We start from the raw sequence: 144,179 nt of genomic DNA, 5'->3' as shown, positions 1-144,179 counted from the left end.
ATCTTCAGCGTCTTCACGGACTCATGTCACTTGTAAATTCGTTTTTTACTTATAGCAGACTCACCAAAAGCAATATTTATCATTTGCTGCCATTTACTCCATTCTTATACCAATAATTAGTACAAATTCTCTGATCTATGTTTACACAAAATAAATAATTGTCGACTACTAATACACGTCTAACCACGGTTAACTCTGTACAGATACTTCCGAGGCATATTTACAACGCAACAATGAAAAAAAATCTCGCGATCCGCGGAATAGCCGGCTGCTTCGGCAGAGCGGTTCTAGGCTCTTCAGGCCGGAACCGCGCTGCTGTTACGGTCGCAGGTTCGAATCCTGCCTCGGGCATGGATGTGTGTGATGTCCTTAGGTTAGTTAGGTTTAAGTAGCTCTAAGTCTAGGGGACTGATGACCTACGATGTTAAGTCCCATAGTACTTAAAGCCATTTGAACCAGCGGAATAGCAACATTCCCCTTACTTTTTGAACACATCTTTTATAATATCAATTTCCAAATTTCGGGACTAATTTTTGGAGAACGAAGTAGCATGGAAACAGAGTCTCGAAAACGGCAATGTGTTGGAACGTGCAACTTACGTTGGATACTTTTCAGCTGCGTTCATGGTCTGCTTGCGACGCAACAGGTAACATTTCAGCTGGATGGGCACAGGCTGACCTGCTTGCTGCCAACAATAAGTCTGACACGGTTCGTGAGTGCACGGCTCGCTCCGGCGAAATGCATAAGGTTCAGTACGGGAAGACAGAAAAGGAAAGGCCCTCTAAGAAAAAGAAGTAAAACAGATTTCCAGACCGTCGGCGAAAACGACTACAGTAATCAGCATTTCCCTCATTTACACCCTGGTATAGCCATATTTCACATACCAGACCATGGTCGTGGTGAAAAACTGCTAACAGTGAATATGAACATTGATTTTATACAGTGTAAATTATAACGTCGTCGTAGCTCCTATTACAGTTCATGTGACAGATGTAGTTCTCAAAATTTTCGACGTAAGTTTTTCAAAAACAATATTTTCTGAAAAGCAAGTTCTATATAAAATGCTTAAGCGTGCACCCGTGGTCCAGGGGTAGCGTTTATGACGTCCTGGGTTCGATCTTCATGACTGCTTAAATGTTGAGCAATGTTTCCCGATGACCCTCGTTCTGCAAAGGGCCGTGTTAAAGAGGGTGCATAAGTAGACAAAGGTTCCGGCCACTTTTTGCCGTTGTTGTTGGAAACTGCCCCTAAAAGCGGAAGAACCAGCAATAATCGACAGAAGGCCACGGAAATCAGTACATTAAAGACACATAATGTGTATCTCTAGGACATGTGGCCTGTAATTGAAAAAAGTGTCATGATGTTCTCTCCATTGGCCAAAGATTCTAGACTAGTCTCCCATTCAGAGCTCAAGGAGGAGACTTCCAATGGGGAAGTGACCCTGAGAAAAAGATTGAATAACCAACGAAAGGGTAACGTTCTACGAGCTGGGGCGTGGAATGGCAGAAATCTGAACGTGATAGGAAAGCTGTAAAATCTGAAAAGGGAAATGCTTAGGCTCAATCTAGATATAGCGACGGTCTGTGATGTGAAATGGAAAGGAGACAAGGATTTGGTCAGATGAGTAAAGAGTAATATCAGCAGCAGCATAAAATGGTATAACGGCAGTAGAATTTGTTATGTATGGAAGATACAGCAGAGAGTGAGTTACTGTGAACAGTTCACTGATAGGGTTGTTCTCATCAGAATGGACAGCAAATCAATACCGACAACAGTAGATAGATCAGCTTTACGTGCTGACGTCGCTAAAAGAGGATGAAGAGACAGAGAAATAAGAGGACGATACTGATCAGGTAATTCAATACATAAAAGGAGGTGAAAATGTAATAGTCCAAGGGGACTGAAATATGGTTATTGGGGAGGGAACAGAAGAAACGGTTGTGGGAGATTACGGGCTTGGTAGTAGGTACAACAGAGGAGAAAGACTGAGTTCTGCAGTACACATCAGTTGACAATAGCAAATACACTGTTCAAGAATCACAAGAGGAGGACGTATACTCGGAAAAGGCCGGGAGATACGAGAAGATTTCAGTTAGATTACATCATGATCAACAGAGATTCCCAAATCAGATATTGAATCGTAAGGCGTGCCCAAAAGCAGATACACACTCAGATCACAATTAAGCAATGATGTAGAGTAGTCTGAAGTTTAAGAGAAAGAAAAATCATTGTGTAAAGAAGTGGGATGCTGAAGTACTAAGGAATGAAAGACACGCTTTAAGTTCTCCGTGGCTGTAGCTACTGCGTTAGTGAGTAGCTCAGCAGGCAGTTCAGTTGAAGTGGAATGGACATCTCTAAAAAGGGCGATCACAGAATTTGGAAAGAAAATCGTAGGCACAAGTAAGGCAACTGTGAAGAAACCAAGGATAACAGATGGAATAGTGCATCTGATAAACGAAAGAAAAAAGTATAAAAATGTTCAGGGAAACTCAGGAAATTGAAATACAAGGAACGAAATAAAAAGGGAAGAGCGGGGAAACTAAGGTAAAATGGCTGCATGAAAAGTGTGAAGAATTCGAAAAAGAAATGATCGCAGAAAGGGTGGTTTCAGCACACAGAAAAGCCAAAATAGCCTTCCGTGAAATTAAAAGCAAGGATGGTAACATCAAGAGTGCAACGGGACTTCCACTGTTAAAGGTAGAGAAGAGAGCGGATGAGTGGAAAGAGTACAGTGAAGGCCTCTGCGAGGGGGAAGACTTGTCTGATGGGAAGACTTGTCTGATGGGAAGACTTGTCTGATGGGAAGACTTGTCTGATGGGAAGACTTGTCTGATGGGAAGACTTGTCTGATGGGAAGACTTGTCTGATGGGAAGACTTGTCTGATGGGAAGACTTGTCTGATGGGAAGACTTGTCTGATGGGAAGACTTGTCTGATGACGTGACGGAAGAAGAAACAGGCGTCGACGGGTAAGAGATAGGGGATCCAGTATTAGGATCAGAGTTTAAAAGAGCTTTGGAAGACTTAAGAGCAAACTAGGCAGAAGGGATAGATAAACATTCCATCATAATTTCTATGATCATTGTGGGAAGTAGCAACAAAACGACTATACATGTTGGTGTGTAGAATGTATGAGACTGGCAATATACCATCAGACTTTTGGAAAAACGTCATCCACACAATTTCGAAGATAGCAGGAGCCAACAAGTGCGATAATTATCAAAACAGTCAGGTTAACAGCACATACATCCCAGTTGCCGACAAGAACAATATACTGGACAATGGAAAAGAAAACTGGGCATGCATTAGATAACGATCAGTTTGGCTTTAGAGAAGGTAAAGTCACCAGAGAAGCAGTTCTGACTTTGCGGCTGATAATGGAATCAAAGCTGAAGAAAAATCGAGACACGTTCATTGGATCTGTCGACGTGGAAAAAGCGTTTGACAATGTATAATGATGCAAGATGGTCGCAATCCTGAGAAAGATAGGGGTAAGCTATATGGAAAGACGGGTAATATATAATACGTACAAGAACCAAGAGGGAACAATAAGACTGGCAGACCAGGAATGAAGTGCTCGGATTAAGATGGGTGTAAGGCAGGGATGTAGTCTTTCGCCCCTACAGTTCGGTCTATACATCGAAGAATCAATGAGGGAAAAAAAGAAAGGTTCAAGAATGGAATTAAAATTCAGGAGGAAAGGATGCCGGTGATAAGATTTGCTGATGATAGTGCTGTCCTCAGTGAAAGTGAAGAAGAATCACAGGATCTGTTGAATGCAATGAACTGTCTAATGAGTAGAGAATACGGATTGAGGGTAAACAGAAGAAAGACGAAAGTAATGAGAAGCAGCAGAAATGACAACAGTGCGAAACATAACATCAGGATTAGGAACCATGAAGTAGATGAAATTAAGGAATTCCGCAACTTACACAGCAAAGTAATGAGTGACAGATGGAGCAAGGAGGGCATAAAAAGCAAACTAGTCCTGGCAAAAAGGTCATCGTGGCCAAGAGAAGACTTCTAGTATCAAGCATAGACCTTAAATCGAGGAAGAAATTTCTGAGAATGTCGTACGTTTGGAGCAGAACATTGATAGTCAGACATGGACCAAGGGAAATCTGGAACAAGAAAATCGAAGCCTTTGAGATGTGGTGCTACAGAAGACGTTGAAAATTAGGTGGACTGATAAAGTAAGGAATGAGGAGGTTCTCCACAGAATCGGCTAGGAATTACAGGCGGTTGGCAGAGGTGTTGAAGACTGCTGGCTTCGCACGCGGGGCGCAAGCAGAGCTCGCAATTTGCAGAACCATTCCGAGTTGATCGGGGCCTTTGGTTTGGAGCCGAGTGGAGGGTCTCGAGGGAAGGCTTCGTCGTCTCTGTGATGACCTAGGCTGCGTTATCAGGTGGGGATTTGTTCAAATGGTTCAAATGGCCCTGAGCACTATGCGACTTAACTTCTGAGGTCATCAGTCGCCTAGAACTTAGAACTAATTAAACCTAACTAACCTAAGGACATCACGCACATCCATGCCTGAGGCAGGATTCGAACCTGCGACCGTAGCGGTCACGCGGTTCCAGACTGAAGCGCCTAGAACCGCACGGCCACACCGGCTGGCCAGGGGATTTGTAGGACTCACCTTGGTAAGTCAGGGGTGCACTACACAAAGAAAGCTGCTAAGCTGCTATTTTGGTAGCAGAGTACTTGCGGAGTGCACATGTTTTTTTTTATTCTAGGTGGTAGTTTGAGGTACTCTCATGAACACTCGCCAGTCAATACACATGTATAGAAATCAGACCGTATTTAGAGTGAAGACAGTTCGACTGTAAAAATTTTGTCAGTAAATAGTAGAAGTATTCGTAAGAAAGTTCTCTCCAGAGTAGTTCTCAACCTTAAATTATTCTTGGGATTGGGAGCTGATTAAAATACGAAGTAAAAAGTTCTGAGATATATAGCGAGTCTTGGAATGTTTATCGGAAAGACAGATTAGACGCCGTAGGAGGGTATGTGCTCATTGCAGTCGGCAAAAATATCGTCTCTACTGAGGTTGAAATTGAGTGTGATTATGAAGTTATCTGGTCTCGCGTAACAGGTTTAGGTGAAACCAAGTTAATTGTGAGATGGTTCAAAAACCTTCTGGGTATTGTGCCGCGTAATTGCTGAAAACTAACAACAATAGTAAACTAAAACCGACATTTCGGCCGAATCCAACGGCCTTCCTCAGGGCACGATTTGTTTTGCATGGAGATAGGTGCTTCTATTACAGACTATCGATATCTGACGTCACTGTTGTAAAACTTTTAATTGGCCCTCTAATATGATTGGCTAGTCATGACGTAAGGGAAGATGAAAAGAAAGAGGTTATTTGTGGAAGTCCATGTCGTTAACGATTGGTAGCTGTCCGCCAATCAGCGTTCGGCTTCTGGTCGGCAAGTTTTCCTCCTGGTGTGCACGGAAGTGGATGACAGTTGCTCTACAGCTGTTTGTGCAGATACTTCCGCGCTACCAGGAGGAAAACTTGCCGACCGGAAGCCGAACGCTGATTGGCGGACAGCTACCAATCGTTGACGACATGGGCATCCACAACTAGCCTCTTTCTTTCCATCTTCCCTTACGTCATGATTAGCCAAGCTTATTAGAGGGCCAATTAAAAGTTTTACAACAGTGACGTCAGACATCGATAGTTTGTAATAGAAGCACCTGTCCCCATGCAAAACCAGTCGTGCCCCGAGGAAGGCCGTCCGCCGCTCGTGGTCTCGCGGTAGCGTTCTCGCTTCCCGAGCACGGGGTCCCGGGTTCGATTCCCGGCGGGGTCAGGGATTTTCACCTGCCTCGAGATGACTGGGTGTTTGTGTTGTCCTCATCATTTCATCATCATCCAGGAAAGTGGCGAAATTGGACTGAGCAAAGGTTGGGAAATTGTACGGGCGCTGATAACCACGCAGTTGAGCGCCCCACAAACCAAACATCATCATCATCATCACCCCGAGGAAGGCCGATGCAATTCGGCCGAAGCGTCGGTTTTATTTTACTATTGTTGATAGTTTTTAGCAATGATGCGGCATAATACCCAGAAGCATTTTAATCACTATGACACCGGCCGCGGAAACCTACGTTCTTATATAATTGTGAGATGTTTTTAGCGACCACCCGACTACGCTGTGACAGTTCTGGAGTCATTCAAAGAAACTCTATTGTCAGTTGCGCATAAAACCCCAAATCATGCAATACTAGTTGGTGGTGACTTTAAACTACCGAGTAAAGACTGAGATGTGTATGGATTCTTTGCAGGGTGCACAAACAGACAATCTTGTGAAGTACTTTTGAACAAGTTTTCCGAAAACTGTCTTGAGCAGCTAGTTCGGCAGCCAACACGCAATGGAAGTATCTTGGACCTTGTAGCTACAAACAGGTCTGACCCTGTCTATGATATCAGCATAGAGTTGGGGATTAGTGATCACGATGTCATCATAGCGACTATGGTTACGAAAATTAATAAATCAGTCAAGAGGACTAGGAGAGTGTTTCTGTTAGAAAGAGCAAATAAACAGTTGTCAGCATTTCACTTAGACAATGAACTGTAATCACTTCGTTCCAGAGTGAAGACTATAGAGGAATTATGGGCAAAGTTTAAACATATTGTAAATCGTGCTCTGTACAAGTATGTGCCTAGTAAGTGGATTAAGGACTGAAAAGACCCTCCGTGGTTTAATAATGAAATTCGGAAAATGCTGAGGTAGCAAAGGGTGTTCCACTCTCAGTTCAAAAGAGGACGCGCAAATGACGACAAGCAAAGATTAGTAGCGATTTGTGCCTCTGTAAAAAATCTATGCACAAAGCATACGACAGCTACCACCGTTATACCTTGGCTAAACATCTGGCGGAGAACCCGAAAAAATTCTGGACTTATGTAAAATCGCTAAGCGTATTTAAGATTTCTATTCAGTAACTCGTTGACCAGTCTGGTTTGGCAGTATAAGACAGGAAGGCAGAAGATTTAAAGTCCACGTTTAAGAAATCGTTCACGCGTGAGAATCGTACAAACGTACCGTCGTTTGACCATTGAACAGAGTCCCGTATGGATGGCTTAGTAATAAGCATCCCTGGAGTAGAGACACAACTGAAAGAGTTGGAAACAAATAAATCACTAGGTCCAGATGGAATACCAATTCGGTTTTACGAAAAGTACTCTACGTCATTAGCCTCTTACTTACTTTGCATTTATTGCGAATCTCTCGAACAGCGCAAAGTGCTAAGTGACTGGAAAAAAACGCAGGTGACTCCTGCACGTAAGAAGGGTAAAAGAACGGACCCGTAAAATTACAGACCAATACCCCTAACATCAGGTTGCTGCAGAATTCTAGAGCATATTCTGAGTTCGAATAAATTTTCTAGAGACCGAAAAATCTTGTCCACCAATCAGCACGGCTTCAGAAAGCATCGCTCCTGCGAAACCCAGCTTGTTCTTTTCTCACATGATATACTGCGAACTATGGATGAAGAGCAACAGGCTTATTCCATGTTTCTAGATTTCCGAAAAGCATTCGACACGGTACCTCACTGCAGACTTAACGACGGTATGTGCAGACGGACTTCTTAAGTAATAGAACCCAGTTATGTTGTCCTTGACAGCGAGTGTTCATCAGAGACAAGGATGACATCAGGAGTGCCCCAGGGAAGTGTGATAGGATCGTTGCTATTTTCTATGTACATAAACGATCTGTCAGACATGGTGGGCAGCCTTCTACGGTTGTTCGATGGTGTTTTTTTGTGGTGTACAGGAAGGTAACTGTAGGTTGATGACCTAGACAAATTTTGTAGTTGGTGTGATGAATTGTAGCTCGCTCTTAACGTAGAAAAATGTAAGTTAATGTATATGAGCAGGAAAAACAAACTCGTAATGTTCGGATACAGCATTAGTAGTCTATTGCTTGACACAATCACGTCATTTATATATCTGGGCGTAACGTTGCGAAGCGATATGAAATGGAACGAGCAAGTGAGGGATTGTGGTAGGGAAGGCAAATGATCGACTTCGGTTTATTGCAAGAATTTTAGAAAAATTACGGGTTATCTGTAAAGGAGACCGCATGTACGACGCCAGTGCGACCTGTTCTTGAGTGCTGCTCGAGTTTTTGGGATCCACACCAGGTCGGATTGACAGAGGACATCGAAGCAATTCGGAGGCGAGCTGCTAGATTTATTACCAGTAGGTTTGATCAGCATGCATGTGTTATGGATATGCTTTGGGAGCTCAAGTGGTAATCCCTGGAGGGAAGAAGACACTCATGTCGAAGATTACTACTGAGAAAGTTTAGAGAGCCAGAATTTAAAGCTGACTGCAGAACGATCCTACTGCCGCCAACATACATTGCGCGTAGGGGCCACGGAGATAAGATACGAGAAATTAGGGCTCGTACAGAGGCATAGAGACAGTCGCTTTTCCCTCGCTCTGTCTGCGAGTGGAACAAGAAAGGAAATGACTAGTTGTGGTACAGGGCACACTCCGCCATGCGCCGCACGTTGGCTTGCGGAGTATGTATGTTGTTCTAGATGAACACTGACAACAAGAACGGACAGTGTGGTAGGACATCTGTTGAGACATCAAGGGATAACGGGACAGTGTGGTAGGACATCTGTTGAGACATCAAGGGATAACTTCGATGCTACTAAAAGGAGGTGTAGAGGGTGAAGACTGTAGAGAAAGACAGAGACTGGAATACATCCAGAAAATTCCAAGCAATTCGTGTCGGGCCACATAAAACAACCAAAAAAATCATTGTGTTGTTCACTGATGTAAACAAAGTATTATTATTACATTATAATATTTCATATATTTTATGGTAATTTATTATTATTATTGTATCGAAAATGCTTATATATTCTAGCATCATTACAATTCTACACATCTACTTCACGTTAAAAGTGAGGGTGATGGCTTGTTGTATTTACTGGGGAAAGGGAGGCAGATAAAAAAAAAAGGTTCAAATGGCTCTGAGCACTGTGGGACTTAACATCTGAGGTCATCAGTCCCCTAGAACGTAGAACTACTTAAAGCTAACTAACCTAAGGACATTACACACATCCATGCCCGAGGCAGGATTCGAACTTGCGACCGTAGCGGTCGCGCGGTTCCAGAATGAAGCGCCTAGAACCGCTCGTCCACATTGATTGGCCGGCTGTCAGATGAACGTTAGCAACAAAAATCTGGAAGTCGGCCTGGCAACTGCCTTTAAATGTTCAGAAGTGAAAAACTAGCACTTCACAAAACGCAAATGTTCATAAATGAAAAACTGTGCACTTCACAAAAGTGATTATGCTATAAGTCACAACTAGAATCAGATGTGAGGAAATGCAGATCAGCAAATCGTAAGTAATTACTTTTTTTTTTACAAAAAAGTCGCTAAGTGAGCTGTTTAATAATCTAAAACTAACAAAACTGTATCGTTATAGATCCCACTGTTGGTGGCTTAGAACAGGAGAAGGCGAAACGCATATGGGATAAATAAAGTAACTAGCAGCAGGAAAAGGCAGTTTTATTTACAAAACAAGTACAACTAGAACCAGTTAACTCATACAAATACCTGGGATTAAAATGTTGTTGGGATAAGAAACTTTATGATCACATGGTCGAAGCGAATGGGGAGTATCTAACATGTGACAGAATGTTAAGTACCTCCTGCCGTTCACGTCACAAATGTCTGGATAATTTGTGTGTATAAGTAGAATTGATTGACGAAGTCCACTTGAAGAGGCGACAAGCAAATGTTTTGTATCATATGGAGGTATAGAAACGCTTTACCTTCTATCATAAAGGGGCTTCACGCGAGCGGAAGGAATACATAGAGGGTTGTATGGAGGAAACAAACAGGAAGACAATATTATAGAGTGGGAGGAGGAAGTAAATGAAGATGAGATGGAAGAAGAATTTGACAGAGCTGTGAAAGGCCTAAGTCAAAACAAGTCCCTGGAGAAGAGGACATTTCCTAAAGGTTATTGAGACACTTGGGAGAGCCAGTCATGACAACTCTATTCAAATTTGTATGTAAGATATATCGTACGAGTACAGGTGAAATACCCTTGCAATTCAAGACGACTAATAATTCCTATTTCAGAGAAAGATGCAGCTGAACGAACCATCAATTTAGTAAGTCATGGTTGCAAAGTACTAACACGAATTATTTACAGCGGCCGACCTTGGGGAAGATCAATTTCTGTTCCGGAGAAATGTCAGAAAACGCTAGGCAATACAGATTCTACAGCGTATCTTTAAGATACGCTAAAGAATGGCAAAGTTACGCCAATTACATTTGTAGATTTAGGGAAAGCTTTTGACGATGTTGACGGGATTACAAACATTTATCAGGTATAAATTACAGGGAGCGAAAGGTTATCTACAACTTGTAAAGAAATCGGATTGCACATATAAGAATCGAAGAACATACAAGGCGAATCAATAGTTGAGAAGGGAGTGAGACACGATTGTAGCCTATCCGCATTGTATTCAATCTGGGCACTGAACGAGCTGTGAAGGAAACCAAGGAGAAATTTGGAAGTCAATTAAAATTCAGGGAGAAGAAATAAAATCTTGCAGTCTGCCGATGACATTGTCAGGGATAGCAAAGGGCTTTGAAGAGCAGTTGAACGAAATGGATAGTGTTTTGAAAAGAGTTTATATGGTAAGTATCAACAAAAGGAGCAAGTGTGATGGAAGTCTTAGAATTAAATCATATGTTGCTGATAGAATCAGATTAGACAATGCCGGCCGCGGTGGTCTAGCGGTTCTGGCGCTGCAGTCCGGAACCGCGGGACTGCTACGGTCGCAGATTCGAATCCTGCCTCGGGCACGGGTGTGTGTGATGTCCTTAGGTTAGTTAGATTTAAGTAGTTCTAAGTTCTAGGGGATTTATGACCTAAGATGTTGAGTCCCATAGTGCTCAGAGCTATTTGAACCATTAGACAATGAGACAGCCCAAGTATTCATCAGTTTCGTTATTTCGGCAAGTAAATAAATAACGATGGCTGTGAAAGAGAGAATATAAAATGCTGTCTGCCAATAACTAAAGCTTTTATGACAAAGAAAAAATTGATAACATCGAATACAAAATTAAGCGTAGGAATTGTTTTCGGAAAATATTTGGGTGGAGTGTATCCTTGTACGGAAGTGAGACATGGATGACAAACAGCTCAGACAAGAACGGAACAGAGGCTTTTGAAATGTTATGCTACGAAGGGTTGTTGAAAATTATGCTTAGATCGAATAACTAAGGAGAGGGTATTGAACTGGGAAAAATACAGAAGCTCGTGGCACAACTGTACATCTCCATCTACATGGCTATTCTGCAAATCACTCCGAAGTGCCTGGCAGAGGGTTCATCGAACCACCTTTACACTAATTCTGTATTATTCTACTTTCGAAAAAAACTAATATTTATAAGCATCAGTTCGAGCTCTGATTTCCCTTATTTTATTTTGATGATAGTTTCTCTCTGAGTAGGCCGGCGTCAACAAAATATTTTGGCATTCGGAGGAGAAAATTGGTAATTGAAATTTCGTGAGAACACCCCGCCGCAACGAAGAACGCCTTTGTTTTAATGATTTCCACACCAAATTCTGTACCATGTCCGCGATACTCTTCGCTATTTCTCTATAATACAAAACTTTCCGCCCTTCTTTGAACTTTCTCGATGCACTCCGTTAATGCTATCTGGTAAGGATTCCACACCGCGCATCAGTTCTCGAAAGAGGACATACAAGCGTAGTGTAGGCAGTCTCTCTAATAGATCTGTTGCATTTTCTAAGCGTTTTGCCAAAAAAAAAACGCAGTCTTTGGTTTGCCTTCTTCACAATATATTTTGTGTGTTCTTTCCAATTTAAGTAGTTCGTAATTGTAATTTTTAGGTGTTTAGCTGAATTTATGGCCTTTAGATTTGATTGATTTATCGTGTAATCGAAGCTTAACAGATTAATTTTAGCACTCGTGTGGATTACCTCACACTTTTCATTTTTAGGCTCGACTGCCAATTTTCCCACCATACAGTTTGCTGTGCAAATCGTTTTGTATTTGGTTTTGATCTTCAGATGACTTTACTAGGCGATAAACGGCAGCAGAGCCTGAAACAACCTAAGACGGCTACTCAGATTGTCTTCTAAATCGTGTGTGCAGATAAGGAACAACAAAGGGCCTACAACACTAGCTTGCGGAACGCCAGAAATCAGTTTTACTCGATGACTTCCCCTCAATTATTACGGACCGTGACGTGGCGGCGAAATTTCTACTGGTACGCAACGTACGCCTTATATCGTTCAGGGGCTTGAAGAGTTGTAATGTTAATGTTTTTTTACGAAGCACCAGAAAAAAAGAAAATATTTGACTGCATTCGATGGAAAAAGTGACTCCGTGTTTACCCCAATAAGACTCAGATACTCCCGTATATCACAAGCCAGTACTATAGATATGATTGACTTCTAAACGTTTTCATATATGAAGCTATCATATCGTCATTCTACCCCTTTCTAACGATTTGTAATTAATTTATATTATTTAAAACCATCACTGTTCTGTTGTATTTGGTCTAATACAAAAACCCGATTGAAAACTGTCCGTTGCAGCCGCTTGATATTTTTGCAGATGCCAAGGTATGAAGAGACCTGAAAAATATGTCCCGAAACGAGAACAAAGAAACTTGTGATCCTCTTGCGATGGATGGTTCAAATGGCTCTGAGCACTATGGGACTCAACATCTTAGGTCATAAGTCCCCTAGAACTTAGAACTACTTAAACCTAACTAACCTAAGGACATCACACACACCCATGCCCGAGGCAGGATTCGAACCTGCGACCGTAGCAGTCCCGCGGTTCCGGACTGCAGCGCCAGAACCGCATGGCCACCGCGGCCGGCTTCTTGCGATGGAACTGGTCACGTTACCCCAATTGGTAAGGAAAAATGGTCGCTATGTAAGCCTTCAGAAAATTATATGTAGCTCATAAATATTATTTTCTTTTTCACTTTAAAATACTTGGTGTGGTACTTCTTAATAAATAAGTTCAAAATGTGTAAGCGGCTAGATTCTAAGTGGTCACTTTCCCGCACTTTCCCGCACAACTAACTTGATAAGTAGCCCCGACCCGTCGGATTTCTGTACCAAGTGAACCAGCGGCCCGAAAGCTATCAGAGCTACACGCAGCGTTACTTACGTGAGCGGATGCGGCAGAAGAAGGCGCAGGTGGTGGTGGCGTTGTGCGAACGTCTACTGCAGGAGTGCTTTCTGACCGCACCGGGCCAGATGGCTCTTTGAGCGCCGCCGCTGCTGACGAGGCGCGAGTCAGCGCCCCACATTACTGTTGCAGCGAGTGCCATACTTGCGACACCCCAGTAACCACTGTTGCTTTTGCACTCTCAAGTTTTGAAATGACGCAACTGGGACTGCAAAACAATAAAGCCAGAGCGGCACACGCTGCTGTTTTCTTACGGACAGCTGCACGAAGCCCGCTTTGCTTCTGGCGGACAGCGGTCTTGTGTTTTATACAGGCCGTTCATAGCGGGGAAGAGTCGTTCTCAAGTAGAACAATCGCAAGCGCGGATTGCCGCGTCTTCAAGATATAAAAAGAGTGTACAATAACCGTATAATGTGGCAGAGAAAGTAGAGGGCGTCAGATAGATCGCAACCTTATTTGGCCGGCCGGCGTGGCCGAGCGGTTCTAGGCGCTACAGTCTGGAACCGCGCGACCTCCACGGATGATCCATTTGAACCTTACTTGGAAAATTCACTCTTTAGATTTAATAAAGCGCCTCAGTTCAGCAGTATTTGAAAAAAAAAAAAAGGTTCAAATGGCTCCGAGCACTATGGGACTTAACTTCTGAGGTCATCAGTCCCCTACAACTTAGAAATACTTTAACATAACTAACCTAAGGACATCACACACATCCATGCCCGAGGCAGGATTCGAACCTGCGACAGTAGCGGTCGCGCGGTTCCAGACTGTAGTGCCTAGAACCGCTCGGCCACTCCGGCCGGCAGTATTTGCAGTACATATGATTTAAAAATGAAGAATATAATTTATTCGGCGTGTTTCCTGGGAGTAATGAGTTCTAGAGTCGTTTTTTGTGACTCAGCTTACAGATACTGAAGCATGTTTAAGTAAGTACATCCGCTGGTAGCCCAGAAAATTTTGCGAACATTTCTTCAGAGAACTGCTTCACAATACACCTTTATTCATTATAGCAAGATTTCTCTTTCCTCGAAAAAAAAATAGTGAAAAGCATGAGAGCATGAACATAACACCGTCAACAACACAGCTTCAAGGGATTAACAATAATACATGAAGGAGTCACATACACTGGTACATATTTATTAAACAAACTGCCAGAGCATATGAAACATCTAGTAGTTAGTTATTGGAATTTAAGATCGAATTAAGAACTTTCTGTTGCGTAAATGCTTCTGATCCAATAAAGAGTATCTTTTTAGACACTAATAGAATTATTTTATAATTAAAATTGAGGCTGTAATATCATAATATTTCGCCATGTTAAGTTTTCTCATTATATTATAGTTATCGGTAAATAAATGGTGCATCTTTGCTCTTTTTCCGCGTCTCAGAATCCTTCCCCATGTGGTCCATCTAAGGCTAATGATGTAATGTAACGAAATGTGAAAGTCGACGTTGAAAAAGTCGGTTTGACAGCCATGAGTAACTTGTCAGAACACGAATTCTCAAATTGTCTTCTGCGGATTCTCAGTGATCCCAAATCCCTGTCTGCGTTCTTACTGAAAGAAATATAATTTTTTAACACGGTAACAAATACTAAACTTGAAAACAATAGAAAACCACATATATGGGGATCGCCATCTGGTCTCCGTTTGTAAAATTTCAGAAGGCGGTGGATTTCGGAATTTCGGAAGTTTTTCGACAAAGAAGTTAATATAAGTAAATTAATGAAAGTTCCGAGGACATCGTTTCTTCCGTGCTTGATACTGCGCTTTGTTCAGTCCTTTAGGGACAGATAAAGTTAATCTTGCGTAAGGATATCAGAATTATCTTCTTAATCTCCTGGTCTGCATGACAAAACATATGGCGAAACGTTATTAATTGCGTTCACTAAAAATTACCAAGAACAGAATCTAGGAACTCCACTAATGGTTGGAATATATTCTATCTAATGGCAACCAATGAACATGGCTTCTTTGAGGACGTCCACATTGACGCTTGGTTGGTTGATTTGAAGGAGGAGAACAAACAGCGAGGTCATCGGTCTCATCGGATTAGGGAAGGATGGGGAAGGAAGTCGGCTGTGCGCTTTCAAAGGGAACCCTCCCCTTTGACCGAACCGATTCAGCGAAATCACGAAGAACCTCAATCAGGATTGCCGGACGCAGGTTTGAACGGTCGTCCTACCGAATGCGAGCCCAGTGTGCTAACGACTGCGGTACCTCGCTCGGTGTATCCACAGTGATACTGGTGTCAGACACCATGAGGCATTTGCAGCAACAGTGGTTACCAAACTATAAAGAGCAACTGAAAAGAAATGCCGGCCGGAGTGGCCGTGCGGTTCTAGGAGCTGCAGTCTGGAGCCGAGCGACCGCTACGCTCGCAGGTTCGAATCCTGCCTCGGGTATGGATGTATGTGGTGTCCTTAGGTTAGTTAGGTTTAATTAGTTCTAAGTTCTAGGCGACTGATGACCTCAGAAGTTAAGTCGCGAAGTGCTCAGAGCCATTTTTTGAAAAGAAATATATGTTCGGTAAACCAAATAAAAAAGTAGCGGTGTCATTTCGCAATTAGGAACTTGAAACTTTTATCTCAGGACAGGAACATACAGAGCAGGGGTTCCCAACAAAATTTTCTCGAGGACCCCCTCATCTGTGAAAGCACTGGCAATAAATTAACAATGGCCGATTGTCGTCTGAAATGCGAGTTTCTGTGTAAAGTGACTGTCAATTGTTAGCTACAAAGAGGCATCGCGCGCAGTCTAACGGGATACAGCAGAACTACTTGCCTCTATCTAATTCTAGTTTTGCGCTAGAGTGTGCTAGTGTCAGTTTGCTCTAGGAAGACGCTAGACGAAGAAGTTCGCTAAAGCTCTGCTCATGCAGGAAGCGGCCGAAACAAAATATCTGTTATACGAAATATATTTAATACAGTTTTTATTCTAATGGCATCTTGCAGGCCCCTCTGGCATAGCTGGCGGACCCCTGGGAGTCCGCGGACCACCTGTTGGGAACCACTGATATAGAGGAACTACGGCTCAAGTTTAAAAGAATAGATGACCGCGTGCTGGATTGACACAGTATGTACTTAGTAGAACAGTTCATGGTAGAAGCAGTCCACCAGGGCATACAGCCACTGCACACAATCTACCGAAGACATGCACGTTACTGCGTAATAGGTATAAAACAAAGCATGCCGCTATAGATAAGCAGATAGATGGAGAGAGAGAGTCTCTAAATGAAACCCGTTTGTTGTCAAAAGGGCCATGCATGGAGTCTTCAGCACCTATCGTGGCAAAATAGCATTGAAAGAGCTCTCATAAAACCCAAAGTAATTCGGGTCGTATGTGAAGACTGCTAGTGGCATCAAATTTAGTGTCCACACACTCATGGACGAGACACGGACTGAAATTTATGACGACAAGGCAAAAGAATAAATGCTTAACACTATTTTCAAATGTCCCTTTACGAAGGAAAATTAAGGAGAAATGCCCCAATTTAATCCTCGCACCGTTGCAAAGCTCACTGAAAGAGGATGCAAAGCTCCAGAGCCTGGCGAAATCGCCGCTATCAGATTCTATGCCGAATTCGCTGCTGAATTAACCCCTCTTTTAACCACGATAAACAGTACATCCCTTGAACCAATTGACGGATGAAAAAACATGTCCCATTCTTCTACAAGAAGGGCGGCAGTAGTAACCTACCAAACTACCGTCGAATATTCTCGACATCCATTTATTGCAGACTCTTACAAAGGGGAGGCCACGACGTTGGGATCACAGGTTTGCTTCAAATTTTGTACACCTTCAAAATGGTTCAAATGGCTCTGAGCGCTATGGGACTTAACTTCTGAGGTCATCAGTCCCCTAGAACTTAGAACTACTTAAACCTAACTAATCTAAAGATATCACACACATCCATGCCCGAGGCAGGATTCGAACCTGCGACCGTAGCGGTCGCACGGTTCCAGACTATAGCGCCTAGAACCGCTTATTGTTTGTTCGATATAGTTCGTTGCGTTTGGTCTGGGCGGACGTCACAAGGCATACGTTCAAGTTGGTCGTTGATTCCTTGACTCAGTCTTTTTATTACAGAGAGCACGCAGCCTTCTGACGGAACACGCTGAGCTACCGTGCCGGCTATTTTTTTCTCATTTTGTTCGCTTTCGTTCGTTGCATCTGCTTGGGGCGGACGTAGCAAGACACTCGTTTCAGTTCGTCGTTGCTCCATTAACTCAGGTTTTTTTGTTTTTTGTTTTTGTTTTTGTTTTTTTGTTACAGAGGGCATCTAACCCTCTGACCGAACACGCTGAGTTACCGTGCCGGCAAAAACCGCTCGGCCACCCCGGCCGGCTGTACATCTTCAGTAGGCCATTAAAACAACATAATGTGCAAGTAGTGAGGTGCACTACTCTGGCAGTTCCGAGAAAATCGCAAGAGAAGTTTTATGCGTCTCTTATGTACCGGCTGTATTGCGTAGGTGCTGGATGTTACAATTCATGGTGCAGCGCCGCGGCGAGAACGTCCTGTTTACGTCCCGTCCTCGCGGTCGCGAGTGCCCGTAATTGTTTACTACTTCATCGCCGCTAGTTTAGAGTCCATCACTACTAACGCAATATGGCACGTTCATACAGACAAACCACCATCAAGATCAGTTTTCAACCCGATCATGTACGGCCGCGAGCTTTTGAAGTGGAATCTTTTTTTATATGTGACGACGTTAAAATTGATCCGCAGGATATAATTGGTATCCATGTCTCTATCACGAGCAGTGTTATCTACGTCAAGTTAGCAAGTGACGAGGTATGCAACAGAATCGTGCGTGCGCATGCGAACGATCTTAAATTCAAACATTCTGATGGCCATATTGGGGCGGTCTCTATCGATCACGCGGGGCTTGGCCTCCGCACGATACGAGTCTTCGAACTCCCGTTAGAAGTACCACCGGACGTGGTCACCGCGGCTTTCCAGCCTTACGGCAGAGTGGTCAGCCACATGGCGGAAAAATTGACCACTTTTACAACGCACCCGGTTCTTAACGGGGTACGACAGATCAAAATTGAACTGACCAAACGTGTACCATCCTATTTCGTCATCGGCGGATGTAGAGTGATGATTATGTATGATGAACAGCCACGTACTTGCTCTGGTTGTAGCCAAGAAGGGCACGTCCGGTCGGATTGTCTCTGACGACGGCCACCAGGTCACCAGGTGAATCTATGCCTCCTACGATGACAGCCCTTCCTCTCAAATATGCCGGGGTTGCAAGGGCGCCCGCCTTTTCCGATGCCGACAACATTCGTCCGATAGTGGCCCCAGATAGCGAGGCCACGATGGATTCTGGAGTACCAGCCACTACAACGGCGCCCCATCCTGAGGACAATCTCCGACCGACCTTGCAAGAAAGCACGGATTACGATTTGTGCCTAGAGCGGCTCTTATTCCAGACACCGGAGCACCTGAAGAGATCCACCAACACGCTGCCGATTACCAGCCAGTAGCGCCGAGTGCCGCAGCAGCCACCAACAGCCACCAACAGCCGATGGTATTTCATGGCGACTGGGCGGACGACGGTGAGGAAAGCTCCTTGCCCATCGTATCGGACGACACGCGGGGGTATTCACCCCGCCATTGTTGATCCTTTTCCACCATCAGTGACAGCGATGAGACAGCCTGACGTTACGTGCACACACCCCTTACAAGGATGCTGACGGCCAACACGAGTGCTATGGACTTATCGTGTTGCAACTATAAACATCAACACTATACAGATGCTCGCTAAGTTATCCTTGGCCCAGGATATGTTGAATTCTGCTTCCATCGATATGGCCCTACTCCAGGAGGTGTACGCGACGACTTCCCAGGCATGTACGGTTATGACGCAAGCGCCTCTCCAGCTTCCCCCGCCGGCAGCGGCGTCACTGTACTTCTTCGGAAGGGATAGTGGCGGACGATACCCTCTTTCTGCCTAGGGCGAGAGGAACGGCACTCACAGTACTGCGTGTCCGCCTTATCAATATCTGCACACCCTACGGAGCGGACAAACGCCGCGAACGTTCACGATTCTTTGCGGAAGACGTCGCCCCGCTCTTTCAAGGCCGCCACGATCATCTGGTGTTTGGAGGTGACTACAGTTGCGTACTGGTACCCAGTGACCAACTCCCACGACATAATCTGTGCCTGCAACTAGAGGCGCTAATCCGAAACCTGCAGATGGTGGACACTTGGGAACATCTTCACCGACCGGGATTCACACACTTCACGAGTCACTCTTCCAGTCGCATCGGTCGGATGTATGTCTCACGCTCTCTTACCGCTGGGACACAGGATGCTGAACTGTGGCCTGTGGCTTTCTCGGACCACTCAGCTTACATCTGTGCCATCACCCTACGGCGACAACAAGTTTGGTGAAGCCGCAGCCCGTGGATATTAAACGTCGCTCACCTGTCGTACCAGGATTGCCGCCAAGCCGTTGAGGATACCTGGCTTTCGTGTGAAAATCGCCTCCGTGCATATCCCACAAGGATCCGCTGGTGGCTGGACTTCGCCAAACCGGCACTGAGGCGAACGTTGATAACCTACGGTCGCGACCACGCTGCTTGGCGTAGACATACACTCGACTTTTACTTCAGGGTACTGCGAGACTGCGATGCTATGGCTCCGTCTCCGGAACGACAAACGGCGCTCCACCGTGCTAAGGCTCACGTCATCGCTAATATGCGACGCCACCTAAAGGGGGTAGTTATCCGCTCGAGGACGCAGCATAGGAATGCGAGCGAACGCCCGTCTATGTTCCACATACTTCGTGAACCTAAACGATGCCAAAGAGCGCTGAAACGCTTCATCGGCGCGGAAGACGGTCGTCGCCTCACCAAACAACAAGACATAAGCACAGCGTTCTACGGTCATTACTCCCAGCTCAGACACCTGATCCGACAGCGCTGGAGGACGTCTCTCAGACCATCTGCGGTACCGTCATCCCGACAATGGAAGCGGCCCTGATGGAAAAAGTTACGGAAGAAGAAGTGATCGACTCCATTAGAAAAGGAGCTGTAACGGTCCTGATGGCCACCCCTTGGAATTTTACCGGACTTTTCAATATTTATTAGCCACCAGATGGACGGACATCTGTCGCGAACTACTATCCTCGGACGTGCCGCGCCCAACGGCCCTTGTAGAAGGGATGATTATTCCTATTCACAAACCGTCCGTTGGCTCACGGATGCAGGACTACCGCACACTGACGCTATTGAATTGCGTCTTTAAGATCTTTTCTAGGCTGTTGGCGGCGCGGATGCAGCAGACCTTACAACACGTTATCTCACCCGATCAAACGTCGTTAGAAGAAGACAATAATATTCAAACAGCACTCGCTGAATACCGTGGCTTGATCTCACTGGCGACGGCATGTCCTATGAAGGGTACGCTGGCGGGAATCGATTTTAGTCAAGCTTTCGATCGCGTGAACCACGACTATTTGGGAGCGGTCCTCCAACATATGCGACACCCACAGCCATTTGTCACTGTCGACTTCTCTGTGACGCGACATCCAAGGTGATCGTCAACGGTCGACCTACGCAGCCCCTCACCATGTCTCGATCGATACGCCAAGGCTGCCCTCTGATCTCTTTACTTACGCTTTGCAGCCTTCACCAACAGGCTGACGGGTATGACGTTACGAGGCCACACTTTCCGTTGTAAAACATACGCTGACGACCTGGTGATTGTCATCTGCAATGGCGACGACACCGCCAGCGCACTGAGTGTAGCACGTATAGCATTGCCACTGACAGTCTATCAACGTCGCAAAATCAGTGGCGATGAACATCGGGGTGGGACTGCCTGAGGACAGCGTCACCCCCTTGCAGCTCAGAGATACTTTGAAATGCCTCGGCATCGATTTCACAAACGATATACGACGAACCGCAGCTCACAACTTTCGACGACTTTTTACGAAATGTTCGGCCTGGGATAGCCAACAACCGCCAACGGACCCAGTATGCCAACATACATTTAGCGGCACGCATTCCGCACATCGTCCAGATATTACAGACACCGGTGATGTTAGCTCGCCGTATACTGGCGGCTTTTAGGTCATTCGTGAGTTCAGGAATGCTTTTCAAGATCAAATATGAGGCTCTCACCCTTCTCCCGGATCGGGGAGGATTGGCCATTCACGTTCATGACAGAGCGGTCGCCCTATTTGTGAGCACGTTAGTCAAACTGTGGCACCGCCGTCCGGACAGTCTCACGAGTTTGTTATTAGATGATTCTACAACGGTGTCTTTTACCTCGAACTCAGTTACGTTCGACTTGCCTTACCAGCGACTCGACTGGGGACGGCAAGGACGGTTTATCGTGTCCTGCAGCGTGGACGACCCGATAACGTCGTGGAGAGGAAGTACCCGAACGTCAACTGGCGACTAGTGTGGAGGACGATTCACCACGTAACACTGGACACTGCCGTCACGGCGATGTGGTATAACACTGTTAACGGTAAACAGATGACCAGATGAAGGCTACATGTGATCCATATGGTGGACTCACCCATGTGCACGAGCTGTGGCGTCCAAGACAACGATGAACACCGTCTTAGGTGTGACGAGTCTATAGCAGTGTGGCACTTAGTGAAGCAAATGTCGGCGTACTTCTTTCGAGTGAGGCCGAATCATATCGAACCCAAGTCTATATTATTCCCGGATGAGACGTATTACCCACGCATGAAAATTAATGCCGCGACGTGGCTTCGTGGACATGCAATGCATTATTTGTTTCAAGACGGCACTAAGGACACTTTAGACTTCTGGAACTTTGCAGGAACGGCATTGCAAGATCCACCGTAGTCCAAAGTATCGACGATATTTTTCCAGTTATTTGTTGAGTGCGTTCCACGACCCTCCGCTCAGCTGGATCATCACTGGTAAGAGAAGCTAAAATTACAAGACAATGATAGAACACTACACGGTACAACGTGGGATCTACTTTGGTCACTACGAGAAGTCATACCTGGATGATACAACAGACGGAAAGTTTCGTCGTGACCCCATAACTGTGTAGCAGTATTTTCGCTTTTCCTCTGAAAAGTCCCAGTGCGAAAGATTCTTCACAGCATTTATTTACCATCCGGTACAAGATGTAGTACCGGTTAATGGTGGTACGGATTCCACCCTTAGGTTTTATTTAATGGCTTCCTTAGCCTCACACGTTGTTCTTTTTCTTTTTGCCCTTTGCTGCACCTGTAAATACACTCCTGGAAATGGAAAAAAGAACACATTGACACCGGTGTGTCAGACCCACCATACTTGCTCCGGACACTGCGAGAGGGCTGTACAAGCAATGATCACACGCACGGCACAGCGGACACACCAGGAACCGCGGTGTTGGCCGTCGAATGGCGCTAGCTGCGCAGCATTTGTGCACCGCCGCCGTCAGTGTCAGCCAGTTTGCCGTGGCATACGGAGCTCCATCGCAGTCTTTAACACCGGTAGCATGCCGCGACAGCGTGGACGTGAACCGTATGTGCAGTTGACGGACTTTGAGCGAGGGCGTATAGTGGGCATGCGGGAGGCCGGGTGGACGTACCGCCGAATTGCTCAAACACGTGGGGCGTGAGGTCTCCACAGTACATCGATGTTGTCGCCAGTGGTCGGCGGAAGGTGCACGTGCCCGTCGACCTGGGACCGGACCGCAGCGACGCACGGATGCACGCCAAGACCGTAGGATCCTACGCAGTGCCGTAGGGGACCGCACCGCCACTTCCCAGCAAATTAGGGACACTGTTGCTCCTGGGGTATCGGCGAGGACCATTCGCAACCGTCTCCATGAAGCTGGGCTACGGTCCCGCACACCGTTAGGCCGTCTTCGCTCACGCCCCAACATCGTGCAGCCCGCCTCCAGTGGTGTCGCGACAGGCGTGAATGGAGGGACGAATGGAGACGTGTCGTCTTCAGCGATGAGAGTCGCTTCTGCCTTGGTGCCAATGATGGTCGTATGCGTGTTTGGCGCCGTGCAGGTGAGCGCCACAATCAGGACTGCATACGACCGAGGCACACAGGGCCAACACCCGGCATCATGGTGTGGGGAGCGATCTCCTACACTGGCCGTACACCACTGGTGATCGTCGAGGGGACACTGAATAGTGCACGGTACATCCAAACCGTCATTGAACCCATCGTTCTACCATTCCTAGACCGGCAAGGGAACTTGCTGTTCCAACAGGACAATGCACTTCCGCATGAATCCCGTGCTATCCAACGTGCTCTAGAAGGTGTAAGTCAACTACCCTGGCCAGGAAGATCTCCGGATCTGTCCCCCATTGAGCATGTTTGGGACTGGATGAAGCGTCGTCTCACGCGGTCTGCACGTCCAGCACGAACGCTGGTCCAACTGATGCGCCAGGTGGAAATGGCATGGCAAGCCGTTCCACAGGACTACATCCAGCATCTCTACGATCGTCTCCATGGGAGAATAGCAGCCTGCATTGCTGCGAAAGGTGGATATACACTGTACTATTGCCGACATTGTGCATGCTCTGTTGCCTGTGTCTATGTGCCTGTGGTTCTGTCAGTGTGATCATGTGATGTATCTGACCCCAGGAATGTGTCAATAAAGTTTCCCCTTCCTGGGACAATGAATTCACGGTGTTCTTATTTCAATTTCCAGGAGTGTATGTTTTCAGTTATGTGTGTCCCCAATTCGACGCAACGAGTGCACTTATAAGTTTCAGTGGCCTAGTGCTTAAAAAACAAATTAATTAATAAAATAAAATAGAAAAACAATTAAACCATTGCATCCCTTGTACCACGTCCCCAGGAATAGGAGGGAGGAGACATTGTGGCCAGGCCTCGGGTTGCGACCCCTGTCCACCTTGCCTCCACCGCCCCACGACCTGATCCATTTTCCATAAAAAAAAGGGGGTAGAGTCTTCGTAATAAAAAAAAGTGGTTTGCATTGGTGCTTCGTAATACAAACATCAATGACGCGACGGTTCGACTCCTGCTTGAAACTTTATTTTTAATTTATATTGTTTTCATCACTCATCATACGAATTTATGAAATGGTCGTGTGGCTTTGGCCGCCGGGTAGCAAGTTTTATTTCAGGTGAAGCCACACTGGGCGACTTGCGCGTCGCTGATGACAATATGATGATGAGGACAACACAACACCCAGTCCACGAGCGGAAAAATCCCCAACCTGGCGTGAATCGCAGTGGGGCCCGCTACATGGTAGGCAAACACGTTACCACTTAGCTGAGCAGGCGGGCACTTGAGACGTAACATAATTTTAGAAAACCACTTGTATTTGTGTGAAGTTTTAGTGACTTTCATGTTATTTGACTACTTACTATTTTAATTAAATTTAATTATTACAACAAAAGCATTTATAACTATCGACAAATAAATGAAGAAAAGCATAGAGTTTTACTGAAAATGTGTGCCTGTCGTGATTTATGAAGTCCCTGATACATGAAACTTGATAAGGTACCCGGAACTACTTTGCACCTCGATGCTTCGAGCTGCGGACACACAGGCAGGCCCCGTTTGGCAGTTAACCTGCGTAGCAGTGTCTAGACATTGCTAATGCAGCAAGAAATAATAGTGTAGGTACAAATTTTTTGAATATCACAGAATTTACACTTGTACTACAAAAATGAAGGTACGACCAGGAGTCGAACTGTAGTCTCATACACGTTCGTCTTACTAAACTCGCACGCTAAGCAGTTTTTTCTTTTAAAAAAATCTCGTTTTGTTTGCTATTGTCCGTTGCATTTGTTCGGAGCGGGCATCCTATGACACCTGTTGAAACTGATCCATTCACTCAGTTATTTCATTACAGGGGGCAGCTAATACTCGGAGCGAACACGCTGATCTACCATGCCGGGTATGTAAAGACAGTCTGGTAGATGTAGTGTTACGTGGCTTACTTAAGGCATTTGACTCAGCATCACACATACGTTTATTATCGCAACTACGGTTATACTATCTTGGATGCTGAAGTAACTTCAGATGTGCTGCAGAGAACTGTGCTGTGACCCTTGCTTTTCGTGTTGCATGTTAGTGATGTTGTAGACAATATTAATAGTAACGTCAGAATTTTCGCGGTTGACGCAGATATCTTTAATGAAGTACTGTCTCTAAAATGTTGCACATATATTCAGTCATATCTTGAAAAGATTTCAAAGAAGTGCGAAGGCTGGAAACTCGTTTTAAATGTTTATAAATGTAGAGTTTAGCATTTCACAAAATAAAAAGAACATGATGACGTATGACAAGAATATCAGTGAGTCGCTGCTGGGATCGGTCGACTCATACAAACAGCTAGGCGGAACAGTTTGTAGGGATTCTGTATGAAATGGTACGATCACATGGGCTCAGTAGTTTGTAGTTTCGTACCCGGTGCAGACATTCCCAACCACACAAAAGCATAAGATAAACTTCGCAAACAGTTTTTTATGTATGAAAACGAGTAGATAAAACGCAAAAAATAACAGTTTAACTGATTATTAAGTAAGCAGAACAAGTAATCGAAGGCCTCATTAGTGACAGGTGCCTAACATGTAGCTTACAATTTCTTCGTTCTTTTTCGGCTGCTAATTTTGAAACTGCCTCATCAATATCGATATCTTTACCCTGCTAGTTTTTTATTGAGTAACTGCTAAATTAGACAGTCGTGCTTGAGTCGTAGTGGATCCAAGATAATTCTTAATTAATTTGACTTTTGAGAAAAAGATTTCTTTTGTATAATGCTATCGAAACACACAAACCGAAGAAAAATCTTAGCACCAAAATACAGTTGGGAACAGTTTCGGAAATAATCTTCTTAGTCGTGAAATTTGTGCACGGATACCACTTCATAAATCTGAAGTTATTATAACTGTCAACAGATTTTTGTATAATCGTGGGAAGTTTCGTTTCTGAAGTTTTAATCAAATGGCTAGAACCTGAAACATCATCTGATATACGTTCTATGGCTTTGCAACGTGTATCGATTTCTTGTACAAAGTTGCCGATGCACTCTTACCGATTAGCTAGCCTAAATACGCGTAACGTTAGACACTCTCTTAATGTGGCTCATTAGCTCGCTAACTTGACACATTAAGTACCACCACATTTGACACACGAAACATAATAAATACATACATAACATAAAAAATGAAATATCCTACTTGCATGTCAGAACAATAGAGTAATTATCTTTGTGGTGGTGTGTAAAACAGCATGTACTTCCGAGGATATATGACATTGTCTGCTTAAATTTTCTAACTGTAATACAAATTATTAAATTACGGCATGTTAATTAAATGCCAAAACGCAATTATAAATTTAAATAAACTATCAAGTCAGCGCTATCTTTTTAAAAGTTTTTAGTGCACATGTGATCATTTGATAGCACCCTTTACTTTGACCATTACATCGTGACACATCATTTCCACAGATGCAGCACAAGATGGGTTTCCCTCAGTCGAAGTTCGATTGTTCGCAGTCCATGCGCTTCTGCCGATATTCATGACGCCCTTGGTCCCGTGCTGCGCCTAAATGTGTGTCATTCCGCAGTTGCCGTCAGTGCTGAAGGACGATAGCTGTCGAAATACGACTATGGTGTAGTTGCAGTAGTTATATGTTTCCCGAATACCCATACACAAGGCACTGAACGTCCTCGCCGGTGGTATCAATACACTCACAAGCAGGATAGCAAGCAAAACCTGCTTCATCACACAAGCAAAATTCTTGATTCTGCTCGAAGTTCACTCTGTCCATTTTCCCATTAGAAAACACGTCTTTCCTGCTATAAAAATTGTTCGACACCATAAACCAACTAATATTTTATCATTTCTCTAGAGTTTTGCCGTGTCCAGATTGAAACTTTAAAACTAATACCACCTTGTGCAGATATCGTCCATTTAACTTTCCTCTTAACTCCAGAGATAACTGCATTCTGAATCCGTCAGTATCCTATTTGCATAGTAAACGCTTACCCCGAACATTATTCTCTTAAACATATTACAAAGTTGTCCCAAAATTTCACATACAAATCTATTCAAAAAAACACCCAAAATATCAGCCCTCATATAAGTAACCGACTGATGTATCCCCAAAAACTTAGCTCAAACTTGGAACGTTACTACATGTTTCACTCCCACAAGCAAGTAAAATTTTAATGAAGTCTGATGACCTCAACAAATCAGATTTTGTGCGAACGATAAATACAAATAAATATACGTACTACAAAATACTACAAGCAACACATTTCAACAACCCCTTGAAATTGCACCCTCAAATCTTATGTACAGTACAATTCATTCCTCTCTTACGTAAATAACGAAATTAATTTTAGTCTGCCGATCTCCTCGCACCAATATTTGTGCGGCCAATATAATACACTCTCTTCTTGCCTTAAACTGTGCTTCTATGCTTTATCATTTAAATTTTAAATTTACCGAATTACCACTTACACAAAACGGAAGTAGCCCCCAAAATTCTTAAAAAACTACACACGAAATTTCATTTATTTACACACTTGTATTAATAAACACCATTATTTTATTCACATGGTGAAACTCTGCAACCGATGCCTCTTATAACATTTTTCTCGTCATCGTGAGTGTGTTCTGAATCTCACTTTTTACGCTTTTCACCTGTTCAAATTCGCGCCCTCTTTCCTCTACGGACGTTTCCAGACGAAATTTGTGACCACAGTTGGAACAAAACTTTAGATTCGAGAAACGCACACTTTTTTTTCTTCATTGACATCGTTTATTTCACTTAAAGGATGCACGTTCTTAATTTCATCCCTCTCTAAACTCTGCGCTGCCAGATGATCAGTTCCACGTCCCTTCTTTTTCTTCCATATTTACGGCACACATTATAATTTCAGAACAACCATCAATCTCATGACCCATTCATAGATTCTCCTGATCTACCTCCAACTCATCCGTAGAATTTAAATCACCCTCGCAACTCGACGTTTCATCATCCTCGTAAGCATCAAATATGCTGTTCACTTCCCCTGAATTAACGATTTAAGTAACTGCAACATACACAATACCTAACACGTTACTTTCACATTCATCCTTCGATATCCACTCATAATTTATGCTTATATCAAGAGTCTGGAGTACAGCATTGTATGGTAATGAAACATGAACTGTGGGAAAACCGGAACAGAAGAGAATCGAAGCATTTGAGATGTGGTACTATAGACGAATGTTGAAAATTAGGTGGACTGATAAGGTAAGGAATGAGGAGGTTCTACGCAGAATCGGAGAGGAAAGGAATATGTGGAAAACACTGATAAGGTGAAGGGACAGGATGATAGGACATCTGCTAAGACATGAGGGAATGACTTCCATGGTACTAGAGGGAGCTGTAGAGGGCAAAAACTGTAGAGGAAGACAGAGATTGGAATACGTAAAGCAAATAATTGAGGACGTAGGTTGCAAGTGCTACTCTGAGATGAAGAGGTTAGCACAGGAAAGGAATTCGTGGCGGGCCGCATCAAACCAGTCAGTAGACTGATGACCAAAAAAAAAAAAAAAAAAAAAAATCAAGAGCCATTGGTTCACTTCCATCAACAAAAGTCAGTGCACAAACTCCTTCCTCTGAGATATCTAATTTTGTTTCAGTAACCTCAACTTTTGCAACTTCAGCCTGTAAAACATCACCTTTGCTTCCCTTTAAGAATAAATCAACAACTTCCGCCGGTACATAAGAAAATACCATCCGACAAGACTATTACACGCTGCTTTCACAAATACCTTCATATACTTCCGTCGATACCCCTTAAGCTTCATCTCCAGCTGAAGAGAATACTGCTCCGCCGCCTTCACAGATAGCTTCACATAATTTCTCCTATACAAAATCATCTACATTACTTTCACCTACATTACTGTAATCGTTGCTACTGGCTGGTCGTCATTAGAATTTGTCGTATATTCCACGTCCACCAAATTCAGATCCACCTCAGCCACTCTTCTGACCACATAAGCTTACAATAAACATACATTCATTCCATCATTCACTTCCCTTTCACAAAATAAATTTTTCTGCTCCGTATCCTCATTATCAATTTTCTCTACACACTTTACAACCTTTCTTGCGTCCTCTGTACGGTCGTGCTGCTTACAACTATTTCCAGTTTTATTCTTACTTGTTGTAACCTCAATCTCCAACATTTGTGGCTTCTTTGCCGAATTTTCGACACCCACAGAATTTTTAAAATATCGTGTCCTTTTAAACGCCTGTTTATTTCGTCACCTTGTAAGACCGAAAATGCAGATAATATGCCTTCCGCACAACCCAAAATTTTGGGTCAATACTAGTGTCCGATTCCGCTCGTCGGCTTTGAACAGTGACGTCATACCTAAGGCAGAGACGCTACGTAGTGGCGATCTTAGAAAGCAGCTGATCATATTCGTAAATAAACGAATGTAGTATATGATAAAATTACAATCACAGTTCAAATGATTAATTACTTAGCCAGAAATTACGTCGAAAAGACTGAAGGTAACGAAAATAAATAAGAACAGAAAAAGACAAGTACACATGTCTGAAATAAATTACGATCGAGATTTATGCGAGTAAGAAACGCGCAAAGAACCCTTAAATCCATCACAGTACAGCGCATCATGAAGTCATTATATTGTGAAATATTGTCAATTTTTGGTAATAATTATTAAATCTAATGGGACCAGTACACAAGTAACGAAAATTCACAAAAAGTAGGTTCTAACAAATATTGGTATCAAATGGTTCAAATGGCTCTGAGGACTATGGGACTTAACTTCTGAGGTCATCAGTCCACTAGAACTTAGAACTACTTAAACCTAACTAACCTAAGGACATCACACACATCCATGCCCGAGGCAGGATTCGAACCTGCTACCGATATTGGTAACGGTAACTGGAATTAAGCTATATAGGTCAACTCTAGTTACCGTTTCCAACCATTCCATGATGCATAATTTAGCTCGAATTCCCAGCAGGTATGTGCACTAAAATGTAAGCTAATAGGATTTCTGAACTTGTAATGGGTCTCTGAACTTCGGCAAAAAAGTTACTAATATTGGACTCGGTTACTGAAATTGATCTACATAGAAGGTCAATTCTAGTCACCGATTCCAGTATTTGTTATTTCACAATAGCAGATTTAAACAGCAATTACAACTGAAGAAATGCTATTACGTTTCAGTGCATACAATTCTTGCAAAAACAATTTACATATGAATCATGGAACCGTGGGAATTGGTGACTGGAATTTACCTATATAGGTTAATTCTAGTTATCGATTCAATATTTATTATTTTTTCTGAATTTTCGTTAGTTGTATACTGGCTTTTGTTTTAGAATTTAATGTGTCATTTGCTCCATATTTTATGCTACTGTTAGTACTTGTTGTCACTCATTTCATTTCCCCACTTTTCTGTTTCTTTTTAGTTTCTTCCCGTCCAAAACCTTAACTTTTCTGTGCTTCTCCCGTTAGATTCAATAATTAACAGTAAAATTAACGATATTTTACAATAGTACGACTTCACCATGCGCTTTACTGTAACGCAATTTAAACATTCTCTGTGCTTTTTACTCGCATAAATTACAAGAATAATTCTTATGAGACTTGAAACTTTTTTTAAAAATGCTTGTTCTTAATTATTTTCGTTACCTTGAATTCGTTTCGATATAACATATGACTAAGTAAATAACTGCGTGGAATGTGATCTTAATTGTGTCGCATGCTACATTAGTTTGTTTACGAGTATGATCCGTTGCTTTCATAGACTGCATATACACTCCTGGAAATTGAAATAAGAACACCGTGAATTCATTGTCCCAGGAAGGGGAAACCTTATTGACACATTCCTGGGGTCAGATACATCACATGATCACACTGACAGAACCACAGGCACATAGACACAGGCAACAGAGCATGCACAATGTCGGCACTAGTACAGTGTATATCCACCTTTCGCAGCAATGCAGGCTGCTATTCTCCCATGGAGACGATCGTAGAGATGCTGGATGTAGTCCTGTGGAACGGCTTGCCATGCCATTTCCACCTGGCGCCTCAGTTGGACCAGCGTTCGTGCTGGACGTGCAGACCGCGTGAGACGACGCTTCATCCAGTCCCAAACATGCTCAATGGGGGACAGATCCGGAGATCTTGCTGGCCAGGGTAGTTGACTTACACCTTCTAAAGCACGTTGGGTGGCACGGGATACATGCGGACGTGCATTGTCCTGTTGGAACAGCAAGTTCCCTTGCCGGTCTAGGAATGGTAGAACGATGGGTTCGATGACGGTTTGGATGTACCGTGCACTATTCAGTGTCCCCTCGACGATCACCAGTGGTGTACGGCCAGTGTAGGAGATCGCTCCCCACACCATGATGCCGGGTGTTGGCCCTGTGTGCCTCGGTCATATGCAGTCCTGATTGTGGCGCTCACCTGCACGGCGCCAAACACGCATACGACCATCATTGGCACCAAGGCAGAAGCGACTCTCATCGCTGAAGACGACACGTCTCCATTCGTCCCTCCATTCACGCCTGTCGCGACACCACTGGAGGCGGGCTGCACGATGTTGGGGCGTGAGCGGAAGACGGCCTAACGGTGTGCGGGACCGTAGCCCAGCTTCATGGAGACGGTTGCGAATGGTCCTCGCCGATACCCCAGGAGCAACAGTGTCCCTAATTTGCTGGGAAGTGGCGGTGCGGTCCCCTACGGCACTGCGTAGGATCCTACGGTCTTGGCGTGCATCCGTGCGTCGCTGCGGTCCGGTCCCAGGTCGACGGGCACGTGCACCTTCCGCCGACCACTGGCGACAACATCGATGTACTGTGGAGACCTCACGCCCCACGTGTTGAGCAATTCGGCGGTACGTCCACCCGGCCTCCCGCATGCCCATTATACGCCCTCGCTCAAAGTCCGTCAACTGCACATACGGTTCACGTCCACGCTGTCGCGGCATGCTACCAGTGTTAAAGACTGCGATGGAGCTCCGTATGCCACGGCAAACTGGCTGACACTGACGGCGGCGGTGCACAAATGCTGCGCAGCTAGCGCCATTCGACGGCCAACACCGCGGTTCCTGGTGTGTCCGCTGTGCCGTGCGTGTGATCATTGCTTGTACAGCCCTCTCGCAGTGTCCGGAGCAAGTATGGTGGGTCTGACACACCGGTGTCAATGTGTTCTTTTTTCCATTTCCAGGAGTGTATGTAGCGTCTGTGCGATAGGTATGACGCCATTGCTTGCAGCCGACGAGTGGAATCGGACACTAGAATTGATCGATAATTTATTGCCTTTTAATATTCGTTAATAACTTATACTATACTTCTACTTCTGAATCTGTAGGCTATGTTACAAAAATTATATTTAGCATGTAATGGATATAATAGGGTATTTACACTGAAGTGCCAAAGAAACTGGTATAGGCATGGGTATTCAAATAGAGATATATGCAAACAGGCAGAATACGGTGCTGCGGTTGGCAATGCCTTTATAAGACAAGTGTATGGTGCAGTTGTTAGATCGATTACTGCTGTTACAATGGCAGGTTGTCAAGACTGAAGTAAGTTTGAATGTGGTGTTATAGTCGGCGCACGAGCGATGGGACACTGCATCTCCGAGGTAGCGGTGAAGTGGGGATTTTCGCGTACGACCATGTCACGAGTGAACCGTGAATATTAGGAATTCGGTAAAACATCATATCTCCGACATCACTGTGGCCGGATAAAGATCCTGCAAGAACGGGATCAAATACGACTGATGAGAATCGTTCTATGTGACAGAAGTGCAACGCTTCCGTAAATTGTTGCAGATTTCAATGCTGGGCCATCAACAAGTGCCAGCATGCGAACCAATGAACGAAACATTATTCATATGGGCTTTCGGAGCCAAAGGCCCACTCGTGTACCCTTGATGACTGCATTACACAAACCTTTACACCTCGCCTGGGCCCGTCAACGCCGACATTGGACTGTTGATGACTGGAAACATTGTTGCCTGGTGGGATGAGTCTCGTTTCAAATTGTATCGAGCGGATGGACGTTTATGGGTCTGGATACAACCTCATGAATACATGGACCCTGCATGTCATCAGAGGACTGTTCAAGCTGGTGGAGGCTCTGTAGCCGGCCGTGGTGGCCAAGCGGTTAAAGGCGCTACAGTCTGGAACCGCGCGGCCGCTACGGTCGCAGGTTCGAATCCTGCCTCGGGCATGGATGTGTGTGACGTCCTTAGGTTAGTTAGGTTTAAGTAGTTCTAAGTTCTAGGGGACTGATGACCTCAGAAGTTAAGTCCCATAGTGCTCAGAGCCATTTTGAGGCTCTGTAGTGGTGTGGGGCGTGTGCAGTTGGTGTGATATGGGACCCCTGATACGTCTAGATACGAGTCTGACAGGTGACACACAGGTGAGACGTACGTAAGCATCCTGTCTGATCACCTGCATCCATTCATGTCCGTTGTGCATTCCGACGGACTTGGAGAATTCCAGCAGGACAATGCGACACGCCACACGTCCAGATTTTCTACAGAGTGGGTCAGGAACACTCTTCTGAATTTAAACATTTCCGCTGTCCACCAAACTCCCCAGACATGAATATTATTGAGCATATCTGGGATGTCTTGCAACGTGCTGTTCAGAAGAGATGTCCACCCCGTCGTATTGTTACGGATTTACGGACAGTCCTGCAGGATTCATGGAGTCAGTTTCCTCCAGCACTACTTCAGACATTAGTCGAATCCATGCCACGTCGTGTTGCAGCACGTCTGTGTGCTCGCGGGGGCTCTACACGATGTTAGGCAGGTATACCAGTTTATTTGGCTCTTCAGTGTATTGAAACTTCCAGAATGAGATTTTCACTCTGCAGCGGAGTGTGCGCTGATATGAAACTTCCTGGCAGATTAAAACTGTGTGCCCGACCGAGACTCGAACTCGGGACCTTTGCCTTTCGCGGGCAAGTGCTCTACCATCTGAGCTACCGAAACACGACTCACGCCTGGTACTCACAGCTTTACTTCTTCAGTGTATTTCTTAATGTATATAATTGATTTTAATCATAATGTAGATATTGTGAATTGGTGGGTAATAGCCAAGGAAATTTTATTTTTAATGCATCGATAGCAACGACAAAATGGCAGTAACTGTGCCGTTGTTCATCTTTGGCGTGTGGAGAATCTCAGTCGTGCTGCGAACAGTGCAGCTTGAGTCATGAAAGAGTGCGAAAATGCTTGTTAGGCGCTCCCCGCAGATGCGGTGTGCAGCTATGATGGCGTCAGTGCAGCCGCACCAGTTAGCAGCTCGGGAGTGTTGAGAGCACGGTAGGAGTCGACAGGTGGAGGAAGCTGCAAATCTCCACCACTGGCCATTAAAATTGCTACACCACGAAGATGACGTGCTACAGACGTGAAATTTAACCGACAGGAAGAAGATGCTGTGATGATTAGCTTTTCAGAGCATTCACACAAGGTTGGCGCCAGTGGCGACACCTATAACGTGCTGACATGGGGAAAGTTTCCAACCGATTTCTCATACACAAACAGACATTGACCGGCGTTGACTGGTGAAATGTTGTTGCGGGCCTCGTGTAAGGAGGAGAAATGCGTACCATCACGTTTCCGACTTTCATAAAGGTCGGATTGTACCCTATCGCGATTGCGGTTTATCGTATCGCGACATTGCTGCTCGCGTTGGTCGACATCCAATGATTGTTAGCAGAATATGGAATCGGTAGGTTCAGGAGGGTAATACGGAAGGCCGTGCTGGATCCCAACGGCCTCTATCACTAGCAGTCGAGATGGCAGGCATCTTATCCGCATGACTGTAACGGATCGTGCAGCCACGTCTCGATCCCTGAGTCAACAGATGGGGACGTACGCAAGACAACGCACAGTTCGACGACGTTTGCAGCAGCATGGACTATCAGCTCGGAGACCATGGCTGCGGTTACCCTCGACACTGCATCACAAACAGGAGCGCCTGCGATGGTGTACTCAACGACGAACCTGGGTGCACGAATGGCAAAACGTCAATTTTTCGGATCAATCCAGATTCTGTTTGCAGCATCATGATGGTCGCACCCGTGTTTGGCGACATCGCGGTGAACGCGCGTTGGAAGCGTGTATTCGTCATCGACACACTGGAGTAACACCCGGCGTGATGGTATGGGGTGCCATTAGTTACACGTCTCCGGTACCTCTTGTTCGCATTGACGGCACTTTGAACAGAGGACGTTACATTTCAGATGTGTTACGACCCGTGACTCTACCCTTCATTCGATCTCTGCGAAACCCTACAATTCAGCAGGATAATGCACGACTGCATGTTGCAGGTCCTGTACGGGCCTTTCTGGACACAGAAAATGTTCGACTGCTGCCCTGGCCAGCACATTCTCCAGATCTCTCACTAATTGAAAACGTCTGGTCAATGGTGGCCGAGCAACTGGCTCGTCACAATACCCCAGTCACTACTTTTAATGAACTGTGGTATCGTGTTGAAGCTGCGTGGGCAGCTGTACCTGTACCCGCCACTCAAGCTCTGTTTGACTCAATGCCCAGGCGTATCAAGGTGGTTGTTCTGGGTACTGATTTCTCAGGATCTATGCACCCAAACTGCGTGAAAATGTAATCACATGTCCGTTCTAGTATAATATATTTGTCCAATGAATACCTGTTTATCATCTGCAATTTTTCTTGGTGTAGCAATTCTAATGGCCAGTAGTGCAGCTGTTGCCTGTCCTATAATTATCTGTGACTCTGGAGACGACTGATGGTTCTCAGCCAGCAGCAGCAACAGCAGCAGCTCAGCACTGTCTTTGGCTACCTTCTTCGTCAACTACAGAGCTACAACATCGTAAGACTGATAAGTAACAAAATATAACTAACATTATAGAGGCATTACCTAGGGGCATTACTTTCACAAAGTAGGACTAATTTTAATAATAACCTGAATATTAAAACTTGTTGGCCACCTGTGTTGTCGTTGTCCTCAAACATTATTACCAAGCACGATCCCTTTCCTTCCCATGCAGTCACCGAGTGTCGTCAAATGTGAAAATTTGTTAACTATTTACTGCCGGTTTTGTTTGTTTGCTAATGACCACTTTCTGCCTAAATTTTCTGGCTCAGTACATGTTCATTCTCGTATTCCATAACAGAAGTTTAATTAAAATGCAATTTTGAGCATTAACTTCATTCATTTAAAGTAACTTAAAGTTACACTGGCAAAACTAATAACTAATGATAGAGCACAGATTAAGAGTGCGCAGTTTCCTTTATTCTGTATTTAGCTTAACGGGTGATTTCTGCTGGCTCGGTGTGTATTTTATTGTTGTTATATTAGAAGTAAAATCAGTTTTTCATTTGCTTAAAGTAAATTCAATCCAATCTTCCAACAATTAAAAGTAAGTTGCTTACCTATTTCCAAAGTTTGCGTTGCGTTATGCTGAGTCATTTTTTACAAAGCAAAGTTTCAGTTAACCAGTCATTTATTTAACCACTAACTTCATTTAACTTTACTTCCAAAATTTAGTATTCCATAATAAGTAACTGTAAATGGTTCAAATGGCTCTGAGCACTATGGGTCTCAAAAGTAACTGTAAACTCAGAGCTTTCGGATTCATTTATTTTCTCTCGAACTGTTGTGTTGTGGAAAAGCGTCATAACCTCCTCTTGCCACGCCAATGATTATTTGCTTGAATTTGTTTGCCTTTACCTTTTTTAAGATTCTGGAGATTCATTGCCCTAGTGGGCTGGCGACCGTTTAATTACCCCCTTTTAGCTAATCAGTATTTTTTGTATTTTCAGTATTGTTTGTATTTACTATTGCGTGGTACTCTTTCCCCCCTGCGCGGTTCATGAGCGATTGCACTAATTTGCACCCATTTTAAAATTATCTTCGGTATTTAGATTAGGTTTAGAGTAGATTATTCCTTCAGGTTGGTCTGTTGTATCCTTTCCTCCTACTAACCGGTATTACTTTCCTCCGGTAGCGATAGCATTACTCACTGCAAAATTTCGTTAGGTATATGCGATCACGGTCAATTATATCGTGCTCCAGTAGGCCGATTAGGAACGTGGAGGATACAACCCCTGGACTTGAGATGTGGCAATCTCTAGTTTCCCGACTTCTTATTCTTGTGTTGGATTTCTACTTCTCATATCTTCATTCTCGGTTTTGGTTTCCATTATGGAGATTTCATTTTCCATTTCCTCTTTGAAATTTATTATTACGTTGATAATTATTTCTGTTGTGGTCATTATAATTGTTGTGGATATTGCTGTGGTTCCAATTCTGGTACCCATTTCCGTTTCTACTGTTCCCACTACGTGGCTTGAATTTCAACGTTTCTCTATAAAATCTAAAAACTTTCAATGGAATCTGTCGGACTGCGATCCCAGTGTAAATATTCCGGTAAGCATCTATTGAGCGTCATGATTTCAGTCAGCACTTCCAGCGGATGATTTATGTGCGCCAACTTAGCTAGTTCACGCACACAAAAATCCCGCATCGATCCACTTCGGTGTTTGAAACTTGGTCCATTCAGGAACTCATTCTGAAGTCGCGTTTGGATCGCTTCACTGCAGAATTTCTCAAACACTTCCCAGGCAGTAAATGAAGCATTCAATAAATTTGGTCATGACTGTGTGTTGCGCTCGAGATGCGAACTTAATTTTTGCCTCTTCCGACATTCCTCTCAAAACAACATTTCCACATGCAGGAATAAAATCGAATCAGTGATATTTCCCATCATCTCCAAAACACTTTGTCGTTCCCGGATCACCCCATGGAATACGCATCACAGTAGTAGCCTGATTCGCTGCTGAAGCATTTCATTCTGACCGTACATATTTAATCTACTGTTCCTGCTGCAAAACGTCTTAGTAATCTCTGCTTCCAAGTTTTGTCTATTTTTCATGACCTCTTTTTCACACTCTACCAACTACCAGACAAATTGTTGATAGATTTGGCGGTCACTTTCTCAAGTGCATTTTGCCTCAGCACACTATTCTTAACATTGCCACGCAGCTCGTAATGTATCCTTTCCAATTTGTCCCCGAAACCTTTTCCCATTGTGTCGACTCTGCTGTTAGCCACGCCAACCCGTTCAGAAATTTTGCCTCATCTGTCCTTATGGCTTCTAATCCTGAATCTATCATCCATTATATATCTGATTTAATTGCCTTTACCTCAGATTTTACTGTTTCTGTTACATTTGTCTCTACTGAACCTGTCTGTTTTTATTGGACGAGTCTCTGAACCCAATACCCCTATTTTGCAGTTCAAGTTTGTCACATTTTTCTTTAACCATGCCACTGAATCTTCCGCAATTACGCATCCATTCTCTGATTTCGAAGCATCTGCTCGACTAATGTCATCTCTATCGATACTACCACGTTCGGATTTAGGACTAACTGGCCAACCCACATTATCTGAACAATCCGCTAAGGGTGATTGCTTAATCACTGAGGACGACTCTGCGGGTTCGCACATATTAACAATGTCGACGCAAGTACTTAACTTATCGGTCATGCTGGCTGCTGCTGCCCGAAGTGTCGGTGCTGATGCACCCGAAGTCGCCGGCGGCGGCCCGCGTTGCCGTGGCCGCTATTGCCGCTATGCCGCCGTCGAGATCTTCGCTCCAGCTGGCCGCTGATTGAAAGTAACTTGACCTGGCGGATTCCATTCAGTTTGATCGAAACTCATAAACGGGCTCGCGTCAGTTAGCGTAAGGAAGTGTTCCAAACGTTCAACCGATTAAATAAAAAACCCATGTATAAAAATGCAACGGAAGAGTAAACTTGGGTATATTCTTGCCACCTGGTAACTAAGCGCACGCACGCGTCTCACTGTGTGCGTATGTGTGTGTGTGTATTTATTTATAGGAGCTCAATGGCGAGGTTATCAGCGTCTTTACAATAACTGGTAGACACCAATATGGTTAAAACCAGTGCCGCATTAACCATATAGCAGCAGTTAGCAAATGTTGCGGGCCCATCTCACTAGTGGGCCGCCCGCGTTGTCCGAACTAGTCGTAATAAACCATTCAATTAGAATAGCTGTTGACTGTCAGTGAGAAATTAATTAATTGTTGTTGTTGTTGTCTTCAGTCCTGAGACTCGTTTGATGCAGCTCTCCATGCTACTCTATCCTGTGCAAGCTTCTTCATCCCCCAGTACTTACTGCAACCTACATCCTTCTGAATCTGCTTAGTGTATTCATCTCTTGGTCTCCCTCTACGATTTTTACCCTCCACGCTGCCTTCCACTGCTAAATTTGTGATCCCTTGACGCATCAGAACATGTCCTACTAACCGGTCCCTTCTTCTTGTCAAGTTGTGCCACAAACTTCTCTTCTCCCCAATTCTATTCAATACCTCCTCATTAGTTATGTGTTCTACCCATCTAATCTTCAGCATTCTCCTGTAGCACCACATTTACAAAGCTTCTATTCTCTTCTTGTCCAAACTATTTATTGTCCATGTTTCACTTCCATACATGGCTACACTCCATACAAATACTTTCAGAAACGACTTCCTGACACTTAAATCTATACTCGATGTTAACAAATTTCTCTTCTTCAGAAACGCTTTCCTTGCCATGGCCAGTCTACATTTTATATATTATATCCTCTGTACTTCGACCATCATCAGTTATTTTGCTCCCCAAATAGCAAAACTCCTTTACTACTTTAAGTGTTCATTTCCTAATCTAATTCCCTCAGCATCACCCGACTTAATTCGACTACATTCCATTATCCTCGTTTTGCTTTTGTTTGCTGTCTCTGACAGAATTACAATGTCATCGGCGAACCTCAACGTTTTTATTTCTTCTCCATGGACTTTAATACCTACTCCGAACTTTTCTTTTGTTTCCTTTAATTCTTGCTCAATATACAGATTGAATAACATCGGGGATAGGCTACAACCCTGTCTCACTCCCTTCCCGACCACTGCTTCCCTTTCATACCCCTCAACTCTTATAACTGCCATTTGGTTTCTATACAAATTGTAAATAGTCTTTCGCTCCCTGTATTTTACCCCTGCCACCTTCAGAATTTGAAAGAGAGTATTCCAGTCAACATTGTCAAAAGCTTTCTCTAAGTCTACAAATGCTAGAAATGTAGGTTTGCCTTTCCTTAATCTATTTTCTAAGATAAGTCGTAAGGTAGGTATTGCCTCACGTGTTCCAACATTTCTGCGGAATCCGAACAGATCTTCGCCGAGGTCAGCTTCTACCAGTTTCTCCATTCGTCTGTAAAGAATTCGAGTTAGTATTTTGCAGCTGTGACTTATTAAACTGATAGTTCGGTATTTTTCACATCTGTCAACACCTGCTTTCTTTAGGATTGGAATTATTATATTCTTCTTGAAGTCTGAGGGAATTTCGCCTGTCTCATACATTTTGCTCACCAGGTGATAGAGTTTTGTCAGGACTGGGCTCTCCCAAGGCCGTCAGTAGTTCCAATGGAATGTTGTCTACTCCCAGGACCTTGTTTCGACTCAGGTCTTTCAGTGCTCTGTCAAACTCTTCACGCAGTATCTTATCTCCCATTTCGTCTTCATCTACATCCTCTTCTATTTCCATAATATTGTCCTCAAGTACATCGCTCTTTTATAGACCATCTATATACTCCTTCCACCTTTCTGCTTTCCCTTCTTTGCCTAGAACTGGGTTTCCATCTGAGCTCTTGATATTCATACAAGTGGCTCTCTTTTCTCCAAAGGTCTCTTTAATTTTCCTGTAGGCAGTATCTATCTTACCCCTAGTGGGATAAGTAATTAATTGATATATTATTTTTGTAAGTCTGCTTTTACAGTCGTTCATTATTTCGACGCTGTGTTTACCTTTTGCACAGTAGTTTCGATACGTCCGTCTGGACTGAAGGCTGCTTTGTTGTTCTTGGACTATTGTCGTTGACGTGTTGTAGTTTCGCAGTTCCAGCGTTTCTTTTGTGTAGTTGTTTTTTTGCCGCTAGCTGTGGACTAACCGCATACAACACAAGATATTAAGAGACCGATATATACGAGGGTGAGTCAAATTAAAACCTTAAATTTGTGATAACAAATCCAAATTTCGCGCCGTTATCCTGTAAGTTGGTAAGCGTCCTACAAACAGCGTGCAGAATGGCCTGTAGGTGGCAGCATAGTGCAGATGCACGCATACCGTCGCAGTATCAGTATAAAGATGGCCGCCCCACTTGTGACTTGCACCAGGGAAGGACAGCGTTCTTTTATTCGGTTTTTGCGTAGTGAAGGTGTGAAACCTATTGAAATTTATCGAGGAATGAAGTTTCAGTACGGTGATGCTTGTTTGTCACAGCAGCAAGTCTACGAATGGAAAAGGAAGTTGGCAAATGGTGTGACTTCAGTGGAAGATGCTCCTCGTCCAGGTCAGGCACAACGAGTTGTGACTCCACAGAACATTGCAGCAGTTGAAGCCATAGTGAAGGAAAACCGCCGAGTGACACTGAGTGATATTGCAGCATGTTTACAGATTAGTCATGGGTCAGCACACCACATTGTGCATGATGTGCTCCAGTTTCACAAAGTGTCTGCAAGATGGGTGCCACGGCAGCTGACTACTGAAATCAGAGAACGACGTGTTGACGCTTGTGAAGAACTTCTTCGGCGCTTTGAACGAGAAGGTGATGGCTTCCACCAACAGGAAACGAAGAGAGCGAGCAAGGAATGTCGCCATTCCTCATCTCCAAAACCAAAGAAGTTTCGAACAGAACCATCAGCAGGAAAGGTTACGCTGACTCTCTTTTGGGACGAAAAAGGCGTCATTTTGGAGCATTACATGCCTAGAGGGACCACTGTCACCAGTGCATCATACACAGATCTCCTAAAAAATCATCTGCGGCCTGCAATCAAATCAAAGCGACGTGGATTGCTGTCAGCAGGTGTCCTTTTGCAGCATGACAATGCAAGGCCCCACACTGCGCGTACAACATTTGCATCAATCACAGACCTGCGTTTTGAGTAACTTCCTCATCCACCGTACTCACCAGACCATACATTTCCATATGTTCCGACCACTCAAAGACGCAATGGGTGGAAAGAAGTTCCATTCTGATGAAGAGGTACTCCACGCGGTGCATGAGTGGTTGCGCGGACTACCAAAAGAATTTTCTTCTAGAGGAATTTATGGACTTTGTAAGCGCTGGAGGACTTGCATTGAGCGTGAGGGAGATTATGTTGAAAAGTGATACAGATTTGTACCACTTCTGCACAATAAATAATATTTAAAAGAATATTTAAGGTTTTCATTTGACTCGTAATCGTACCTAATGATTGCGAAATTTGCCGACAGGAAAACGAGTAGCGTCGAAGAATAAGGTTAGTTTATTTGTTTTGTTTATACGTTATCACGTTAAAGAAAGCGAAGTAAATTCTATGTGCAACGTATATAGCAATGTAGGTATCAGTTATAGATGTCTGATATGCTAATAAAATGTTATCGTCATAGTTCATTTTACTTCCGAATATAGTAAACATTTACAGTATCTGCCATCCAGACATCAGAGGCGGGATTGACCTTTCTGAAACCACCCATGCTGTGGTGTAGGAGTGGGTACCAGGCTTCAGGCTTCACAACATATGCCATCCACTCTGATGGAACATTCTTCGTGAAAATGTGAAAAAATAATTTCTCGTACGACACAAAATCATTGAAAATGACATGAGTTTACTCAGTTGCTCTGTAGCATAATGGCTAAAGCTTTAGGCTCGTAAGCTAAAGGAGACATGTTCAGATTTACAGTTCAGTAAATTTTTAAAAAATCCTTATCAGAGTGATAAGTTAACTTTGTTTTAAATATAACTATTTTCGTAAATTTAATTTCCTATCCTGGAATATCTCATTTTAATCATTGCACTGACTTCATTACTTTACACGAATTTAATAAACTGAACTTGTGAAAAAAAAGGGAATGCATTAAGGTAGAGTATTTTCTGATTATGTGAAAAGGATATAGGTTGTATGACGATGAGCGTCCAGAAAATGTCTTTGTCATTTTGGTACCAATGCCTAGCTAATAGGGCTATACAGAAACTTTTAGTGAGCCTAGCCGCCCTAGTTTCGTTGGTAGATGTCAGTAGAATTCGATAGACGTCGTGTCATTCTCACTGCTGCCAGTCTTTGCGTAACTGAAATCTAGACGCGATCAATTTAATTCCATTTTCATTACTACAAATAATTACCGCATGCGAACGTGAGCGTCTTTATAATGAATTTTCACGACACTTTGTAACTTCTGTGTGACATTTGTACCATGGCAGATGATCGTCACGAAACTTATGTTGTCAGGCCTGATGCAACTGCCTCCGCCTCCCAGCATCCCGCGGAAATTTATGTACTACTACTCCGCTGCCTGCATACCTGTCTTGGTAGGGCTTACTAAAACTTTCGCAGACTGTAAATATGATGTTTGGCCTGCTATGTTTAGTAGATAAAACAGTAATTTTTAAAAATTTAAATGTTACTGCAGATTAATAAAAATACAGTAATCATAATGACATAAGCAAAGATTTAAAACGAAAAAAGAATGAAAGGAAGAAAAAATTACAGCAAAATAAAAAGCTCCATACGGCGATTAAAATGACGTGAGCACGGATTCGAAATGAAATTAAAAAAGTAATTATATTCAAAACCAAATTATATGTATAAAAGTAACCACACGTTCATTTCGATTAATATTCTTTAACAAAATTAGCACGCCACTGTAAATGAACCCACGGCTTCCCGTTTACGATCCTAGAGCTTTGGGACTTTTTGAAGTGAAACTTCTTTGGTCTTGTGCAAAATTTCAATGTGTGATGTTTAACGACACGCGTTGCACGCTAGTTAGACAGAAAAATGGTGATTGTATGTGCAAGAGACGAATATGCTGTCGTGGACTCTATGTAGTTGCTTTTAAGATCTCGTGTTTAGTATATCATTTAGTATCTTAGAGAACATAACGAATAAGCTGCGTCGATGGAAAGAACGAAATCAAAGAAAATTTTGCCGCCTGTGCACTATTTTACAATATGCTGACTAAACCCTAACAGTTACATCAAAATGATGTAATACTAAACCGCTGATCTCAAATATACTGTATATACCTAAAACACCGTGATAGCACATATTTCTCTTATGTACTTCACCCACAATCGCCAGTTTAGTATTTTGTATTCGTTGCTTAACAGTGACTTCATACAACGAAAATGGTGATTGAGGGTGAACTGTATTATATAAACAAATCTTATCAAGGTGTTTTATGTACGGTTCATGTTTTTTGATGCATGTCAAATGGTTCAAATGTCTCTGAGCGCTATGGGACTTAACTTCTAAGGTCATCAGTCCCCTAGAACTTAGAGCTACTTAAACCTAACTAACCTAAGGACATCACACACATCCAGCCCGAGGCAGAATTGGAACCTGCGACCGTAGCGGTCGCGCGGTTCCAGCCTATAGTGCCTAGAACCGCTCGGCCACCCCGGCCGGCGATGCATGTTAACACAGACATTGACCTACCAGGACATTCCAAAGACTGAGTTATTTTTATTTTCACGTGTAATGGAAAATAAATAGACGAAATTATTTTTTGAAAGGCCTGCTTGTTCTCATAACTTCAAGTGCTTTCTTTCTCCTGTCGAGAACTTAGTTGATATTTGTACCTTTTAGTCATTGAGCGTATCTCCTTTGTTTGAAAGGACGTTGTTCAACGAATGTATTTGGTAGCTTCGCCGCAGTACGTAGTCGGTACATAATGAATGAGCACAAGTGTCCGCGCATGGGTGGCTGCGTCCACGTTTGACTACGGTTGGTCCCTCTCCTCTCCTACTGGCGATACCTTCAAATTGTTCAGTAACGTTACTACCTGTGTACAGCGAGATAACGTTAGTACCAATTATACAGTTAACGATATTTTCGAAGATCTACTGTAACTCAAGAAATTATTTTTCGTAAATTTTCGGAAAGACGGGCCTATCAGAAAGGTTGCCTCCAAAATTCAGGTGTGTCTTCTACTCTAAATTAATATAAAAATGTCCAGTGCTTGATTTAAAGTTCCCGCCAGTGTTAAGAATGGCCATATATTCGATGCCACGGGAAAACTACCTCTATCTGACAACACTGGATTCAACTGGCAGCAGCAGTGTACCGATGCGTGTAATGTGAGTCGCGGGTCCTGCTCCGCCCTGCTCATTTCCTAAAAGACAGCCCTAACTTTTATAAAAAGAGTATGAAGAGAAAATATTGCCTTTCCATGACTTTACACTGATGTCCTTTCATGTTGTACTGACGGTACTAAACTTAATCCAATGATCATTTTCAAGGTCAAAACGATGCCAAAACCTTCAGAAATACCGCCAGGTGTCGTTCACGTACGTGACAAGGTTTGGCTGGACGAGGCTGGTATGAAATTATGGATTAACAGAGTGTGGGGGAGAAGAAAAGGTGATTTATTCAAGAAGAGTTCTCTTCTTGTGCTAGATCAGTTTACTGTGAAAGAGAAACAGAGACAGGAAAATACTGAGCTTTCAGTTATTCCGGAATGACTTGCTTCACAAATGCAACTTCTCGATGTCCTGATAAATATACCATTTAAAGTTTATATGAGAGAGGAATGGAACAAGTGAATGACGGGTGAAACTCAACATGAATTCAGGTCGAAGGTAAAACGAAAAGTGTCTCAGTTGATGTAACAGTCGTGGTCTAGAGTGAGAGAAGACACTACTGTTAAATTTTTCAAGAAGTGCCGCATAAGTGACGCTCTCGATACCAGTGAAGACGATCTTATATATGAAGAGGACAACAATAAATACGAAGACGAACAAGAAGAGGAAGAAGACAGTTCAGATGAAGATTTTCAGGGATTTTAAAGGTCAGTTCGTTTTTTCATAAACTAAGAATTTTTTAGTCTGGCTTTGAAATCTAACACAAAAATGTTATTTAAAAAACAGCTTAAAAATCAAGGTGTCTCTTATAGTTCGCAGCGTCCCGTAGTCGGTAAAATACGGTAGGTGGTGTCGCAAAGTCAGTTTCACCACTTCAGTCCTCCCCTGTGAGAACTTATTCGCTCTTACCCCTGACGCAGCCAACTGACATTGCCTTCAGTACACAATGTGGGTAAATTATAATATCAATGTATAACGCCACCAGATTAAATAGTAGAATTCCATTTCATTTTGTAGCTTATATTCCCTTCTGTGCAGATCGAGGCAGCCAACACGAGCAGCGGGCCTAGGGGTATGGGCCGACACTGCGCATCTTTAAGTGCAAAGTGTAAATCAAAAGATGAAAAGGAAAAAAAAAAACTGTTCTAGCAAAAACACGTAAGCTGTCTGAGTTTTTTAATGTTCAGAACGATGTTGCTGAATCTAAAGAAACTGAAGCAGAATATATAAAAGCTACACCTCGTTGTACAGATGACGGTAGGACGACCACTGTAAAAAAAATGTTATGGTCTGCAACTCTTTCCGATGTAGCCACATTCTCCGAAGTGAGGAACTGTAGTCAAACATACAGCAGCTTGTCAAAATTCAGCCATATCGTCTTCCAACCAAAGAGAAGTTAAAAGAACTGCAAACCCTCTCGCCCTCGAGACTTCTTCTTCAAGCTAAAGGGAGGTGGAAAGTGTATTACATTCTTATGATGTTATTACATACTGTAAAAACCTAAAACGAAACGAAAGAACATTGTACTCCAACGACGCTGATGAGTAACCGAGCAACTTTAATCTATATTATTTGATTGCGAATAGAAACAGCGAACTGCAACATTATGAACAGCAGTTTTTCGTCTACAAAGAAATATACGACAACGAAAATAAACCACGATTCTGTCAAAAGACATTTTTCACATCTAGACATAAACTAATCAACAAAACTCATGTCAGAATCTAAAGGGAAAATTTTCTGTTTTGTTTGCAAGTTTACTGATTCACACAGGTCATCGCGGTTTACAAAAGAGGGATTAGATGACTGAAACAACGTGGATATTTTGTTGAAAAAGCACGAAAAACGTACTTCAGACTGCCAAGTGATAAATTCGTGTTTGTTCGCAGAAACAACGATGTGCTCATCGATTCTCACCTTTTGAATCCAACTGATACTAAACAAAAGCACACTGTTTGAAAGAATAATCCCAGTTATAACTTTTTAGCAGAATAAGGTCTTGCATTTCGGAGTACTGTAAGCCAAGGTTACTTTGACCCAACTTTTGCATGCCTTTTTGTATTTGGCAAGAAAACAAATCGTAGTGGAAGAGAGAAAATTGCAAATACATTTTTTCTAGTATTGTCAAAGACTGGCATCATCAACTGAAACAGGTATGAAACAAAATACATCATACCTTTTGCTGTGCTACCATAAAAAATAGTGGAGCAATGTGATAATTGTCATAACTGAGAATATGTTGTCTGGATTAACTAAAAGCATGGACCCACTCAGTAATTTCTTCATGAAAAGTAGTAAGATAATGTTGGGCCAAAGTAAACTCAATGAATATCACTAGAGTACACATTTAGGAATACGATGAGCTAATATAGCACTAAATTTTGTAGACAAGAACAGGGAATATTGAACGTCATTCAGAAAATGAGACAGTAAATATAAAAAATGTAGTATATTTATCCAACTAACTAATTCATTTTCAACTTACATGTTACACTATGCTAAATACTTAGTTAGGATATTGTATGTATATGAGCCTTGTTACACAAATTACTGAAACTCTGGTACATGAAAATAAGCCACGATTTGTTAGCCGTGTTGTAATGATGATTCTTATCAAATCCTCCCAAGGATAAAATCTTTTATCTTTTGTTCTGAGTATTTGCAGTAGGACTACGTGTCTCCCATACAGTTCACTTTAGCACTCTCATTACTCACCTCATTCTCAGTTGTGGAACATTCATTCTTCTTTGCTGTATAAAATTGTAGCATGTTGCCCAACTGATAACTTATCTTTCAATATTTTGTGGTGCTGGACGTCATCTTGCACATCAGAGAAACTTTCAGAACTACCATCAGATTCCAGCTCCACTTCATCTTAATTTTAGTGTTATTTTAATTCACGAAAACGACAGTTTCTCACTTTGTTGACAGAGTGCAAAATTACACTCACTGTTTACCTCACAATGACGATGTTTTATGTTTATTAGAGTGAATAGCAAAATCTGACATGTTTCTTGCCCAACATATATTCTTGCAAATAAAGGAAAGGGACATACACCATATCTGTCAAACACAACATGGGAAGAATTTATCCATTAATTGTATCAAGCATACGGGACCAAGTTCGCGAAATTTTATTCTGTTCCACTGGATTCCACTCCACATACATCACATAGAACAACTGACTCTGATAGTCTGCTATGTACTGCCACAATCATACAAAACCGTTCGCTCGACGAAAGATCCGTACCCAAAGACTGGAAAGTTGCACAGGTCACATCAATATTCAAGAAAGGTAGTAAGCGTAATCCACTAAATTACAAGCCCATATCATCAACGTCCTTTTGTAGCAGGATTGTGGAACATGTATTGTGTTCGAACATGATGAATTACCTCGAAGAGAACGGTCTGTTGACACATAGTCAAAACATATTTAGAAAATATCGTTATCGTGAAACACAACAACTTCTTTAGTCATTCGAAGTGTTGAGTACTATTGACAAGGAATTTCAAATTGATTCCGTATTTCTAGATTTCCAGAAGGCTTTTGACACTGTACCGCACAAGCGGCTTGTAGTGAAATTGCGTACTTATGGGATATTGTCTCAGTTATGTGACTGGATTCGTAATTTCCTGTCAGGGACGTCACACTCCGAAGTAACTGACGGAAAGCCATCGAGTAAAGCAGATGATATTTCTGTCGTTTCCCAAGGTAGAGTTGTAGGCCCTTTGCTGTTCCTCATCTATATAAGTGATTTAGGAGACAATCTGAGCAGCCGTCTTAGGTTGTTTACAGATTATGCTGTCGTTTATCGACTAGTAAAGTCACCAGAAGATAAAAAAATTGCAAATCGATTTATAAAATATATCTGTATGGTGGAAAAATTGGCAATTGACCCGAATAACGAAAAGTGTGAGATCATCCACATGAATGCTAAAAGGAATCCGCTAAACTTCGGTTACACAATAAATTAGTCAAATTTAAAGTCCGTAAAATCAACAAAACACCTAAGAATTACAATTACGAACAACTTAAATTCGAAGGAACATATACAAAATGTTGTGGGAAGACTAACCAAAGACTGCGTTTTATTGGCAGGAGACTTAGAAAATGTATCAGATCTACTAAATAGACTGCCCGCACTATGCTTGTCCGTCCTCTTTTAGAATACTGCTACGCGGTGTAGGATCCTTGACAGAGTGCATCGATATAGTTCAAAGAAGGGCAGCGCGTCTTGTATTATCGCGAAATAGGGGAGAGAGTATCACTGAAATGATACAGGATTTGGTGGTGGACATAATTGAAACAAGGGGCGTTTTCCGTTACGGCAGAATCTTCTCACGAAATTTCAATCAGCAATTTTCTCCTCCGAATACGAAGATATTATCTTGACGCCTACCTACAAAAGGAGAAACGACCATCATAATAAAATTAGGGAAATCAGAGGTCGCATGGAAAGATATAGGTGTTCATTTTTTCCGCACGCTCTACGAGACTAGAATTATCCAGAATTATTGTAAAGGTGGTTCGATGAATCCTCTGCCAGGCACTTAAACGGTATTTGCAGAGTATCCATTTAGATGGAAATGTAGATGTAGATCTGGACCAGTGGAAATATCTGTAAGGTTCATGGACATGAAAGGTCGTATTCCAGAGCAACTTGCCTAGAGCTAGGGCCGGCCGGGGTGGCCGATGGGTTCTAGGCGCTACAGTCTGGAACCGCGCGACCGCCACGGTCGCAGGTTCGAATCCTGCCTCGGGTATGGATGTGTGTGATGTCCTTAGGTTAGTTAGGTTTAAGTTGTGCTAAGTTCTAGGGGACTGATGACCTCAGAAGTTAAGTCCCATAGTGCTTAGAGCCATTTGAACCATTTTTTTTTTTTTTTGCCTAGAACTTGCTAGATATTTTAAATGAGAATGACACTGATGTCAAACTTTGTCATGGGCAAAGCTATGACAATACCAGCTACATGAGTGGGAAGTACAGTAGCTTAGAAACATATATTAAGATGATAAATGAATATGTACAAAACGTTAAAATGGTTGCCAGGTATACTGCAGAATGCTTAACAGGAACATGCAGTTACTTCGATTTCATTGAAAGGCTTAACACGTTCTTTTTTCACTTTTATCTATCGTTGGGTGTCTTCTTTTGAAAGCATTGAAGGAACTAGTTCACTAATTATGATTCTAAAAATGTTGTTAGACACTAGGTGGTCGACACGAGCAAATGTTACGTATGTTGTTTTACATCTATTAAACAGGTTTTAGATTAGTATCTAATAATGTGGGTGAGAAGGAAGAGTGTCGTAATCAGGCTTATGGACTAGTTCCGAAGATGGATTAGTTGGAAATCGAAATTATGACAGCCCTTGGAAAGCTTGCAAGCAAGTAGCGCTTCACTGGAGTCGCCTGGTCGAGACGTTATCACAATAAAATGCCGTGTGGCTAGGGCCTCCCGTCGGGTAGACCTTTCGCCTGGTGTAAGTCTTTCGAGTTGACGCCACTTCGGCGACTTGCGTGTCGATGGGGGTGAAATGATGATGATAAGGACAACACAACACCCAGTCCCTCAGCGGAGAAAATCTCCGACGTTGCCGGGAATCGAACCCGGGCCGTTAGTTATGACATTTCGACGCGATGACCACTCAGCTACCATGGGCGGACGTTATACAATATAACGCCCATTATGAATCATTACACGTGTATTTCCAAGCAATTCTGTCTACATTTTCAGATACTGAAGCAAAAGCCAGAGCGCTGACCGGCCGTGACGATTATAAGCAACAGTCTTCCAGACGACACAAGGGATATACAAATTACGACTGTTTCAGCGGTTCTAATACGCTTAATGAAGTTGGAGAAAATCAAACGGTTCGATAGCATATTGAAATCCATGTGATAATTATCATAACTGGTAACTGTCAGGTAGACGAGTACACTTCTCTGTGCTCGCCATAGAGCATTTGCTGTCTTCACCTCTCTGGCTATATGAGCCCCAACGTTCGACCTGTGTCCCACGGTAGCTAGTAAGACTGAGTTGTGGTGTGTTCTTATTGCACTTAGTGGCAGCTGAAAACTTCTTTGGCCAATTGTTGCCATTTTACTTGGGATTTCAATGCCTCTCTGACAGACAATTTCTACATGTGCATGAAAGTTTTGCTTTTTGTCAGGGTTACTTCCAAGGTACCTATACGGTTATTTTGTTTTGACAGGTCAATCATTTATTCTGATTGTGGGGATTCTCATTCTTAATAATGATGAATTGTTTTATGTGCTGCTATCTTGAGTTTCTTTTCTATGCAGCAGTTACTTAGTTTTTCAAGAACTACCCGACTATTTTCCTCTAATTTAGCTCCTTGTGTTAGCAGATACTGTAGTTAGCAAATCTCTAGTGTTTATTGTACTCCGAATCTGTTTCAGTGATATCTCTATGCCAGAATCCTAGAATTCTGGATCAAAAAAGAGCCTTGCGGCAGCCGTTGGTGATGTCTTTCGCAATTTTCTTTCCAGGACATTATAATTGCGCCTTCTATATGTGCAGTAATCTCATAAATTGTTATAGAGACACCTGGGACAGTCCATCTGTTTCAGTCTTTGGAACAGTGCAGACAACCACAAATTACCAAACGCCCCAAGTATATCCGTCATTAGGTCTGTAACATACTTGTCGTCTGAGGTTTACACAATATACATCGTGCGATTCATCGTATCCTAGGTGGATTTTTGTTTCCTGTAACTGTACTGTAAGTGGCTGTCTGTGATCCCTCTGGGGGCACAGAAGTTCTTCTTATACTTCGGCTAGAGCATTTAACAACCAAGTCGGCTTGTAAGATTTCGGTTCTCTTGGGTCTTTGTCTTTCATTCTTTGTAATATAATAATATTCGAGAATTTCCTGATTCTGGACACCTGTCCCTGCAAGAAGAGACATTATTTTGATAACACGTGTTACATATGCTACACTTTGGTCCACTAGCTGCTGCAACACTTCTGACAGAATTTTATCAGGCACTACGCCTCCTCCTGGGAAAATGGAATCACAACACTATTATTCACATGCTGCTCTACTATTTCAGAGGGAAGATGCTGATGGTACTCTGTGTCTTCAATTGTCATATCGTCTAGCAAGAGAGTTCTGATCAGGTATTGCACTGGTGTCTCCCAGTCTATCGTCATCGTGCCCTCGGCTTGTCTTAGGATTGATAATATAGTGGGTGATCGAGCCTTGTATCTTGCAAGCTTATGTGGAAAATCCTTATTACCATTTGGTCCTTACTGTACACCTCCTATTTTTCTATATTGTTTGGTGTAGTAGTTCTTTACATTATTGTATGACTGTTCGATAGAAACTCAGCATTCTTTGTCGTTCTGTTTCTGCAAATGATCTGTGTTAGTATCTATTAACCTCCCGTGCTCTGCGTCTTGAGAACTGTAGGTTGGGACTCTAGGGAATTTTAAGTCCTTTGACGTCCTAAAAAATGTTGGGATCGCCTTGTCTTGCGTTGTCTGCAACACTCGCACCAATCTGTTCGCCTCGGCGTCAACATCAAATCCACTTTATTTCAATAGTTGTACCTTGAATTCTGCGTTTAAAAGTTCCTAATTCCCTTCGCCTAGATTGCATATTCCCTCAGGCTGGATGTTAGCGTCTAAATCAATATCTGCACCTGTAATTGTGGAGTAAATGTGATTATAGTTACTTGTTGTTAAGTTCATCACAGACCCTCCAGTTTGCAATGTGGGCACTTACTTTCGAGTTTGCAAGGGTGATATCTATACTTGTTGCCGCACATGCACGATTTTGAAAATTAGGTGGGATGCGAGACCTATTTATTATATGAAGAGCAAGTTCTTGTATAGCGTCCTGAAGGAAGAGTACTCTTTCATCCGTTACGCTGCTATGCCACAATGCTGATTTCGCTTTGCGTTCATCACAAAAAGGTGTCTGTCGTGTTGACCCAGTATTGCTGCTGTTTTTAAGTTCTCTGTAAGTGGTTGTGTTTCCTGGCAGTATTGAAAATATTGATTAGTTGTGTACAATTTTCCTAAGGCAGTCATTATTTCTGTTGTCAACATGTTTCGTCACAGAGATGATGTGCCTTTCTCACTGTTATGTCTTTATCTGGCACCACATTGGATGAAGCCTTATGTTATGGTCGTTCTGTACTGTAACTGGCATGTGGGGTAATGCCCCACGTCTGGAAAATGCCTCCTGTGTGCACAGTATGTGTAGGCACAACTACTCTTAACACTTTTCCGACTTTCACCAGGACACTGCGAATTTCATTTGTCTGGCCGATAGTAATGATTTGTCTCTGTTCCACTGCCATTGGGGTGCGAGCTGATTTGTTTCTGAATGCTACGGGCACCTAGTGAGCAACATTTTCTTTTGCGTACATGAATTATGGTTACACTGTCTACTTTTATTCTTTCTCGTGTTTTTAATTGCCTTCCAAGCCGCAAGCGCTCCAACATTCTGATTATTGGAGCAGCATGTAATGTCCTATGTTCCTCCTGCCGACATTTATTCGTTGTTCACATTTCCTCCCTCTTTAAAAAAGGTTGTGGCGAGAACAGCCGGAGACAGCGGTCGTGTGTGTGTGAGTTGTGTGTGTGTGTGAATGTGTGCGAGCGCCCTTTGATTCCTTTCTGAAGAAGATTTGAACGGAAACTTAGGTGAACCCTTTTCGTCCTGCCTACCAACTGCTCGCCTCTATGCTCTTCACAGTACAGTTATTCCCTTATGTAGTTTGTTGTAAATAATCCACTAACCTCGACAGGAACAATGCTGTACATAATTACAATACCAGAAGGAAAAACTGATGCTCATTACGCCACTTTACGGTTGTCTGTGGCGCCAGCAGGGGTTCGCAGTGCAGCAACCAAAAGTTTTGAATGTTTACCCAGTGATATAAAATCTCTGAAGGCAGTGAAGTAAAATTTGAATCTAAACTGAAAACGTTTCTCTTTGACAACTCTTCACACCCTGTAGAAAACTATGCATTATTGTAATGTGTAAACAGTAATGGGCAGGAATTAGGCTACTGACTATCATCTACCTGCTGTAACGATGCTTTATTCTTGAACGTTACTTAAATTAACTTAACTTGGCCTGGAGTTCATTTGATGAAGGAAAATAACTGTTTCCAACTTCACAAAATTTATCACAACTTAGCTGCATACTCGTCACGTTAATAAAACACTGACTGACGTACTTCACTGATCTCTTTGACTTCCAAAACTAAATTAAAAATTGACTGACTGGCAGCATCGCTGCTTTGCTTTACATAGAATTTCAACAATTAATTACAAAATAGTCCATTATTAAATTTGTACAATTTCAATGTTACAATTAAAATTTACAAAACGTAAGGAAACTGGTGTTACAGCTGAATAACGTAAAAAATACAATATTAATTGATGCAATTTTTATAGTATCATTACTAGTTTTAAATATGAAAATCGATCTGAACTTTAATGACAATAATGTCTCTTGTATTATTTTCGTTACGTAATTAATTACAGTTTGGATTTGGTTACTAACACTCAGTGACATTACAAATCTTGTGCTTTATCCGACTGCACACGAGAAAGTTACAAATAAGGCCTCAAATTCAGAAAATCGGAAAACTGTGTGATGTAAACAATTGGAGAGTTAATTAGAAATGTAATTACAGAGGATATTAATTACAGAGGAGGACATAAAAATAGATAACAAATGAAAATACATCGCTTGTTTATAAGTTTTAAGCTGTTTCTCAAGGTAAAGATGTTTTCTGTGTTTACTCGTTATTCATTTCTAATTATTGTAATTAGAGGCGCCAACCACTTATGCCGACATTTCCGCGGTTTTTTTACATTTCTTACTAAATATCTGTTACTTCAACTTCTCAAATAGGTTTTTGATTTGGTACATGTACATAATTTTGTTAATGACAACAGCCCCGCTACAATCATGATAATATACGTTTTTCCAGACTTTCTGTATGCTTTCACAATTAATATCAAGTGTTTTAACAAATTGGTCAGAATAATATATGTAAAGACACACATGCAAGGCCTTAGGAAGCACTAAATTGTCCGATAATTATCCGGATGCATATAAAAAAGGGTGGTATCAGACATTTCATTAGAGTTTTGGGGAATACTGTGTCATTATACTGTCTTTAATATAAAAAAAAGCTAGTAAATGATCAGCATTGAAGCATATTCACTAACAAAAACTGATGTTAATATAAAAGACTCGTTCCATAACGTAACGATTTATCACGCAAATGGCACATGAAACATAAAATCAACTAACTAACTAAATACTGGTATACCACAAAGCATGGTGTAGACTTATATACTTCGAAAACCTCAAAATGAGATTCAAATGTAAAATGAAGCAAATGTTGAAAGCAGACATACATTCCAGTTGTGATATGTTTGGTTATTCCTGAAGAACTGACAGAGTTACTGGTGAGAAATATTCAGGAAAAAGAAGTAAATACAGTTATGCTGCTGTTGGAAAGGTAAGACTATATATTACATAGGTTAAGCAATCATTACTAAAAAAAATAGCTTACAGACATGTTAAAATAAAACATCCATTTCGCAGTGTCTAAGCGTTTGATACCATTCCCCTAATCACATTTATAGTATTTCTCAATGTTGGAACATGTTAAAAAAATGATATCTTTTTTTATCTGGTGAATTGCTATTATTGGTCACACATTGAATGATGCATCATAGGTAAGATTTCAAAGTAAGAAGATGTGTTAACTACAGTGAAATTAATGCACTGACAGTGTAATAATACAAGAGCTCTATTCGGCGTGGAGGTATACCTCTATGCAGTTCGGTTTCTCTAACATTTCTGTAATCGTTCGCTTTGTTGACATGCACAAGATATAATTGTTCAGAAATGTTCAAATGTGTGTGAAATCTTATGGGACTTAACTGCTAACGTCATCAGTTCCTAAGCTTACACACTATTTAACCTGAATTATCCTAAGGACAAACACACACACCCATGCCCGAGGGAGGACTCGAACCTCCGCCAGGACAAGTCAAGATACAATTGCATGCCTTGCTTCTTTCCTTATTGCACGCTTAATGGGCTAGTAAAGAACAAGTAGGTAAGTTTTTTTTGCGGATGTGAGCATTAAAAATGTAGTGCTTACGAGTTGAAACCTGAAAATGTAACGGACAAGATACAGTACCAGTAAGCAAACGAAGATTGGTTCGGAGTTCCAGCTTCATTTCCTATTAACATAAACACAGTAAAAGTGGAATTAGATGGATTACAAAAGCATGCTTTTCTCGACACTACCTTCTTTTCTTGTTTATTTGAAACACATCAACAAAAACAAGTTACATTAACGAGGCCAAATGTGTCCTGTTCCCAGAGGAAATACAAATTCAAAAGTAGAAAAGCGTTCGAAATTGCCTTTCTGACACTATGTTATTTACGTACGTCCATGACGAATAACAGCTGAAACAAAAGCATTTAAAATCTAAATGGTGAGCACTGGCTTTGGTGTGGAAAACTAACCATTTTCAGACAATGTGTTATTGACAAGTAATGTTTATATTCATGTCCACTACATCAGAAAATCAGGGAGAGTTATTCCGATACATGTGGATTTAAACTTTCTGCTCTAGGTCGGAACACTTCACGGTTTCTAAGTACAATCCTGTGACATGCCACAGTCTGTATAAGTTCCTTTAATGTTTACAGATTCTGTTATACAGGACGTTGCTGCATCCTACACGCAGTCGAACTTGGTGCTGTTAATAGTGGCTTGAAGATACCTATATGTATACTACTTGACGCTCAAATTGAAGCCACTACACAATGAGTAATTGTTAGTTCGTTCAAATTCCACCGGAAATGTCTCACACCATAGCAAAATGCATTTGTGACATATGTTTAGCGGTTAATAAGAGAGGGTATTTGTTCTATATTTCATTTCAGTGAGTATACTGTATGTGTCTCCAATATCCCCCGCATTGTATTATGTTTAAATCCTGTTAAACCTTCTTTAAAATAACAATAAAACTGGATTGTTATATTTGGATATGGGATCCAATCACAAAACCTCCCGTGGGCGCAGTCCTGCATGTCAGCGACCCTTCGTGTAAGCACTACTGCAATCTAATTCCACCCCCGGTAGCTGAGTGGTCAGCGCGACAGAATGTCCATCCTAAGGGCCCGGGTTCGATACCCGGCTGGGTCCGAGTTTTTCTCCGCGCAGGAACTGGGTGTTTTGTTGTCCTAATCATCATCGTTTCATCCTCATCGACGCGCAAGTTGCCGAAGTGGCGTCATATCGAAAGACTTGCACCCAGCGAACGGTCTACCCGACAGGAGGCCCTAGTCATAAATTTACATTTTTATTATCAAGTTTAAAAATCACAAGAAGTTTAACACCCCTTGGAAGCAAATTATATATTTCCACTCCTAAATTATCTGCATGACTATTAAAATACTCGCAGTTTGCATACTGGTACTACCAATAAAAACTTTTAGGTTCAACAGCACTTGAAAAAGACGGGATCTTGAGTTTAGAATATCGTATTCAGGACATCCCCTCAGTGGATGCTTTGCAGAAAGCACCTGTTCATTGTAAAAGGGAGTTGGTGTGCTAAAACAGGAGAACGATTTGCAAATGTCTGCTATACCTAACTTTGTTAGCATATGAAAAAGAATGATATCTTTCAAAATAGTGATTTATTTTTCACAGTTAACAAAATACAAGAAAATATATTAACAATCCATTTTTATTGTTGAAACTACTGGCTGATTTCAATACTGAATTTATTACGACATATATGCTCTTACTATAGCCAAAATAGGAGTCTGACACACAACGCACGAAGAAAGAGAAGATCAAATTTAACGAAAACTGTGATGTGAAAAGAATAGCACTCCCATCACTACTTGAAAACAAATTTTACATAGGCGAGCATTGTCGATATCCCCTGCAGTCACTTGATGTTCAGATGACAAAGCATTTGCTACTTTAGGGTTAACAATTCTTGCAGCTTCCTGTGGGTGTTCAATATTAGTTGCATCCTTCACTGTAATCAGCATGTCTTTGTTCCGATATAGATCGTACACTGTGTGATCAAAAATATCTTGACACCCCCGAGAACATGCGTTTTTCATATTAGGTGCATTGTGCTGCCGCCTACTGCCAGCTACTCCGTATCAGCGATCTCAGTAGTCATTAGACATCGAGGTTCACTGTTTCCGATGTGATAGTGAAGTGGAAACGTGAAGGGACACTTATAGTAGTCTGTTGATTGACAGAGATAGCCGACAGCTGAAGAGGGTCGAATGTGTAACAGGCACACATCTATCCAGACCGTCACACAGGAATTCCAAACTGCATCAGGATCCACTGCAAGTACTATGACAGTTAGGTGGTAGGTGAGAAAACTTGGATTTCATGGTTGAGCGGCTGCTCATAAGCCACACATCACACTGGTAAACGCCAAACGACACCTCGCTTGGTGTTAAGGAGCGTGAACATTGGACGACTGAACAGTGGACAAACGTTGTGTGGAGTGACGAATCACGGTACATAATGTGGCGATCGATGGCAGGGTGTGGGTACGGCGAACGCCGGGTGAACGTCATCTACCAGTATGTGTACTGCAAACAGTAAAATTCGCAGGCGGTGGTGATATGGTGTTGTCGTGTTTTTAATGGAGGGGACTTGCAACCCTTCTTGTTTTGCGTGGCAATATCACAGCATAGGCCTACATTGATGTCTTAAGCACCTTCTTGCTTCCAATGTTGAAGAGAAATTCGGGGATGGCGATTGCATAATGCTGAGATAATCCGTGAAATAGTGGTAAACACTGTCTGGATGGAGCATTGGTTAACGTAACTGCCTAAAGAGCAGGAGATTACAGGTTCGAATCCATGGTCTGGCACACATTTTCACTCATTGCCACTGATTCCATATGTAGTCTCGATTCAGCGGCATCAGTAATTCCTTCCCTTTTCTTTCCTTTCTTTCCCCTCCATTTCCAGTGTATATAATAATATGTATCACAGCTGCGAATTCTGTGTGGTGTCTGTTCTTTTGGATATGTCTGAATGAAGAGACACCATCCATTCATACAGTGGAGACACATGATTTGATCTTCATCAGCAGCATAAAAGAATCCAACTTCACTAAGTTTGTCCTGATGGTGCTTAACATGTTAAGCATGTATTCAGTCCCCTGGACCTGACTGTGGACTCTTCATGTGGATGAAATCAATCCATGGAGACTGACACTACTCCTTTTGTTTGGATGACATCAGTGCACAGTAACAGCAGTACAAGGTTAAAAAACAAATGTAATTTTCATGAACTTTATTCAAACATTCACTACAACGATGGAGTTCAGATATGCATGTATTAACCTATGAGAAGTACCTTTTTTCCCAACTGGTGCTTGCTTCTTCTTCTATCAACACTGACTGCATTTCATTCATGTGAATACCATAGGAGTGCATCTGCCAACTGTTTCCGAAATTGTGATTGACATTTTCCATCCCATCACACCTTGGAATACATATAATGTATTCACGATAGCTGTGTTCAAAAATAGACAGAATGGTAACTTTTTATACAATTTCACTGTCTTTCTAAATGCACTCATGTGATCAAAGAGGTCAATAGCAGTTTTTCCTTTATTATACTCAGTAACAATGGCCGATTTTCGAAAAACCCCTTTTATGGTTCTCACTTCACTCGAATGTTTGGTTGTAAGAACGAAGACATCTCTTTTGTCTCTTCAGTTCAGGACCGCAAATTTCTTGACTAATCTGTACTGCAATCACTTTCCTGCATTTCGATATGGTCGTTAAAAATACTGTGGGAATATTGGGTTCCCAACCAAATGTGTATCCTTTGTTATGAGTCTGCTTGCCAAATTTACGAATCTCTCTGACAGGCCTTGGAGAGCCGAATGGCGTCGACTGACTACTGTGTTATCCTCAGCTGATTGGTGTCACTTGACAAGGATGTGAAGAGGCATGTGATCAGCACACTGCTCTCCCGGACATCTTCAGGTTTCGTTACTGGAGCTGCTGCTTCTCAGTCAAGTACCTCCTCAATTGGCCTCACAATGGCTTGAGTACACCCTACTCGCCAACAGCACTTCACAGGCCTTCACGGTTACCTATCCATATGCTAACCAAGACCAACAGCACTTCACTTCAGTGATCTGATGGGAACCGGTATTACCACGCCATCTGCCAAATCTACGCTGGTGTACCAATTAATGGTGTGCAACGTATGGCATTTACTAAATAAATATTGACATAAATTAATCACAACATTTGTTGATGTGATAGCTTCTGTATCAAGTACTTTACCAATGTAAATTCGAAAACTGAAGCAGTATCCATTACCACAGCACAATTTGAACGTTTTGATGTCATTTTAGTGTCTCTTTTGTTTCAAGTATTGCCTAAGTACAATTCGTCCTTGAAACAGTATTAGAGTTTCATTGATGTATAGTATTTTGGCATGCTCATAATATTTTTAAAAAAATTTTTGTTCAGTTCTTTGATGACGAGTTGATGTTTTGGTAAATGATCTCAAGTGTCAACTTTTGTATTGGCTGCAACAAAATTTTGAAACAATCTCTACTCATTACCTTTCATGGGATGTTTGAATAAACAGCCGATCCGAGGATCAATATAAATGTATGGATGGAAGTTTCATCAATTCCATCCACAAAACTATTCCAAAAAGCAGCTTTATTTCACCCTTGTTTATTGGCATTCATTGATTCAAACATTTGGAAACCATTGTCATTTGTGTAGCATAAATAATTGTTTGTTTACTGTTGTGTTCAGATATATCACTTGTGGCACAAAGGTCATAAAAATCGTCGACTTTGTTACAGTTTTGCACATTTTCATCACTCATTTTGGCATAATGGGTACTTGTAAAATGCACAATGTTCATCCTGTTTCCCTTAGGTTCAAACCACATATTGGGTGGTTATAATTAAACTGATCGTGTTCTGAGTGCTGCCGTGCAGGCTGTATATATTGCACGTCGCTAAAACACTGTAGATATGCTCAGTAACTGGTGTGCTCGCAGAGTATGCTGAAAAAATCATAGTTCCACTTTCTGCCACCAGGCGAAAATATGGCGCTGTAATAAGTCATAACGTGAAATGTTTCCTATTTTGACGTCAGTATGCTGGTTGTCACTTGATGACACATATTTCTTTCTTTTGTGAAATGAATCTTGGTGATGAAGTTGTTGTAGTTATAGCTGACAGTGCAGCAAATGCCTCAAATTCTGCTCCCAGGGCTCGAACTGTGTCACAGGAAATGTCTCTCCCCTTGTCAACTGTTCAAAAATTCTGTGGCGCATTTTACATCGGTATTTCTACAACATTCAGAATATGCACAAAATGAAGTCCCAAGATGGGCTACAACACCGTGACTTCGCCCTTCCGTTTTTGGATGCAAGGAAATGGATGACATGTGGCCGGGGAACATTCTTTTGACGGACAAGGCTTATTTTACTCTGCACGGTGCCATGAATGCACACAATTGTCACATGTGGGGTTCTACTCTGCCACATGTTATGCAGAACATCCATTGCTTTCAGATTCTGTGACTGTTTGGTATGGTTTCACAAGCTCCTTTATTCTTGGCCCGTTTTCTTCGAGGAGATGACAACTCATGGGCCTGTTAGAGTACAGTGACATCTGCACATTATAAGGACCTCCTTGTGCAACACATGGATATCAGCTTTGCAAGAATGGATCTGTGTCCATACCACTGTTTTCATGCAAGATGGGGTGACGCAACATGTCACTTGCCAGCTGAAAGATTTGCTTTAGGAAGACTTTGGTAACGACTGCATCATCTCTACACAATTTCAAGTTGTATGGCCTTCCATATACCCGCCCTAAATTCATGAGACTTCTGGTTCTGGAGATATCTGAAAGATCATGTCTATCAGGGATGTATCCAGATTCTTCTTGATCTGAATGATAGCATATGACGACTTATCACTCTGACGACACTGGATATACTGTGAGCAACTGTTGACCTTGTTGTGTTACAGATGTAGCATGTTCCTGAGTCGAGAGACTGTATTGAACTCAGTTTGTAACTTGTGACCATAAACACGCCAGAACCCCTGTTATGATGTGTTTGAAGTTCCTTCCCTTTTCTGGCACCCACAACACTTTCTGACTGCCTACAGCGCCATATTTTCACTTGATGACATAGAGTGAAACTATTATTTTTTCGGTACAGTTAATGTCCCCACAAATTAATGAACAGATCTACAATGTTTCAACATCCTGGGTTTTATACAGCCCACACTGCAGCATATGGAACATCATCAGTGGAATTATAGCCACTCGATGCTTTCATCACTTACTGAACTATCAGACAAATCGCCACTTTTGGACGATGGCAATCATTTTACACAGTACCATTTTCTCTTCGTGACATTTATGCTATTATGAATGTCAAAGCTTTTTGAAAATAATCGCTGTGAAACAATTCAGCCCCTACACAACTGTGACTTTCTCTACATTATCGTTCCTTGGAGATTGTGTTCTTACATTACTGCACCTGTTTATTCTGCAACTCTCGTGGTATACTTACATTTTCTTTACCAGGCTTGGCAAAAATTGCTGAGGTAATATTTTCCGTGGTAATATATGTGTGGTAGGTGGCAAGTACTGTGCGGCCGTCAGATGTGTTGCTGGTCAGAAGGTGCGCCATTACCCGACCCGGTTATACTCTAAGTCAACACACGTCAAGTGGTTGGCAGCACGCAGGGCTGCCACCTTAGTGGAATGCCCAGTAAAATCAACTCCATGCTCAACGTGCTAACAGCTAATGACCAATCATTGTTTACACTCATTTTCATATTCCAGAAAGAAGTTTATCTGCCTTTTTAACTAGCCAAGTGTGTTTAGACGTGAAAGTAAAATTGTGTAACCTGCTGTATTTGTTTGGGTTTTTGACGCATTTCTGCAGACTTGTAGATAATATTGTGATATTTGACAAGCCTCATGCATATGTAAAACAATTAATTTAAGGGCTTGTTCTGTAATACGCCACCAGCCGGGGTGGCCGAGCGGTTCTAGGAGCTACAGTCTGGAACCGCGCGACTGCTACAGTCGCAGGTTCGAATCCTGCCTCGGGCATGGATGTGTGTGATGTCCTTAGGTTAGTTAGGTTTCAGTAGTTCTAAGTTCCAGGGGACTGATGACCTTAGAAGTTAAGTACCATAGTGCTCAGAGCCATTTAAACCATTTTTTTTCTTTCGTAGTAAGCCAAGTATGGTATAGAGACCAAAATTTAGTGCAGAAATCCGTTGCTGATAGTAAACAATTGGGGCAAAAATCAACAGTTGATTTTATTTCGCGTTTTTCATGGTTTGCAGAATAGGATTTAAAGTAAAACTCTTATTCGACAGCTACGTAATACTAATTCATTAATCACATTTTGTAAGCAGATGTTGATTTTTAATTATTTATAGCGAATACGGTATGTTATGTACTCATTCCGATATTCCATAGTGAATGGTATACAAATTCCAATGAAATTTGTCGTTGCGAGTCAGCCAGTCCATAAACAACTTTTTGCAGTCAGTAATGCACACATATTTGACAGACTTTTCCGCATTTTACACAACTGATATAATTTTTCCTTTGTATGTGATTTTCTTTTATAAATAATTCACGACATTTGGATAATTTATAGTACAGCCAAGACAGTGCTACATTGTGATTGGCTGTTTCATTTTAATGACTGCTAAAATACAAAGTCAAAGAGTCTCTTCTCCAATTTGTATTGGGAATAGGTTAGTAGAGGTTTAAGCTCGGATAGTTGCGAGAGTGCAGGATGTGTTCCATCTTCTCCAATGAGAAGAGAAGAGACTCTTTGACTTTGTAGAATATGAATAATTGAAATTCCTGGATGGCATAGAAACACATACCTAACAGAACACGGCATTCACTCTAGCTTTTGAGCACTAGCTCTTTTTCTGGTAACAGCCCACGCATTCACACATACAACTACACAGACAACCAAATGCACAATCCAGCGGCCAAGCAAGAGTAATTATTGATACTTGATTGATGAAAGCAGTTGCTTAAGGTGATGGGGGTGGGGAGTGGGGCAGGGAGAATGAGGCAGGTCTATGAACAGATGATTTGATGGCTACACCAGAAAATGAAAAGAGTACAGAGGGTTCAAAAATAGATGTAAGAGGAGAAGGAGGGGAGATCTGAGGGGGGAAAATGAGAAGAGAGAAAATGGGGAGAAAGGTGAAGATGAAGGAGGGGAGAGAGAAGGAGAGGGATTGAAAAAGGGAGGAGAGAGGGGGGATGTGGTGGTAGGAGGCACTGCGTGACATCAACTGACGAGTTATGCGGACAGAAGAGAGTAGAGAAAAGGTCAGGTGAGGTATTGGGAATAGGTTAGTGTAGGTTTAAGCCCGGATAATTACAAGAGTGCAGGATGTGTTGGAGAGACCATTCCCATCTGCATAGTGTAGAGAAACTTGTGTTGGAAGGGAGTATCTGAATGGTCCACATAGCGGAGCAGTTGTTGAACTGTGGGTTGTGGCCATGTGTGTGAAAGTGTTCGCTATTGCAAGAAAACGAGCCAGTGCTCAAAAGCTAATGTGAATGCTGTTTCCTTTTATGTGCTTCTGTGTTCCACGCATTCATCTGCTGTAGGTGACTGATTGCTTTTCCTTTGTAGGAAGTACGGTACATGGTATATTAGATAGGCATAATGATAACTAAGAGGTTGTACAATTTCATACCGCTATATTTTATTGTCCTACAAGATACAAAGTATGTTGTCACAAACATCGATCAGAGTGAATTAACTACAGCCCCCCTCCCGTGCTTCCTTAGTGCGGAGCATGTGGGAGAAAGCTTTGTGCACCAGCAGGATGTCAGTACAGTGGAGGTGTCAACTGATGAGACGTTGTAATTGGCGAGGTGTGGCAGTCGGCGCAGTGTGAGTTCTGGTGGCCCACATCTGCAAGGTAGGAGGGGAACAGTACTGGCTGGGAGCACAAGCGTGCTGTCAGCGGAGCTCGTCCAGGTTCATGTGTTGTTGGCATTGTAGGTGGGGATGCTGTCAGCTGTAGTAAGGTCACAACGAGAATTAATCAATGAGCAGTGCTGTCGAACGTTAACGTTCTGTCAGACAGGCATAGTTTGAAAACTAGTGGAGCATTCTCCGCACCGCCATTTGAATGCTCTCTGACAGTTTTAATAGCCACAAAGCATGATCCAAGGACAAGCTTGTATCAATTTGCAGATGAACCTTGTGTCACAGCACAGAAGCTGTTCTGTGACGGAATGAGATTCCACTTATCACTAGATGAAGTTGTTGCTCTAGCGAGCAGTATAGGGATTGAAGCGAAAGTGCCTTGAAAGTCTCACTCGTTTGTTTGTGTCTACACATCAAGCAGAAAGTCGCAAATGAGATAGGCGTTATCACCGAGGTGGTTGAGAAGTTCTGCAAATTTGTCATTGCCCTCAGTGATGTTTGTGGAATGCATTATGCACTCACTAAGTGAAAACCACAGCGTAGGTGAGTCCACATTCAGTGAAGGGAGTTTCAGCTGAGGATGTGCGAAATGGTAAAGGTCATGGCTGTGTGAGGCTGGCACCATCATGAGGTGAGCATTGCCCAGAGAGATAGATGTAGCAGGAGTGGAGGCACTGCAGAGTGGCACATCATAAAGCAGCAAAGAGATATGCAGCATGGTTGGTGCGGCAGGTGTGGAAGCATCGGGGAGTAGCGCATCATAAAGTGGTGAAGTGAAACACAGCATGGTTGGTAAGGCAAAATCAGAAGCATCAGGACGGAGCATGTGGTGATGAGACAAAGGTATGTGCAGTGCATTAGATGTGTGCAGTGCATTACATGTGAGCCGAACATGAAGATGGGTGTGACTGTTAGTATGTGGTGCTGGTCCATGGGAGCTGCTGGACACAGTGAGTACATGATACGCTCACGAGGTAATGAGTCTGGTAATGCAGTTGTACTGAATCTGGGCATTACACATGCATGGAGGGGTTGCAGAGTGTGCACATCATGCATTGTGGAGACAGCTGCAAGTGAACATGGTATGAGTGGCAGCAGTTGTGAGGTGTATGACACAGGCAGGTGTTGCATGACAACATATTCTTGTGTCCAGTTGCTAACTTTTATGTCCAAGAATGTCACTCAAACCCATGTTATTTTGTCTGGGAGGCAGTACATAGTTGGAAACAGTTTGAGGATTGTTTAGCGGAGTCCATTGTTGACCAACTATTGTGGCACTTTGGTGGGTGTCCGTACAGTTTTACAGAACTCTGGTAATGCTAATGGAATAAATTCAATGGCACTAAAGGAGTGTCCAGAGGAATAAGTGTCTTCATTTCCCATGTGTACTGACAGCTGGAGTCGCAGGAAGCCATTGTTCATCCACAATCGCATTCATTGTTGTAGCAGAATTACTAGGCATATAGCCATCCAACATCATTACAGTGCTGTCACTGGTAAGGTCACATTGCGAATATGACACATGCCGTTGACAAGTTTGGTATGAAGCAGCGTGAGCCTGGAATGTTAGATATGGAAGCAATAGAAGTATTGTTACTGGTTCACTACATACAGCCGAATTGGACACTTCACCCAGGTTTTGGGGAAACTGTACAAAACTGAGGCACAAAAAGTTTGTGGAATTCACAGGTGTTGATGAAGAGGTGAGACTGACATCCCTCAGAGCAGGAGATGGTTGAGCTGGAGGTTGCAGCTGCATTGCAGGACAATGGACTAGCATTGGAGATTTTACATTTTAAACACACGGCGGCTGAAATTTTGGGGTCACTACTATGGGAAATATGGTATTCAGGATAGTAATTGTGTATAATAATAACTGACTGTCATACAGTTCCACATGAACATGTTTTATTGTCCTAAAAGTTACAAAGCATTTTGTAACAAACATCGATCAGAGCGAACTAACTGCAGGTCCAGAGAGGTTAGTTCAGCTACCTCAGGGCAGCAGTTTTGTTCCGGACAAGTCCACGGCGTTACTTCCGCATAGCTTTATTTCACATATCTTTGACTTTGATGGAAATAACAAATATCTTTGACCTTCAAGTAGAGGTTATGTAATAAACTGAGATGACAAATGTCATGGAATACTTCCTATCATGTTGGACCTCCCTTTACCCACTGTAGTGGAGCAACTCCATGTAGCATGGGCTCAACAAGTTGCTGGAAGTCCCTGCAGAAATATTGAGTCATGCTGCCTCTATAGCCATCCATAATCTTGAAAGTGCTATTGGTGCACATGTTCGGTGATCTGGGTGGCCAAATCATTTGCCCAAACTGTCCAGAATGTCCTACGAATCAATCGCAAATAATTGTGACCTGGTGACATGATGCATTATCCATAAAAATTCCATCATTGTTTGGGAACATGCAAATGGTCTCCAAGTAGCCAAACATAACCATTTCCAGTCAATGATCGGTTCAGCTGAACCAGTCCACTCCATGTAAACACAGCCCACAATATTCTGGAGCCATCACCAGATTGTACAGTGCCTTGCTGAGAACTTGTGTCCATAGCTTCATGAGGTCTGTGCCACACTCGAACCCTACCATCAGCTCTGACCAACGAAATCGAGACTCATCTGACCATGCGACAGTTTTCCAGTGGTCTACGGTCCAATTGGTATTATCATGAGCCCAGGAGAAGTGCTGCAGGTGATGATGTACTGATTAGCAAAGGCACTCACATCAGTCATCTGCTGCCATAGCCCATTAATGCCAAATTTTGCTGCACTGCCCTAACAGATATGTTCATCGTACATCCTACTTTTATTTCTGCATATTTTGGCAGCCAGAAACAGTGGTCACATATGTGAGCATTGCATTTGCGTGAATATGTGTGTGTGTTCTCTAATCTAGAAGAAGGCTTTTTGGCTGAGAGCTTACTTGTTTAGCAGTCTTTTTGTTGCAACTGTCTGCGACTCAACATTTCAACTACATGGCGAACAGTGATCTATCCTTTTCATAATATTGTCATTATTCCATCCTGGATTTCTGTTGTTTCATTTTGCCTAATGGCTTTTATCCCATCCCGTAACCCAGCACTATTTTCCTTCGTTACTATTTCCTAATGCATTACCATACCCAGTGTCCATCCATTTCTTTCTTTTCTTTCCTGTGTTTTACTTGTCGCCCTCCAAACTGCCCAAAATGCTCTTACTTACAAACCACACTGTACCAACTGTCTCATCTGTGCTCGACACGTTTGCAAGACCGCGCTGATTGTCGGTGCAGCGTCTAATGTTCCACATTTTGCCTGCCAATATCACTAATCCTAGACATCCAAATTGATCATTCTTCCTGTGGCACTCTCACATATTTTTGCATGTTATTTTCTGTACTTTCCTGTGCCGCATGGACTTTTACCTCATCCTACCAACCCAATCCCACCCCACACTCTTTCTCCCCTCCAAAGGTGTGGCCTTGACAGTCAGAGACAGTGGTCATGTGTGTGAGAGGTGCTTTTGTGTGAATGTGTGTGTGTGTGTGTGTGTTTGTTTGTTGTCTAATCCAGAAGAAAGCATTTTGGCCAAAAGCTTACTTGTTTAGCAGTCTTTTCATTGCACCTGTCTGTGACTCAACATTTCCATTGTATCGTGAGTAGCAATTTATTCTTTTCATACTATTGTTAACATAGTATGTAGCGTGGTATTTGGACCTCTTCTGTTTTTTATGTATGTGAATGATGTTAAATTGCTCTGTAAGGTCCAAAGTAGTTCTGTGTGCATAAAGTGATCCACTGCATGTAAAAAGATATCTTTTAATGAATTAGAGACTCATTGCAGTAATGAGACAAGTGAAATTGTTCAGTGTAAGTATCAGCATTATGAAAAGGATAGTTGCTGCTCACCATGTAGTGGAGACGCAGAGTTGCAGATAGGCACAACGAAAAGACAATAAGAAAATGAGCTATCAGCCAACAAGGCCTTTGTCAGAGATAGAACATACACATACACGCTCATGCAAATGCAATTCACACACACATGACCATATTCTCTGGTGGCTGGGCCACACTGCAAGCAGCTGCGCTTGATGAGAGATGCAGTTGGGTGGCGGAGATAGGGAGGAGGCTGGGGCAGGGAGGATAAGGATAGCGGGGTAGGGGTGGGTGAAGGTAAAGTGCTGCTTGTGCTTGTGGGAACATACAGGGATGAAGTGGAGAAAGGGTAGGGCAACTAGGTGGAGTCGGGAGGTTAGACAGAGCGTCAGGGGGGGGGGGGGGGGTGAGGTTAGCAGGAAAGGAGAGAGGTAAAAACATTGTGGAACAGAGGCCTATGTAGTGCTGGAATGGGAACAGGGAAGGGGCTAGAGGGTAAGGAGGGTTACAGGAACGTAGGATATATTGCAGGGAGAGTTACCACCTGTGCAATTCAGATAAGCTAGTGGTGGTAGGAAGGATCCTAATGGCACATTCTGTTAATCATTGTCCTTACCCTCTAGTCCTTTCCCTGTTCCCATTCCTGCACTACATCGTCCTCTATTCCACCAATGCACCCTTGGTCTTTTTATGTCTCCCCTTTTCAGCTAATCTGCCCCCCCCCCCGTCCCCCCCCCCCCCTCTCCCACTCTCTCTCCGTCTAATCATCTGACTCCACATCATCCCCATATGCTCCCACAAGCAGCACTTTACTGTACCTCACCCCTACCCTCTCCGTCCCAGCATCCTCCTTACCGCCATCACCTGATTGTGTCTCCCATCATGCACAGCTGCTCGCAATGTGGCCTCGGCAGGCAGAAACTGTGGTCATGTGTGTGTTAATTGCAGTTGTGTCATTGTATGTGTGAAGTCCTTGTTGGCTGAGAACTCATTTTCTGACAGTCTTATTGTTGTTCCACCCTGTGATTCAGTATCTCCACTATATGGTAAGTGTAAGTACCAGTAACATGTGTCTCACAGAGTTCCATAACATTGATGGAATTGAAATGTATGTATGTAGTAAAATGATAAAAAAACATTATTGTAGTGTAAACGTACTTGGCTCAACCATTTAAAGTAATCTGAAAAAGGACAGGCTTGTCAACTTTCTAATACCTAAGTTACCTAAGAATATATTTGTAATGAGCAATTCAAAGCAAATCTAAATAAGCTATAGGTTCTTCAAAAAGGGATATATGAATCATCTGCTGAACAAAATATCAGGGATTGTGCTATAAACAGTCTCCAAGAACTAGAGTGCTGACTGTAGTGAACATGTTTATTTTAGAAGCGATATTGCTTGTTATGGACTGCACCCCAGCATGTATTTTGTTTGATTTGTGTCAGTACAGTACGTGAAAGAAAAAAAATATATATTTTACATTAGTGGCCATGGAACATCATTTGGGTCAAAATTAGCCAGTGAAAGCCTGTTACACTTATTTTCTCCTTCCACAGCAGGGATTAAGTTTCAGCTTAAGAAATTCCAATTTCAAAACACTTTGTACAGATTAGAAGGATATCAAAGTTACATGCAAAATGAGAAGTGTTTTGAAAAGAATATGTCAACATCAGCAAACCATTTGTTTGTAATAATGTTTTTTGCATCCTTATTATTATTGGTATTATTATTATTATTATTATTATTATTATTATTATTATTAAAGAACAGTGTTGTTGTACAGATTTTTAAAATAGGTCTGTTGTATGTTTCATCAGATGGATGAACTGGGATACAAAGCTACCTTAAAAATTCTTTGTTTTGGAGGTTTTTTGCCAACAGAAATTTATCCAAACTTGGTGGAGATCTACATGGAGTATGTCACCTTATTTTCAGCAGCTAGTGAGCTTAAAATATTTATAATATGGATAGAGATAAATGTAACCATCAAGTAACAGCAGATGGGAACTCTGCTTCCACATGGTGAGTAAATTTCTCTCTCTCTCTCTGAATAGTACATAATAATAATAATAATAATAATAATAATAATAATAATAATAATAATGAGTACTGTTATATTTGAAGCAGCTTGTTTCTATTTCACATTTTCTCTCACAGTCTGATTATTTAATAGACATGTTTCATACGATCTTGAGTAAAAACACAGAAAATGAAACAATGGAGTAATAATATAGCATTTGTACGAAACAGATGATAAAAATAAATACAAAGTTTTTGAGCTGAACAAGAGCATTATATTTATCTATAGAAATGGCAGACGGCAACAAGTTTCATGGAAACTATTGTGCTACCAGTATATTGTTATTATTTAAGATTAGGTTTATGCAGTAACATAATTTGTAGAAGGGATGAATAACTGTCTTGCTGCATTCAAAGGACTGGTAAGCATGAATGGGTTTTAAGACTTCACCATTTTTTATTTATTGCAGACACCAGATAGGGTTATTGTTTTTTATCTATGTAGCAAGGAAAACAATTACTGTGGATGGCATGCAGGATAGTAAAGAGATACAAAGTTCATAAATATTGTTTATTTTGTGTATGAGTATTTCTTCTGCTTACAACAGTAATAATGCTTATTGTACCACAAGAAAATTAAACTACAAACAGATTCAGGGAGTTTACCTACTAATAAAATGTTTGGTTTAGACATAAAATGGGTTAAGTATTATACAAATGATATAATGGTGATATTTCACACACTCAGACATCTACATAAGTGCTTACAAATACACACATGCATTCCAGAAATGTTGGCTGAGTGACAGCTTCAATGAGTTTTGTTTGCAAAATATGGAAAGAGAATGAAACAAATTTTTACTGTGGTCCATTAAAGCACTTTATGTATATGATTAACTAGCGTTATGACACTATAAAGAGTCAGTAATATCAGACATGCAAATATGTGAACAAAGCAGTCAGACAGGGAGCAGTCAGTGAAATGAAATGTATCTGACAGGACAGTAAAGACATAGTTTATTTAGATGATAGAGCACCAACTGAAGCTCAAATATTAACATATTTAATGTCAATTTTTCTAAAACCCTACTTGTCAGGTCCATACAAATGTAATCCTGTACACAATTTTTCTGCTAGTAGGGGAAGAATACTTTCATTAAAGGTACACAAACATATTTTATAGTACTCAGATCATAGCTTCTAATACAGTAGTTACGAGGATAATATCAAAGTACTATGTCTCTTTGGTGGCTACATTTGCAATTGTAGCACAGCTGGATGAGCAATGGCAACAAGGCCTACTACCAAAATATCAAACAGATGTTCGGTATTATACTTTCTTTGTGATTGTGCTGATACTTGGTTCTTCCTTTTCAACTTTGGGTGTGTTCCAGGACTGCTCTTTAACACTTCCTAAGGCAAAGTACAAAACATATGTACCTGCTGAAATTCCTGCAGCAATGTAAAATACTATATTCCATTGTGTAAGTGATGGCTGTAAAATAGGAAAGAGATAAAAATACATTAGATCTATTATATTCAGTATTATAAACAATATTATAGAATTATTTTCTTTGTGATATAGAAAGTAGTATACTTCTTGCTAATATCACTATTTACACCACAGCTTGTATTATCCCTTCTCTACTACTTGGTGTTAAAAGGGAACAGACACTGAAAGCATTATTGTTACATATGTGTTATGTAGGTATACTAAAGTTAAACTTTCTTATATGGGACAGATCATCAGAACAATTGGGAAGAGATGCAGGGGACATTAGTGATGAAAATGACTAAAACAACAAAGTAAATCAGCTGTTGCCGAGCACTGCCATGAATATAAACATAAAATAAAGTACAATAGGACCAGCGATGTGGTGAAATTAGCAAGTTTCTGTGACAGCATAGTTAAAAGAGTCTATCAAAATCTGAAGAGGGGCAGCAGCCTTTTCAGTAGTTGCAGGGGCAACAGTCTGGATGATTGACTGATCTGGCCTTGTAACATTAACCAAAACGGCCTTGCTGTGCTGGTACTGCAAACGGCTGAAAGCAAGGGGAAACTACAGCCGTAATTTTTCCCGAGGACATGCAGCTCTACTGTATGATTAAATTATGATGGTGTCCTCTTGGGTAAAATATTCCGGAGGTAAAATAGTCCCCCATTCGGATCTCCGGGCGGGGACTACTCAGGAGGACGTCGTTATCAGGAGAAAGAAAACTGGTGTTCTACGGATCGGAGCGTGGAATGTCAGATCCCTTAATCGGGCAGGTAGGTTAGAAAATTTAAAAAGGGAAATGGATAGGTTAAAGTTAGATATAGTGGGAATTAGTGAAGTTCGGTGGCAGGAGGAACAAGACTTTTGGTCAGGTGATTACAGGGTTATAAATACAAAATCAAATAGGGGTAATGCAGGAGTAGGTTTAATAATGAATAAAAAAATAGGAGTGCGGGTTAGCTACTACAAACAGCATAGTGAACGCATTATTGTGGCCAAGATAGACACAAAGCCCATGCCTACTACAGTAGTACAAGTTTATATGCCAACTACCTCTGCAGATGATGAAGAAATAGATGAAATGTATGACGAGATAAAAGAAATTATTCAGGTAGTGAAAGGAGACGAAAATTTAATAGCCATGGGTGACTGGAATTCGTCAGTAGGAAAAGGGAGAGAAGGAAACATAGTAGGTGAATATGGATTGGGGGGAAGGAATGAAAGAGGAAGCCGCCTAGTAGAATTTTGCACAGAGCATAACTTAATCATAGCCAACACTTGGTTCAAGAATCAAAAAAGAAGGTTGCATACCTGGAAGAATCCTGGAGATACTAGTAGGTATCAGATAGATTGTATAATGGTAAGACAGAGATTTAGGAACCAGGTTTTAAATTGTAAGACATTTCCTGGGGCAGATGTGGATTCTGACCACAATCTATTGGTTATGGACTGCAGATTGAAACTGAAGAAATTGCAAAAAGGTGGGAATTTAAGGAGATGGGACCTGGATAAACTGAAAGAACCAGAGGTTGTAGAGAGTTTCAGGGAGAGCATAAGGGAACAATTGACAGGAATGGGGGAAAGAAATACAGTAGAAGAAGAATGGGTAGCTCTGAGGGATGAAGTAGTGAAGGCAGCAGAGGATCAAGTAGGTAAAAAGACGAGGGCTAATAGAAATCCTTGGGTAACAGAAGAAATATTGAATTTAATTGATGAAAGGAGAAAATACAAAAATGCAGTAAATGAAGCAGGCAAAAAGGAATACAGACGTCTCAAAAATGATATCGACAGGAAGTGCAAAATGGCTAAGCAAGGGTGGCTAGAGGACAAATGTAAGGATATAGAGGCTTGTCTCACTAGGGGTAAGATAGATACTGCCTACAGGAAAATTAAAGAGACCTTTGGAGAGAAGAGAACCACTTGTATGAATATCAAGAGCTCAGATGGCAACCCAGTTCTAAGCAAAGAAGGGAAGGCAGAAAGGTGGAAGGAGTATATAGAGGGTTTATACAAGGGCGATGTACTTGAGGACAATATTATGGAAATGGAAGAGGATGTAGATGAAGACGAAATGGGAGATAAGATACTGCGTGAAGAGTTTGACAGAGCACTGAAAGACCTGAGTCGAAACAAGGCCCCGGGAGTAGACAACATTCCATTTGAACTACTGATGGCCTCGGGAGAGCCAGTCATGACAAAACTCTACCATCTGGTGAGCACGATGTATGAGACAGGCGAAATACCCTCCGACTTCAAGAAGAATATAATAATTCCAATCCCAAAGAAAGCAGGTGTTGACAGATGTGAAAGTTACCGAACTATCAGGTTAATAAGTCACAGCTGCAAAATACTAACGCGAATTCTTTACAGACGAATGGAAAAACTGGTAGAAGCCGACCTCGGGGAAGATCAGTTTGGATTCCGTAGAAATGTTGGAACACGTGAGGCAATACTGACCTTACGACTTATCTTAGAAGAAAGATTAAGAAAAGGCAAACCTACGTTTCTAGCATTTGTAGACTTAGAGAAAGCTTTTGACAATGTTAACTGGAATACTCTCTTTCAAATTCTGAAGGTGGCAGGGGTAAAATACAGGGAGCGAAAGGCTATTTACAGTTTGTACAGAAACCAGATGGCAGTTATAAGAGTCGAGGGGCATGAAAGGGAAGCAGTGGTTGGGAAAGGAGTAAGACAGGGTTGTAGCCTCTCCCCGATGTTATTCAATCTGTATATTGAGCAAGCAGTAAAGGAAACAAAAGAAAAATTCGGAGTAGGTATTAAAATTCATGGAGAAGAAGTAAAAACTTTGAGGTTCGCCGATGACATTGTAATTCTGTCAGAGACAGCAAAGGACTTGGAAGAGCAGTTGAACGGAATGGACAGTGTCTTGAAAGGAGGATATAAGATGAACATCAACAAAAGCAAAACGAGGATAATGGAATGTAGTCAAATTAAGTCGGGTGATGCTGAGGGAATTAGATTAGGAAATGAGACACTTAAAGTAGTAAAGGAGTTTTGCTATTTAGGGAGTAAAATAACCGATGATGGTCGAAGTAGAGAGGATATAAAATGTAGACTGGCAATGGCAAGGAAAGCGTTTCTCAAGAAGAGGAATTTGTTAACATCAAGTATAGATTTAAGTGTCAGGAAATCGTTTCTGAAAGTATTTGTATGGAGTGTAGCCATGTATGGAAGTGAAACATGGACGATAACTAGTTTGGACAAGAAGAGAATAGAAGCTTTTGAAATGTGGTGCTACAGAAGAATGCTGAAGATAAGGTGGGTAGATCATGTAACTAATGAGGAAGTATTGAATAGGATTGGTGAGAAGAGAAGTTTGTGGCACAACTTGACTAGAAGAAGGGATCGGTTGGTAGGACATGTTTTGAGGCATCAAGGGATCACAAATTTAGCATTGGAGGGCAGTGTGGAGGGTAAAAATCGTAGAGGGAGACCAAGAGATGAATACACTAAGCAAATTCAGAAGGATGTAGTTTGCAGTAGATACTGGGAGATGAAGAAGCTTGCACAGGATAGAGTAGCATGGAGAGCTGCATCAAACCAGTCTCAGGACTGAAGACCACAACAACAACATCAAAATACAGATATTAGAAAACTTAATAAACTGAGACAGAGTTTTCAGTTGAAACACAGCTTGGGGTCCAGTACTCACTTAATTTAAAGCCCATAATGTTTTTTGTTACAGTATGGTGTGCATTAAGAATTTCTGAATCACAAGGATAGCTACACACATACAAAGATTACTAAACCACTACATGTTAACATTTCAACACAGCTCTCCAATGTAATATAACACAAACAAAAACAGTTAGAAGCAAATGTCAAGATCTTTTGTGTGGTTTATCACCCCACTTGTCAGTGTCAGTAAATCTTTGAAAGAAGCCTTGTAGGCATTTGTGGGACAATTTGATACAGTGTGAAACACTGTCTGTCACAGTCACAAGATGGTGATGAAGATTTGGGTTGTAACCTCCAGTTATGGAAATACTGGCATGAGATACCTAGATCAGAAGTTGGGTAGCTATTGCCCAGTCACTCACATGGCCAAGCCTCCTGAACTATATTAGAGGAATATCAGATGTATATATAAATTAAACATGAGAAGACTGAGAATAGATCTCTGTGGCAAGCCATTATTCAATACTTGTGGACAGCTGGTGTCTTCTCCTGTGGTTACAGTAAATGTTCTTCCAACTGACGTGTTGTTTGTTAGTTTCATTGTCCTCTGCATGGAGCAGCTTGTAATAATTTGTAAAGTAACCCAAACTGTATCATATGCTGCACTTAGATTAGTGCAAGCAAATGATGCTTTTTGCTTCATCTGGTATCATGCTTCAATAAATATTATTAACCCTCGAGCAGGTGCGCCGTTTTTCATAACATGAGCAGGCATGTGGCGCACTTTGTGCGTATGTATAGGATAGCTTTGTTTATGTTATGTATAATCAAAATCACAGTTTAATCTTAGTTTATTTAAACAATGAGAAAGTAAACTTACATAATATGGCCTTAACCACTGCTTTATTAAACAATAATGAAATAAATTTTCACTATAATACTCTGTTGTCAAGGGCAGATGTCACAGAGACAGCAATGACCCACTCAAAGCGTTAAACAATGCAGTTGCATCAGATCCCAGCCAGCTGCTTGTTCGATCATTAATAATCTCATATACAACTGCCTCATTGTGGGATTATGTTGCTAGTTCGTAATCAGGGTCACTTTTTTGCACGAATCATACATTTTTTTCCTTGCCTAGCTCTTTGTATTTTATATTACTGCTATCACTTGGACATACGACAACACAATTTATTGCTACGTTCCCTGAACCAATAGTGAATGAACTGGTATGGGTTTGCAGTTGTGAAACAACAATGGAACCGTGCTGAAACATTTTGTTTTTGGTTGGCGTACTTTATGCACAGGCACGCCCGCTCGAGGGTTAATGGTAAGACTTGATGAACACTACTCAGTCCTGTTCCAAAGCCAGCTTGTTTAACAGGAAGATTATGAAAGATCACTGGGCTAATCCAACTGTACATAACCCTTTCAAGGCACTTATAAATACTGCTCAGTAATGGGACAGGGCTATTGCTATGACCTTTGATTGCTTCATTTTTTGTAGGATTGAACCAGTTGTCATAATATCAGAGAATAAATCTGCCAGCCATCTTTTTGCATAGTTTGGGATGGATTCCGTCATTATCCAGTGCCTTTCCAGGTTTTAGAGTTTTAAGAGCAGCCAAAATTTCAGATGCAGAGAAAGTTCTTGAGAATTCAGATTATTCATTAATGCTCTTTTTGAGCAATGAATGTTTGTGTCTGATGTATCTTATGTCTGTTTTATCTCTTGGTGCTCTGGATGTAGACAGTAAATGTGACCCAATCCTGTTAGCAGAGAGATGAGTCTTGCCTCTTATTTTTATTTTGTTTCTATCCAACTTCCTTAGTAATTACCATGCTTATCTACTTGATGTTTGAAAATTGAGTGACTCAACAGGTAACTAGATAATCTTGAAGATCTCCTGGCTAAAATTTGTCACAAAACATGGACTCACATGGTTCTTTCCAGGACCTTTGGAACTGTCATCACACAGATGATGATGGCAAGGGGTTAAGGACAGTCGAAACTAAATGCAGTAATGAAAGTTTGCTCATTTGCCATTTTCATTTTTATAACTGCCTTGAAAAGTAGAAGTGTTATTCCAGATCCCATCAGTGCAGTGGATGTCTCAGAATTCTATGTGAGTAGCTGTGTGTGTAGATTAGGCTGTTCTGGTGAGAGGAGTGATCTGTGGATACATAGCAAATGCAGTGCAAGCAGGTAGCTCAATAAATTGGCTGAGTGAGAATATCAAAATGAGGCTTGTTTATTTGAACAATTTCATAAAAAATGCTGTATTTTTGCTAGGCAGCTATCTGCTGAAGAGAAGAAGATACAGGATATATTGTAACATAGTCTGCTAAATTGAAATGTTGTGATAGATACTATATTTTAGAAACTTATTTTCAGATGAGCTGTGGTAAGTATACACTTATATGATCTGATCCTTTTGTAGGCATTAGCTGGTTAAGAGACAGATGGAGTATACAGGAGACAGTCCTGCATACGTTGTACTTGAAAGAAGTGAATTCACATTTTAGTTGCCATGAACAAATTTCAAACTGGTGATAGATCATAGTATTTACTTCTACCTGATTAGTAAAAAAAATGAACAAAAAATTAAGAAATGTGGTACTGTAATAATGCCTTACAGCATAAACTCTTAATGTCCAATCATCAAATGGATTTGCAGATTGCACCTATAATGTAATAAATGGAGAAACAGGGACCTGGCATTGTATGCAGATCTGTAGGCCTACTAGGCAGCACCTACGGCAACAGAGGCCACAATGCTGGATCTAATTTTATTTCATGAAACAGTCACATTCAATATAATAAAAACTTTTTTTAAAACTCACAATAGGCCAATACAAATCATCTGGAACTGAGCATTGTTACATGTGAGAACTTGAGTCAGAACGCAACTAAATTACAGGGACTTTAAAGCATCGCACTCCACAATTGTGATTTAGCCTTCATAGTTTCTGTCCCAAAAACTGTATTTTGATTTGTATGGAGAAGCATTAATGAGTGGATGTCATTATTTTTATAGAAAAGCCATGTTCTGTTCTAAATACTCACATTTTCATTAATCAGGGCTCCTACAGCAAGTGGAGCAAATATTCCACAGGATGTAACTACTGTGTGGAGAAGTCCTGATATTGTACCAGCAAAGTTGCGTGCCAGATCCATGTGATTAAGATAACTTCCTCCATAGAGTGCTGAGTTTGTTGTTGTTGTTATTATTAGAAGAACCACAATAGCACTTGAATTGCAGCCCACAAATGTAATGATGATAAAAGCTACTGCTGGCCCAATTGCCGCTGGAAAAAAATATTGCATATCATAAAGAGAATCTCAGCACAGCGGGAATGGGCACTATCTTAAAGTTCAAATTAAGTTTTTGCATGCGACAAAGACTAATTATATTACATAAATGTTCTAGAAATATTTACTTACTAAGCAATTATTTAGAACCCATGTAAACATGAAGTTTCACTATCTTATATCTAAGTTTTCTCTGATAACTCCAATAAAAGATTATAATTTTAACCATTTAAAAAAAAATCTGGCATTCTATAAGTTTAGCATGAAGCGTTAGAGTTCTTAATTGGGTAGGTAGGTTAGACAAATGGATGGATTGAAGGTGTAGTGGGGATTAGTGAAAAGTGCAGGCAGGAAGAACAGGACTTTTAGTAAAATGGGTACTGGGTTATCAACACAAAATCAGACAGAGGTAATGCAAGAGTATGTACAAGAACAAATAAGGTATTAATAATAAGCCATAATTACGATGAAAAGCTTAGGGAACACTTTACTGCAGCCGAGGCAGACACAAAGCCAACACCCTCTACACTAACACAAGTTTATATGTCTACTACCTCTGCAGGCGATGAAGAATGTTTGATGAAATAAAAAAAGAGTTATTTTGATTGTTGAGAGAGAAGAAAATTTAATTGTAAGGGAGGGGTACTGTAGTTTGATAGTAAGAAAATTAAGAGAAGAAAAGATAGCAGGAGAAAATGAACTGGGGGAAAGGGGAAAACATTGACTGGGGGAAAAGTATGAAAGGGGAAGCAGCCTGCTGGAATTTCACACATAGTGCAGTTTGGTCACTGCAGACTTGTTTAAGAATCATGAAAGAGGGCTGCATATTTGGAAGTGAGCGGGTGACACTGGAAGGTGTCAGATATATAATAGTGAGACAGAGAATTCGAAACCAAATTTTAAACAGGAGAAGTTTCCAGTGGCAGATATGAACTCTGACCACAATTGACTGATCATAAACTGCAAATTAAAACAGTTAAAAATACATAAAGTTAGGAAATTAATGAGATGGAACCTGTACGCAAAAGAACTTGCCCCCCTTCTAACAGCTGTGTACCACAAGTCTCTAGAGGAATGGAAGGTTCCAAATGATTGGAAAAGAGCACAGGTAGTCCCAGTCTTCAAGAAGGGTCGTCGAGCAGATGCGCAAAACTATAGACCTATATCTCTGACGTCGATCTGTTGTAGAATTTTAGAACATGTTTTTTGCTCGAGTATCATGTTGTTTTTGGAAACCCAGAATCTACTATGCAGGAATCAACATGGATTCTGGAAACAGCGATCATGTGAGACCCAACTCGCTTTATTTGTTCATGAGACCCAGAAAATATTAGATACAGGCTCCCAGGTAGATGCTATTTTTCTTGACTTCCGGAAGGCATTCGATACAGTTCCGCACTGTCGCCTGATAAACAAAGTAAGAGCCTACGGAATATCAGACCAGCTGTGTGGCTGGATTGAAGAGTTTTTAGCAAACAGAACACAGCATGTTGTTATCAATGGAGAGACGTCTACAGACGTTAAAGTAACCTCTGGCGTGCCACAGGGGAGTGTTATGGGACCATTGCTTTTCACAATACATATAAATGACCTAGTAGATAGTGTCAGAAGTTCCATGCGGCTTTTCGCGGATGATGCTGTAGTATACAGAGAAGTTGCAGCATTAGAAAATTGTAGCGAAATGCAGGAAGATCTGCAGCGGATAGGCACTTGGTGCAGGGAGTGGCAACTGACCCTTAACATAGACAAATGTAATGTATTGTGAATACATAGAAAGAAGGATCCTTTATTGTATGATTATATGATAGCGGGACAAACACTGGTAGCAGTTACTTCTGTAAAATATCTGGGAGTATGCGTGCGGAACGATTTGAAGTGGAATGATCATATAAAATTAATTGGTGGTAAGGCGGGTACCAGGTTGAGATTCATTGGGAGAGTCCTTAGAAAATGTAGTCCATCAACAAAGGAGGTGGCTTACAAAACACTCGTTTGACCTATACTTGAGTATTGCTCATAAGTGTGGGATCCGTACCAGATCGGGTTGACGGAGGAGATAGAGAAGATCCAAAGAAGAGCGGCGCGTTTCGTCACAGGGTTATTTGTTAACCGTGGTAGCGTTACGGAGATGTTTAACAAACTCAAGTGGCAGACTCTGCAAGAGAGGTGCTCTGCATCATGGTGTAGCTTGCTGGCCAGGTTTCGAGAGGGTGCGTTTCTGGATGAGGTATCAAATATATTGCTTCCCCCTACTTATACCTCCCGAGGAGATCACGAATGTAAAATTAGAGAGAATAGAGCGCGCACGGAGGCTTTCAGACAGTCGTTTTTCCCGCGAACCATACACAACTGGAACAGGAAAGGGAGGTAATGACAGTGGCATGTAAAGTGTCCTCCACCACACATCGTTGGGTGGCTTGTGGAGTATAAATGTAGATGTAGATGTAGATGGATAAAATGAAACAGCCACTGTTGACAAAGTTTTAAAGGGAGCATTAGGTAATGTTAAGTGGGTAGCTTGTGAAATGAAATGGTCAAGGCAGCAAAAGATCAAAAATGAAGAAAAGGTCAAGGCCCAGTTTAATTTAATAGCATGGCTAGGGCCCCCCGTCGGGCAGACCGTTCACTGGGTGCTGGTCTTTCAATTTGATGCCACTTCGGCGACCTGCAGTCAAGGAGGATGATAGGATGATGATGAGGACAACACAACACCCAGTCCCGGGATGGAGAAAATTCCCCGACTCAGCCAGGAATCGCACCCGGGCCCAGAGGACTGACATTCCATCATGTTGACCATGCAGCAACCGGGGACAGACAAGGTCCAGTATAATTCTTGGATAACACATGTGATGTTGACTATAACTGACAAAAGGAGGGAGTAGATACAGAAGGGCTATACAAAGGAAATGAATTTGATGAGAGGCATGATAGTATCAGAAGAATTCGACAGAGCACTGGGAGTTCTAAGTCAAAAAAGGCACTTTGAGTAGATAACATTTCCTCAGAATTATTGTCATCCTTGGGAGAACATACTATGAAAAACAGGTAGCAGACTATGTTGTATTGGTGGAATACTTGGGAAATGCAATCAGTCCACACTGAAGATTGCTTTCTAATCTCTCATGCAACCCATCCTAGAATGTTGTTCAGATGTGTGGACCTGACCCAACAGGATTAACAGGAGGTATTAAATGTATACAGAGGAGGGCAACACAAGTGTCATCAGTTTCTCTGGCCCACGGCAGAGTGTCACAGAGATGTTGAAAGAAGTGAACTGTCAGACACCTGAAGATGTAAACTGTCCTGAGAAAAAATACTAACGAAGTTTCAAGAAATGGTTTTAAATGATGACTCTAAGAATTTACTACAACCTGTTACATGTTGTGAGGACAACATCTGGTTAATTACAGCATGCACAGAGGCATTTAAACAGTCATTCTTTCACATTCCATATGTGACTGGAAAGGGGAGAAAGCCCTGACAGCTGGTACAATGGGACATGTTCTCTGCCATGCTCTTCACTGTGATCTGCAGAGTATGGGTGTAGATGTAAATAAAACTGGTCCTCGTACAGGACAGATGAGATGGGTGAAATACACTGAGACCTCAGGTGCATGTGCCGACAGGTGCGAATATACTGAACCATAGTTTAATAAATTATGGTTGCCAAATGCTAATATAAAGTTACATATAGAAGAATGGAAAAACTGGTGGAAGATGACCTCAGGGAAGATTAGTTTAGATTCTAGAGAAATTTAGGAACACACAAGGTAATACTGACCCTACAACTAGTCTCGGACAACAGACTGAAAAAGGCAAACCTATGTTATAGCATCTGTAGATTCAGAGAAAGGTTTTGACAATGCTGACTCAAATATACTCTTGTAAATTCTGAAGTTAGCATGGAGCAAAAGGTTATCTACAACTGGTACAGAAACCAGACTGTAGTTACAAGAGATGAAGGGTGTGAAAAGTGAACAATGATTGAGAAGGGAGTAGCCAATCCACAGTGTTATGCATACTGCACATGAGCACGCAGTAAAGGAAACAACTCGGATATTTTAAAAATGAATTCAAGTGCAAGGAAAAGAAAGTACTACTTTTATGTTTGGCTGAAGTAATCCTGTCAAAAGATGGCACAGGACTTGGAAGATCAATTGGATGGTGGTTATGCACCAGTTGACCAAGCACCATTTTGTATTTTTTTAGATTTTTGTACCCACTCATGTGTGGAAGTGTAAACTATCTATAAAAATTGTTTTACACCAATATGATAAATTTTTCAACAGGAGGTTAATTTGAATGAAACAGCAAACACTCCACCTCAATTATCACATTTTACATCAGTTGACTAACCATGCAATCTTACAGTTTTATTTTGCATCAGTTGGCTATGTGGCAAGTAAATATCAGTTGGACACATGATGCATTAATGCTTTGCCTGTGCTCTCTCTCCCTCCATCTCTCTCTCTCTCTCCCCACCCCTTCACTCCCACCCACTCATGTGCTGTGGTTCTCCCTCCCACGTGTCTTTTGTTTTTCCCATTGTTGATGTCATATCATCGAGTCCAATAAAGTCTAATTTAAGCCACAACATCTGTACAACCATATTATGAAAGAAATAATGTTTCCAATTTGGGTGCTGTGATCCCAACTAAAATTTCTGAAGGCTGTGAAGAAATACAAGATCATGAAATGTTGAATGATGAATACATAGGAGAGTCTTCAAATGGGAGACCAAGGAAATGACAGGCAAGAAAGTAGCCATCACAAAATTGATATATAAGGAGGAAAAATGTGTTAGATATAAGACTTACATAATTCAAAGAGTAAAAGTAAAAGAAAAGAAAGGCGTCAGGGAATATCTCTGTCCCTAAAATGTTTTTCAAAGTTAAGAAGGGATAATTAAAAATTTTACAATACTGACTCACATGATGTTCAAACAGCACTTATTTGCACTATGGTACGCCTACAGGAAAATGAAGTAAAAAGGGAGAGACTTAAGAACTTACAGAAAAGGATGTAAACAAGGGTACATAATATGCGGATACTTGTATGTAAAACTTTCTTACTCTAGATTTTTCGAATATCCAGCAGAATAAAACATTTGGCTCTACAGGAAATTAAGTCACCACAGGACATTAGACACTTCCAAGGAGTGGGTTTATGAAAGAACAGGCTTGCTGAAGAGAAATGCAAATCTCACTTTAGAAGAGGTGAAACAAATAGAAAATTCCTTGTCCCAGAAATTACCCTTCACCTCATGTACAGCCTGTACAAAAAAGAATATTCAGACCCAGTACACTGGCCTCTTACAAGAAAACATTACTGTCAAAATTTAATTTACAAAGAAAGAAGCTGAAAAAGACATATGTAGCCTAATGTTTGTGACAGACTTGAGGTCCTGATAAAAATTGTGACAATTTAGTGGCACAAAACCATAAGACCAATGAAAAGTGCTCATCTTAATATAGTGAAGGCTGCTCAGGATCTGAAATTTTCAGATACTTTATGAACAAAAGAAGATGAGAATGTAGAAGTTCTTTGTGTTGACCTTGAAGAAATGTTGCCTCCTCCAAGAATTCCTCCAAACGTTGTGTTCTGCAAGCAACCATGGTGGCTATATAACCTAGGTATTCATAATCCTAGTACGGACACAGGACACTGCTAAGTATGGTTAGAGGGTGAGGCAGGACATGGAGCAAATAGAAACATCAGGATGTTTTTCATGCTAAAACCCGTTTTATATCAGCATCCTACATTGTAGAAAATAAGGCAGAGAAATCTTATACCTAGACGTATGTTCCTTCCAGATGACAGCAATTCTGCAGACATATGAGGGTGAGTCAAATGAAAACCTTAAATATTTTTAAAAATATTATTTATTGTGCAGAAGTGGTACAAACCTGTATCACTTTTCAACATAATCTCCCCCAAACTCAATGCAAGTCCTCCAGCACTTACAAAGTGCATAAATTCGTTTAGAAAAAAATTCCTTTGGTAATCCATGCAACCACTCATGCACATACACCGTGTGGTGTACCTCTTCATCAGAATGGAACTTCTTTCCTTCCATTGCATCTTTGAGTGGTCCAAACATATGTAAATCACTTGGGGCAAGGTCTGGTGAGTATGGTGGATGAGGAAGACATTCAAAATGCAGGTATGTGATTGTTGCAACTGTTGTACGGGCAGTGTGGGGCTTTGCATTGTCATGTTGCAAAAGCTGACAGCAATACACATCACTTTAACTTGATTGCAGGCCACAGATGATTTTTTAGGAGATCTGTGTATGATGTGCTAGTGACAGTGGTCGCTCTAGGCATGTAATGCTCCAAAATGACTTTTTTTTTGTTTTTGCCCTAAAAGAGAGTCAGCATAACCTTCCCTGCTGATGGTTCTGTTCGAAACTGCTTTTGTTTTGGTGATGAGGAATGGCACCATTCCTTGCTCGCTCTCTTCGTTTCCGGTTGGTGGAAGTGAACCCAGGTTTCATCCCCAGTAACGATTCATGCAAGGAAGCCATTGCCTTCTTGTTCAAAGTGCCAAAGAAGTTCTTCACAAGCATCAACACGTCATTCTCTCATTTCAGGAGTCAGCTGCCATGGCACCCATCTTGCAGACACTTTGTGAAACTGGAGTACGTCATGCACAATGTGGTGTGCTGGCCCAAGACTAATCTGTAAACATGCTGCAATGTCATTCAGTGTCACTCAGCAGTTTTCCTTCACTATGGCTTCAACTGCTGCCATGTTCTGTGGAGTCACAACTTGTTGTGCCTGACCTGGATAAGGAGCATCTTCCACTGAAGTCACACCATTTGTGATCTTCATACTCCATTTGTAGACTTGCTTCTGTGACAAACATGCATCACCTTCTTCGTCAATGAATATCAATAGGTTTCACACCTTCACTAAGCAAAAACTGAATAACAGAACGCTGTTCTTCCCTGGTGCAAGTCGCAAGTGGGGCAGCCATCTTTATACTGATACTGTGACGGTGTGTGTACATCTGCACTATGCTGCCACCTACAGGCCATTCTGCACGCTGTTTGTAGTATGCTTCCCAACCTACAGGATAATGGCGCGAAATTTTGATTTGTTATTAAAAATTTAAGGTTTTCATTTCACTCACCCTCATAGCATGCACTCTCAAACTGCAACAGAGACTTTTTATACCAAATGATTACATGTATGTCCTGGAAGTGTGTCACAAAAGAAATCCTCTTACTGTCCATTTCAAGAGTGTGTCAAATGTAGAAAACAACATAGTAAATCACAAAACCAACTCCCAGAAAAGAAAATAAAGTGGTTGATGATGAGAGATGTAGAACAGCTTAAAGACAAACCATTGACTATATTGTTCAAAACTGAATTTAATGATGAACAATTTGAAATTGACATTATAGCCCAAGATGCTGGATGTGGCAGTCATGTATGTACAATGTGTGCTTGCTTGTGTGTATTAGTGTGTCTTTCTCTTTTGCTGAAGAAGGCTGTGGCCAAACGCTTTATGTAAGTGTCTTTTAACTGTGGCTCTCTGCAGGCAAACATGTCTTATTTACAGTAAGTAGTGCTCTATCTTTTCCTACATTGTTGATATTCTTCTCTGGAGTTTCCATTGTTTGAAATTGACATTAGTAAGAAATTAGTTGGTTGACCTCCTCAAATGTGGGATAAAATCAATTTTCATGGCCTCTTAACACTTCTATGGTCAAATGGGAACCCAATTTCTAAAGCCAAGCGAAAGGGCATTCATTCCCTGATGGGTCTCATTCCAAATGATGCACAAGATTTTTACCACAAACTCTTCATGCACCCTGACTCCGATGATGAAACTGATGGCTTTGGCTGCTCACAACTGTAGTTTATTGTTGACAGTGAAATATCAAAATAAGAAATTTCTATTTTTCACTTATGCAAGTCTTAAGTTTCCATTTCTTTGTAAGAGCGTTTATTATAATTTCATGTCTACAAAATTTACAACAAAAAACATCCTAAGAAATAGCTTCATTCTATTTAAATTAAATGTATGTGATAATTTTGTGATGTTGTAGTCGGTATCTGGCATTCATATATTCAAATAAGGTGTATAAAATCAATGTTACTACCTGTGTTCTTATGTCAATAAAATACAATTATAGCTCCAAACTATTATTTATTATCATAATTTTTTAATTCTAGAAATGTTTTTTCTAATTGCATTAGACAGTGTGCAGTATTTTCTGAATATACGAGGAGCATTTTTCTTCAAGTTATGTAGGAAGATGTTACTTGAATAAACAGATAAATAAAAAGCTTAAACATTGAATGGTAATGCTATTTTCCTGAACTAATAAAATTGTATCATGATTTATGAAATAACTGACATGACATTACATCCTTCTCTAATTTTCATCACTTGACAAAGAGACACGTTTTGGCCTGGAATCAGCTAACATAAAATGTAGAACTGAAAATCATATATAAAAGCATCACATGACCAAGTACCATTTCTATATAAAGTCACAGTTTTGCTACATTTTATATGATTTTAAGATATGGGCATGTAAATTTAATTCAATTTTATAATTGTAGTGCTTAAAAAACTAGATTTGGTGTAGGAACTGAATTCATACTAACTCTTTCACATTTTCACAATATCTCAAAATAAAGTTTTAGTGCTTGGTAAGCTGTTGCATAACACCATCCAATTGAATGAAATGGATAGTCTCTTTGAAAGAGGTTAAAAGAACATCAACAAAATTAACATGGGTAATGGAATGCAGAGCTGTATCAAATCTGCCTTCACGCTAAATGGCAGGAGAGTATTATGTTTCCTGTCAAAATCTTTTCAATTAATGAAAGCTGTAGGTATTCAAAATAGTTTCTGCTAGTGCTACCCACTTTCAAATCTCTATTACTTCCTCTCCATTTTTCACATCTTGGTAGGGTAGTCCATAATCATCATCATCATCATCATCAGTATTCTGCCTAAAGGCAGGTTTTCACATGGTAGTTCTCCAGGCTGTCCGGTCTTCTGCCATCCTCTTCAGGTCTGCATAATTTCCTCTTCCCTTTATGTCATCTATCACCTTGTATCTCCTTCTTCCTCTCAGTCTTCTCCCACAAACCAATCCTCCTAAAGCATCTACTAGCAAGCACTCCCTTCTCAATGAATGTCCCAACCAGTTCTTTTTCCTTTCTCTTACAACCATCAGCAGACATCTTCTCTCACCAACCCTTTCCAATACTCTTTCATTACTCACTCTTTCCATCCAGCAAACATTAATTGATGTGTAAAATGTCTTCTCATTGATTTATGAAAAATCCTCATGCAAGAAGAATAAATTGTCATGGAAACAAGTAAATACCTGTACTAATTTTTCTGTGCCACACAACAAGCAAAAATCCTTGCACAGGCTTGCCAGTCACTGTTAGACAGTGAGTGATAGTAGGAAAAGCCTGCCTTTCAACTATCAAGTAAAAGTGCTGTCTTCAGCATTTTTAATTGGATGTTTTATTGACATAAACTAGATGGTAAGTGTTATCCAAAAAGGGCAATATTTAAAAATGTATGTAATTTATTTTTAACTACACTACTAACGAAAAGAGAAACATTTCTATGAAGAGAAACTACTTTATGAATTGCAAGGAGTTACCTACCTGTACTCATGTAATTTTAAGGAAACTATCTGTAATTATTGAGCTGCTAATTGCTAATTTTAATCTATTGATAAAAAATTAAATAATAGTAACAAAAAGTAATTTAACTAAAGAAAAAATGATGAAGTGTTTTGTTTTCTAAACATGACAGGTTTGAAACTTAGAAACATTATATTGGAAACATTATATTATTCTCAGCTAATAAACTATTAAATGTATTATGCTATGCCATATTACTCTTAAGATTATGTTAGAAAAATAAACGGAAATGAAAACAGTGAATCATGAGTTGTAAGAAAAAATGAAAACAGAATGTTTTCTATTACTGTATTAAATGCAATGTCAGAACATTCATGTGAATAAGGTAATTACCAACTGCATTGAAAACTCTGTACGCTGCCAAGTGAGAGAGGTAACCCTTCCCTCGGATCCACTGAGATAGCCAACCAAATACACTGCCAAACACCCAGCAAAACACATATGGTAATGCAGAAAGTAGACCGCTCTGAAAGATGGGACACAGTATGTAACATTCCACAAATTTTATAAAGTAAAAGACTATTTTTTCAATTAACAACAGAGACAAAAATTTATGTTCATGAAAAGTTTGGCATAGGGCATTGTTGAACAGTGATCTACTACTTTTTATTTATTTTATTTCTTTTTACATGTAGCCATCACATGATGACTTTTGTAAACATCATATTATGTACAAATTTAATTCATATTACATTTATCTAGAAAGTTTATTATGTAATCTATACAGGGTATAACATAATTAATTGTGTATGCACATATACTTTAAAGTACTTGATACAAAGCAAAAAAGGTCTCAGTTAACGCAGGTCTACAAATGAACTGTTTTGGAGATAATTGTGACTTAGTTGTTGCCAGCTACTACCGATGTGATTCTGCATAAATGCTGCATGCCAATGGTGTGGCCGCCATTTAAATTTTCAAGGTATGGGTTTGTAGACAGAGTGCCAGTCATGCAAGTTGTGTGCAGAGCATGTTATGTTTATGAGTGATGATGGTAACATGCAACATTACAGTAATGAGAAGTATTCAGATATGGCATTTATATGGGAAATAGTAGAGGAGCTAGTGTCATCACTGCCTTGAGCTCTCATTAAAGTCAGTCAACCCAGTTAATTTTTGGGGCACAACGGCGGTGGAAAACACGATTCTGAGAGGCAGCATTAAAAGGCAGAATAATAAATAGGTAAATATACTGTAATATCTCTTTATATTCTACTAATTATCCCTGCATAATTCGATGAGTGAATTACGTTTCCTACTTGACCATCTATATACTCACAGAATCGATGTGCAAAGTAGTACAGTACTATTACTGTTCCATGAGCACATAATTACTCTTTGTAATATTCTCTCTGGTGTGTTTTGAGAGGACTTCTAGGATCTTCTCCATGCCGAATAGCCGCATTGAATAAAGCTCCATTATTTCATCGGATAATTAAACTCTATCAAAGCAAACTTTCCGCTTGATCTGAGGTTTCCCAACTGACTACGTAACGCAAGAAAACCAAGACATTTTATTTACGCATGATTGCAAATCGCTTCAAATAATCAAGACTGCAGACAAGGAGAGTCATCGTCTGATTCTGATTAAACAAGCTTAATTATAACTTTCTTGAGCAACTATGATGACTGTGATGTGGCTGCTTGTGAATGAGATCATTAATAAAATACTAATAACTAACTTTCCTCCTCACTAGCAACCAGTATAAATACAATATTAATTAAAATTATATTGGCAACCGTGACAGGACTCTCTTGGATTGTTCTATAATACATGTATTTTCTGTTTCATGATAAACTACGAGAATGAGCTGGAACTAAGCTGCAGAGATATCCTGTGCTGACAGTAAAGGTTGCCGATAGGAATGGTTTCACCTACTAGACAAGAAATGCACTCCAGATAAAGGGCAGAAGAAACCAATTTTTAATTTTGTAGTTAAAATAGAATTTGAAGTATCTTGCAAAGAAGTTATCAGAGAGTAATTAGCTTGTAGACTTTTAATGTTGTGTGATTATTATTTTGTGTGTGATCATTTAACTTGATTACCTCAGTGAATTAATCTGAAAGTTAAACTTAGTTAAGTCATTAATTTTGAAACAATATTCAGTGATTTAAAAACTATGATAGATAATTATTTCATGGTATTAACCAGAGCTGCATATAAAATGTCCATGCATCAGCAACAAGACGTGCCAAAGGCCTGAGAGGCATGAAATCCAGAAAGGTTAATAGGTTGAGTCACTGATCTACAGATCACTCCCACCATGACCAATCAAGAGGGTTTGCTCCTTACCGTATTCCCTGAGGCACACGTTTACTGGCAACAACTGCAGAGAGCAGAGGTCTGAATATGTTCAGGCATTAACCAGAGACACTGCTGCATTTGTATCTACCTGCACGTGTAGCTGTCAGAAGAGAACCAAAACCTTGATAAAAAGCTTGTTGGAATAATGATTGGAAACCAGCTCTGATGACAACTTTTCCTGAATACCCACATCCAAGCTTTTTGATGCTGTGTTCTGGACAGCTGAGTGGCAGACTATGACAATGTGGCCTTTTTTCTGGCACTTACAAGACAGACAGCCCAATGATGGGGACATTGATCTGTTGTATTTGGAGTAACATGACATAAGTGATGACAACAGCATGAGGTGTCTGGAATGCTGTGTATGCACTGTGTGGGAGTCATCAGACTGGCCGGCTTGCACTGCTGTGACATCATCTTTCCCAGATATAGTGGATGCAGTGAGGTCACGCTGTACCGCCATGACATTGCTCCAGGCCTTCAGTTGCTGACCAGTGGCATGTGAGACCTCATATAGCTGGGTAATTGACAAAACCTCTTCAACAGGGGGAAGGGGGGGGGGAGGGGTTGCTAACTGGAAGACTCATTGCCAGACTTCCTTATCCAGGGCAGAGAGGATAAAATTTTGAACCATAATGCCTGTGTATGACTCTTTTGACTTGGCCGTGACAAAACAGCACTTGCAACTAAGGTCATGGAGCGTTGTGGCCCAGGCACAATAAGGTTTATGGGGCTAGTTCTGGCATTGGTAAAATTCAACACAAGCAGCTACAATGTGCAAGCAGCAGCTGTAATAGAAAGACAACCGCAAACATTAGGTATCTAATTTTTGAAGTGCAACACTGGTGGAGCCTGTTGCATGACCATGATGAGATCTTTCTTTTGCTTCACCAATGTTTGAATCAGAGACTCCATGCCACAAAAAAATGCAAAAAGAACTACACAATGAAAAACATGTGGAGATACATGAGATACAACCCTGCTTGTCGCCAATGTGTTCTAGTCCCACAAAAGAACACCACTCAATAACTGATCAACAAATTTTATTAAGTTTAGAAAACAACTTGTTATAATAGGTACACTAGCCAAGATGTGCTCAAAATAACAGTCCAATAACACATATCCAAAGGTAAACATGTAACTGAGTTAGAGCTGACTGGGAACATCTCTAAAAGCTGTCAGGCGGCCAGTAGAGTGGGCAGACAAGAAGCAGTGTGTGCATCCATGAGTGAAGGCTCTAATGGTTGCTGAACATCTAGCTGCATCTGCTAAATTCTGTGGTGCATCTTACAACTTTGCACTCAGATTTCGGTTGTGGATCTGTGTGGGTCACTACACATATTTAAGAAATTTGCAGCTGAAAATTTTTTGAATCCAATGAAGACGCTATGGTTACTGTAGATGGATATTTTGCAGCCCTTCCAAAATTGTACTTTAGGATACAATATAATCACTGGAAAAGCACTGAACAAAGTACATTGAACTAAAACTGGAATACATAAAATTGTAAGTGCATTTACAACTCGGAAGACCATGTTTACTGCTTGATGAGAACCATTAACTGTGACCTAGAATGAGGAAAGACAATGTCTTTTCATCAAGAAGAGTTCTTGATCAGAGAGTAGTCACATAAGCTAAGTACTAAAAACTAAAATTCAGGTATCCAATTTGCCTCGTTTGTCCTCTCACATTACAGGTGACACATATGTACCCATAGGCACTCTCTTTTACAGTGCTACAACCTGACTGCTGAGTATTTTTTATTCAAATGTTTTCCATAGGGAGGGGATCCTTGAGCAGTAAGTTCATGTCATCAGCAAATATTGCAGTTTTAGAAATATCCTTCAAAGGATCAAAATGAGTGAATCCAGTACCTATCAGCATCTGACCATACATCTTATGTTCTCCAATTCAGAGTTTAGCTATGATGCAGCCTTTCAGTTCCATCCTCTGCTTTCTGTTATGAAGATGCACCATCCATGAAAGGAGAATGCCATTAGTGCCACAACACTTAAGTTGCCAAGCAGAAGGCTCATATTATGCAATTTCAGATAAACAAAAATTACCTACTGATACAAGAAAGAGTAAGAAAAGTTCTGGTAGAATGTAAATAATTTAGGAGTAATGAAGTGATCTTCTTTACTCCTGAATTACCTACTAGCATGAGAAATAGACATTAGCTGTTATATGCTAAATGAACAACCAAATGCAAAATACTTCAGAATCCAGAGAGGTACAAACTATATGCAGTCAACACTGCTGTAATATCAAACCTTGGTTCAGCATGTTCTATCCTTTGAAGTATCTTTCACTGTCTTCATTTGAAGTCAGAAGTCATGGCTTTATTTTCATATCTTCATAAATTAAATAAAACATCTAAACAGTAAAATAAATGAATAATATTGTATAAATTAGAAATGCATATCATGCAGAGGTCTATTCAAGAATCTGGGAATTCTAAGTCACTTCTAAGAGCTTCCATTTTTTAACAGTATTTGTTGCCTCTAATATAAAGGCATTTAAAATTAACTGTGATTTGTTTTATTACAACAATAAATTCCATGTAGTCTCCTCTTCTTGTCCAGGATTTAAAGTGAGGTTATGCATTCTGGTGAAAAAACTTCAGCAAGTTCCCAAAAAGTATTAAACAACATACTAGGAGTGACAAAGATGACCAACCACTGAACTAATTATTAACATGTACTGAAAGATTCTATGTAACTGATTTTATTATACATAAACATGTTTTATATGAGTGAGAAGCACTTGAACACTTATTATTCAGATATTTAATTGGGTTCTTCATTAAGTTGGATTGAATTAGCGATATAGTGAAGGATTTTGCAAGTATTAAAGCTGAGAAAGTGCATTTTTGTTAATTTTTTGCTATTTTTAAAATGTTATGACTGAATATAACGTTTAATGTTGTATGAGTTATAATAAATGACAATTCTAAAAAAAAACATGTCTTTGTGTGTAAGTCCTAAAATAACATTAATATCCAAATAATTATTTTTAGTATTATGGTTCTAATTTAATTAGTCAGCCTGTCTTCAACATCAACTGAGGGAACTGAGATAGTCCTCACATACCAACAATGACTGTCTCTGAATGTCTAGTACTGAATAGATCTTAATTATCTGCATATGTGACTAAAGTTAAAAACTCAGGAATTGTGAAAACTTAAAGTACACCAGGAAATAATGTTCTTAATGATGTTGAAGAGTACCCTTGGATTCACAAAAGTGTTCATTTTATGGTTTGCAGTGTGCATTTCATAAGAAGTGGTAATGAAATATTCTATGTAAAGGTATGAAAACCTCTGTATATGTATATATATTTTCCAGTAGTATTTTATTCATTTATTTTTTGAAGCAATGGATGTTTGCAGTAAATGAATCCCTTACCTGTGCAATGTCGAAATGCAGAACTGTTTTCAGATATGTTGGCATTTCACTGAGTAATGTGAACATTGTCCATGCTGTTCCAGTATGAAATATAATTGCTGTCCAAACAGGAACTGATGTTAACAATTGTAACCAGGGCACTGGTGGTGCAACCTGAAAGAATTTAAGAATATTAGCATTTGAAGAAATACAAAGTATGTCAGAGTCCACTCTCATGTGTCAAATATAAATGACCTGCAACTAATGTTTTCTTTACAATGTCAGATGCATTGTATTAATTAATGTTGCTATTTACTTTAGTGAAGCCCAGTACAATGTTTCCAACTCATTCCAAAAGAACATCAAACATACCTGACTAAAGCAATATAGGCGCACCCCCAAGAATATTATAATTTTATGTTATGAATGGAACACACACAACACTGGTGTAATTTTCTGCAATATTTATTATTTGTTACACAAATTGGTTTTTGGCTGTTGTGCCATCATCAGGTACAAAGATAAGTATGTGGTGCACTGAAATTTTTCTGAATCAAAGATTTTAAACTAGTACTTGTATGAAGTAAATCCATTTCCAGAGATGAAAAAACATTAATTGTAGAATTAGGAATAAATCAAGAGGGAATATTTTAGTGTAAATGTGATGTAAGATTATTTAACCAAGATAAAATATGTGATACATTAACTAATGAACTATAGACAAATAAAAATAGTTGTCCATAGAAGGACACAATTTAACAATAAACTTTGGTGACATATGGCTGAATGTAATAGCCTTATCTTTAGTAGATCCTAAATTACAAACAGATAAGATATAATAGTGGTATTAAGCGGGTGATTGAAGCAGCAGTGTTTATACAAAGTAAATTTTTTTTAACACAATGAGGGAAATTATAATAACTGAAATGAAGGAAATTGGGCATCTGAGTAAGAGGGGTGATGTACAATATGGCATGAACTGGATTGTGAGTAGTATCAGAAGTTATAAGTGGTGAGTGAGGGAACTGTGTCTGGTCATTCAGTACTGAGCTTGGGTTGATGGACATGTCTTTATTAACTCCAATTCAAGATAGTTCATGTTCCTTCTTTAATGGATATGATGTAAACCTTCATGTTTGCCTAGTAAATGCGGCCTTCTTTAAGCAGATGGTCTGCAAAAGTAGATTCTCCTTATTTAAACTCCCATCTTCTTTGTCATTCCTTCAGATGATATGTATTGCCCTGCCCAACTGACCTACATAGGTTTTACCACAGTTACAAGCAATTTTATTTATTCCAGTCTTTTCCAAAGCTGTAATTCTGTCTTTACCATTGTCTTTACCACTGGGCAAGACATGTCCTGTTGTGTTGTGCACATAAAATGACGTTTTTATGTTCCTGGATTTAAGCTTTCTGTCTACATCCACTGAGACTTTTCCTGAATATGGAATTGTTCACCTTTTATTGCATGCTTGAGCTGGTGGGTCAATGACAAGGTAAAGAAGAGAGTACACCAGTTGTTTCTGCTGTTTGTGCTTTATGGAATCCACTGAGGTAGGAGGATAACCATTATCTGATGCTCTTTCACAAGTGTTGTGTATGTTTCATTCATAATTTATAAAATATCCTACCAAGAACTGACAGAATGGTCAGTCAGTGGCAATTATCATTTTTATTTTAGACAGCTACTTAAAAATTCTACACAACCTCTCTGTACTCACAATGTGGTATGCACTATGCATAAGTAGTACAATTATAGAGCTTCCACTATAATATCATGTGCAAATTCCTACGAATGTATTGTTACCAGATGTACACATTTCTTTTAGCATTATATTCAAGATGTGCATCTTTTAAAACCCTCTGTGATTTTGCACATATAGTCAGTCTTCATTGTTTTTGTCACTCCTTTCCTACTCACTATATCACACTTTAGGTAGTAAATTTCGGTTGAAGGGTGATGCTATAATCATAATTAATAGGGAAAACACCCAAAATGTTTAAACCTCAGTGAAAGTCATGTGAAAAATGCTGTATTTTGGAGCAAAATCTTTAAGACTTCACGTAAACATTAATATAAATATGACTGATGAACTCCAGTGCTTACAGATATTTAAAACCAATTTACTTGTATATCTGAAAAGAATCTTTCACTCTTCAGAAAGGTGTGTACTGTTGTGAAGGTTCCAGATACACTAAGACTGTCTGTCAATTGATGATTCACATACAGAATTTTGCCTCTTCCTAATATCTATTATTAAATGATAACGCTGGCATTACTAATGAACAGAGTCCGATTTTTATGCAATAACTTGTTATTTTCCTTTGCTCCTGTGTACATGACAAGCATTAATGTTCAAGATTTTTGTTGCCAGAGTTAATATATTTCATTCTATCATTATATATTTTTATGTATTTGACTATAATTACTTGTTTTTTACTTTTTTACTTTACACTTCATAAAATTACGTATTATTGCTTTTTTACCCATCTCCATATTTCCCCAACCATCAGTAACAGCTTCCTTACAAACATATTCAAATCAGACCTGCCATAAAAGTTGAAGACAGGAGGAAAAATTATCTCTAAAAATCAAATTCTAGATGCAATGAAATATGGTTAGTTGCAGTTTGAATTGGATTGTGAAGGACATACAGAGGTTGGACAAAAATATGGAAACATCATGAGAGATGCATGCTTGAACATAAATGCAGATGTTAGTAAAGCCTGTAGGTTGGACTGTTGTATTTACCCATGATCAACATCTTTTCAATGTCCTCAGAATGTTCCATGTCATCATGATTGGAACAGTATCCTAAGTAGTTGTGAATGCATTATGTCATAGTTAAGTCAATTCAAACATGAGAAAATTGTTGGTGCTTGAGTGGTGGGTGCTCTCATAACCAAGAGAGGTGAAGTGTTTGGTCTTTTGAAAAGAATCATATTAAAGATTTATGTACTGCAAAGAGGGAAAGTGGAGAAACATCATCTGCTTAGTCAGATTTATGTACTGCATTCAGGGCAAGTGGAGAAACATCATCTACTTAGTCACAATGCAGATAAAAGTGTGGTGTTGAGAGATTATGACAGATGATCATTGAAGAGGATTGTGATGAAAAGTAAGAGAACAGCTGCAAAAGTCATTGTAGGAGTGATTGTCACATTTGCAAACCTTATCAGCACCAAAACAATGTGAAGAGAGCACTGTAAGCAGAGAACTGCAGTGTGACCTGGAACTCCAAACCCACCCATCACTGAAGCAAATACCCATAAAGGAAAACTTGGTGTCACAGCAATAAAACCTGTACTATGGAGCAATGGAAGAAAGTCATTTGATTGGATGAATCTAGTTTTATATTGTTTACAACTTCTGGTCATGTTTATGTCCCAAGATTGAAATACAATGGGGGTTCATTGATGATTTGGGCAGCCATATTATGGTATTCCATAGGCCCCATGCCTACTTTGCAGGGTCACAATACTGCCAAGGATTATGTCACTATTTTGGCTGCTGATGTTCATCTCATGATACAGTGTTTGTTTACCAGTGGCGATGCCGTGTTTCCAAGAAAACACAATCCATGTTCACACAGCTCACATCATCAAAGACTTATTTTGTGAGCATGAGAATGAAGCATTGCATCTCGCCTGGCCACTGCAGGCACCAGATCTCAATATTAGTCAGCCTTTGTGGTCTGCTTTGGAGAGAAGAGTGCATGATGACTATCCATCTCAATCCTCATTATCTGAATGTGGCACTGTTTTAAAGGAAGAATGGTATAAGACTCCCTTGACAACCATTCAGGATCTGTATTTATCCATTCTGAGATGGCTGGAAGCTGTTTAAAATGCCAACAGGTTTCCTACACCAAATTAGGCATGTTAATATGTTGTGTTTTTTGTTGTTTCCATATTTTCGTCCAACTCTTTTACTTCTGCTTAATTTTCTATTATTCAGTATTTGAGTGTTTCAAAGCAAAGTAGTTACAATAACAAAGCTGTGTCTACCTTTGTAGTAACCATTGATGTGTGTAGTAAAGGGCTTTGTGAACTGCTGAGATTGGTCATGGTGCAAGGAAGACTATCAGCCCAAAGATACACACCTGCTAGTGGCAGTGTGTGCTAGTGTGTGTGTGACAAGAAAAGGCAGCCAAATGGTACTTCTTAAGGCTTTATAACTGTTTGTGTTCATGATGTCTTCTGTTGCATCAAAACTATCATCTAAATTAAGATCTTGGGTTACAATGGATGATGCTTTCATTGCTGATGGATAAAGTGTTCTATATTAAGTATGCAATATGCATATCAGGTGCTCTGTGAAGTCCCAACATCACCACATACACATAGTGACGCACATGCAAAGAACAGGTCAATACACTTGCCTAAAAAGCAAGAGTTATTGATGCTGATGCAAAAGACTCAAAACTCCAGAAAAGAATTTTTACAATGTATATTCCACTATGGTTGCTGCAAACATTCCATGGTACGAAGTTCAAGTGCCTTAATATTGTTTATTCTGTAAAAGTACAGTGACTCAACATTAAGAAAAAACTGTTTATATTTTTGCTATCACGATGCTCTGAAAAGTGTTTAGTGCTATATAAGTAACTACCACATATGGATAGCTGTTGACCCAACAATGGACATATGTAGATATTTCATTGATTGTCTCATTGTTGGCAAACTCTATAAAGAAAACACTCAGAGCCATTACTGATTTTCTTCAGAGTGCTGGAATGGACAAATCAGCAATAGCTCATTTTGTGAATGACAGTCTTCAAGCGCTGTGGCCTGTGGGAATTCAAGAAGAAAAAGTTCTCATTATATAATCAGGTACTGTGGCTTACATGCTTAAGACCACAACTGCCCTACGTGTATTTCCACATTTAATCCATGCACCTGTCTGAGCCATGCACTAAAACATAATTGGTGAAAAAGTGCATGGCAGCTATCCATAAGTAAATAAAATAATTTCATACACCAACAAAGTTTTTCTTAAAGCCCCACATTGTGAGTCACTCTATAGAGAACTGTAGCCAAACTCATGATTTCCACCTGTCCTGATGAAGTTGGGCACATGGATTGAAGCTACTGGTTTTTATAATGAACATTTTCAATCCCTGAAAATGGGGATTCATTCATTTTTGAGAGAATATTTTCAGCAGGAGATGCACAATATGTTGTCACTGATGCGAAAATAAAAAATTCTCTGGTGCACATCCATAGCTTCCTTGCAAGTAGCATTAAAGAATTAGAATCTACTGAGTTGCCTTCACAGAAATTGTTAGTGATAATTGAGAATTATCAAATGCAAGGTGATTGGCAGTAGATTTGACACTGGGCAAAGGGTAGTGAATAGGATTGACACTGATTTGACAAGAAATCAAGTCTAGTCTATTTTTGTCAGTATCTGCAGTATACTCAATTGGGGTGAAGAAGATACTCCAGCAGACATCTCTCCAGGAACATTTCGTCTCCTAAAATTTGCACCATCAGCATCCTACAAAAACATTCTTCCTTGCAATCAATGTTCTATGACTGCAGGCAATTTGTAAAAGTAGCTGGTTGTTCTTCACATTTCAGAATGAAATGTGATATGGGGTACCACAGTAATTTAAGGGAAGATGGCTATGTTAGTAAACAGATGTGACTGTAAACAATTTTTTATTAGTGCATTACAGACTTTCAAAATAAAATAATTAAGTACTTGTTATTTAAAATGTACCTTCTTAATGCACTTTTCATCTTTATGTGACACATTAGTGCATATGAAGATAATACAGTAGGCTATGGTATAATTCATAAGTTGATTTCAGTTGAAATTATTGTTTAGCATTAAATACTGAATAAAATGATTTTGTGAGATTGCATATCTTCTTACATATTTCACCGGTTTTGCACAACTTAAGTATGTACATGTTCTGTGTGTTGATCCCCTCTTTCCTGTCCTGCCCTATCATCCAGCTAATGCTGGGTTGGAGACAGTATGGTCCCCAATTTTGGGAAGAACCAACCAACCCAGTAATTACCTAGGTAGGTGTAGAAAACTCCCTAAAACCACATCCTACTTGGCTGACACATAGGCCTCTGTCATTTATCTGGGAGGCAGATTCAATCCAGGACCAGCACATCTCCTCATGTCTTGGAAATGAACCCTTTAATGTGTTCAATTATCTGGGAGCAGCTGCATGTTAATATTACAGAAAAATCAAGGTTTTACACATGACTTGCATTCACAACTTTAATTCTGCCAGTAGTGTATCCCTCCCCTACTTAACAAACTTCATAGCCCTTCTGCACACTCTGAATGACTAGCATTCCTGGGAGAAAGATTATCATGCATTTGTTCATTTCTTTTGGCAGTCGACTAGACTGAATTGAGTGGTTGTACTTTCCTATGTAGCACATGCATCCGTATCAATTTTATTCATTTGTGTCTGACACATAGATAGCTAACACATACCTATGAGAAAGGTCGTGGATATTCTAGTGGTCTTGATACATTATTCTGTCTGGCATTTGTTAGAGAAAAGTCATGAATATTCTAATGTTTTCTTGTACAGAGAACCTTCAGTACGTAGAATTATAAATATGGATTACTCACCAAATAGGAAGCTAGTTTACATTCAGAAGCAGAAATATTAAGACTGAAGAATGAATAAGTAAAAAGTCCTAGTTGCAGCAAGTGCAAGTGTCAAGATTAGTCAAGAGTGAGAGTGATCAGTTTATTATGGTAAAAGTAAAGGTAGCCCAAGATATCTTTTGTACTCCCTCCTTGAGGTTTTTCTCTGTCCACCACTGCTGTACTGATGCAGATAGCTGAGCTACATCTCATAAAAATAATAAAGATAATATCACAGAAAGCCCATCTTTAATTAAGTAGGTCTTACTAGAGAGAGACAGTTCAAGTGGATTGTGGCAGGAGGATGTTATGACAAGTTAGGAATTTTGTGTTCTATTTACAAATGTGCATGGTGAGAGAGTTGTGTGAAGTTACAAGATGAGTAGTCCCATGTGTAACTTAAGTGAAAGTACCTATAGATTATTACCTCATGGTGGTAATAAATCCCTGAAATAAGTCTAAAGAATCACAATAGATTCCCAGTAGTGAATCATTCATTACTTTTATTGTTTCAAAGGTAGAGACTTGGAAATGATAATCTTAATGCAAGGTAGCTTTCCAAACAGTATGCAACATTTACTCATTCCTAAACACATTTATCTTTTGAAAATGGTTTATTGAGATTTCTGCATGTTATTTTTTTATATCAAGTGTGTACACATTAAGAATTAAGTTTCACTTGTTTTTCTAGAAAAAAAAGAAGCTTCCACACTAACAAAAAGTATTCTTTCAACTGTTAAGCTCTGTTTCCTTCTGAAGTTCTGAATTTCCATTTTGTTTATGTGAGAAATTAAATTATATTCAACCAGTTTATCTTTATTACACACCTTCTTTGCATTAAGTTCCTCACCAAGACTGCTAAGAATATATTCTTTTTCCTCCTCAGAAATACGTGGATGTTTATCAGGAGAATCATAAATGAGGAAAATCCATGGTATAAACCATACAACAGCTAAAGCACCAAAGAAGTAGAACACCAGTGGCCATCCACCAGCAGCAGCTAAGATACCAGACAATCCCATGGAAAGCACACTGCCTAAATTGAGTGCTGTAACACAGAAAAAAACTCAAAATAGTTTGAAGTTAATTAATTCACATGGAAGTAAGATATCTGAGAAAACAAGGGTTATAACTTAATGAACAAATGAAACAGCATGACATATACAAGTTCTATAAAGGAAACCACCAGTTTCTTCTCTTTTTTCTGACAGTTCTCTTAAATGCAGAGAATAAAAATTGTAATAACTTAATGAGTTTCTACAAGTTTCAAATGACTGGCAAAAATCAGTAATCACAAATTATACAGGGTGTCCCAGGAGGAATGGTCAGTATTCAAGGATATGAGAGGAACAATCATCTGAAGCAAAGAACTTCATACAGATATATCCACTATTTGGGATGGTTTCCAAAATAGAACACATTTAGTGTACATTGTTATTTGTTGTCATTATCATTCAACACCCAGTCAGGCTTAAACATGTGTACATGTAGAACAGTTAGTAAGCATTACAAGATGTGTTTTACAAAGTATCAATTGTAAAATATGTGTTCTTAATACATTCATCTCTAAGCATTATTATAAATGTCACATTACAGGTGTTGTACAGTTCACAATACATGTTTGAATATCCTGCTGTCCGCTTCAAATCATTTGTGTACTCTTGGGAGAACATGTTGTATTGCTTGTCTGAGTGCCTCTGCATGTTCCCCAATGAAGGCAGCAGTGTCCATGTTGCGACCGAGCTGTTCATCTCATGCATTCACCTTTTATTTGTACACCTCAGACTTCATCCAACCCCACAAACAAAAATCTAATAGCATAAGGTCTGGAATTCTTGGTGGCCACTTAATCACACTACCGAGACCATTCCAATGATTATGGTAATTGCAGTTGACTCATTTAAGATACTTATTATAATAAATTTAAAAGGCACTTATAAAGAGACATATTCAGTTCATAAGAATCAAACTCATTAACTTACCCTGTAAATTTATCACAAAGAAATAACAGTCTGTAGTATAATGTCAGCCTTCCCTCCAAATCATAGATCAAGGGTGCTGGCTTTTGAAAAACCACAGCTCACAAACATTGAAAACTAATCCTCCTAAAAATCCAGTTTCAGGTATTTTTGAATGAGCAGCGATTGATACTGATAAACAAACTATAGTTCTTTTTCAGACTAATTGATTAATACAAAAAGTAATCCACAATCCTCAGAGAATTGTTTTATTTTTCAAATATTTGTAGACTTTCTATTTCTCATTCACAAAGAATGTAATCCTATGAACAGTAGACCATTTGATGAAAATGTTTGTGTCAGTGTAAAGATCCAAGTTTTTTGGTTCTTGTTATGGGCATGCATCAAAGCATTGTCATTTAATTTCTCTTGTGTCATGGTGTTGCAGAGGTAATTTTTAATCTTCTATGGTTAAAGAAAGAATGTTCTGATGCTCTGCTGTACATGCAGAAATTGCTGTATTTAAAGTGATCGTCATAAGTTTCATCACCTCTGGATTCAATTCTCTGATGTTCATATTTGAGGAAAGGAGTCAAACTAAGTCTTCCATATTTCCACTGAAATAATTTTTACACACATTTTATATCATATTTCTGTGCAATGTGCAAAGTTTAAGTTTCTGCGTCAAAGTCATCCTTATAAAATTCTATTACATTACTGAAATCTTTAGTTTTGGACAGAAGAAATGTTTATATTTGTTTGAATGAAGTGATAGCAGCTTTAGAAAGTCATTCCTTGAAACACTGAGTGACACTACCTAAAATCTCTAAATAAATCCTCTGCTAACAATCACAGGGCTGGCAAAAGCATAGGGTAGAGTGCTGTCATCAAGTTTTCAAGAAATCTTCTGAACTTTAGGAAGTTTTAGATCTTTGACATCAAATTCTTTGATCAATTCCTAGCAAGGGCTCAATATTTCATCAAAACTTTCATCAGTTTGAGGTAACTTCACAACATCTTGGACACTATTAATATTGTATGTGGTGTTTTGGAGTTGTAGAAAGAAGTTTTTAAGAAAATCATTCAATATTTCAGCTGACTCTAAAATTTTAATACAGAGTGTAGTGACAATGATAAATTCAAAACAACACAAAAAATTGAAGAACCCAAGAATTTATTCTGGAGCATCACCTGACAGGGAAAAAAGGCCAAGGAGCTACAGAATGCATAATGCTCGATGCAGAGACTCAAATATTGCTAGTCATTTGACGGACATGTGTACAAAATTGGTAATTTCTGTCATATTTGAAAGACAGTTTGTAGCAAGGTCTCATTTTGCTTTGCTTCTTGGGTCACAAGGTTGAAAGAATGGGCCAAAGAACATACAGAATTCGTAGCTCAGTTCTCTGACTTTTGCTTGTTATCCAGAAAAAGTGTTGGTCATGTTTTCCACTCCATCACTAGCAATAACTCTGCATGACTTGATATGTAGAGAAAAATAAATGATTAACATCCATTAAAACTGTCAACAATACTTCAGCTGTAGTAGATTCAGTATTACAGAAACAAAAACTAATTCATTAATTTGAAAATTATACCCACTGACATGTCAAAAGCAAATCAAAACTTGCTTGTGTTGACATACATTTCTATTTTCATCCATAGTTATCAAATGATATTGGGAATAGTTCAAACTTTATCAAATTGTGTAAGACTTCATTATCTGTAATAGAGCCTGTTTCATTTGTTATGTTGTGTGAAAGACATTTGTACTTTGTATACTTAAGCCAACAGGACAAGTCACAGTTATCTGCAGCCACTAACTCTAATAATTATTAGAAATAGAATTTTCATCTGTGTGACCAAGGATTGATACCTCTGCACCATGAGATAATGCAGTGAAGATAACATTCTCAACAGAAATACTCTTTCCATCTTCATTTCTCCCTCCTTACCCTTAGATATTAAATGCTGCCTATTCACACCTTTATCAACTGCATTTTTCCTACTACAGCAAGAAATATGATAATTTGACTTTTCAGAAAAGCAGACTTTTCTAATGATTTGTTTCAAGAAGAAAACCTGACCTCAATGAATGCTTTTATCACATCCTTGTCTTGTTCAGTTTCCTTTCCAAAAGTCCACTAGAGGAACTCATATGATGAAACACTTTACCACACTTCTCGTCTTTCCACTGTTTTGAAAGGTGTGGTCGCCACCAACATGACTAGTTTTCTTTGTTTTATTTAATAAAACAGCTGAATTGGAATCATCAGGAGCACTATGTGCATACATTGTAGCTGAATCATTTTTTTCATTAATCAGGGATCAATGGATCTGTCCATTACAAAAACCAACTACAACAAAGAAATAAAGAAAATAAATGTAATTATAAATAATTGTCAATGATACTGTGTTATGCAAAAAAGATGTAAACTTGAGTGGTTTAAATCCCCACCAGCCTGGGCAATGACTGGCAGAGATTTTCATAAGATAGAAGTGCTGAGCATTTGTCAGTTGTTTCTGGAGGACTGAGAAGGGCTATGCTGTGCTTGCATGGGTCAGCACAACAGCGCAACATCAAAGTTGGTCTAATTAACAACTCTAAATTTTCCCCCAATTGTTCAATTTTCTTTTCCCTTTTCTTCCTTCCCCAATTTCTGTGGGTGTTGAGCATCATAGGGTACCTATCAAAGGTACACCAAAACTGAGACACTTTTGCTGCATTTTTCTCCAGCACCATAGACTTTAAATATATGTTTTGCAGTGGTGTGAAGGGCTTGTCCTTATAACCAATTTTAACTCCAAAGTATGCATAATACATTTTTCCCAGAAAAGGAGTAATATTTGACTTCCTGTGTGGCATGATGACTTTACCACAAATGTAGCAAAATCAGTCAGGATGACTGTTGCACTTTTGATCTGTTTGTAACAATGTAGCTTTCACTCATAAAGTTCAAATCATACAAGCCTGCATGTTAATACAAGTCAGAAGTGAGGTCAGTTCAATCCCACCTCTCTCTCTCCCACAGAGTAGCCAATCCCATCTCTGTATAAAGGGTTGCCAGCTATAATTGTACCTCTGGCATCACTTTCAAGGACTTAAATAAAACACAGGGAATTACAAGATTCTTATCATCCTCCTTAGCTACATTTATTAGAATACCATACATTTAATCCTAGATCCAGGATGGGGCGTAACAATATTATGAAAAGGAAAGTTGCCACTCACCATACAGTGGAGATGCTGAGTCACAGATAGGCACAACAAAAAGACTGTCACAGATAAAGCTTTAAGCCCCTAAGGTCTTTGTCAGAAACAGATGGCAAATACACACACACACAATCATGCAAATGCAACTCACACACACATGACTATAGTCTCAGACAACTGTAGCCAGTGTGGATACAGTTGCCAGAAACTGCAGTCATGTGTGTGTGAGTTGCATGTGTGTCTGTCATCTATTTTTGACAAAGGCCTTATGGGCCGAAAGCTTTATTTGTGACAGTCTTTTTGTTGTGTTTCTCTGCAACTCAGCATCTCTGATATACAGTGAGTGGAAATTTTCCTTTTAATAATATTGATATATTTAGTGTAACTATAGGATGTGGAAATTATTTTGCTTTGCGACAGCAAACTTAAAAATTTCAAATACTTGAGTGAGTTATGTATCTAACAGGCTACTACAAAATATTAAGATAGCAAAGAAACTTAACGAAACTGAACGAAGTGAGTTACATTTTTAAATTCAGTGTGTACTAAATAAGAAAGATCATCCAAGAACCTTTGCCCTCAAGAAAAAAAGTTTCAAAATGCAGACCACTGCTATTATGTGTTTTGTTGATTGCATTCTGTGTAAGTGATGCTTCATCAGTGAATAGTATAGTGGCAGCCCTGTCACAGAATTGCATGAATGGTGGCACATCATTATTTCACCACAAGTGCTTGCTTTACTGTTGGGCCAACTTTTTGCAACAGAGTAGCACCTACATGCATGGAAGAGACAAAGTAAATGCCACTGTGAGCTAGACCTTCATGCTGAGTGGACATTTACACCAGAATCCATCACCCATGGGCCACATAGGTGAAGCACAAAACATGAATCCCACTGAAGCATTTGCGAATTTGAACAGACGTTGATCATTCACTCACTACTTTCTGTTGTACCCATGAATTAAATGGCACCCTGTGAGACAATAGATAATTTGCATGTTTGGCCAGACACATACCCCTCTTCTCTCCACGACCACAAAGTTGTACTATGTGCTCAATCACTGAGGACTGTACCCTCCAAGATCAGTGGTCAAGCTGCAGTCAAATGATTGCAACTTGTGAACATTTCAGAGAATATTTTTGCAAGTTTGTCAGTGCACCAACCTTTGCCAGTAAATGTATTATTAAATAGTCACATGTTTGTTAGATTACCACCACCTGAGTGTACACCCCAAACTTTAGGGGTGTGGCAACTCACCACACAACAGACTTGAAAGTGGTGGAAATAAATCTTTTCCTGCTTCACTGATGATGCATGTATGCAAATACATGGTGATGGACTGGATTGGCGAAAGTGAAGAGGAAACTTGAGTGGACTTCCAGTCAAATATTTCTGTGTTGGCTGTAGCTGTGCATGTGGTTTAAATGTTAAATATTTATTCTTTTCATGTGCGTGTTTTCCCCTGTGCATAAGAAATTAGCTATTACATTATAACAACTATGGAGGAGCTACAAAAGCAATGGAAGAGCTGCTGGCATGCTATTGCCTCTTGGAGAGTGAGCTGCAGACACAGCGTGCATGCACAGATCTGGCCCACCTGGAGCCAGCTCATAAGAATTTGCATACACAAAACAGCACCACACCAATGTTACCCCCCACCATAGGGGGCCTTGACTAGCACAGGGCCGGCTGGTGTGGCCGAGCGGTTCTAGGAGCTTCAGTCTGGAAACGCGTGACCGCTATGGTCGCAGGTTCGAATCCTGCCTTGGGTATGGGTGTGTGTGATATCCTTAGGTTAGTTAGGTTTAAGTAGTTCTAAGTTCTAGGGGACTGATGACCTCAGATGTTAAGTCCCATAGTGCTCAGAGCCATTTGTACCATTTGACTAGCACAGGGCATATGTTGGTTGTGCTGCCCCCCTTTTGGCCCTGCAACCCCTTTCATGTGGTTTATCCAAGTCAAGACAAAAGTAACAATGTTACTTGCAAACTCACCAGATTTGTACACTAGTGAGATAACTTGATCAGTACTACATGGTTGAAGTTCAGCATGTAATCACCACTCCACTGATTCATTCCTTGTATAAACAGCTGAAGGAGGAATTAAAGGAGGAATTAATCTGAAGGATTTCATCATCTGAAGAACAACAGGTGCATCAACTGCACCACGAAGAGGAAAGCGGTGACTGGAAACCTCAGTTCCTCTTCCACCTATGAAGCCTCACACAGTCTGATGTGATCCCAGACTCACTGTTACAGACTGTCTGGGTGCTCAGGTACACAGGTGCAAATGATAATAGCCCTGCAGACAGACATGCAGCTGGACACCATTTCATACTCAGCTGATCGGGTACACGAAGCACTAGCAATGGCGCCTAATACTGTGGTCACAGCAGCCTACAACACTGCACCTCACCTACATGGTAGTATACACCTCCCACATCCACTGGCTCAGACTTCAACCTACACCACATAGTGCAGAACTTGCTTGCCCAGGTGGCAGCACTTTCCATACAGGCCAATCAGTTGGTGTGCTCATGGCCAAAGGGCAGCAGATCTGGCTATAGGTACCCAGCAGTCAGCAGTGCAGCAACATCCATTCTAATGGAAGCATCTCTGAGCTGTTACTGTTGAGCACCAATTTCGGCAATGAAGTGACCAAGTGTTACCCACCACACTCACACCAAAATACCAGACTAGATGCACCCAGGTGTGGTGCAGTATCAAAGCATCTAATTATAATGGAATGGGGTGGGAGCATGAGGTACCTGGTCAACAATGGTTTGGATTTGTCCATTTTCCTTGGACGATGTTAAGAGACCTTAGAAAGACTGAAACTCTGTGTCTCATGGCAGCAAACAATTTCCACCATAAAAACATAGGATATTCATCTACATCTACATCCATACTCTGCAAGCCACCTGACGGTATGTGTCGGAGGGTACCTTGAGTACCTCTATCAGTTCTCCTTTCTATTCCAGTCTCGTATTGTTCGTGGAAAGAAGGATTGTCAGTATGCTTCTGTGTGGGCTCTAATCTCTCTGATTTTATCCTCATGATCTCTTCGTGAGATATATGTAGGAGGGAGCAATATACTGCTTGACTCTTCGGTGAAGGTATGTTCTCCAAACTTTAACAAAAGTCCGTACCAAGCTACTGAGCGTCTTTCCTGCAGAGTCTTCCACTGGAGTTTATCTATCGTCTCCGTAACACTTTCACGATTACTAAATGATCCTTTGGATCTTCTCTATCTCTTCTATCAACCCTATCTGGTACGGATCCCATACTGCTGAGCAGTATTCAAGCAGTGGGCGAACAAGCATACTGTAACCTACTTCCTTTGTTTTCGGATTGCATTTCCTTAGGATTCTTCTAATGAATCTCAGTCTGGCATCTGCTTTACTGACGATCAACTTTATATGATCATTCCATTTTAGACCACTCCTAATGCGTACTCCCAGATAATTTATGGAATTAACTGCTTCCAGTTGCTGACCTGCTATTTTGTAGGTAAATGATAAGGGATCTATCTTTCTATGTATTCGCAGCACATTACACTTGTCTACATTGAGATTCAATTGCCATTCCCTGCACCATGTGTCAATTCGCTGCAGATCCTCCTGCATTTCAGTACAAATTTCCATTGTTACAACCTCTTGATGCACCACAGCATCATCTGCAAAAAGCCTCAGTGAACTTCCAATGTCATCCATGAGGTCATTTATGTATATTGTGAATAGAAACGGTCCTATGACACTCCCCTGCGGCACACCTGAAATCACTCTTACTTCAGAAGACTTCTCTCCATTGAGAATGACATGCCGCATTCTGTTATATAGGAACTCTTCAATCCAATCACACAATTGGTCTGATAGTCCATATGCTCTTACTTTGTTCATTAAACAACTGTGGGGAACTGTACCGAACACCTTGCAGAAATCAAGAAACACAGCATCTACCTGTGAACCTGTGTCTATGGCCCTCTGAGTCTTGTGGACGAATAGCGCGAGCTGGCTTTCACACGACCGTATTTTTCGAAACCCATGCTGATTCCTACAGAGTAGATTTCTACTCTCCAGAAAAGTCATTATGCTTGAACATAATACGTGTTCCAAAATTCTACAATTGATCGATGTTAGAGATATAGGTCTATAGTTCTGCGCATCTCCCAGCCAGAATGTAGACTGCATACTGCTCTGCACATCCACATGGAGATTCACTAGACTGAGTAACAAGCCAATGCTGGTCGCAGATTTCCTCATCCACCACAAGCTGCTTGCTGACATTGGAATCATACAGCTGATCAGCTCAACAATGAGTCTGGAGATAATAGGATAGCGACAGCAGGCAGTGTTCTTCAGCTTAGAACCTGTGGCATGCCCCAGACCGCTATGAGTGCAGCACTCCAACAATGCGTTGGCAGCAGCTCGCAGTCACTAGGCTTCTTTTTGCACAAGTTATCAGTGTCACAATCTTGTGGAGTGCTTACAACTGCAAGTTGCTTGCAGTCTACCATGTGGTGAAAAACTTCTGTTCATCAGTAAAAGCCCCTCCTTTCATCATTTTCCCTGACCACAAGCTGATAACTGACGTGTTTTGGAGCAACAATATCAACTATTCGCCACATCAATGACAACAGCTGGAGTAAGTGTCGCAGTTCACCACTGACATTTGTCCTATTACCCAGAAGGACATCATTGCTGACTGCTTGTCTCACGATTGTGCTGCTGTCTCCTCTCCTGTGAATTTAGAGGACGTCGCACAAAAACAGGAGAGTAATGAACTATTGGACAGCTTTGCCATGACACCTACAGCCGCCTACACCTGGAACTAATACCCATTTCTGGTTCCTCCCACAAGATTTGGTGCAATGTTTTGACAGGCGCACATCAGCTATTTCTGCCAGGAAATTCCAGTGCAGTGCATTCAACTGCATCTATGGGCTGTCACATCCTGGTGTAGACACCACTGTGATGCTTGTGGTTGCACGTTTCATCTGGATGGGATTCCAGAAAGAATGCTGGTAAAGGGCATGTTCTTGCACCATGTGCCAGTGTGGCAAAGTAGGGAGACATACTCATGCACCCATCAGCACCTTCCCTGACATGACAAGCTGCTTCACACATGTCCACGCAGACTTCATGGACCTATTTACTCCGTCCCAAGGCAAGCGGAATCTACTGATAATGGTGGACAGTTTCAGATGCTGGCCAGAGGCAATGCCACTGAGACCATCGCCACTGCCTTCTGTGAAACTTGGGTGGCATGTTTTGGGTGCCCCTGTCTGATAACAACAGACTGCAGCTGCAGTTCACCAGTGTACTGTTTACACATGTTACCCGACTGTGTGGTGTGCCACTACATTGAATTCCCAGCTACTACCTAGTGTCTAACAGCATAGTCGAATGGCTTCATCCAACACTGAAAGTGTCCCTGATGTGTCACAACATTGCTTGGATGGAGGCACTTCTACTCATACTCTCAGCCTGCAAATAACACCAAAGGATAAGAGATTGATGTTTCACCTGTAGACTTCATCCACAGTCAATTGCTCACAAGCCCTGGTGAATTCATGCAGAAGGTAACACTGCCACACAATGCCTCATCCCCACCACTGGCAGCCAGTGTGGCATGGCACTAGCAAAATATTTGTTCACATCAACTTACAGCACATGTTATGTTATGAGTAGATGCAGTACAGTCACCACTTAGGCTGCCCTACTCAGGACCACATCACACAGTCACCCGTGATCAGAAGACTCAGCAGATAAAATGTAACAGCAAACTGGCTAAAGTTTCCATTGACTGACTCAAAGTAGCTTATGTCTTGACTGTCCCAGCTGCCGTTCAGTTCCTCAGCCTGGCAGAGGACCTGTTAATGGATGATGCTCCTCATGCAACCAGTCAGGCAGAGCCCCCCCCCCATAACTGCCAGTGATGCACAGACACTGCCAGCTATCACCCTGCAGCAATGTGTGCCTCAGCCTACCTCCACCCCAGCCTAGCAGCCGCCCAGACCCTGACTCCCTCGAGCATACCAGCCCCCTACCACAGCAGCCAGCAGACTTCATCATAAGAGCCAGCCACCATGTCTGCTTCAAATGTCCATGATGCCTTCAAATGCCCAAGCTGCAACATAATGACTTCACACTGCAGAACACAGCCAGCACACACCCCACCTGCTGCCTACCATTGAGACACTGTCTCTGGCAGGCTGCCTCACCAGCCATGAGCTCACCTCCAGTAGAGCTCCAGACATTGCCACCCATCTCACTGACTGTTTGTCTGTTGCAGCTCCTGGACTCACTGTCACACCTCTCTGCCTCTGGCACGCCATGCATTGAGGCTGAATTGACCCCCACAACTGTCACTGTGTCAACTTCCCACTGAGCTCCAAACACTGGCCCCCACACTACCAGGCCTGTCTGTTGCAATTCCTGGACCAGCATTTTGGTCCCGATGACACCGCATTTGCATGAGCCTAGACTCTACATGGTCTCTGGACTCCTGCTGCCACACACATCAAGGCACATCAACTGCCACTCCAAGTTTCTGCTGCCTAATCACAACTGACAAGCCCACTGCCATCGCACTCACACTGACGTCAGCATGAAGCGCATGAGCTCCAAACATACGATGGCTGCAGATAGTTTCCTTTCACTTCTTACGGCTACAGAGCTTGCTCCCCGAGAGGGATGGTGGTGCATCAGTATTCACCCATGAGCACAGATTTTACCATTAGGTCAACTTTTGGCTTTGCTGCAACACGAACAGGCACAGAAGAGACAAAGCAAAAGCTAGTGCAAGCTAGACCTCCATGCTGTGTGGATATTTACTCCAACTGTAGATTCTGTCAGTCATGGACCATGTGGGTCGAGTAAAATGTACGCTCCCCATTGACACATTAGAGAATCTGAACAGCACCGATTGTTCACTCCATTCCATTGCATCCATGAATTAAATGGAGCCCCACAAGGTGAGATGTAATTTTTGTGTTTGGTCGGACATGCATCATTCGGCTCTCTGCAACCAGGAGGTCATACTGTATGGCTGATCACTGAGGAATGTGCACCATCTGGGATAAACGCTTGAGCTATTTACCACAGTCACGCAACCACGAAATGTGAACATTTCAGACAGTATTTTTGGAAGTTCTTTAGTGCATCTACTTTTTCCAATAAATATATTATTATATAATCACATGTTTGATAAATTAGAATTACCTGAGCCTGCACCCTGAACTTAGTACATAGGCATGGCAGTAAAAGCTCACCAAATGACAGACTTGAAAGCGGTGAAAATAACCCATTTCCCACTTCAGTATTAAAGAGATTAAATGATAATTGTCATTTAAACAGTGACAAAATTCAAGTCAAGTGGCATTGTCAGCAATGTGAAGATTGTGGACACACTGCATGTGAAATGGATATGCTTTCTGCCTGCAGTGTTTGCCATACACTTGTTCTTGGGAGAGTGATACATGCAGAAAGTGTAAAAAATCACCTTGCACTGGCAATAGGACTACACTGCATCATTTAAACAATGTGTTCCTGCATAGGTTGTTGAACTGTACATATAGAAGAAAAATGGGAACTTGGAAAAATACTTTTCATGCAATGTGCTGAAAACTCTTAATCACTCTACAATCGGGTATCAACATATCAAAAAGCACTGACAGTATTTTTCAACAGCAGTTGGAGAGTTGCCTTCACAGCAGCCATGAACATACTCCGTATCTGCATATTTTTCGTTAGTGTGGATGTGTGACATTTTACCTAATGCATATAAAACATCAAACATCAAAGTGGATGGGGGGTAAGACACATAATGTGCACACCACAAGCCCAAAAACAAATGTACATTAAATCTATTCTATCTTGAAAACCATTCAGAACAAGGCATGTGTCCAAATGAAGTATTTTGCTTCAAATGAGTGTTCCTGTCATATCCCTGAATATTGACTATTCCTCCTGGGACACCCTGTATAATTTTTTTGGCAGTAGGATGAATAAAACTATTACAATGGAGAACAGGAAGGATAACTGGAGGTGGCTGCAGTGACAATTGATATAAAAAGGTTTCCTAGTATCAGATATGATTCTCAGAAGGACAAAGGAATAGGTACATATATTCAGAGCTGTTGAAAAAGTAAAACTGTAAGCACTGTTACTAATTTTTTGTCATATAATATAAATGGATAGATAAAAAATCTACTGATCAAGTGGTGGCAGAAGAAGTCAGACAAAAAAGTTAAGGAAATGTGGAAGTTTTCAAAGCCAGAACAGACCTGCATAATTACAGACCAATATCCTTAACATCAGCTTGCTGCAGATCCTAGAGCATGTTCTGAGTACAACTGTAATAAATTTCCTAGAGACTGAAAAGCTCATGTCCATGAATCAGCATGGCTGTAGAAATCATCACTCGTGTGAAACACAGCTTGCTCTTTTCTCACATGATGTGGATGAAGATTCCATATTTCTAGTTTTCTGAAAAGTAGATGAAGAGCAACAGGCAGATTCCATTTTCTAGATTTTTGAAAAGCATTTGACATGGAACCCCACTGCAGACCATTAACAAAGGTACATCCTATGGAATAGGCTCCCAGATATGTCACTAGCTTGAAACTTCTAAAGTAATAGAACCCCGTATGCTGTCCTCAATGGTGAGTGTTCATTTGGGACAGGGGTGACATCAGGAGTGCCCCAGGGAAGTGTGGTAGGACTGTTGTTATTTTCTATATACATAAATGATATGGCTGACAGGGTTGGCAGCAATCTGCGGTTGTTTGCTGGTGGTGCCATGGTGCACAGGACAGTGTCTAGGATAGGTGACTATTGGTTGATACAAGATGACCTAGACCAAATTTCTAATTTTTGTGATGAATTGCAGCTGGCTCTTAATGTAGAAAAATGTAAGATAATGCAGATGAGTAGAAAAAACAAACCTGTAATGTTTGAATATAGCAATAGTAGTGTGTTGTTTGACACAGTAACATCTTTTAAATTTCTGGGCATAAAGTTGCAAAGTGATATGAAATGGAACGAGCATATGAGGATTGTAGTAGGGAAGGTGAATGGTTAATTTTGGATTATTGGGAGAATTTTAGGAAAGTATAATTCATCTGTGAAGTAGACAGCATATAGAATGCTAGTGCAACCTATTCTTGAGTACTCCTCAAGTGTTTGGGATCCACAACACATATTATAGAAAGAAGACATCAAAGCAATTCAGAGGCAACCTGCTAGATTTGTTATTGGTCAGTTCAGTCAGCATGGAAGTGTTACGGATTTGCATTGGGAACTCAAGTGCCCTGGATGGAAGAAAACATTCATTTCAAAGACCACTACTAAGAAAGTTTAGAGAACCAGCATTTGAAGCTGACTGAAGAATGTTGCTATTGCTGCCTATATACATTTCGCATAGTAACCATTAAGATAAGATATTAGAAATAAGGACTAATATGGAGGTATATAGTTAGTCATTTTTCCATCACTCAGTTTGCAAGAAGAACAGGGAAGGAAACAACTAGTTATGGTACAGGTACCTTCCGCCTTGCACCGTATGTTGGTTTGCAGTGTATGTATGCAGATGTAGATGTAAAGGCTATCATAAAGAAATGCCATTTCAATTTCAGATTTACTTATGTGATATTGTATACTACTTTCTTGATGCCAATTGTAAACTGTTGACTGTTAAAATTGGTTTCTGCAGAGACTGTTTATTCAAGAGCTTGCCACTTTACAAACTGATGCTAACCTGGAATTTTAAGCTCAGAGTTCTGTACAATTTCCCTAGCATGGGATTCTTGCACAGGACTATCCATAAAAGTGGCTTATCCATAAAACAGAGAAAACAAATACTTCAATAGGTCTTTAAGGGTTTGTTTAATAATGTCAAGAGTTTTAAATGCAGAGGCCTACTCAGCAAATTTCTATTTGAGAGGTCACAATGATCACATTGTACATAACAACATATAGCCATAAAATATTTATGAATCACCTTCTGAGAGAAGTCAAATAACATGTCATTACCTTTCACATATGTCTATCAGCCAGTGCGTGTGACACTAAAATTACCTAAAATTACACTAATCTGGAGTCACACAGATGCACAGAGGTAATTGCGTTTTCCACCTGCCATATTCAATTAGAACAAGGAGTGGCATAAATATTACTATTTGCCCCACGAAATACTGTTTGGTGACTTGTGCAGCTTTGTCTTACATACCTGAAAAGATTACACCTGACAGTCTTGTCCTTTCTTCTGGAGGAAACCACTTTGAAACCAATGATTGTAATGAAGGAACAACAACCCCCTGAAAGTGAAACAAATGATGCAGTAATATCTATAATAATATGATAAAGGTGAATACACTGAGAACTTTAAAAATATAAGAAAAGAAAAAGAAAGCTTGTTAATTTTTAGAAACAAGTAGTTAACTAGAAAACAGTAAATGGCCAGTACGTACCATATAAATGCATTTAAGAAAACTTGTAAGTAACTTTTATTTCACATCATATTGTTTATCATGGGAAATGGCTATGGATCATGTGACTGATTAACAAATGATATATAAGTGTCCAATTAGTAAATGGTAATGCTAGTTTATTACTTTATCTGAAGATCATATTTACAAGCACAATTCTCATATGTGATATAGGATGTTCCTGCTAACATTCACAATGTCTCTAGCATTTGCCCAATTAGTATTGTCAAACTACATAAAAAAGATCACCAAAATTGCTGTAACTGTTAATGTTAACATTTTTTAGTAATGAAAAGCCTGAGTATTTTGTCAAAATTTAACAGTGCATGGAGAGTAGTTGAGTAATGTGAAATAGAAAAAGAAAAAATTCATAAAGAGTAATGTATTCCATCAAAAATTTTCATGCAGGAATTCAGTCTAAAAGAATGGGAGGAAAATGTAGGCAAACTGTGGGTTAAGTTTAAAAAAACAGTTGACCAAGCTCAGGACATATATGAAGATGGTATCTGTTCTTTCGGACATGTCCAAAAGAACAGATACCATCAGTGACCATGCAGCTCTCTTAGAATGAAATGATAATTAAATCAAGACCCTAAGCTGTCGACAGGCATTGATGTACATCAACGGGCACAGTTGAAAATGTGTGCTCTGACCGGGACTCGAACCCGGGATCTCCTGCTTACATGTCAGATGCTCTGTCCATCTGAGCCACCGAGAGCACAGAGGATAGTGCAACTGTAGGGATTTATCCCTCGCATGCTCCCCGTGAGACCTACATTCCCAACTTAATGTCCACACACTACATTCATAGTGCCCCTGCTCATTACACTCAGACAATCTTACCAAGTCCTATAAGAGTTCAGGCAATGCGTGTGCATCCAGCACAGAAGAAGATGGTCAATGGCCGGTTTGCCTTAACTATATGAATATGGTATCTGTTCTTTTGGACATGTCCGAAGAATGGCCTCTCCCATGGTTGCAGTGTGCTCCTGTTGTTCTCCCCTCACTATTGCCCCAACCCCCTTTGTATCTCCAGCATTCTAAACTGCCATTCCTAGTCTGAACGTCACACATGCAATATTAGCAGTAAATTCAGGTGATTTTGTAAATTTCTGGTGTAGTGTGGCACCCAGAGATATTTGCCTAGTTTTCATAAATGTTTGGCAGAGAATCGCACCGAACACTAGTTTCTACAACATGCAACGCTATTTATGGTTCTGTGGATAATTTTACCCATTTTTTAAGAAGTCGCTCATTTTATTGCTATTTTATCGATTTTACCTTCACTTTTCTTAAGAAGATACATGTAATTATGGGTTTTGTGACTAATTTTACAGATTTTTTTTTAAGCTGGCAAATATAAATAAAGATTTCACTGCTGTTTTACCTGTTTTCCAGAAACACACACAAGTATGTGGCTTTAAATGTTTCATAACTGTCACCACCCTTAAGACACTACTTACAGTTTGTAGGCTATTCGTTAAAATTTTATCGATTTTCTCGTAGAATTTCGTAAATACCTGCTTTCTCAAGAAGATACACAAAATACAGAGCTATAAAATGTGTAAATGTAACTTGTAACACCACACTGCATACCCTGCAAGCACACCAATATACTATTGTACTGTATTGTATTGGGACTATTTTGATGACTTTCTCCCACTTTTCAAGAAACACACTTAAACATATTGCACTAAATTTTTAATAACTATCACCACCAAATGTATGTTGCTAGTTACAGTTTTAGGACATTTCATAGCTATTTTACTGACTTTTCAAGAAGATGCATGTACAGCATATCGCTAATAACGTTTGCACCTGCACTTCTCCTGCTAGCATCACTACCAAGGATAAGAAATAGGAGACCTGAGTGCTTTATTTGAAAACTAACTACATGATGGAGGACCACTCTCCAGCCAGCAGTTGTGGCTGAGCGGTTCTAGGTTCTTCAGTCCAGAACCACACTGCTGCTATGGTCGCAGGCTCGAATCCTGCCTCGGTCATGGATATGTGTGATGTCCTTAGGTTAGTTAGGTTTAAGTAGTTCTACGTCTAGGGGACTGATGACCTCCGATGTTAAGTCCCATACTGCTCAGAGCCATTTGAACCACTGTCCAACTGTTTGGATTGCACGTGAACGCCAGACTAGGCTGGTGGAGTGCCATGTTTCTGCAGAACTCTGTGGCCGCCTAACATACAAACATCCCACCCACTGTCGCCGCTGCTGCTTCACAATTTAGTACTGCCATAAGATAACTCCTTGGATAGCATACAAATAATTGCAATGTCTGTATTCAAACAAACATCACACAGCATAGTGCCCCCTTAAAAACAAGCAAAACAGTAGCTTCTGTACTTCGCACAGCAATTCCTATCACACTACAGAACACTCAGCGTCTTCATCACAACAATGTGCTTCTCAATATGTGATGACATCCGGGCCAAGGGAGCCCCCATAACAGACCTACGTGAAAAAAAAAATGTAGGTACCTCCCCTGCTTTCCCCATCCCTTATGACGACTCACTTTCAAAAGCATTGTCATCTTTAACGTCTGATTAGATGGGGCAAAGCTTCTATATCCCCGCCAGACACTTGAATGGGACAGAAGTCTTTAAGGCTTGGAGGGCGTCAAAAGAACACAACACACCTCTGAGCCCACTAAATCATACTTGACGTAAGGAAGAACAAGAGTAGAGATACACGTCAATATGAAGCAGAGCACAGAAACACATAAACAATGATCACAGGCAAGTGTCCCGAGACAATAAAAGGAGAAATGAACGATTTTAATAATTATAACTGTTGTTGTTGTTGTCTTATGGTAGCATAACAATGTAAACCACAGGTTACTTTCTAGAAACAAATATTCTTTTCTAAGGGAGATGTTACTTACTGAAGCAGCTCCCTCCAGAGCTCGTACAACCATAAAGAAGTATGTGTTCACATATGCTGTCCATGGCGATACTACAGTGAGGAGCCCAGCGATAAATAAACCAGGCCCACATATATACCGAGCTCCATATTTTTCACCGAGAAAACCACCAAGAAGCTGTGTGGCAACATACCCATAGTAGTAAGAAGCTAGCACTTCGGCCTGTGTCTGCGCATCCCAGTCAAAGTCACCAGTAGTCTGAAATCATAAACAAGAAAGTAAATATTATATTAATGAATTTTAGCTTAGGACTGTCTACATGCAACAGGAATAACTGTAGTATTTAATCTGCCAGATGCGTTTCGTCACAGTTTGTTAAGATATCAGCAGGTGGCTAAAATACATATATAGTTTCATTTGTGTGCAGCACTTTCAAATTACATATTCAGCTATTGTACATGCAAGCTACCAACAACAGTTCTGATCCAGGCATCTGTGCTTGACCTCATTCATCTAAATACCAATTAGAGAGTATGCCTGACGATGTCTTTGTTGCACAACGTTCGTAACATTCACAAAGGCACAGATTGTTCTTCCTGAATCCGCGAAAGTTTCAGTTCAGTTACAAGTACGCCGCTTACAACAGCCACATGGACCAGTGCTCGCCAACCCGTGAAGTTCGTGAAACCTCCTCTCTTAGATACCACCAACAGAGCTTGACCATTCTTCGACTACCAATTCTTTCATGCACCATTGTGACATGTGGTCAAATATTGTTGCCCCAAATGAGCAATTACAAACACTGTGAAATTAGTTCTGTTCGTAGCAATTTTTTGCAGATGAAATGTCAGCCCTCAATAAATAGCTTTATCTAAATTGTCGTTGGTGTTTAGTTTCTTGAAGATTTCATGGCTGCTAATGTGCCGGCATTGCTTAACATTTAACTTCGAGATGCACCTTTGATACCAAAATTTCCAGACTGGAAACGGCGTAATCAGCTTCGTGCCACATATACTGATATTGCATAATGTTCAAAAACATCAGAAATTAATTCCTTTTTTGTAAACAAATTTCTGCTCAGACATGTTATGTGTTTCCAATCAGTTTCAAAATTCATAACTTTCTTATGTAGATTGAAGGTGGAAGGAGGATAAAGGGAAGGAACTAATGACTACGTCGGGACTTTATGTGTAATCAGTGGTGATGAGTAAAAATATGTGCCAGACCGGGACTCGATGCCAGAATCGCCTGTTTCTTTTTTATTTTATTATTTTTTTATCTCGTTTTGTTCGTTCTATTCATTCGGGACGAACGTCCCATGACGCTTGTCCAAGTTCATCGTTAATCTGTTAACCCAATTTTTTATTACAGACGGCAGCTAACGCTCTGACCGAACACACTGAGCTACCACGCCGGCGTTTCTTTTGCAATTATATTAATCACTGTGCCACTCATCTACATCTAGATCTACATCCATACTCCGCAAGCCATCTGATGGTGTGTGGCGGAAGGTACCTTGAATACCTCTATCGGTTCTCCCGCCTATTCCAGTCTCGTATTGTTCGTGGAAAGAAAGATTGTCGATCTGCCTGTGTGTGATCTCTAATATCTCTGATTTTATCCTCATGGTCTCTTCGCGAGATATACGTAGGAGGGAGCAATATACTGCTTGACTCCTCGGTGAAGGTACGTTCTCGAAACTTCAACAAAAGCCCGTACCGAGCTACTGAGCCTCTCTCCTGCGAAGTCTTCTACTGGAGTTTATCTATCATCTCCGTAACGCTTTCGCGATTACTAAATTATCCTGTAACGAAGCGCGCTGCTCTCCGTTGGATCTCCTCTATCTCTTCTATTAATCCCATCTGGTACGGATCCCACACCGGTGAGCAGTATTCAAGCAGTGGGAGAACAGGTGTACTGTAACCTACTTCCTTTGTTTTCGGATTTAATTTCCTTAGGATTCTTCCAATGAATCCCAGTCTGGCATCTGCTTTACCGACGATTAATTTTATATGGTCATTCCATTTTACATCACTCCTCATGCCTACTCCCAGATACTTTATGGAATTAACTGCTTCCAGTTGCTGATCTGCTATGTTGTAGCTAAATGATAAACGGTCTTTCTTTCTATGTATTCGCAGCACATTACACTTGTCTACATTGAGATTCAATTGCCATTCCCTGCACCATGCGTCAATTCTTTGCAGATTATCCTGCATTTCAGTACAATTTTCCATTGTTAAAACCTCTTGATATACTACAGCATCATCCACAAATAACGTCTGTGAACTTCCGATGTTATCCACTCAGACACAGTGTTTACTGTACATGCTCCCTGGCCGACTCAGACTCCCCCTAGCGCGGCCTATCCGTAGTCCCTGCCCATGTCCTCCATGCTCGCTAACTTCAGATTTCTGCTGGAGGTCGAATATAAATGTGCATCTGCACTGAAGCTTGGGGATTCATTTCTGATCGAGAGGAATTGATTACATGGCAGCATGGTCAGAAAGAACAGATACTACACATTCTTATAATTATAGTCTTTCCTGGGATAGGTTCTACTATGTGCTTGGGCAGTCCCAGATTGGAATACTATCTCCAGAATTACAAATCGAAAAGCCATCTACTACAAAATACTAACAAACTTTTCCTCCAACCCCTTATGTTGCTTTCGTTTTTTTCTTAAACTGCAGTAAATCATGCGTTCTCCATTGCTTTAAAAGCCTATGTATATACAGTAGCTTTAACTTTTTTCTTCTTAAGTGAAAGTATCCATTAAAAATTCAGTGTTTCTTTCACTAAATTATTATACATTTCTCACTGTAAGAGAATTTTTTAAAATGTTATTGCCAAAGCAAAGAAATTGTTGAATTTTAAATTGTTCTTAATTCAGCGCTATTGAAATATTGTCGAGTACAACCTCTGATCTTTCGAATATGCCTTACACAAATGTGTTAAAACTTGTTACATTATTGGAAAACAATGATTTCAGCAATACTTTCACTAAAATACTACAACTTAAAATACGTGCATCTATGTGTACTCTCACAAGTCAGTGCATTATGAGCAATCATCCATCGTGTAAGTGAGCGAACCTAGATTATATGAGGAGCACGTGATAAAAGAAACGTAGGCCAATGTAATAAATGTTAGCAAGAGGGTGAGTCATCATCGATGCATGTACGACTAGAGAGAATGGAAAATGCTGCTGATTACAGTGATTTTAGAAATGGTTAGATTGTGATGGCAAGTAGAAGGAAACGACTGAACAGAATAAGTGAAGCTCGTGGTATAATTAAGCACATTAGCTAGCATCCAAGGAAGATAAACAAATTATACACAAGCCATTAGAAAAGTATAAGAGGTTGAACGTATCGTCGAAAAACGTGGATTTCTGGAGCTAGATCGGTCTATAAAGCAGAATCTTCGTTTGTCAGTGGTTGAAGTGCAGCACAAAATCCATCGCACATAGGTTGAACATGAGTTCGACTAGCATGTGTGGTTTTGTTGATGCCATTAAGGTAGCAGGGGGCATAGATGCATTGTGATTCGGCCGCAGAATGAAGGAAACTAAATGCCTGATCACATCATTTCGAAGATCATATCGACACACGCCCAGAATTCCTCCTCGAGATATATATCACAGAACCGAAATAGACTGAAGGCGGCAGTATTATGCCAGGAGGACATTCACACGGAAATCCTTGGCACTCGCGGTTGCAAGAGGTACTACAAAGAATGCAAGTACATATTTTGCTGACAATTTTTGCATCCTTTCGTGGTTGATGTGCTATACAAAGACCGTTATACTTTCCAGCAGGGCCTGTGTCAATACCACAAGGCTTCCAGTTAAAGAATTCGAGTAGTGTCTTGGCTTCCCTTTCCAAATTTGGAGAATAACAGAGACGATCTTCTGTTTATTTAGAGAAGTGCATCGCTTGCACGGACAATTGAACACCACATAATCCTAGCCACCATGAACTTGCAGTAGCCGTGCTACGACGAGCGACACGCTTTTACGTATCAGAAACCAACGCCATAGGAAGCGGATGGTGATACGTTATAGCTTGCTGTCGTATGATCACATTATGAATTTATACTTATATGTTTCGTTTTCAGTTTAGTAGGTACCATACTTTTCGACATTATTAAGGAGAAAAGTTAAATTTTGAGAAGTTAAAAAACCAGCAGTGTTATCGTCTAATTTTATTGGATTACTAAACACTTTGATTGGAATTCATATCAATTGCGCTAAGCGATACCGGAGAATGCGGTTTTTAGGGACTGAAAAAGAAACGTGTTGTTAGTTCCCACCTGAGTTGTATTGCCATCTCCGGCGTTGCTCTCCGTTGCTGGACAAGCATCTATCGTCCCGTCATCACTGCTGTCAGAGCTGGTATTTGTTTTGACCATAGCGACGATGGCCACTGACAGATTCACCTTCAGCGTGTACTGCAGACATAGGCCGAAAAACGCCAAAATCGCCACGATGTAGCGAGCAGGAATGAGGTCTTTGCATCCTAAAGAACAGGCATTAAGTTGAAATTGCGGTTGTTTGATTATTATATGCAACACAAAGTGAAACACTTCCAGTGATAACTATGAAATTACATTTTGTCAGATATATGTAAGAACAGCTGTCGGTTCTATATCTAGTGCAAGATTTTCAAAACTCAGAGACACAAACAACACCTCGCACACGTCAGCTAATTTGGCGTAGTTTTAAGAAACTGTAGCTCATTTATTCAGCTGTGGACGTTCACTGCTCTTACCTGAGATTAATTATTCCTAAGTAAAGAGTCAGCGATGAAAAAGGTCTCTTATCTTTACATTCTATGTTAAAATGGCGAAAAAATCGTCTGTTGCAAATTATATACAGTTAACCCCTTTTTAATAATATTGCTGACAGCATTTGAAATCTTAGGCAGAAAAGTGAACCAAAATAATAAGATGAATACTTGACTCATAGATTAAGTGAGCATATGTCAAATAAAATATTCTATTCACTGCACCTTTATTCTTTGTCCAGCTCAACTCGATATGTATGTAGCTAATGTACTGAAGGGTTCGACAATAAGAAATAACTTTCAGTTCATACAGTCAAAGTGTACAACAAAACACAGTATCTGAAAACTGAGTAATCTGTGGAAGTAAGCCATAAGAATGACTTCAGCGTAAGGTAAAGTATGATCTGAATACAAGTTCTGTATTATTAAGTTGGAATGAAAGTGTCTGTCTAAATTATAGGAATCCATTTAACAGAGCACAAAACACAATCTGACAGAACATCAGATAAATAAGATACTTGAGTATCCACAGTAGAAACCCGGAAATACGAAGTAAATAATTTAATAAAACTGTAGATGAACCTGCAAATGTTTAATACCACTATGTAAGGTTAGAGGAATTATCGTTACAAAATATTTGGTCGACACCGCAAATAGACTATGTAATATTAGTAGATGCGCAAAATCGTGCTATGCATAAGAATGAATACCACCAGTATTGATTTTTTATCTGAACTTCAAAAGCAAGACAGAACTGGTTCCGGCCACACCAGAGAAAATGGGAACAGAGATGCAAGGAAATTGGCAAGTAGTGCACTTGCACGGATCATGGGGCTGCAGCAGCACAACTCAGCCTTTCTACAGAAATGAGAAACCTATGCAAATGCAGTTATCAACATAAAGTGCCCCCACACCGAATGCAGGGCGACGTGGCGAACGCATCGCACCGGTCAACTAGAACCACTGGCTGTCGGGCCAGGGATGCGAGAGTTTCGGTCGTGCGCGATATACAGGGTTATTACAAATGATTGAAGCGATTTCACAGCTCTACAATAAATTTATTATTTGAGATATTTTCACAATGCTTTGCACACACATACAAAAACTCAACAAGTTTTTTTAGGCATTCACAAATGTTCGATATGTGCCCCTTTAGTGATTCGGCAGACATCGAGCCGATAATCAAGTTCCTCCCACACTCGGCGCAGCATGTCCCCATCAATGAGTTCGAAAGCATCGTTGATGCGAGCTCGCAGTTCTGGCACGTTTCTTGGTAGATGAGGTTTAAACACTGAATCTTTCACATAACCCCACAGAAACAAATCGCATGGGGTTAAGTCGGGAGAGCGTGGAGGCCATGACATGAATTGCTGATCATGATCTCCACCACGACCGATCCATCGGCTTTCCAATCTCCTGTTTAAGAAATGCCGAACATGATGATGGAAGTGCGGTGGAGCACCATCCTGTTGAAAGATGAAGTCGGCGCTGTCGGTCTCCAGTTGTGGTATGAGCCAATTTTCCAGCATGTCCAGATACACGTGTCCTGTAACGTTTTTTTTTTTTTCGCAGAATAAAAAGGGGCCGTAAACTTTAAACCGCGAGATTGCACAAAACACGTTAACTTTTGGTGAATTGCGATTTTGCTGCACGAATGCGTGAGAATTCTCTACCGCCCAGATTCGCACATTGTGTCTGTTCACTTCACCATTAATAAAAAATGTTGCTTCATCACTGAAAACAAGTTTCGCACTGAACGCATCCTCTTCCATGAGCTGTTGCAACCGCGCCGAAAATTCAAAGCGTTTGACTTTGTCATCGGGTGTCAGGGCTTGTAGCAATTGTAAACGGTACGGCTTCTGCTTTAGCCTTTTCCGTAAGATTTTCCAAACCGTCGGCTGTAGTACGTTTAGCTCCCTGCTTGCTTTATTCGTCGACTTCCGCGGGCTACGCGTGAAACTTGCCCGCACGCGTTCAACCGTTTCTTCGCTCACTGCAGGCCGACCCGTTGATTTCCCCTTACAGAGGCATCCAGAAGCTTTAAACTGCGCATACCATCACCGAATGGAGTTAGTAGTTGGTGGATCTTTGTTGAACTTCGTCCTGAAGTGTCGTTGCACTGTTATGACTGACTGATGTGAGTGCATTTCAAGCACGACATACGCTTTCTCGGCTCCTGTCGCCATTTTGTCTCACTGCGCTCTCGAGCGCTCTGGCGGCAGAAACCTGAAGTGCGGCTTCAGCCAAACAAAACTTTATGAGTTTTTCTACGTATCTGTAGTGTGTCGTGACCATATGTCAATGAATGGAGCTACAGTGAATTTATGAAATCGCTTCAATCATTTGTAATAGCCCTGTACTTGGACGCTGTTTCAGGGAGCGTTCATGCGCAGTGTTGGAGTGTGGTTTCAGCGGGTGTGTATATTTGCGTTGTTTGTGGGCGGTGTTGTTATTTAGTTGCCAAAACGAATACGATGTAGTCCTGTGGAACGGCTTGCCATGCCATTTCCACCTGGCGCCTCAGTTGGACCAGCGTTCGTGCTGGACGTGCAGACCGCGTGAGACGACGCTTCATCCAGTCCCAAACATGCTCAATGGGGGACAGATCCGGAGATCTTGCTGGCCAGGGTAGTTGACTTACACCTTCTAGAGCAAGTAGGGTGGCACGGGATACATGCGGACGTGCATTGTCCTGTTGGAACAGCAAGTTCCCATGCCGGTCTAGGAATGGTAGAACGATGGGTTCGATGACGGTTTGGATGTACCGTGCACTATTCAGTGTCCCCTCGACGATCACCAGTGGTGTACGGCCAGTGTAGGAGATCGCTCCCCACACCATGATGCCGGGTGTTGGCCCTGTGTGCCTCGGTCGTATGCAGTCCTGATTGTGGCGCTCACCTGCACGGCGCCAAACACGCATACGACCATCATTGGCACCAAGGCAGAAGCGACTCTCATCGCTGAAGACGACACGTCTCCATTCGTCCCTCCATTCACGCCTGTCGCGACACCACTGGAGGCGGGCTGCACGATGTTGGGGCGTGAGCGGAAGACGGCCTAACGGTGTGCGGGACCGTGGCCCAGCTTCATGGAGACGGTTGCGAATGGTCCTCGCCGATACCCCAGGAGCAACAGTGTCCCTAATTTGCTGGGAAGTGGCGGTGCGGTCCCCTACGGCACTGCGTAGGATCCTACGGTCTCGGCGTGCATCCGTGCGTCGCTGCGGTCCGGTCCCAGGTCGACGGGCACGTGCACCTTCCGCCGACCACTGGCGACAACATCGATGTACTGTGGAGACCTCACGCCCCACGTGTTGAGCAATTCGGCGGTACGTCCACCCGGCCTCCCGCATGCCCACTATACGCCCTCGCTCAAAGTCCGTCAACTGCACATACGGTTCACGTCCACGCTGTCGCGGCATGCTACCAGTGTTAAAGACTGCGATGGAGCTCCGTATGCCACGGCAAACTGGCTGACACTGACGGCGGCGGTGCACAAATGCTGCGCAGCTAGCGCCATTCGACGGCCAACACCGCGGTTCCTGGTGTGTCCGCTGTGCCGTGCGTGTGATCATTGCTTGTACAGCCCTCTCGCAGTGTCCGGAGCAAGTATGGTGGGTCTGACACACCGGTGTCAATGTGTTCTTTTTTCCATTTCCAGGAGTGTATATATTCTGTATTGATATAAAACATAGTGCATGCAAAATAGTGTGGCTGGAGATGCGCAGACGGCAGAGCACGCCTCGGGAGATCCGGGCAGTCGCTGTGGTGGGGAAGTGCCGTTCTACACTGAAGCCAACACTCAAGTATTTTTTAAATATTAAGCAGGGCCCCTTCACTCCCACACCTGCATGGTGACCATTGAAAAAGATCTGTCACCTCTTCTTTGGCTAGTATCTAAAAAGAAATCCGCCGAATAGGCAGCGATTTATTTTCGCCTGGTTTGTTAATCATTTGTGACTTTCAGAGAAGTGTCACGAGTGGGGAATTTTGAATGAAACCTACACATTTCTCTTGTTTCCATGTTAACATTTGCTTGTTTTGCCAAAGGAGTTTACGCAGTCTCACGTCACTAACATATTGTGCAGACGCAATTGCGAGAGAATTCTGAAACAGTGGTTTATTAAGCCTATTAAGCGAGGAATTGAGGAAAATTAAGGTCAGTATCTTATGAAAAAGTACATAATCGAAACGTGGAATCACTTCACTTATGCTGTTCCAAAACTCATAGCGTTCTCGTTTTATCAGCTATTGATTGCCCTCAAAATTTACACTCTTACATCGGAAAAGACTGTAATTAGCGGAATAACACAGTAGATAATGAACTTTTGCATAATAACCATAGAGCAAAATACTCTTCTCTTTGTGTGCTATCATTTACCAAACTCTCATTTAGATATCTCAAACCGTTTATGAAATATGAGTGAGGTGGATATTTCGCTCTGGCTCCGTCACAGGCGCGGTAAGATAGCAAATGAATGCCCTATGTCATTTCAATTTTCTCAAGATTGGTGACAGATAGAGACCTCCACCCAAGTCTATAGAAAAATTAAATATTTCAACTAAATTTCATACGTAGCAACATATTATATAATGTGCATCAAACGCAGAATCACAGCGACCCCTATTTTTCATTGCAAACTTTTCCGAATTTCCCACAGTGTCTAATTTCCACGGAAATATCACAAAAACTATGACCATTAACGAAATGATGGGCACATCATAATGAACCTGACATATAAAGCTACAATCATGAAAAAACGAAAATTTTTTACCAAGTAGTTTCTGTAAAATCGTTTGAGAAAGACTGCAGGGTATGTGTGTCGATTCCGTCATCGACGAGCGTCCGAAAGGTGGCAACCGTTCTCATTCTGAACAAACGGAAGAACTCTCCCAGCGCTTTGGATGAAAACTGATCACCGTATCCTGCGCGACTTATACACAATAGACTAACAGTAAATGATACGTGGTTCGAATTATGTGAAAAAAAAACCAAAGAGAAATCTCTGTTCCCATTTTCTCTCTTACAGATTTATTTATGTTTCTTCACTACCATTTCCACCAATACTACCGGTAAGCCCACCGTTTACTACGTCATTCATGTAGTGTACCAAAAGTAGCGTATTTTTAGTAAAGCGCAATTGTAGACACTACAAACTAATTAAACGGCCCAGCAGTATGTACAGATACGACTCCTACAAATTGCTGATGGGTTGGCTGCCAGTGATCCCAATTCAACAGGGCCTTCTATTCGCCAGCTAGTGGATCCACAAGACCCGGGCTCAGCAATGTAAACAACCAGCCGTTACAGAACTGTCATTCGGTACCCATGTGACGTGCACTACCAAGAGTAGTCAGTCGGCTGTGATCAGGAAGTAATTCGTGTAAAATGGGAATAAAACATTTGGGCTCGCGCTACATGCAGTAGTATGTTCTTTCTCTGCAGCGTTTCCAGCTGGCGGCTTGGCGTCGTTCTTAGTTTCTATATTGTACTTGATTCACGGCTTTGTCCTCCCTAGTTGATATCAATACAAGACATTTAGGGTATCTAGTTTTTTCTACGGTATATGGAGCATCTTGATGCAGTTTCCAGAACTGTAGGGTCACTTTGGGCGAAATACCAGCGCCAGCTGAACTTTTCTTTCTATTTTAAAAACCACGGCCGGTTTCGAGCACTAGGCCGTTAACCAGAGGTATATGTCAAGCGTTCTGAGAGAACACAGAACGATTCGTTTTGATAACTGAATGTTTGTGTCGTTACATTATCATAATGAAATTATTGAGACAGTTGTCCAATATGAAAGCACTTCTCCTTGTTGAAGTAATGGAGAAACAGGCTTTTCACGATACTGAATGTGGCCAAAGCCATAAAGCGTGTCATTGTGTGATTAAATATAGACTGCATGGTTACTACTAACAATCGTTCTCGTTAGGAATAAATTCCACAAAGGTTGCCCCTGTTGAAACAACTCTTCAGGAACGTTGGCCTCCTTTACTTCCGTGTCTACGAAAATTTTAAAACATCAGATCTGGTTTGCTTCGCAGTAAAATTAACGTTTCAACTAGCATTTCCGATAGTTAAAAGTTTATTTCACATTTTTACTATGATTTCCTCCCCAGATCATATAGCCTGCAATGATTTCCATTAAACAGAAAGCTGCAGATGAAGTGAATTTGTTTACAAGATAAGAAACACAGACGTTGTGATTTAGAAACGACAGTTAGGGAAGCACAGATTCTGGGCTGACATACAAGAACTTCTACGGGTCAACAAATTTTTATCTACAACTTCCTCTCATTTAATCATTTCTTCTACGTATTTATTTAATCCAACCAGTTTTTTATGTCTTGGATTAAATTATCAAAAAAAAAAAAATCTTTATTTGGCATCTAGAAGCTTTACAGAATTGTATGTATAGGAAGTTTAAGGCACTCCTGTTCTTTTAGTTATTTTTATTTTGTGATTATTATTACGAATAAATAAAATGTTACGCGTTTCTGTACTTATTATTACTATAAAAGGGCTTCTAGTTCACTAAACTGCTGTGAGACAAACTGAACGAGAAACTTGTAACCTATTCGAAATGTGTTCTTGTGCATACAAAATTCAGAATTCACCCTACTTTTACTACAAAACGGAAGCTTCTGTAGTGTTGTTATGCACTTATGAGGCATTGCTCGCTGCTTTCGTTTCATTTTGGGAAGGAATTACATTGGAAAATCTAGAGAGAGTTGCACTTTAGTTATCAAGGTATTCCTCATACATAACATTTAGTTTGAAGTGACTGATAGGAACACAAGATTATATCTCGGGTAAAAGTTCATCAGTCAAATAATGATTGATGTTTCGTCGATATTTGTGATATATTTACTTGAAGGGCCGATACAAAAGGTAGATACATAATCTGAGTGACTCGGTGGGATTTTGACACGAATAAACTTTAAAGACAACTGTTTGATTGGCTGTAGTATACATCTGGCATTGAAAACTATAACACAATGAGGCTGAAATATAACAAACTTTAAACTGGCATGAACTGTACGACATGCTTCGATATGCAAGTGGTATGCATTTCAGCGCAACTGCAAGAGTAATGTCGTCTGTAGTCCGTATAAAGGGTGTAACGGATCGAAGTGCAGATCTTTTTGTATGTGTACCTTAATATGTACACACGTCAGTGTGTTGGTAATCTTTTTCTCTGCATCGAGTAGTCATCCCACAAACACGTCACACAATGCTTTCTGCAAGGTCGTACCTGCACCAGTATAGATCAACTATTTTGCGTCCACACGTTCACATGTACCTGGATGTACTAACCAACCTAAGAACATACGTCTTGTAATAGCGGTAATGACAAGTCTGTAAATGACGTTAATACAGCTGTAACGTTGTACACTACACTGCACTCAGCCACTAATAAAAATATCTGCACTTACACCCGTTACATTCCGTTTAAGAACCGTTGCCCCGACCAGCTTCTTTCCATATTTGTTACCCACTGAAAATATCTGGTATTTAGAAATCGCATTTGAATGTTGGTTGTTTGTGAGAAGCTCAAGGAGAAACATATACCTGGAATTTGACACCGGCAGGATCGCGACCTATCAAGACTCTGGTTTATCGTTCCACGATATTGCTGTTCGCGTTGGTCGAGATTTCGCAGCTGTCATGCGAATATAGGAGCGATGGGGTCAAGAGGGTCATACAGGGTCTCAACGGCCTCACGCCGCTAGAGCCCAAGAGGACAGACTCAATGTTCGCTCGGCCATGCAGGATCGCACAACATCTGCATATTTATCTACATACATACTCCATAAGCCACCACATGGTGCGTGGCAGAGGGTACCATGTTTCCCTTCCTGTTCCTCTCCCAATTAGAGGGAGGGAAAACGACTATCTATATGCCTCTGCACAAGCCCTAATTTCTCTCTTCTTCTTCTTCTTTTTTTTTTTTTTTTTTTCTTCGTGGTCCTCATGCGAAATGTACATTGGCAGCTGTTGGAATATTGTGCAGTCAGCTTCAAAAGCCGATTCTCTAAATTTTCTCCATAGCATTCCACAAAGGGAACGTCGCCATCAGGGATTCCCTTTTGAATCTTCTGAAGCATCTCCATAACACTTGCGTGTTGTTCGAACCTCTCGGTAACAAATTTAGTGGCCCACCTCTGAATTGCTTCGATGTCTCCCTTTAACCCGACCTGGTGCGAATCCCAAACGCTCGAGCAGTACTCAAGAATGGGTCGACTAATGTTCTATATGCGGTCTTCTTTACAGATACACTTTCCCAAAACTGTCCTAGTAAACTGAAATCGACCATTCACCTTCCCCACTACAATCCTCACATGTTCGTTCAACTTCATATTGCTGTCCAGCGTTACGCCCAGATATTAAATGGATCTGACTGTGCCAAGCAGGGCACTACTAACGTTGTTTTCGATCACACCAGCTAGAAATTTTGTTTAAATCATCTTGTGTCCTCCTGCAGTAATGGAAGGACGACACCTTCCGGTACGCCACGACACCATCAGCAAACAGCCACAGATTACTGCTGACCCCGTATACAGAGAATGAAATGATATATAGGAACCTATTCCGTGTGCTCGTACCTTCGTTAACAGCCTGCAGTGGGGTACCGTGTCAAACGTTTTTCGGAAATCTAGGAATATGGAATCTGCCTCTTGCTCTTCACTCATACCTTCAGTCAGGAAACTGACTTGTTTACAGCGAGACTAGTGTCCACGTGGACCATGTGACGACGTTTAGATCACCACAGACTGTCTGCAACCACTGCTGCAGTTTGCAGTTTCCCTTGGCAGGACAGTAAAGACGGCTGCAGCGACAGTAACGCGCTCAACGACAATACTGGACACATGACAGGCCTGTCGTACTGTCTTCAGGCGAGTACAGGTTCTCCGTACAGCTTCACGATGGACGGATCCATATGTCGAGGGTTTGAAGAGAATGAACGTTGCCAGATTTTACTTCGTCGTCATATGGGTCTGGCCCCTGGCGTGATGGTACGGGGTGTCACTTTGTATACAAGACAATCATCACTGGTTTACATAGTGTGTAATTTGGAGAATAGCCACTACACTTTTGAAGCGTTAAAGCTGGATACTGTGCTGTATATTCAAGGTCTTTCAACACGACAACGCAAGACCGCATGCTACCCGTGCTGTCACGGCCTACTTCAGTACACAGGGTGTACGATTTTTACCCTAGCCAATACTGTCCCCAGGTCTGTCACCCACCGAAAACATCTGTTTAGCCATGGGTTGCTGAGAGATTAGAATGCCACCACTCGCTAGGATCTGTGACGAGCTCTGGCACAGAAGTGAAGCACAACAGAATGACAAACCCATCTATGCCATCCAAGCTCAGTTTGCTTTGGTGCCTAGCCGGGTCAGAGACGTTGTTTGTGCCAGAGGTCGCAGCTCTGTGCGCTAAAATTCGCAACACGTGTGATATCATCTATCGATACCACCCCACAGGCGTCAACGGAACTGCAGGTTTCCGTCAGACGCCAACAGCGATCGTTCGGGGTCTGGCAGGCCCAATGGAACATGCATGCTGAGCCACGCCTCCAGCACCTCTGGACTATAAGCGTCCTCTGCCGCCACAATAGAGGGCGCTGGTGGCAGCCCCACACCCCACTCGCACCTGGAGACTCCTCGCTCTGAGACGCTACGCAGAAGCCGCCTATTCGTGGCTCCGACGCCATCGCTCGTGCTTTAGTTCTGAGAGCCTCATCCTTATTGCTAATGTAATAGCTGGACTTATTTCTTGCTGCTTATTTGTAATGAGACTTCATACGCTTGAAGAAATACAAGTTATGTAAATCTTCCGACTGTTATGTTACCTTGTTCACTAATCATTTATACTCCTGTCCAGCTTTCCTACAATTGCAGTTGCGGTACCTCTCTGTAGCCCACCTCTCCTTACCGTTGTGTACAAATATACAACACCATGTATACTTCCAAATCGTCTAGTAATTTAGTCATGTATCCTTTCTGCACTACTGCATACACACAATAAGGAGAATACTGTTATTCGCTTCATTCCTAGTGTCGAAATTTTGATGACCAATGCAGATAAATTAACAACCCAACGGCAGGCTAAAGATTAATGTCATGAACGATAGTATGCTGAAACATTTACATCATTTACGACAACCAGTTCTATTAGCACCAACGTCGTTAGCAAATAACAAAACAGCTATAGAATATCTTATCAAAATAGTATGCGTGATGTTAATTAAATCACGGAAAGTTTCGAAATTACGGATACAAAAAAGCCTTGATATAAAATATCTTTCAATTAAGCATATATGTACGTATTGTAGGGGAGACCAGGGCGGAACGGACTACCAGGATATAAGGGCCTCGTTAGTCTTTAGTCTCATTTCGTCTATATGTGTTATAGTGTGCTGAAATTGACAAGTGTCTTATGTCTATTGTGGCTTAGTAAGGTTGCTACTTTCGTCGCGCGCCAGTTACATAGTCTGCCTATAAAATTGAGTGAATTACCTGATCTCTCATAACTTACTGGACCGTTTCCAACTAAGCAAATCTCTCATAGTTTTTTCTTCACAATCAATGTTGGGTCCATCTAAATCAGGATGTGTTTAGCTATGTTCATGTACACTGCAGTTGGAGAAAAATTGTTTATGGTGGTCACTGTCTATTTTCTCAATAGATACGCTTTGGGGTGGAACGGTCTACTGGTATAGTCCGTTCCGCCCAGGTCACTTTTTATTTGACGGACTCGTTGGCAGCCGGTACGTCATTATGTACGTAAAACGGAGATACAAAACTGGTCCGCGAAAAACATTCATCCATCAACAACTCCACAGCGTCAAGTTTCCCTACTTTTAGCCCGGAAAATGTTACGCCAATAGCCAGAGTTACACCAAGGCAGAAACGAATGACACGAAAGAGAGGTAAGACCGCTGTTCTCGCATAATCTCCCTATATGAGTGGTCTACAAGAAGCGGCCAAAAAATCTTCGGAAGCTGAAGAAGCTAAAAACAATAGAGCAAAGATCTGGCTGCTAGCTCTAGAAAAAGAAAGTGAAAGGACAAGAAAAAGGCTTTCCATCGAAGAAGTATAAGACAAAAGAAAAAGAAACTGACTCTAGAGAAAATGGAAATTCGAAGACTACAAAGATGTACCATGTATACATTGCAAGGAATTATATTACACTTCAGCTGAGGTTTGGATTGCGTGTCATAAGATCACGCAGTGCTCACGTAACTTGTGTGCTGGCACAGATAGTGAGGGCGATGAAGACAAGATTATTTGTAAGACATCTCATCGAAGAAAATAAATAGAAAACCAGGGTCCATTCCACCCTGCATGCGGGGCGGATCGGAGTTAATGATACATTCTAAGTTTATTGATATAACAAACGAAATATATTCTTTTATGCTATCTTCATTTGCAAATTATATTACAAATATGTTCGTATAAACGGTTCCTAATTTTTCTAAAATATTTTTTCATCGTTGAGATCTCAAATATTTGCTTCAAACGTTAGTCGGGCCGTTCCGCCCTGGTCTCCCCTGTGTTCACAGCAGATGCATCGTGTACCAGTGAGAAACACTTTTGTAGACGTGACTGTTTCTCTAATGAACTAACTGCTACTATCGCATATGTATGCAGCAAAAGTAAACTGAGTTAGGAATAAGTGCCATTTACGTTGAAACCACAGTTATACACGGCACCGACACATTAATGTGACCACCTGTAAGAAGCCTGAATTACCACTTTTGCTGCGCGAGATGTGCAGGGCGAGAGTTAATGGGGTTCTGGAAGATATCGACAGGGATGTGGAGCCATGCCGACTCCACTGTCGTGGCCAGCTGCGTTTGGTTTCTCAGTTGAGAATCCATAGCACGAACAGTCGCCGGCCACTGTGGCCGAGCGGTTCTAGGCGCTTCAGTCCGGAACCGAGCTACTGCTACGGTCGCAGGTTGTAATCCTACCTCGGGTATGGATGTGTGTGCTGTCCTTAGGTTAGTTAGGTTTAAGTAGTTCTAAGTTCTAGGGGACTGATGACCTCAGATGTTAAGTCCCATAGTGCTTAGAGCCATTTGAACCATTTGAACCACGAACAGTCCCATCGAGATCGTCCCACAGATTCTCGATTGGGTTTAAATCCTGGGAATTTGGTGGCCAGAGGAGTACGGCAATCACTTTTTGGGGCTCTTCGAACCACACGCGTACACTACGAGCTGTGTGACACTTAGCATTCTTCTGCTGGTAGATGCCATGGTGCCGAGGAAAAATAAACTGCATGTAGAGGTGCACATGTCCCCAGGGATTTGTATTTATCAATTGTACATCCCAGAATGACGAGATAACCCAGGGAAAGGCAACGAAAACATTCCCCAGACCTTAACGCTCCCTCTTCCCGCCAGGACCTTTCCGATGGTTGGTCCAGGGCCGCACACACCACACCGGCCATCTGTCCGATGAATTATGAAACGCGTATCATCTGAAAAGTCCGCCTGCTTCCACTCAGTGGACGTCCTGTTGTGACACTGACGTGCAAATTCCAGCTTTTGTTGCCGATGAACAGCAGTTAGTTTGGGTCCATGAACCAGGCGCCTGCTGCGAAAGCCCAACGTTCACTGAACGGTCGTTGGTAGCTCCTTGGTTCATCTGGGAGATTAGTTGCTCGACAGTTGAACCTCTATTCGCTTGTACACATGTCTACAGCCGTCGTTCGCCCCTGTCGTCTTATGGCCCGTGGTGCACAGTTCAAATGGCTATGAGCACTATGGGACTTAATATCTGTGGTCATCAGTCCCCTAGAACATAGAACTACTTAAACCTAACTAACCTAAGGACATCACACACACCCATGCCAGAGGCAGGATTCGAGCCTTTGACCGTAGCAGTCGCCTGATTCCAGACTGAAGCGCCTAGAACCGCTCGGCCACAGTGGCCGGCGGGGCACAGTTGTCTCACCATCGGCGTCATTTTGACATGCACGTTATGCTTTAATCATGGCGGCATGCGAACAGTTTACAAACTTTACTATTTCGGAAATGCTTCCACCCTTGGCCTGAAAGCCAATGATCATCACATTTCGGGCGTCAGATAAATCGCTCTGTTTCTGCTCTACGACGTACTTTGCTTATCCCACATTAGCAGTGCTGCCATCCTGCGTCTGTGAGTGGTTATTGCATGTTGACGTCGAACGTTGTCGGTGGTTACATTAATGTGAATGGACCATGTCTTTGCGAGTGATACGAATTTTTAACGGCTACGTGAGCAACTGGAGTAAGCTTCGCTGAGGCGCCGTACGTGAAAGGCGAAAATGTTAAACGTCTCTGGGGCCCTGTGTCAGCAGATGGCTGAATAATAATCTATTTTCGTGGAAGGTGAGGCGTTAAACGATATCGGGTGTGGAAAAATTTCCGCTACCAGTCACAATAAAAGGTTATCTATTTGTCACACGACTGGTTTCGGGCTTGCGCCCGTCATCAGGTGTTTATACATTCACGTACATGTTTATATTGCTGGAGATCACTGTATAAATACAAAAAATTATTTGCTAGTGACTAAACAGATACAAGTGTGACAATTGTAAGTGGCAAGGCAGTGATCTCCACCAATATAAACATGTACGTGAATGTATAAACACCTGAGGATGGGCGCAAGCCCGAAACCGGTCGTGTGTCAAATAGATAACCTTTTATTGTGACTGGTACCGGAAATTTTTCTACACCCTATAAAGGAACAGTATCCACTATGGATAAAATTCATTCGTTAAACGATAAGTTTCTTTTGCCGATGTTGCAAAACGAGAACTGAGAGAGATCCAAGCAACCATAAAATGTTGTTGTGGTCTTCAGTCCTGAGACTGGTTTGATGCAGCTCTCCATGCTACTCTATCCTGTGCAAGCTTCTTCATCTCCCAGTACCTACTGCAACCTACATCCTTCTGAATCTGCTTAGTGTATTGATCTCTTGGTCTCCCTCTACGATTTTTACCCTCCACGCTGCCCTCCAATGCTAAATTTGTGATCCCTCGATGCCTCAGAACATGTCCTACCAACCGATCCCTTCTTCTAGTCAAGTTGTGCCACAAACTTCTCTTCTCCCCAATCCTATTCAATACCTCCTCATTAGTTACGTGATCTACCCACCTTATCTTCAGCATTCTTCTGTAGCACCACATTTCGAAAGCTTCTATTCTCTTCTTGTCCAAACTAGTTATCGTCCATGTCTCACTTCCATACATGGCTACACTCCATACAAGTACTTTCAGAAACGACTTCCTGACACCTAAATCTATATTCGATGTTAACAAATTTCTCTTCTTCAGAAACGCTTTCCTTGCCATTGCCAGTCTACATTTTATATCCTCTCTACTTCGACCATCATCTGTTATTTTACTCCCTAAATAGCAAAACTCCTTTACTACTTTAAGTGTCTCATTTCCTAATCTAATTCCCTCAGCATCACCCGACTTAATTTGACTACATTCCATTATCCTCGTTTTGCTTTTGTTGATGTTCATCTTATATCCTCCTTTCAAGACACTGTCTATTCCGTTCAACTGCTCTTCCAAGCCCTTTGCTGTCTCTGACAGAATTACAATGTCATCGGCGAACCTCAAAGTTTTTACTTCTTCTCCATGAATTTTAATACCTACTCCGAATTTTTCTTTTGTTTCCTTTACTGCTTGCTCAATATACAGATTGAATAACATCGGGGAGAGGCTACAACCCTGTCTCACTCCTTTCCCAACCACTGCTTCCCTTTCATGCCCCTCGACTCTTATAACTGCCATCTGGTTTCTGTACAAATTGTAAATAGCCTTTCGCTCCCTGTATTTTACCCCTGCCACCTTCAGAATTTGAAAGAGAGTATTCCAGTCAACATTGTCAAAAGCTTTCTCTAAGTCTACAAATGCTAGAAACGTAGGTTTGCCTTTCTTTAATCTTTCTTCCAAGATAAGTCGTAAGGTCAGTATTGCCTCACGTGTTCCAACATTTCTACGGAATCCAAACTGATCTTCCCCGAGGTAGGCTTCTACCAGTTTTTCCATTCGTCTGTAAAGAATTCGCGTTAGTATTTTGCAGCTGTGACTTATTAAACTGATAGTTCGGTAATTTTCACATCTGTCAACACCTGCTTTCTTTGGGATTGGAATTATTATATTCTTCTTAAAGTCTGAGGGTATTTCGCCTGTCTCATACATCGTGCTCACCAGATGGTAGAGTTTTGTCATGATTGGCTCTCCTGAGGCCATCAGTAGTTCTAATGGAATGTTGTCTACTCCCGGGGCCTTGTTTTGACTCAGGTCTTTCAGTGCTCTGTCAAACTCTTCACGCAGTATCTTATCTCCAATTTCATCTTCATCTACATCCTCTTCCATTTCCATAATATTGTCCTCAAGTACATCGCCCTTGTATAAACCCTCTATATACTCCTTCCACCTTTCTGCTTTCCCTTCTTTGCTTAGAACTGGGTTGCCATCTGAGCTCTTGATATTCATACAAGTGGTTCTCTTCTCTCCAAAGGTCTCTTTAATTTTCCTGTAGGCAGTATCTATCTTACCCCTAGTGAGACAAGCCTCTACATCCTTACATTTGTCCTCTAGCCATCCCTGCTTAGCCATTTTGCACTTTCTGTCGATTTCATTTTTGAGACGTTTGTATTCCTTTTTGCCTGCCTCATTTACTGCATTTTTATATTTTCTCCTTTCATCAATTAAATTCAATATTTCTTCTGTTACCCAAGGATTTCTATTAGCCCGCGTCTTTTTACCTACTTGATCGTCTGCTGCCTTCACCACTTCATCCCTCAGAGCTACCCATTCTTCTTCTACTGTATTTTTTCCCCCATTCCTGTCAATTGTTCCCTAATGCTCTCCCTGAAACACTCTACAACCTCTGGTTCTTTCAGTTTATCCAGGTCCCATCTCCTTAAATTCCCACCTTTTTGCAGTTTCTTCAGTTTAAGTCTGCAGTTCATAACCAATAGATTGTGGTCAGAATCTACATCTGCCCCAGGAAATGTCTTACAATTTAAAACCTGGTTCCTAAATCTCTGTCTTACCATTATATAATCTATCTGAAACCTGTCAGTATCTCCAGGCTTCTTCCATGTATACAGCCTCCTTTCATGATTCTTGAACCAAGTGTTAGCTATGATTAAGTAACGCTCTGTGCAAAATTCTACAAGGCGGCTTCCTCTTTCATTCCTTCCCCCCAATCCATATTCACCTACTATGTTTCCTTCTCTCCCTTTTCCTACTGACGAATTCCAGTCACCCATCACTATTAAATTTTCGTCTCCCTTCACTACCTGAATAATTTCTTTTATCTCGTCATACATTTCATCTATTTCTTCATCATCTGCAGAGCTAGTTGGCATATAAACTTGTACTACTGTAGTAGGCATGGGCTTTGTGTCTATCTTGGCCACAATAATGCGTTCACTATGCTGTTTGTAGTAGCTAACCCGCACTCCTATTTTTTTATTCATTATAAAACCTACTCCTGCATTACCCCTATTTGATTTTGTATTTATAACCCTGTAATCTCCTGACCAAAAGTCTTGTTCCTCCTGCCACCGAACTTCACTAATTCCCACTATATCTAACTTTAACCTATCCATCTCCCTTTTTAAATTTTCTAACCTACCTGCCCGATTAAGTGATCTGACATTCCACGCTCCGATCCGTAGAACGCCAGTTTTCTTTCTCCTGATAACGACGTCCTCTTGAGTAGTCCCCGCCCGGAGATCCGAATAGGGGACTATTTTACCTCCGGAATATTTTACCCAAGAGGACGCCATCATCATTTAATCATACAGTAGAGCTGCATGTCCTCGGGAAAAATTACGGCTGTAGTTTCCCCTTGCTTTCAGCCGTTCACAGTACCAGCACAGCAAGGCCATTTTGGTTAATGTTACAAGGCCAGATCAGTCAATCATCCAGACTGTTGCCCCTGCAACTACTGAAAAGGCTGCTGCCCCTCTTCAGGAACCACATGTTTGTCTGGCCTCTCAACAGATACCCCTCCGTTGTGGTTGCACCTACGGTACGGCCATCTGTATCGCTGAGGCACGCAAGCCTCCCCACCAACGGCAAGGTCCATGGTTCATGGGGGGGAGGAAAAATAGGCTTTCTAATTGGACACAGGACATTCAAACACTCTGCGCGCACTTGTAATGTTGTCTGTGTAGAGGTTTTATGATAAATCTTACATTATTGGGACTCTACAACTTTCTCACTTAACACGTCTCACTATCGTATCCGAATGTTGATAGCTTTTTTAAGGTACCGAAAGTAAAAGTATTTCATAGCTAAGCGGATACGAGGTCGTCATATAAAAGGAAAGAATCGTATGGTCAGGACTTTGCTAGCTATGTTATAAGCAGACTATTTAAAAATGAGTTTAGTAAGTTGTATACAGCGTGAGCCGCGTAAAACATAACATCCCTTTTGTTTCATGAAAAGTTCAAGTTATCGAAACGAGGTTTTCAGCAAATGATAGTACGCAGAGGGTCACATAATGTTGCTAATCCTCCTACGCCTTGTACCAATCGAGATATTGAAGCAGGTTTTTCTACGGACCGATGGCCCTAGCGATCTGGTCCCTTCAATCCCACAAACCAACCAAAAAGAATTTTCTTTATGTAAACGTGCCGGTGGACTTTTTAACGAATTCGAACTCACACGAAAAAACGAGTATATTTTTAATTTTGTTGTTGAAACTCCGTGCCAAAGTATCCTACTAACGTGCTAGAAATGAAAGCCAAGACGGCAGTCATCGGCTACTGCAGTGTAAACACCGCGAAGAGGAGCTCTGGTACTTAGTTGTTGATCAAAAGTTTCGACTCTTTGAAAAAAAAAAATTCACTTAAACACGAAGACGTACACATATCTGGAATAGTCTTCCTAATCCACATCTGTTACGCATGAAGTTAACATATAGTAGTTTCATTTATAACAATCGTAGACGATCCTGTATCAATGTCGTACACGAGGAAATAGCAGTGTAGCCCTATCTTCTTGATGCGTAATATAACAATGGAGCCTGACATTAGACCGCATTTGACTGTATTTACACCCGAATAACTGATTCCGGACCTCTTGACTTTCAATTTTAGCACATTTCAGAAATACTTTTGCAAAAAGTTTCAACGCCAACATCAACAAGCGTTATAACATTGTACTCTTATTTTCAAGTGCTTTAGAATACCCTCAAAAATACATCAGTCTATAGCAAACATACTGCTTTCATATCTCGGTTGACACAAGAGTTAGGAGTATTAACAACGCAACATCTCCAGCCTCTCCACCCTAACATCATATACCGAAAACCTTCTTTCGATATCGAAATAAAATGGGTACTACGTCTTACGCGACTCACCCTGTGCGCGAATTGGGCCACGGAAAATGTTTATATTACATATCATATCTATTTAATGCCTGTAAAGTGTGAGATCCATGGTTGTGGCAGTGCAGTGTTTTCAAGTAATGTCATGTGGAATGTCTTGGTAACGCAATGGAACTTTATGCAAATTAGCCTCTCGTCTCAGTTTGATTATGAACTTGCTGTTTTCAAGCGTGAATAGAGAAATAAGTTGATTGAGTCGCTAGTAATTCTTTGCAGTCAGATTTTCTGAAATCCAGAGTAGACAAAAGCACTCACGAAATATAGCGGAACTGGCGGAACTTCGAAAGCACAATAGTAGAGTTCGACAACCATATCTAGCCTCTTAGCTGAATAGCACAGTAATTTTCTGAACGAGAGTGCTTATAACTGTTGCTAGAATACTATCCACGCCATGTTCCTCACCTTTGCGACCAGGGCGAGCTGCAGTTCCAGTGTCGACGGTCATTTTCACGTGCTATGGTGCAGCGGCTGCAAGGGGTAAGACAACGTCCGTCTATTTTCCTACCAGCCGTTGCACTGAAGGCTCTCGCTACGACGGTTAGGTAGATTTCTCAAGCAAATCAATTAACAAGATATCACAGGGATAAAGTAACCGATAAATAGAATGCAGTGTTTTCTTATCTTTTTATCTCTCAAAGACACTTGAACGGGGTTTTTCAGTAGCAATTACAGTCATTTTGACGTGCACGGGAGG

General features: G+C 41.1%; 2 protein-coding genes across 2 annotated transcripts; both read right to left on the bottom strand.

Moving 5' to 3' along the window:
* Positions 1-72,010: 72,010 nt before the first annotated feature.
* Positions 72,011-79,623, bottom strand: LOC126162423 (putative inorganic phosphate cotransporter). Its single transcript, XM_049918923.1, has 2 exons — positions 79,501-79,623; positions 72,011-72,793 (listed from the first exon to the last, which is right to left on the bottom strand). The coding sequence occupies exons 1-2, from the start codon at positions 79,609-79,611 to the stop codon at positions 72,629-72,631; spliced, it is 276 nt and encodes a 91-aa protein (XP_049774880.1). The 5' UTR covers positions 79,612-79,623; the 3' UTR covers positions 72,011-72,628.
* On the bottom strand, positions 79,616-143,930 carry LOC126157495 (sialin-like). The gene is made up of 9 exons (XM_049916378.1): positions 143,888-143,930; positions 124,592-124,797; positions 120,299-120,535; positions 117,146-117,233; positions 102,571-102,791; positions 95,143-95,295; positions 89,763-89,895; positions 79,675-79,742; positions 79,616-79,624 (listed from the first exon to the last, which is right to left on the bottom strand). Exons 1-9 carry the CDS (start codon positions 143,928-143,930, stop codon positions 79,616-79,618), a joined length of 1,158 nt encoding a protein of 385 aa, XP_049772335.1.
* Positions 143,931-144,179: the final 249 nt, after the last annotated feature.

Source organism: Schistocerca cancellata, chromosome 2, assembly GCF_023864275.1.
Source record: "Schistocerca cancellata isolate TAMUIC-IGC-003103 chromosome 2, iqSchCanc2.1, whole genome shotgun sequence".
Classification (NCBI taxonomy): domain Eukaryota; kingdom Metazoa; phylum Arthropoda; class Insecta; order Orthoptera; family Acrididae; genus Schistocerca; species Schistocerca cancellata.
Note: the sequence above shows the minus strand (reverse complement) of the source record. Positions and strands in the feature narration are given on the sequence as shown.

Bases quoted from the DNA above. Each gene is read 5' to 3' on its own strand.
- LOC126162423 (XM_049918923.1), bottom strand. From the start codon at position 79,611: ATGGATCTGGCACGCAACTTTGCTGGTACAATATCAGGACTTCTCCAC. The intron at 72,794-79,500 runs GTGAGTATTTAG...CCTATTTTACAG, and splicing joins GAGCCCTGATTAATGAAAAT to CCATCACTTACACAATGGAA.
- LOC126157495 (XM_049916378.1), bottom strand. From the start codon at position 143,930: ATGACCGTCGACACTGGAACTGCAGCTCGCCCTGGTCGCAAAG. The intron at 120,536-124,591 runs GTGGGAACTAAC...TTATGATTTCAG, and splicing joins GAGATGGCAATACAACTCAG to ACTACTGGTGACTTTGACTG. The intron at 95,296-102,570 runs GTGTGTAATAAA...AAATTCTTTCAG, and splicing joins AGGAACTTAATGCAAAGAAG to GTTGCACCACCAGTGCCCTG.